The sequence below is a fragment of the Plecotus auritus genome, assembly GCF_963455305.1.
Source record: "Plecotus auritus genome assembly, chromosome: 10".
NCBI classification, from domain to species: domain Eukaryota; kingdom Metazoa; phylum Chordata; class Mammalia; order Chiroptera; family Vespertilionidae; genus Plecotus; species Plecotus auritus.
This window is the reverse complement of record NC_137785.1, coordinates 15439373-15561268: the sequence shown is the minus strand read 5'-3', so window position 1 is coordinate 15561268 and position 121896 is coordinate 15439373. Positions and strand designations below refer to the sequence as shown.

Here is a 121896-nt window from a genome sequence, read left to right as displayed (position 1 = left end):
AATGACCCCACAGCAATTCGAAGGATTGTAATAAAATACTACGAATGAATTTACTCCAACAAATGGGACAACCTGAACAAAAGGGACATATTCCTAGAAAAATACAACCTTCCAAAACTCAGTCAGGAAGAATCAGAAAACCTAAATAGGCTGATAACTACTGATAAAATTGAAGCAGTAATGAAAAAAAAAAAAAAAAAAAACCTCCCAATAATCAAAAGCCCTGGTCCAGATGGATTCATAGGGGAGTTTTATCAAATATTTAAAGAAGAACTAACACCTCTGTTCCTCAAACTATTCCAAAAAATTCAAGAGGAAGGAACACTTCTGAACTCTTTCTATGAGGTCAGCATCATTCTAATTCCAAAACCAGATAAAGACAAAGAAAGAGAATCACAGGACAATATCCCTGGTGAACACAGACACTAAAATCCTCAACAAAAATTTAGCAAACCAAATCCAGCAATACATTAAAAAGATCATACATCATGACCAAGTGGGATTTATTCCAGGGATGCAAGGCTGGTACAATATTTGCAAATTAATAAATGGGATACAGCACATACATAGATTGCAAGACGAAAATCACATGATCATATCAATTGATGCAGAAAAAGCATTCGACAAAATTCAACACCCTTTTTTTATCCTCAATCGAGGGCATTTTTTCCATTGATTTTTAGAGAGAGTGGAGAGGGAGAGACAAAGAGAAACACCAATGTGTGAGAGACACATCGACCAGGGCCAGGAGCCTGCAACCAAGGTATGTGCCCTTGACCAGAATCGAACCTGAGACTCTTCAGTTCACAGGCCGACGCTCTATCTATTGAGCCAAACTGGCCAGGTTCCAACACCCTTTTTTGATAAAAACTCTCAGCAAAGTGGGAATAGAGGGAACATACTTCAACATAATAAAGGCCATACATGACAAACCTACAGCCAACATCATACTCAATGGGCAAAAATTAAAACCATTTCCCCTAACAACAGGAAGAAGACACGGAAGCCCTCTTTCCCCACTCTTGTTCAACACAGTTCTGGATGTACTGCCATAGCAATCATACAAGAAGAAATAAAAGGCATCCAAATTGGAAAGAAGGAACTAAAACTCTCATTATTCACAGACTAGTGGCCTGGTGTACAAAATTCGTGCACATTAAAAGGAAATTAATTAGAGGAAATATTTTAATATTGCTATTTGCCCTTTCTCTATAATAGAAGTGTGAGACATGAAAGGAAATGAGTGCCAAAGCCGGTTTGGCTCAGTGGATAGAGCGTCGGCCTGTGGACTGGAGGGTCCCGGGTTCGATTCCGGTCAAGGGCATGTGCCTTGGTTGCGGGCACATCCCCAGTGGGGGGTGTGCAGGAGGCAGCTGATCGATGTTTCTCTCTCATCGATGTTTCTGGCTCTCTGTCCCTCTCCCTTCCTCTCTGTGAAATATCAATAAAATATATTAAAAAAAAAAGAAATAAAATTTACAAAAAAAAAAGAAAGGAAATGAGTAAAATGTATATGAAAATAATATCTGATTTTATTAATAAACAATAAAATGATATAACAAACATGATATAAAAACAACAAAAACATGATATGGAAATAGCAAAAACATGATATAAAACAACACTGACATACAAGAATCAACCAATGAATGCATAAATAAGTGGAAAAAATAAAAATAAAAATAAAAACAACATTGATGCAAATAATGACTGATAAAGTGATTAAACTTATTCTAGTATCTCCCTGTATACCACATTAAGAGTGAAAACACTTTCAGAATGCTTGACTAATTTCCCTTGGGATGAAGTATTTACAACTTTAATGTCACACGTTCTTCAAACTCGAGAGAAAGCAACATATAACTGACCGTATGCAAAAATGGGTTCAGGTAGGAATATTCCTACTCTGTCTACAGTTTGTCCTTGTGATTTATTAATAGTCATTGCAAATGCTGGCATCACAGGAAATTGTCATCGAATTAATTTAAATGGGAGGCCAGTGTCAGATGGGGACAAATCAATTCTTGGAATCAGAACAACCTCTCCCTCTGCAGATCCTGTTAATACTTCAGCTTTGATTATGTTAGATCGTAATCTTCTGATAATAAATCTAGTACCATTACAAAGAGCCCATTTACTATTAAGATTTCTCAGTAGCATGATGATTGCACCCATTTTCAATTTTAATTTATGACATGGCATTTCCAAAGGAGTAATAGCATTAAGAAATTCTATGGGAAAATTTTCCTTTTCAGCATCATCTGTTGAGTCAATGGAATCATCACTCAAATATGTGTGAAAATCTCCATTGAGTAGATCCAAAATTTCTTCATTTAATTTTTGAACATGCTCATTTTTTGGACAAAGAATCACACTTTTAGATATATTTTAAATATTATCTGTAGATATACTATTTTCAACGGTAGCTTCAATAATAGATCCATTACAAATCATTTCACGGGGGATTTCAATAATATCCATTCCTAAGTGAAAACTGCTATCAAGTTTGCCATCTCCAAGTTTTACTAACCATTCGCTATAAGCAGAATCCTCTGATCTCGTATTTGTTTTAAGAGACAACTTTCTGAAACATCCCCAAACATCACAGTACTTTAAACTCGTTTGTAATATGGCTGATAGCATAGCATGCGGTACAATACTGAGACATTGTCGAAAATCCCTTCCAAGAAGAACTTTCCCACTAAATGCAACATTCAAATTCATAATTTCTCTTAGTAATCAGTCTATGGTGTTTATAGCATGACTGGATGCCATGGTGCATTCATCTACACTAACAAAAGAGAAACATGCAAATTGACCGTCATTCCGCTACACCCACCAGCCAGTCAGGAGTGAGTATGCAAATTAACCCAACAAAGATGGCAGCGGCCATGGAGCTGGAGTGAGCAGGAGGCTTGAGTTGCCCCTGGTGACAGAGGAAGCCAAGCTTCCAGCCTGCCCTGGCCTCTGCTCAAAGAGGGGCTGGGAGCCTGGGCCACTGGGGGGGGGGGCCAGCCTGAAAACAGCCCTCAGCCCCTTACCCAGGCTGGCCACACCCCCATGGGGTGAGGGTCCCTGGTGGGGGGCTTGGCCAGCCTACAAACAGCCATCAGCCCCTCACCCAGGCTGGCCAGGCACCCCAGTGGGGACCCCCAGCCTGAAGGGTGTGTGGCCAGCCTGAAATGGCCCCTCAGCCCCTCACCCAGGCTGGCCAGGCACCCCCAGCGGGGACCCTCACCCCATGGGGGCATGGCCAGCCTGCAAACCACTACAGGCCCCTCGCCCAGGCTGCCCCACGCCCCAAGGGAACCCCCACCCTGATTGGGAACACCCTTCAGGGCAAACCAGCTGGCCCCCACCTGTGCACCAGGCCTCTATCTATACTAATAAAAGGTAATATGCTAATTAGACTGGGAGACCTTCTGGACAAAGCCATGGTGGCGGGGCCGAGGTAGAGGCGGTTGGAGGCCAAGAGGGGAGGGCAGTTGTGGGTGATCAGGCCAGTGGGGGGGCTATTGGGGTTGATCAGGCGGCAGGGGGGGCAGTTGGTGGTGAGCAGACCAGCAGGGGGGCCAGTTGGGGGTGAGCAGGCCAGTGGGGAGGGCAGGTGGGGGCGAGAAGGCCAGCAGGGAGGGCAGTTGGGGGTGAGCACGCTGGCACGGGGGCAGTTGGGGGTGATCAGGCTGGCAGGCAGAGTGGTTAGGGGCAATCAGGCAGGCAGGCAGGTGAGCGGTTAGAAGCCAGCAGTACCGGATTGCGAGAGGGATGTCCGACTTCCAGTTTAGGCCCGATCTCTGTAAACCGGCAGTTGGACATCCTTCGAGGGGTCTCAGATTGGAGAGGGTGCAGGCCGGGCTGAGGGACACACCTCCCACCTGTGCACAAATTTCATGCACCGGGCCACTAGTCAATAATAAGAAGTTGGGCCTTTTTAATGGCTTTAGCAATTTCACTCTTTATATCAAGTCTTAAAATTGAAGTTTCATTTAATGGAATTGGTAATTTATACTGGGAATGAAAGGTTCTTTCACCAAGAAGTAAATCTGCAGCCCTAACTGGTTTGGCTCAGTGGATAGAGTGTCGGCCTGCGGACTCAAGGATCCCAGGTTCGATTCTGGTCAGGGGCATGTACTTTGGTTGCGGGCACATCCCCAGTAGGGGGTGTGCAGGAAGCAGCTGATTGATGTTTCTCTCTCATCGATGTTTCTAACTCTCTCTCCCTCTCCCTTCCTCTCTGTAAAAAATCAATAAAATATATATTTTTTAAAAAGAAGTAAATCTGCAGCAATTCCTGTATATGCTGTGGGTAAAACAGTACCACCATGACCTCTAATATAATGTATTAAGACTTTATACAGATATGTTGTTCCACTACCACCTGGACCATCCAAGAAAAAGCATTTGGGGTGTACAGTTTGATCTTCGATGGCTGAAGTTATAGTCTGAAAGACTGCCAACTGTTCATTATTCAGAGAATTTATCAAAACCTCTGCCTGTTGTTGCTTGTATGATTCATCACATGTATTTGCATTCATTAATAAAGGATAGTCTGGAAGTTTGAAATGTGAACATTTCATTCCATGTAATGTGAATACCTCTTGAATTTCATTAAGGGCATGCATTTCACAGTTCACACAGGCACCTTCTCTTTGGTGTAATTTCCAACAGAAATCTTCAATAAAATGAGATTTATTCTCATCCCATAATTTGTCTGCAGAAGGACATCCAAACACACATATGTATGCAAAAAGTTACCGTAGTTGTTTGGGCATATTAAGGATGATTGCATCGTCAATCTATCTTTCCAGACAGTGTTGTCAAGTAATAATCCTCAATTTTTAGCAGCTTCACGAAATGTATCATAAATTACACCTCCTACAGTTCACAGATAATCAAAACTTATCGCACCTTTTAGATGCAGAAGCAAAAGTCTAAGGTAATATCATTCTGGTTCTCTAAAGCTCACAGTGAACAGTCTACCTAATACTTTATTCCCACCCTTTTGGCATTTTGTCCACAAAGAATTATTAAACACATAATGCTGTGGAATCTCCCAATAATAATAATTACGTGCATCGGAATCTTCTCTATTCAATAAGAACCAAGCCATCAAAGTGGAGTTATGCCTTTTAGCCCTATCTAAAACTTCAGCAAAATCATCGGTATGAAAATACAAATTTTGTTCATTTGGCAAATGAATAGCTAATCTTGTGATTGCATGAGATTGGTCATGCATTCGCATTGCAAAAAGTCTCCAAACAGCCTCAGGAGCGCTCACATACCTGGAGTCAATGAAGTCCTGTACTTTATCGTGACTGATAATATATTTTTCTGAAATTTGACTATTTGCGCAATTGTGCCCTTTATAGATGTATTTAAATAAATATTTGACACTTTTAATCAATGCACAGACTACAACATTTATATGACAGTTATATTTGAGGCACAGATACGGGTTATAAGGGACAATCCAAGTGTTATTGACAACTTTATTTTTCATAGAAATGGCACTACCAGATCTTCGTTTGTATTTGGGATATCCATCAATATTTCTAATGGTCGCATTTTGAAATTCTTTTGAACATTTTCCATTTTCCATACATGGACTATTTGGATTTTGTATTCCACATGGTCCATGTACCATATTTGATTTTACAATTTGAAAAAGTTGAGGACACTGGTCTTCATCTGGAATTTCTGCCTTAACTATACGGTCAATGTCATTTTCTGTCCGTAATTTGGATTCACTATCTAATATCAATAATATGTGAGGCAGTCCACGTTTCTGAAATTCAATGACATAAATCTTAGCTATGACTTTGCCAAATAAATGGAATTTACATATATCATTTAAAAGAGCATTCAGCTTAATATTAAAAACTCTGGCTACCAAGTCAGGTCCATTTTCAACTTTTTGCCAGCGTTGTAAATTGTTTGTAATGTCAGCCCACTTGGGATTGCATGTCATGGTTATGAATAAATTGGGCTTGCCATTGCCATAGCATCCTGATATCGCTGCTGCATATTTCTGGGACTACCCTCAAAAGATGATGGAAGTATTATCATTTTGCCAATGGGCACATTGTCATTTTCAGATCTAGATGTGAGATAATCCATCAAACCACTATATTTTTCAACTCTCAACTTAGATTGGTTTGCTTTGATGAAATTTATCTGATTGGACCTTCATTTTTGAATATGAATCCACAATAAACCGTTGAGTTAATTTTCCTGCATTTAAAATAGGATTGAACATGTCCCACACAGAGAGATGAAATCCATAATACTGCATTTGTGTGACTCGTGTCCTTACATTTTGTCTAGTATTACTGTCAATTACACTGTTGTCTCTGAGTCTTTTTTTTTTAATATATTTTATTGATTTTTTATAGAGAGGAAGGAAGAAGGATAGATGGTCAGAAACATCGATGAGAGAGAAACATCGATCAGCTGCCTCCTGCACACCTCCTACTGGGGATGTGCCCGCAACCAAGTTACATGCCCTTGACCGGAATCGAACCCGGGACCTTTCAGTCCGCAGGCTGACGCTCTATCCACTGAGCCAAACCGGTTTTGGCTGTCTCTGAGTCTTAATGCAATATCTGTTCCCCAGCCTTTTTCACCATGTGGAAAAAGAACAGGATATGTCATTGTTTCTAATGTAGGAAACAGGATACTGATTTGTTTCATTTTAGTGGCATTCGGATTATTGGGATCTGGTTTACAATGAATGAGCAAGTTCCTTTCAAAAGGAGGCTCTCCATCTTCATTTCTGAATATGACAGCAACCTCGGTTACACGGGGAGAATTATATCTACCTGGGTCACTGTTACGATCGTATTTAATTGCCATTGTTACTTCCACGGGAGCAATACCTTTTGCTGCTGCTTCAGACTGGGCTTCCTTTTCTACCTCATGTAGCATCTTGTATGATTTTGTTAATTCATTTATTTCATGCATGAGGTTATTGATGTTGATCATGAGTTGCTCTGAGCAGCCCTGGTTTTCTGGCATTGCTAATCTTTTACTTGTCGCTTCAGCTGTATCCAAAATAGAGTTGAGCAAACTTCTGAGAAACACCATCCGAAGGATGTAAAGTTCCAGTACGGTGATAAACTTGTCCGTGTATTCTAAAACAGTATGGCTCATATGCTGATGGTGATGCAATATTTGCACTCATGGAAGCAAAAGAACTATTTATGGAATGAATATTTTCCATGAAATTTTTACTGTCAGAATCTTCGTTAGTCATTAATCTTTTTAAATATGCCAGGTATTCTGGAAAATGTATATCATTTGGACAGTCTTTACCCTTGCTACAACATCGAGTAAATTTCCCATCGGATGTTTTGTTTTGTTTTTTTAAAAATATATTTTATTGATATTTTACAGAGAGAGGAAGGGAGAGGGATAGAGAGCTAGAAACATCGATGAGAGAGAAACATCGATCAGCTGCCTCCTGCACACCTCCCACTGGGGATGTGCCCACAGCCAAGGTACATGCCCTTGACCGGAATCGAACCCGGGACCCTTCAGTCCGCAGGCCAACGCTCTATCCACTGAGCCAAACCGGTTTCGGCCCCATCGGATGGTTTTTCATCAGAGAAATCTAGTGATAGGCAAAATTGACATCTAACAGTCATTCGGCCACAACTATGTTCGAGCATTGCATCCTCATGTACTCCACCTTCGCTGAGAAGGCAGTTCCTACCGGTATTGACAGTACTTGTTGATGACTGTTCTCTAGAGATATTCTGTCATCGCCACCGCCTTCTTTCAACTTCAAAGGCACGTTGGTCTTCAGACATTTTCTGTCGATGACGCTGGCTTCTTTTGGCTTCAGAGCTACGATTTGCCAATAGTAGCTTTTCAGATACATTCTGTCACAGACATTGCCTTCTTTCAGGATCAGATGCATGTTGGTCTTCAGACATTTTCTGTCGACAACACCAGCATTTTTTTCGGCTGCGGAGCTACGTTGTATCAAAAGTTGCTCTTTAGACATAGTCCCACCTCCCTGCTGTCACAGTCTGACATACAGGTGAATGAGAGTCCTGCCTGTCAGGCCACTGAAAGCTGTCTGACCAATGGCTGACTCTGTGGGGGTGGGACTTCCCACAGGCTGGCTGCCGGCAGAGTGGGGCAGAACGCTGGTGTCGTCTTGGTGATGAAGGCAGGCATCCCACCCTGCCCCGGCCGCTCCGCACCTGCATGCGGGCCCACCAGCCTGGAGCGTCTAAATACTCCAATGTGCATTTCCTATGAATGAGGCTAGAACCTGACCAGCATCCTCAACAGGGCCTTTCTTCCCTGTGGCTAATTTGGGCTTCCTCTTACTGTGGTCTCAGGAAAGTTGAACTACTTTCGTAGCTTTTAAGAGGCAGCATTCCAAGCAGCCCGGCAGCCTGCCCCGCCCCAGCCGCTCCGCACCTGCGTGCGCTGCCCAGAGGCCCTCCACGGGCGGGGTGGAATGCTGGCGTCCTGGCATCCCGGCCCAGCCACCACCATCTTTGTTGCAGTGACAGTCAATTTGCATATTCTGTCTTTATGAGATAGGATGACATGATACTGTACATAGAAAACCCTAAAGACTCCATAAAAAAACCTACTAGACTTAATAAATGAATTCAGAAATGTAGCAGGATACAAAATTAATACCCAAAAATCCATAGCATTTTTATACACCCATAGTAAACTCTCAGGAAGAGAAACAAAAAAAAACCCAAAACCCATTTACCATTGCAACAACAACAGCAATAAATTAAGATACTTAGGAATAAACTTAACCAAGGAGGCAAAAGACCTGTACTCTGAAAACTAGAGGATGCTGAAAAAAATAGATAGAAGAAGATATAAACAAGTGGAAGAATATACTGTATTCATGGATTGGTAGAATCAACATCTTTAAAATGTCCATACCACCCAAAGCAATCTATAGATTCCATGCAATCCCTATTAAAATACCAATGGTATATTTCACAGACCTAGAACAAACACTCCAAAAATTTATATGGAACCAAAAAAGATCCCGAATAGCTGCAGCACCCTTGAGAAAGAAGAACAAAGTCAGAGGAATCACAATACCAGATATCAAGTTATACTACAAAGCCACTGTACTCAAAACAGCCTGGTACTGGCACAAGAACAGGCATATAGATCAAGGGAACAGAACAGAGACTCCAGAAATCGACCCAAACCACTATGCTCAATTAATATTTGACAAAGGACACAAGAGCATACATTGGAGCAGAGACTGTCTCTTTAATAAGTGGTGTTGGGAAAATTGGACAGGTAGATGCAAAAAAATAAAAGTAGACCACCAGCCCTGACCAGTTTGGCTCAGTGGATAGAGTGTCAGCCTGCAGACTGAATGGTCCCGGGTTCGATTCCAGTCAAGGGCATGTACCTGGATTTCAGGCACATCCCCAGTGGCGGGGGGGTGGGGTGCAGGAGGCAGCTGATCCATGTTTCTAACTCTCTATCCCTCTCCCTTCCTCTCTGTAAAAAAATCAATAAAATATATTTTTTTAAAAAGTAGACCACCAACTTACACCATACACAATAATAAACTCAAAATGGATAAAAGACTTAAATGTAAGTCGTGAAACCATAAAAATCCTAGAAGAAACCATAGGCTGCAAAATCTCAGGCATCTCTCGTAGCAATATGTTTACAGATGCATCTCCTAGGGCAAAGGAAGCTAAGGAGAAAATAAACAAATGGGACTACATCAAAATAAAAAGCTTCTGCACAGCAAAAGAAACCATCAGCAAAACAATGAGAACCCACTGTATGGCAGAACATATCTGACAATGATATATCTGATAAGGGGTTAATTTCCAAAATATGTAGGGAACTCATACAACTTAACCAAAGGAAGACAAACAATACAGTTTAAAAATGGGCAAAGGACCTAACTAGACCCTTCTCCAAAGTGGACATACAGAAGGCCAAGAGGCATGAAACAATGCTCAAAGTCTCTAATCATCCGAGAGATGCAAAATCAAAACAATAATGAGTTATTGTCTCACACTGTCAGAATGGCTATCATCAACAAATCAACCAATGACACGTGCTGGCGAGGATGTGGAGAAAAAGGAACCCTCGTGCACTGCTGGTGGGAATGCAGACTGGTGCAGCCACTGTGGAAAACAGTATGGAGTTTCCTCAAAAAACTAAAAATGGAACTCCCATTTGACCTAGTGATCCCACTCCTAGGAATATATCCTAAGAAACTTGGAACGCTCATCAGAAAGAACAGATGCACCCCTATGTTCATAGCAGCACAATTTACAATAGCTAAGACTTGGAAACAGCCTAAGTGCCCATCAGCCGATGAGTGGATAAAACAACTATGGTACATCTACACAATGGAATACTATGTGGCAATAAAAAAGAAAGAACTCTTACCATTTGCAACAGCGTGGATGGACCTGGAAAATATTATGCTTAGTGAAATAAGCCAGTCAGAGAAAAATAAGTATCACATGATCTCACTCATATGTGGAATCTAATGAACCAAATAAACTGACGATCAAAAATAGACCCAAAGTCATAGAAGCATGAACAGACTATTGAACCTCAGAGGGAAGGCAGGGGAGGGTGGATGGGAAGAGAACAATGAACTTGTATGCATATATGCATAACCTGTGGACACAGACAATGGTGTGGTAAGGGCCAGGAAGGGGGAAGGGGGGGGCGAGGGGAGAGGATGGGAGCAGGCTAGAAGAGGTAAATGGGGGAAAAGGAGGATCTATGTAATATTTTCAACAATAAAGATTTTATTTTAAAAAAACCTTAAAAATATTATGTGTATCAGTTGTATTGTTTGTATTAGTGCTTTAAATTATTTTGCTTATTTAAAACTCTCAGAAAAAATTTAAAAGTCAAGTTTACTCAGAAAATTATTTTTTAAGAACCTCCAAAATGCTGATACACTATTAAAATGGCAAATCACAACTCACAGTACAGTAACTCTATAAATACTTGTGTTTGTATATGATATAATTAGGGGGAAAATGCCAAGTCTGTACGTGTCTGAAAGGGACAATGGAGGTTCAGAAACAATTGCTTTTGAAGTATTTGGAAACGGGGATGTTCTAAGGTTAACAGGACATTGGTTCTTTAAATAAATTTCCTATTAGTGGGCTGGAATGAGAAAATGTGGAAATCAACTCAACCAGAAGGGAAGAGGTGAGAGAGTCATGGAAGAATTGACCCAGATTCCTTTTCAGCCAGGCCTCCGTCCTCACCCACCTGTACCGTTTTAAATGAGGCACACCGATAAATCCTCCTTTTGCTTCTGCTTGTTTGTCTTGCTTTTCTTTTTCTTACAATTGAAACTATCCTGATAAAAACCACCCTGAGCTCTAGCAGGCCACCCTATTGTCTCCTAATGACAAAGCTGAGCATCACTGGTCCTGGATTTCTGATGGTGACATAAAACTTGATATATCGTGGATCATAAGTATCCAGTGTCTGGAAGGTCCAAGAAAAATAATTGTGGGAAACTGTCCCCTACCACTAGTTAACATACACCTGTTTGAGTAAACCATTTAAGCAAGCAAACTTACTTTACTGAGGCACCTGAGAAGTATTGGGCGGTACCAAAAGTGTAGTGCGTCTTAAAAGCTTAGTTCCACATCCAAAATCCTGTTCTACTATGTTCCCCATCTATTCCCCCCACCTCTTTCTAATGAAGCTGTAGGGAATTAAAATCAAGTTTTCCTGTTTTCCTGTCTGCTCCTGTCACAAAATAAGGGAAATTATGCTGTTAACTCCTGATGACACATGGCACAGAGAATGTCTTCAATGATAAGCTAAACACTTTAGTCCATTACTGCTTGAAAAGTAAAGCTGAGCAGAGGTCAGGAGCCAATTGCAAAAATCTTACATTCAAACTGCACATTGCATGATTTTGTGTATTTCTAGTAAGTGATCATTTGCTTGAATATTTATGGTTTCTTACAAAAATCCTTTTTCTAGCACAATTATGACTAATTGGGGTTGAACTCATTAAAATTTTCAAGTAGTTATTCTATTTATAATAGGTATTCTTCTCCATCAAGTTAGACAATTCCAGGAACCTTCTATTTGTTAGGCAGTGGTTTGAGGTCATGGTCATTCAGCAGTAAATAAACTTCCTGACCCTATGGAGCTTACATTCTCATGGACATGGATTTCCATCATTTTACCGTTGCTAAGGTCCTGGTCTTTATTTTTAAGGCCTCTATCCTGTGTAGATTTTAGTGAAAGTGGAGGTTCTGACAAACAAACAGTACTACTCTTATAGGGTTTCTCTGGGTGGATGCTCTTAAGAACTGACATTTTAAGCTCTGCTAGAATACTGACCACATTCATGTAACAAAGAGGTTTCTTCCAATGGGATGCAGATGACTGTAAAAAAAAAACAACTGAACTCATGCCTGAATTCTTAAAACACAACTTTCTATATCTAATCTCCGCAGTGTAGATTATCTGATGGAAGTCCGAAGTCCAAGTTCTGAAGAACACTTTTATCACACTCATCACTTGTAGTGGACATATCTCCATTATATATACTGATGAACCTGAAGACTTGAGGTCTGACTGAAGCCTGTCCCACACACAGCACATTTGCAGGATTTTTTCCATTGTGCACTTGTTGATGTTCCTAAAGCTGTGAAGTGCAACTAAAGCCCGTACCACATGTCTCTCATTTCCATGGCTTCTTCCCAGTGTGAACGTGCTGATGAACTTAAAGACCTGACATCTGACTGAAGATCTTCCACACACAATACATTTGTAGGATTTGTCTCCTCTATGGACTCGCTGATGGGCTTGAAGATGTGAACTCCGTCTGAAGCTCTTCCCACACACAGCACATTTATAGGGTTTCTCTCCTGTGTGGACTCGCTCATGGTCTTGAAGATGTAACCTCCAACTGAAGCTCTTTCCACACAGCACATTTGTAGGATTTGTCTCCTCTATGGACTCGCTGATGGGCTTGAAGATGTGAACTCCGTCTGAAGCTCTTCCCACACACAGCACATTTATAGGGTTTCTCTCCTGTGTGGACTCGCTCATGGTCTTGAAGATGTGAACTCCAACTGAAGCTCTTCCCACACACAGCACATTTGTAGGGTTTCTCCCTAGTGTGGACGCGCTGATGAGCTTGGAGACTTGAGATTCGACTGAAGCTCTTCCCACACACAGCACAATTGAAGGGTTTCTCTCCTGTGTGGATCCTCTGGTGAACATGAAGACACGAGCTCCACATGAAGCCTTTCCCACACTCATCACATTTGTAGGTTTTCTCGCCAGTGTGCACACGCTGATGGTACTGAAGTTGTGAGTTCCAACTGAAGCTATTCCCACACATACCACATTGGTAAGGTTTCTCTCCAGTGTGGACTCGCTGATGAACTTGAAGATTTGAACTCCGACTGAAGCTCTTATCACACACAGAACATTTATAGGGTTTCTCTCCAGTGTGGACTCGCTGATGGGCTTGAAGATGTGCACTCCGACTGAAGCTCTTCCCACACACAGCACATTTGTACAGTGCGTCTCCTGTGTGGACTCGCTGATGGTCTTGAAGAAGTGAACTCTGACTGAAGCCCTTCCCACACACAGCACATTTGTAGGGTTTTTCTCCTGTGTGGATTCGTTGATGAGATTGAAGAGTTGAGGTATGACTGAAGCTCTTACCACATACAGCACAATTGTAGGGTTTCTCTCCAGTGTGTACTCGCTGATGGACTTGAAGTTGTGAACTCCGACTGAAGCACTTACCACACACAGCACATTTGTAGGGTGTGTCTCCTGTGTGGACTCGCTCATGGGCTTGAAGATATGAACTTCGACTTAAGCCCTTCCCACAAACGCCACATTTGTAGGGTTTCTCTCCCGTGTTGACTCTCTGATGAATTTGCAAATGTGCATTTTCACTCAAGTCCTCACCACACTCATCATTCCTGTTGCATTTCTCTTCTGTGGGAATACTTTGATGAGTGCAAAACATTGAACTATAACTGACACCCTCCCCACACTCACTACAAATATGGGGTTTTGCTCCTAGATGCAACTGCTGATGAACTTCAAGACTGGACCCAAAGCCTTTTCTATTCTCATCAGAGGTTTGCTTTCCTGAGTTGATTACACTATGATGGAATGATTTCTTCATGAAGTCTTTTCTACAATTCTTGTGGCCACAAGACTTCACGCCTTTCTGTACTTCCTGATCATCATCATGGTCATGAGAGGTCCTTCTCATAACACAATGATCACACTTGTACAGTTTACATCTTCCATCAATCTGCTGACACCTATTCTGATAATTCTGTGACTCTCTGAGATACATTTTCTTCCAGAAATTCCTGTTGGTCTTAATTGGAAACTCTTGACTTTTTATACTATTAGAACTTTTAACTTTCCCTGGAAACTTTACTGCACAGTTCTCATCTTCAGAAACTTGAGTAGATTCTCCAGCCCACAAATGAAAGGAGGAATCACCTTGTTTGGGCAAATCAGACATCTTGCCTTGCAGATTTTTTATCAAGTCTTGATTTCTGGTTAACTTACTTATAAGTTGTTCCCATATTTGCCAGCACACAAGGTCTTCATGGAAAAGATACCTTAATCCAACTTCTTGCAGAGTTTCTATCTCATTTTGATTCCAGTGTCCTAGAAGGATAAAGAGAATTCAGAAATGAAAATGAAGACAAATGAATGTCTGTTCAAAGATAAAAATATTTCTCAGGTCAACTACTTTGGAAGACCATATTGAATCAGCTGGACTTTGTCATTGGCTTTTACATGCCTATGAAAACTATGATGTGATGAATAGGCATCTAACTGCTAAGTGTTAAGGAGAATCATTTGGAACTATACCAAGACTTACATATGAGGTCAAAATGAAAAATACATGGCTATAGACCAGGGATTTTCTCAGCAAAAGGGAAAATATATAATATTCAATTGGGGAACATTATAACTGGAAAAAGCTAGAAAATTCATTCCCATAACTGACACATCTTATGGGAGTAAAAATCCTATGATAATTGTTGCCACTTAATTTGGCTGAATTTTATGATAAATGTAAATGGCTAATATTATCTTCCATGCTTTGTACATATGTATTTGTACATATGTATTTGTACATATGAGAAGGTGCCCTGGTAGCCAGCATACAGATGGTCCCCAATGATCCTGCCTCCTGACATCCTTATCTTATCAAATCCCTTCCCACAATGTATCGGGATTGGTCTGTGAAGCCAATAGAATATGGCAGAAGTGAGAGTACATCACTTCCAAGGTCAGGTCATAGAAGACATTGTGGTTTCTGTCTTCCACTCTCTCAGGTGTAAGCAGCTGGGGGAAACCAGCTGCCATGTTTTGAGGTCACTCAGGAGCTCAAGGGAGAGGCCCACGGCAAGGAACTGAGACCTTCTGTCAACAACCATGTAAATGAGTCCATCTGGGAGCTCAGTACTTCAGTCCCATTAAGACTTCAAAGGCTTGAAGCTCTGCTGGATTCCTTGACAGCAACTTTATGAGATCCTGACCCATATCATCCAACTATGCTTCCTCCAGATTCTTGACTCACAGAAGTATAAATAAACTAGAGGCCCGATGCACGAAATCTGTGCAAGGGGCTCAGCCCTCGCAGCCCTGGCTTCGTCTGGAAGGTCGCCTGGAAGGACATCCGGAAGGTCGTTTGGCTGTCCGGTCTAATTAGCATATTATGCTTTTATTATTATAGATTATTATAGATGCTTGTTGTTGTAAGCTGCTAAGTTTAAGAGTAGTTTGTGATACAGGTATAAGGAGCTAATACAAAATACCATAAAAATTATAATTAGGTTAGAAATTTATCAGAAGAGTAGTAATGTTCTGAGATAATCATTTTGCCACACTGTTTTTCCCTCCACTTGTGAGCTATCTCCAGGAGGAGTGAAAACAATGAGATCCGACTACCACCATTCTCAGTGAGCTTTTGTTTATAAGAATCCTTAAGGGAGAAGAAACCCTTTAGTTTGTGTACCTGTGGAGGGAAAACAGACCTGTAAGGACATTCTTCATGGGTGGAGCAGGGCAACTAGATGGACAAAATGTAAAATCTTGGAATATTTTGATGTTGCTAAGAAGAACTTTTTAAAAAAATATATTTTGTTATTGTTTTCAGAGAGGAAGGAGAGGGAGAGAGAGGTAGAAACATTAATGATGAGAAGAACCACTGATCGGCTGACTCCTGCAGGCCCCCTACCGGGGATCGAGCCCAGAAACCGGGCATGTGCCCCTGACTGGAATTGAACCTGGGACCTTTCAGTCCGCAGGCCGATGCTCTATCCACTGAGCCAAACCGGCCAGAGCCAAAAAGAACTTTTAATAAGGGAGATGGAGTTGAATATGCTTCAAGATTTGTTCAGCTTCCTGAGAGGTGTATCATTTGTCAAAATTCATCAAATTGAATGCTTAGGTGTGCATATGGGAATGTTACCTCAATAAAAAGAAGTTAAACAAATAAGAAGTCATTTCAGTCCCTGAAAATTCACGGAGGTGTAAGTTTATAATCTCTGCAGTTTTCTGTATATATTTCAATGAAATTTTAGCCCCCAATTTAAAAATAATAGTAAAGATTTGTTCAAGAAGGCAAAGCAGCCCTGGCTGGGTAGCTCAGTTGGTTAGAGCATTGCCCAATACACCACAGTCGTGGGTTTGAATCCTGGTGAGGACACATAAAAGAATCACCCACTGAACGCCTAAACAAGGGGAACAGAAAATCGATGGTTTTCTTTCTCTTTCTTACTCTCTCTCTCTCTCTCCTTCTGCTCTTTCTAAAATTAATCAATCAACAAATAAGAAAAGAATTTCCTTCCTTTCAAAAAAATAAATTTTTTTTTAAAAAGGCAAAGCAGCTGGGAAGTTACCTGGTAAGAAATAAACAGACAGCAGTCGTAACTGGGATGGTAACTCCAAGGCAGGTCTGTATAGAAAAGTAAGAGAGCGAGTCAAATGGAGGCTGCATCACACTTCCTGCCTGTGAGACTGTCACCTAGCATGAAGACACAAGAACAGAAATGATAAAAGGACCGAGAAGACATCGCCCCACTACTCACCACAGGCAGGGCCTCGTCTATGAGAAAAGCAGCTAGCATTTCCAGGTGTTTTCTGTTTGTTGTCTGATTTACTTTTTGATTTTTGGTGCTTACATCCAATAGGGATGACTGTAATTACTGTATTTTAAGCAGGGTTTACCTGAGGGATATACAAAGTAAAGATAAATGAAGGACGCGTGGCCCGTGTGGCTCAGTGGTTGAGTGTCAACCCGTGAACCAGGAGGACACGGTTCGATTCCTGGTCGGGCACATGCCCGGGTTGTGGGCTTCATGCAGCTGATCAATGTTTTCCTCTCATCATTGATGTTTCTATAGCTCTCTCCCTCTTCCTTCCTCTATGAAAGCCATAAAAATATATGTGGGAAAAAAAGGTGAATGAAGGAAGAAGGAAGTGAGGAAGTGAAGGGGAGGGAAGGAGGAGAGAGCGGGGTAGGCAGGGAGGATGTCACTGGGCAAATGGATGGGCCACTGCTCAAGATGATCATCCTTGCCTGATTTACTCACACTTTTGGTTACACTATCTGAGGTTCCGACAAGGAGCTATGCTGTCTTTATTCTATTTTGTTCAATACAATAAAGATGAAACTGAACAACTGATTTTAAACCTAGATGTCGCTACTGCAATTTTCAAAAAAAAAAGGAAAGGTACAGACAGGATATCCCACAGGACTTAGGAAATTGAGATCCCAAGTTTGGGGACACATTTCAAGAGTCCCAGAGTCTTAAACATTTGAAATCAAAATACTCCTGGGAGCTGACATTCAGTAGCAGAGGTGCCTGTCCTCACCCACTGAGACCAGGTTCCGGAAGTTCTCCAGCATCACGTCTCGGTACAGCTTCCTCTGGGACGGGTCCAGCAGCCCCAGCTCCTCCTCTGTGAAGACCACAGCCACGTCCTGGAACATCACCGCCTCCTACAGCACCAAACACAGGAAACCTCAACTTTACAACCAATGGCCACGGGGAGAGGGGCAGCACTGAGGGGCAGAGGGGATGGGTGGGAAGTTGTCCTGGATTCTGCTGGCCCTGAGTCTACTTGAAGGACCTTCCCCCTCTTCTCCATCCAGCATCTCAGTTTCACACACTAACTTGCCACAGTCCGTCCAAAGTGTGTGCAATTACAAAACAATCCCTGTTTATCTCACTTGGTGTCATCTGTGAGTGTTCTACAGGAAGCACCCTGAACTGTGAGTCTTCAATCATGGGGGATATACCAGTACATTCATGCATTGATTAGTACTACCCAATTGTTCCGGAAATGTTAGGTCAGTTTACTCCCAACCAGGTCTGATAGCGTTTCTCTCGCCTTCCTCACTCTCACAGTCACTAAGCCTGGGTTGTGTCACTTTGTTACAACCTGGCCAACCAGCAGGGCTCCCTTCCTGAGAAGCAATGAAATTGGTCCTCCGTACCACCTACCTGAGACACTATTGATGACAGCATTCAAAGTGACCGTGCTCATGCCAGAACACCTCAGTTTAAATCCCAAAGCTGTGCCCCTCCCAAGCTGAATGAATTCAGACAGACAAATGCCTGGATCTATTTCCTCATCTGTATGATGATGCTCATAACAGAGGTACAGGGTGGCCCATAAGTCACGTTACCATTTAAAAATGTCATAACTTTTTTGGCAGTAATTTAAAAAAATTTGCTTCGAATTGTAAAAATGTCTTTGTGGAAATCTATTATGGAAAAATTCACAATGGAACAACGTGTAAGAGTAATTGAATTTTATTTCGGAAATCAGCGCTCCGTTGTTCTAACACAGAGAGCCAGCACGCACTATTTCCATGTCAGGAGTCCGCCCACAGCATCAGCAATACATCCCTTTGCTCAGCGTTCGCAGCAGCAGGCGTCTGTTAGTGATCTCCAAAGCCAGGAGATCACGTTTCGTACCTAACACAACAGGATTCCATGCAGCAATGCCTTCAGGAAGAACCAAGAACGTCCACTCGAAGACGTTCTGGCAAGCTTGGAGTCTCACGGACTTCACTGCAGCGCACGCCAACAAATGTACACATGGACCGCCCAGCCGGTGTGGCTCAGTGGTTGAGCACAGACCTACGAACCAAGAGGTCACTGGTTCGATTCCCAGTCGGTGCTCTTTAAAACGACTTTTTAAAAACCTTAAACCAGAGTGTAGACAGAGCTGATCCTCACAGCCAACTGGCCTGGAGGTCTATTCCTCCCAGTGATACCAATAACAATCAAGACTTAACTACAACAAGGCTGTACACACAGTCCACAAAGGGGTGCACCAAGAGTGTCCACCTCAGGTTAACTGGGGAGGCCTACCCACTGGGCCATATAGGAAACCTAGCACACAAATCTACCCTACCAACTCAGGGAAGCAGTGAAAAATGGGGAGACGAAGAAACAGATCACAAACAAAAGAAATGGAGGAAAACAAACGACTGGATATAGAATTAAAAACCACGGTTATAAGGCTTTTCAAGAATATCCTAGAAAAGGCCGATAAATATAACGAGACCCTCGAAGATATGAAAAAGGACCAACTAGAAATTAAACATACACTGACTGAAATAAAAAATATTATACAGAGACCCAACAGCAGACTAGAGGAACGCAAGAATCAAGTCAAAGATTTGAAATACAAAGAAGCAAAAAACACTCAACCGGAAAAGCAAAAAAAAGAAAAAAGAATCCAAAAAGTTGAAGACAGTGTAAGAAGCCTCTGGGACAACTTCAAGCGTACCAACATCAGAATTATGGGGGTGCCAGAAGAAGAGAGAGAGCAAGATACTGAAAACCTATTTGAAGAAATAATGACAGAAAACTTCCCCCACCTGGTGAAAGAAATAAGACTTACAAGTCCAGGAAATGCACAGAACCCCAAACAAGAGGAATCCAAAGAGGACCACACCAAGACACATCATAATTAAAATGCCAAGAGCAAAAGACAAAGAGAGAATATTAAAAGCAGCAAGAGAAAAACGGTTAATTACCTACAAGGGAGCACCCACACGACTGTCAGCTGATTTTTCAACAGAAACTATGTAGGCCAGACGGGAGTGGCAAGAAATATTCAAAGTGATGAATAGCAAGAACCTACAACCAAGACTACTCTACCCAGCAAAGCTATCATTCAGAATGGAAGGTCAGATAAAGAGCTTCACAGACAAGAAAAAGCTAAAGGAGTTCATCACCACCAAACCAGTATTATATGAAATGCTGAAAGGTATTCTTAAAGAAGAGGAAGAAGAAAAAAGTAAAGAGAAAAATTATGAACAATAAATACATATCTATCAACAAGTGAACCTAAAAATCAAGTGAATTAAAAATCTGAGGAACAGAATAAACTGGTGAATATAATAGAATCAGGGGCATAGAAAGGGAGTGGACTGATAATTCTCAGGGGGAAAAGGGTATGGGGGGTGCAGGAAGAGACAGGACAAAAATCGTACACCTATGGATGAGGACAGTGTGGGGGGAGGTAAGGGCAAAGGGTGGGGTGGGAACCAGGTGGAGGGGAGCTATGGGGGGAAAAAGGAGAAACAATTGTAATAATCTGAACAATAAAGATTTATTAAATTTAAAAAAACAAACAAAAAAAAAACACACACACACACAAAATACACCTTAAACCAGTTTTTTTCCCTCCCTGGCTGCTTGAAGATTAACTTTCATCATGAATGACACAGTAACTATCCGGACCAGGAAGTTCATGACCAACAGACTCCTTCAGCGGAAGCAAATGGTCATTGACGTCCTTCACCCTGGGAAGGAAACAGTACCCAAGGCAGAAGTTCAGCAAACACTAGCCAACATGTATAAGACCACACCTGATGCCATCTTCGTGTCTGGATTCAGAACCCACTTTGGAGGTGGCACGACCACTGGCTTTGGCATGACCTATGACTCCTTGCATTACGCAGAGAAAAGTGAACCCAAACACAGACTTGTAAGACGTGGCCTAGATGAGAAGAAGACGACCTCAAGAAAACGGAGAAAGGGACGCAAGAACAGAGTGAAGAAAGTCAGGGGGACTGCCCAGGTCAGTGTTGGTGCTGGCAGAAAGGGGTAAAGATTCCTCAGTGACTTTATCTGTGGTGACTGTGCAGGTTTTTCATGAGAGGATGAATAAACTAAACCTTTATGTTAAAAAAAAACAAAACACCTTAAGCCACATAAATACATAGAAATAGGAAACTTTTTAAGAAACATTAATTTATTGAAATATACTGTAGTCATTAAAAATGCAGGGGAGAGAGACTTCTGATTCTGGCTAGAACTGGGGAACTGGTACTGAACCTTCCCCCTTATCACAAGTAAGTAGGAAACACAGGGACAAAATATATGAAACAACTGTTTTCAACATTGAAAGCACATTCCTTTCCAGGCGTCCTCAAACTACGGCCCGCCGGGTGCCGCTGCCTGTCCTGCTTTGCAGCCGACTCGTCCCGGGCCCGCAGTGCGCATAGGAATTTGTTCATAGTTTTTTTTTTAAACTATAGTCTGGCCCTCCAATGGTCTGAGGGACAGTGAACTGGCCCCCTGTTTAAAAGTTTGAGGACCCCTGCGAGTTAATCCCTGAAATAAAGGAAACAAATGAGATGAGCCCCATGATCACTGTAAATTTCTGCTTATATGTAATTTTTTAAAAATATATTTTTATTGATTTTAGAGTACAAGGGAGAGGGGGAGAGAGAGAGAGATAGAAACATCAATGATGGGAGAGAATCATTCACAGGCTGCCTCCTGCACGCCCCTGGGGATTGAGCCTGCAACCCAGGCATATGCCCTGACCAGGAATCGAACTGTGATCTCCTGGTTCATAGGTCGATGCTTAACCACTGAGCAACACTGGCTGGGCTGCTTGTAGATCATTTTTGAGCAGCAGGAGCAGGACAGGGGAATCCAAGCAGAGCCTCTCTGACTTGGAGGCAGAAATCAGAGGATGGGGAGGCCACGGGAGCTGGACATTCCAGGGCGGAGCTCCAGAGGAAGGGAGCTATGCAGCGGAAGAGTACTACTGGCCTGCACAGGCACCCTGCATCCCTTAGAGCCCGCCCCCAAGACGACCCGGAGCAGGCACAGGATGAAAAGCACAGGCCCGGCCTGCAGCGGCTGGGGAGCCACGGGCTGAATGGTTCCCAGAGCTCAGTAGGACTCAGGTGTTTGAATTCCAAACGGCCGAAGTGAAAGCCCTCTCTGATCACTAGGGACCTTCACCAGCAGCCCCTGAAGGACCAGCTTTAGTGAAAGGGCTAACCTATCTCTAGAAGGGAGGTTCTCAGCAGTGGCACTTCTGCATGGGACACCTGTTGGTTGCGGCGAATGGGGTGGGGGTTATCCTGAGCGTTGTAGGACATTCTGCAGCATCCCTTGCTTCTGTCCAGTAGTTGCCGGTGGCACCCGCCCCTCTAGTCATGACAGTTAGAAATCTCTACAGAACTGCCCAGTGTCCCATGGTGGGGCAAAACCACCGAATGTGAGAATCACTGCTCTAGGGTAAAGGTCACTCTACCAGCCGTGGGCAAACTACGGCCTGCGGGCCGGATCCGGCTGTTCTATCCGGTTCTCTTGCTCTCCCCTCCGCTCCTTTACTTTGAATTTATATTAGTTCACACAAACACTCCATCCATGCTTTTGTTCCGGCCCTCCGGTCCAGTTTAAGAACCCATTGTGGCCCTCGAGTCAAAAAGTTTGCCCACCCCTGCTCTAGACTCACCCTAACAAAGCTTAAAAATAAGGCTCAAAAGAATCAAACGGAACCAATGGAACACACAACCATCTGAGTATAAACAGAAAGGGAGTTTTACAAAATTAGACACTCATTCATGATCAAAACTCCAAGTAGAAACTTCTCCACCCCAATAAAGGCATCTACAAAAACCCATCAGGTAATGGCAAAAGACTGAATGCCTTCTCCCCAATGTTAGGAGCAAGGCAAGGCTGTACATCAAGCATGTCAAACTCAAAGGCTAACAGGGACCAAATAAACAAGGTTTAAGTTTACGTGGGCCGCAAAAAAAAACCCAAAAGCTTCAATTTTCATAGAAACATAGGTTTATTTAGAGACATGCTGAATACAAAGGGCTGAAATAAATGAGTAATCATTAACATAAAGTAATAGAACATTTTAATAAAAATTAGTATTTTTTCTTGTTACCAGATACTGAATAACTGCACAAATTAATAAGTGTAATGCAAATAAACCTATTTCTCTTGTTCTCCGGAAGTGAAATATTTCCCGTTGTGCACACCAAACAACTCAATCCAAGACTAATGACGTGGCCAGCGGCTGCTAAAATATTTGCTGCTGGTATTAGTGGAGAGAAATGGTGCACCTGTGCATAAGGTGTGCAAGGGAAATGAATGCAACATGATTATAGTAATCAGTCATTAGCAAACGTTGTAGTTCGTTATTAATAATTATGTGTAAGAGGATATTGTAAAAATCAAGTTACGGAATTTTTATTAAAATGTTTCTTACATACTGTTATATTGCCTGGGCTGCAAAAATGGGCTGTGAGTTTGACATGCTTGCTGTACATCGTTAGTACTTCTATCCTGAACTGTTCTAGCAGTCCTAGCCAGTGCAATAAGAGAAGAAAAGGAAGTCAACAGAATGGGGATGTGCATGGGAATGGAAGAAGGACAAATCTTTATTTACTGTCTATGCAGAAAAATCTGTGACATACAAAATGTTACTAGAATATGCAAATTTAGTAAAGTCAAGGATACAAAAATCAATTAAATAGAAACTGAATTTCAATCAATATCATTTAGAATAGCTGATCCAAAACATCACTTAGGGATGAATGTAAAAAATATGTATTAAGAAATCTATACATCGCAAACCATAAAACATGGCAAAGAAAGGAAATAAGATTCAAATAAATGAAAAAGACATAAATGAAAGATCTAAACGTTCATGGGTCAGAAGGACTTGTATCCACAATCTAAAAAGAACTAGTAAAATTCAATAGTAAGAACACAACTTAATTTAAAAATTGAACAGGAGAGCTGAACAAACAATTCCAAAAGAGGATATACAAATAGTCAAAAAGAAAACAAGATAGCCCTAGCCGGTTTGACTCAGTGGATAGAGCGTCGGCCTGCGGACTGAAGGGTGCCAGGTTTGATTCCGGCCAAGGGCACATGCCTGGGTTGCGGGCTTGATCCCTAGTAGGGGGCGTGCAGGAGGCAGCCGAACAATGATGGAGGCAACTAGAACTCTCACATATTGCTGGTGAGAATGTGAAATATACAACCACAGTGGAGAATGACTTGGCAGTTTCTTAAAAAGCTAAGCATATGACACAGAGATTCACCTGCTAATTATTTATCAAAAAAGAAAGAAAACCCATGTTCATCCAAAAGTCTAGTACACGAGTCCTCATAGAACTTTATTTACAACTAGAGGCCCAGTGCACAAAATTCGTGCATAGAGGGGGGGGTTCCCTCAGCCCAGCCTGCACCCTCTCCAATTGAGAACCCCTTGGCAGTTGGACATCCCTCTTGCAATCTGGGACCGCTGGCTCCTAACTGCTCACCTGCCTGCCTGCCTGATTGCCCCTAACTGCCTCTGCCTGCCTGCCTGATCATCCCTAACTGCTCTCCCCTGCTGGCCTGGTTGCCCCCAACTGCCCTCCCCTGCAGGCCTGATCTCACCCCCAACTGCCCTCCTCTACTGGCCAATTTGGTTCTGATTGGTCAGTTTCTATGCCAATCAGCATCAAAAGCTCTACCTCCTAGGCAGCCATTGACTCCTGACAGCACCCAGATTTAGTTCTGATTGGTCGGTTTCTATGCTAGTCAGCTTCAGACGCTCCACCTCCTAGGCAGCCATTGGTTCTTCACAGCACCCACATTTGGTTCTGATTGGTTGGTTCCCATGCCAATCAATGTCAAAAGCTCCGCCTCCTAGGCAGCCATTGGTTCTTTACAGCACCCACATTTGGTTCTGATTGGTCAGTTCCTATGCCAGTCAGCATCTCTGGGCCTATCTCTGGACCCGATCAGAGAAGTGGGGCTTAACAGCAGCCCCCCTGGAGGCCCGGAGAGAAAGAAAAGCCTGGCTGCTGGGGAAGCTCAAAAAGAAACAGGGAGAGAAAGAGAGAGGCAAGTACTGATCAACAGCTGCCACTGAGGTTGTGGATCAGACCCTGCCTCTCTCTCTGGGTCTCAGCCCCCTGGGCAGTCAGTGCTGGGTCGCCCAGGCAACCAGCACTGACTGAAGGACTTCCGCGTTGGTCAGCCTTCAGCAGTGATCAGGCGTTACAATCCTGGCCCTTTATATATTAGATAGCCAAAAACTAAGAACAGGTGATTGGATAACCAAATTGTGGTATATACCCATACAATGTAATTACCGGTACTATGCAGCAATAAAAACTATTGATACGTGTTCAAAACCGTAATGATGAACAAATGAAGCAAGACATACTGTATAATTCCATTTGAACTTTAGGGAAGATTAATCTGTCGTGACATAAAGTTAATCAGGTGTTGTGTACAGCCAGGGCTGTGGCAAGGGGCATGAGGGAATCTTTTGTGGTGATGAAATATGTAAAGAGCTCCTTCATTTAACAATAAAAATTAGGAGCCCATTTTAAAATTATATTTCGTTTTTAAAAGCCCATGCAAAAGTGTTATAAATCAAAATAAAATTTTTTCAGAGGCACAGTGGAGTGTATGGTATGCTTGTTTGTAGCTTCTGAAGTCCACACACCAAAAATAGAAACCTTCTGAAACGAATATATAAAAGAAGGCCGAATCACAAAACACTCAAGTCATAACATTAAGTGAAAACATAAGATTGAAAACTGTCCATATACTCTGGCTGAAATTATATATATTATAGCATAGGGGAAAACAGCTGACGTAGCAGTGTAGTAATGAGGCTTTTAAAACTTTTTTTTATATCTATGAATCTCTGCACCGTTATTAGTGAAATAAAGATGGTAAAATAAAACCAAAACAAAAACAGAACCAATATAAAAGGCCAGCTAGTTACAGGAACAGAACAAACACCTGTCTTTCATCCTTCCCGAGGAAGAGAAAGATGCTGTGTCCAGCCATGGACAAACTACGGCCCGCGGGCCGGATCCGGCCCGTTCGGCTGTTCTATCCGGCCCGCGGAGCCGAAAGAGCGGAGGGTTCTCTTGCTCTCCCCTCCGCTCCTTTACTTTGAATTTATATTAGTTCACACAAACACTCCATCCATGCTTTTGTTCCGGCCCTCCAGTCCAGTTTAAGAACCCATTGTGGCCCTCGAGTCAAAAAGTTTGCCCACCCCTGGCTTTGAGAAGAGATCTTTAAGAGATCAAAATCAAAACTCAACTCACCTGGAACTTGGCCATTTTCTCCTGCTCCTGGAGAAGCACAGAACCCTGGGAAGGCAGAAGAGGCAAAGGAGAAAGAAGCCATGAGACACGGGCCCTGGCACACATGGCTGCTCTGTGGGAATTTTAAAGTGACCCCCTCCTTTGGCCCATAGCAGTACCTCTCAGCCAGGGGCCCTGGTGCAGTGGACTGCCTGCCCGGCTCCACGCAGAGACCCTTGACGCTCCCAGGGTTAGCACTCCCATGCTGGGTACCGTGGGAAATGAAAGGCACTGGGATGTACTGGCCATGACAATGAAAGCAAACTCAGAGGCCCAAAGATCTGGGTGGGGCATATCGCCAGGATCCCACTACTGATCCTTCTGACCCACTAGCTCTTTGTGCCTAGTCCACATCTATCAAGTGGGGATAGCACCATTATCTAGCTCCCAGCTTTGTCAATAATTCAAATAAGCATGCAATACCCGATAGCTACTCATGTTCATGGGTCTTCCTACTTCAGCACCCACATTTGGTTCTGATTGGTCGGTTCCTACGCCAGTCAATGAAAAGGACCCATATGGATCCTTTTCATAGAAGCACTTTAGTCCAAACGAGAGCAACGCATCCACTTCTCAAAGCAATACCCATTCATAACGCCCAGTTCCCTTGCTCTGCCTCTTCAGTTTGCTGCCCTCTCCTGCTCTGCCAAGTAACGGTGCTTTCCAAGAAGACCTGACATTTCACAGTATTTAGTGAGAGAAAGCAAGCAAGTGGGGTCTGGGGCGTCTGGCTAGCTGCCCACCTCCCAGCCACTTGCTCACCGGCCTGCTGCCTGCCCGCCACTCTAGAAGCCTTCCATCACCTGGAGATCATGGACACATTTTATCCTTAGAATCTAGCGTAGAATAAATACTCAAAACCCATGGAATCAAAGACTGACTGAAAACACACTCCACCGGGTAGCTGGGGAAGGACTGGATTAGTCGATGTCTGAGGTTCCTCTGAGCGGAGCGATTCTAAGCCTGTAGTTCCCAGGTGGGAGGAGGAGAGGATGACCTACATTTTCCAATTCCTTTTTCCGGGTTTCTTATTTTACTTGCTTTGCTCAAACAACATCAAGGTCATCTGTAAAAGTGACATATTCCTAAAAGGGTCAATCATGGGCTTCTGGATAAGGCAAAGCCTACTGGTTTATGGAATTTTAAAAGTGATGTTCTGATTAGTAGATCTCACACGAGGTATTTACCGAAATATCATTCTCCTCAAAGAGTCCTTCCATGGACATGCTTTATATCATTTAAATCCCCCACCCCACCACTTCCGTCCTTCTTCCATTCACTCCCTTTTTATGTTTAGTGTCATTACTTTCTAACATATTCCTGTGTGTTTTTGTTATTTACCTTCCTTGTATTTATCCATCTTTTTAAAGGAGCCCCATTGTTTTGGTCACTACTCTTTCTCCAGTTCATTGGCGTGTAGCAGGCACTCAAGACAGATTTGTTAAAAAAAAAAAAAATGAATGACTTAATCTGTAGCTGATAAAGATACATCCTGTATCACATGAGCTGAGAGCTTCCTTACTAATCTCCAGAATCAACTCATTCATTCAACAAATCCTTATTGAGCATCTAACATGGGCCAAGCACATTAAAGTCCCCGATCTCATGAAGCTGATATTACACTAGAGGAGGCAGGTAGGAAACATAACTATATAATGTATTAGCCAGTCACAGACACCGTTAAGAAAAATGAGGCAGGAAAAAAGAGAGATAAACAAACGGGAGGTGCTATTTTAGAAGGGATGGTGTCAGTGCCAGTGCTACAGTTACTAGTTCAGTCACATTTGCAGGTCAATTATCCTTCTGTGCCTCGTCTGTATGTTGTTTCGAGGAAGAAATGAGTTAATACATGGAAATTCTGTCTGACTTATAATATGCTCCCAAGAAATGCTAATTATCATTGTCATTATGTAATGATAAATGATACAGAAATGATGCACTTGTCCGGGTTCGTTCATAAGTAAACTTGTGTTAGGACATGAAACCATGGCCAATAACTGTACATCAACTGAACAGCCGAGAGTGAGTGAGATAAAGGACCAGAGATACCCATATGGATCCTTCTCATAGTTTTGCCACCTAATCCGCCTTCAGGAAATCAGAAAACGATCTCTCAGTGGGCTGCAGCTGGAGCTCAGGCTCATCACAGAAGCTTTCAGGGACCGAGTGCTTCTCCAACAGAAATAATCCTATATAATAAAGAGCTAATATGCAAATTGACCCTCACACCCTCACAAGATGGCTGCCTACAACCAGGCCAGCAGGGGAGTTAGTGAGGGATGACCAAACAACTGAACAAGCAGGCTGTGTGGGGCGACCAGGCAAGCAGGGGAGTTAGTGAGGGATGATTAAACGACTGAACAAGCAGGCTGCATGGGGCCACCAGGCTGGCAGGGGGGTTAGTGAGCAACGACCAAACAACTAAACAGCAGGCTGCGTGGGGCAACCAGGCTGGTGGGGGAGGGGGATGGTGCAGTTGGGGGTGGCCAGGCTGGCTGGGGGGGGCTGTTGGGGGCGATTAGGATGGCAGGGGGGGCAGTGAGGGGCAATTAGGCCAGTGGGGGGGCAGTTGGGGGTGACCAGGCCAGCAGAGGAGGGCAGTTGGGGGCGACCAGGTTGGCAGGGGGAGGCAGTTGGGGGCGATCTGGCTGGCAGCGGTAGGCAGTTAGGGGCGACCAGGCCGGCACGCAGAGGCAGTGAGGGGCGATTAGGCAAGCGGGGGGTGGGGGTGGGGGGGTGGCAGTTAGGGGCAACCAGGCAGGCAGGCAGATGAGTGATTAGAAGCCAGCAGTCCAGGATTGTGAGAGGGATGTCGGATTGCCAGTTTAGGCCCGATCCCCGTGATCAGGCCTAAACCGGCAGTCGGACATCCCCCGAGGGGTCCCAGATTGGAGAGGGTGCAGGCTGGGCTGGGGGGACCCCCTGCCCCCGCCTGTGTACGAATTTCATGCACCGGGCCTCTAGTAGATTGATAACATCTAAGCATTTTTACATCTTTTTACTTCACCTAAATCTCACAACACCCCTCCTAGGGAGGTACTACCGAGGCAGGAGAGTAGTGGGAGGGTAGGAAAACTCCTCAGCAAGTAGAATGGGGATACAGACAGATAACTCAACAAACTACGCGCCGAAAGGGCTGCACGCTCACCTGACAAGCTCAGGGAAGGCCCACGTGGCGGCCTTGCAAACTCAGAGACCTAAAGTAACCACAAAGGATGGTCTGAAATTAAACTTTAAAAAAATGTTTTTATTAATTTCAGAGAGGAAGGGAGAGGGAGACAGAGAGAGAGAGAAACATCAATGATTACAGAGAATCATTGATCGGCTGCCTCCTGCACACCCCCAACTGGGGATCAAGCCAGAAACCTGGGCACGTGCCCCGGAATCAAACCTGGACCCTTCAGTTCACAGGTTGATGCTCTATCCAAAGAGCCAAACCAGCTAGGGCTGAAATTAAAACTTTTTAACTAAAAGCAGTTTATGGCTTGTCCTAGGCTAGAATCTTACCTGACAAAAGTCTATCTTTACCTTAGCAGAGTCTATGATAACATTCCTTTGAAATGCCAGGGTAACTTCCCTTTTTCCAGACCCACAGGGTTCAGCCAATGCACCAGAGCAGAGACTACAAATCCTCATTGTTATTTTTATCCTGTTAATTGTTGACTGGTCGGTATCCTGTACCCACCTATGAAAAGATGTGTCTATCATTTTACTTTTCACCCAATCCCAGAGGTTTCCCGCCTTGCTTTCTCTCACCTCCGTAAGCCATCACTAATGCATTTCATGTAACCCACTTGCATCTTCTCCTGATTGTAATGTAATAATTAAGGTGCAAAAACTGCCGTTCTCGGGAGCAAAATCTCAAGCCGTTGAGATTTTGCTTCCTGACAATTGTCTATAGTTTGGCTCAGATAAACTTATATTCTCTGTAAGTTTGAATTTTTCTTTTGTTGATAAAACTGATACCACAGTTTACAGCTAGATATAAAAGGTCACCCACGTGGAAAGCAGGGTCATGGGTTTAGACCTCCTCCCTGACCTTTTTTCTCTTGAGATAACATAGGATTCAGTTGTATTTCAGCTCCAGGCCCAGAAAAGCTGCAAAACCAGGGCAGGGAGGCCAGGGCCAGCTGCAATGACTAATGACCCGTGGGGCGCTGACCAAGCAGTGGAGACCCAACCCTGAAAGGGCACACCTGGAAAGCTGATGAATATTCTATTGAGACCCTCAGCGAGGCACCCCCCCCCCCCCCCCCCCCCCGTCCCCCAACCCCATCCCATCTAAAAATCCTGCCTCTGGAAAGCAGCTAAAACCCCTCAACAGAAAGGAAGCCAGCCCCAGGCTCTCTTATATCTGGCATGGACTTTTTATTTTCTTTCTCTTAAACTCTTAACTGTCCCCAACATTAATAAGTAGACTCCTAAGATAAACACCACTCCTGCTGTGAAATCTCCCCCGCAGGAAGCCACGAACCCACACACTATACTGGCTGGCTGGGGGGTGACTGGGCCGGTCCGCATCCAGTGCCACCAGTATTAACTGCACTCTAGGTAGGAGCAATAGAGCAATTAAGTAACTCTTCAAAGATATCATTAGGAGGCGGCAGAGCGAGCAGAAGGGAGGGAGGCGAGGGAACCGGGGCCAGAGACCTCCACCCTAGAATCGGGACCCCGGCCCGCCCCCAACTCCATCCGAGGAGCAGGCACAGACCTGCCAACGCGGCTTCTACTCCTCCGAGCAAGACGGCACCTGCGGCCCCCACGCCCAGGCAAGGCGGGAAGGGACCGAGGGCTCCCGCGCTCACTCACCTCCTAGAAGGCACTGCGAACGACCCGCCTCGCTCCGCACAATCCCCAGCGAAACAAGGGCTGCAGCTCCCCTTTCCTAGAGCGGAAGTGGCTCTGACTGCCCTGGACTACAGTTCCCAGAATCCTCCACAGGTAGCGCTTTCCTTGGGAGGCTTTGGTCACCACTTTAAAAAAAAATAACGGCCCTGACCGGTTTGGCTCAGTGGATGGAGCGTCGGCCTGCAGACTCAAGGGTCCCGGGTTCGATTCTGGTCAAGGGCACGTACCTTGGTTGCAGGCACATACCCAGTGGGGAGTGTGCAGGAGGCAGCTGATCAATGTTTCTCTCTCATCAATGTTTCTGACTCTCTCTCCCTCTCCCTTCCTCTCCGTAGAGAATCAATAAAATATATTTAAAAAAATAAAATAAAATAACGGTGGCCCTAGCCGGCTTGGCTCAGTGGGTAGAACATTGGCCTGAGAAGTGAAAGGTTCCAGGTTCGATTCTGGTCAAGGGCACTTCCCCGGGTTATGGGGCTTCGATTCCCAGTGGGGGACCTGCAGGAGGCAGCCAACCCAGGATTCTCCATCATCATGGATGTTTCTATCTTTCTCCCCCTCTACCTTTCTCTCTGAATTCAATAAAAATGTATCTTAAAAAAATTTTGTGGTGTGCATTGTTCTTTTTGTTAATTCTCACCTGAAGATATTTTTTCCATTGCTTTTCAGAAAGAGTGGAAGGGAGAGAGGGGAGAGAGAGAAACCTACACTGGTTGCCTTTCCCCAGCGCCCTTAAGGTGGGGAGTGAACCCGCAACCTAGGTACATGCCCTTGACCTGGAATGGAACCCTCCACCCCAACGATCTAACCACTGAGCAACCGGCCAGGGCTAGGTTGTCACTTTTTAAAAAATGCGTAAGATGGTTCACTTCAGTCAGTTCTCAGGCACTATTAGCACTTGGCCTCTTTTTTCTTTATCTTTCCCTTCTTTCCTTTTCCCTGATTTTTAAAAATCATAGCACATATAAGTGTGACTGAAAAGTAACTGTGGCTGTGCCCTGGCCGGTGTCTTCAGTGGTTAGAGCAGCAGCCCTCGACGGAAGGTCACGGGTTCCATTTCCAGTCAAGGGCTCTATCTGGATGACAAATGGGATCCCCAGAGAGGCAGCCAGTCCTCAATATCCCTCTCTCTCTCTCTCTCTCTCTCTCTCTCTCTCTCTCTCTCTCTCTCTCTCTCTCTGTCATCAATGCAGCCCAGCCAGTGTGACACAGCAGTTGAGCATCGACCCAGGAACCAAGAGGTCACGGGTTTGATTCCTGGTCAGGGCACATGCCCTGGTTGCTGGCTCCATCTCCAGTAGGGGGTGTGCAGGAGGCAGCTGATGGATAATGCTTCTCTCTCATCCATGTTTCTATCTCTCTCTGTCCCTCTCCCTTGCTCTCTAAAAAATCAATAAAAGCATTTTTTTAAAAGAATCAATGGGAAAAAAATCCTTGCGTGAGGATTAACAAACAAACAAAAACAGTAACTGTGGCTGAATATATGACTGACTATTGGTTTGATGTTGTTGCTTTCTTTAGTCTACTTGTGCCTGGATGCATCTAGACCTCTGACAGTTTATCTTGTAGGATATTTAAAAATATTTTTTAAAAGAAAGATAATTTATATCAACTGTACTTTACCAGGAGGGTTACAACATATTTCTCCCCTGAATATCAATCCTATTCCTGTTACTATGGTTTTATATCATCATTTTTATAGATTTGTTAGATTCCAAGTAATGAAGAAACCCCTTTCAACTCTCAAATCGTTATAGTGTTTTATCCCCAGCATGGACTCTCCAAAACCTAGATGTACAACCTGACTGAAGGCATGAACACAGTTCTCATTCTTAGAGATTCTTGCCAGAGTGGACTTTCTGATGGTGCGTGAGACGTGAACGGTGACTGAAGTCCTTACCACATACGTCACACGTGTGCGGTTTCTCTCCAGTGTGGACTCTCAGATGGGCCTGAAGACGTGAACTCTGACTGAAGCCCTTCCCACACTCCTCACATTTAAATAGTTTCTCCCTAAGGTGAACACTCAGATGGACTCTAAGATTTGAGGGGAGACTAAAGGACTTACCACACTCCTCACACTTATGGGGCTTCTCTCCAGTGTGCACCCTCTGATGATGGCGAAGATTCAAGCTCCTACCAAAGCCTTTCCCACACTCCTCACACGTGTAAGGCTTCTCCCCAGTGTGGCCTCTCTGATGGTATATAAACTGTGAGCTGTACCTGAAGCCCTCGCCACAGACATCACATGTGTAAGGCTTCTCCCCAGTGTGGACTCTCTGATGGGACTGAAGGCCAGAGGACTGACTGAAGCCCTTCCCACACACGCCACACGTGTACGGTTTCTCTCCGGTGTGGACTCTCCGGTGGACCCGAAAATCTATGGCCTGACTGAAGCTCTTATCACACTCCTCACATTTATAGGGCTTCTCTCCCGAGTGGACTCTCTGATGAGCGTGAAGATTTGATCTCCAACTAAAGCCCTTCCCACACTCCTCACACTTGTATGGTTTCTCTCCAGTGTGCATTACTTGGTGCAGCTTAAGATTTGAACTATAACTGAAGCCCTTTCCACACACCTCACATTTGTAGGGTTTCTCCCCCGTGTGGACTCTCTGATGGGTCTGGAGCTTTGAAGACTGACTGAAGCCCTTCCCACAAGTTTCACATTTGAATCATTTCTCCCCAGTGTGGACATTCTGATGGACTTGAAGATTTGAAGCCTGACTGAAGCCCTTCCCACACTCCTTACATCTGTAGGGTTTCTCTCCTGTGTGAACCCGAACATGGATGTGCAGATCTGTATTGCGAGTAAAGCCTTTCCCACACACCTCACATTTGTAGGGTTTCTCTCCAGTGTGGACTCTCCGATGGCAGATTAATGGTGAGTTGTGACTGAAGCCCTTACCGCAGACATCACATTTATCAGGTTTCTCCCCAGTGTGGACCCTCTGATGGATGTGATAATGGGCGGCCTGCGTGAAGCCCTTCCCGCACTCCTCACATACATAGGGTTTCTCACCCCTGTGGACCCTCTGATGAACACGAAGATTAACACTCCAACCGAAGCCCTTGCCGCACTCCTCACATACACAGGTGCTGGGCAGAGAGCAGAGCGGGAGAGCCAGTGGAGAGTGGAGTGGCTTGGGGAACTTGGCTCCCCAAGCCACCAGACGGAGGGCAGAGAGGGAAGGCTGGCAGTTTGGAGGACTTGGCAGAGCAGGAGGCCTTGGGATGGAGACAGAGCAGGAAGGGAAAACCCAGAGCATGGGGAGCACCAGGAATTCTGGGAGTAGTAGTTCTGGTGGCAGCCCCAGGATCCGAAGGGGAAGCCCAGAGTGCGGGGAGCACCAGGAATACTGGGAATCGTAGTTCTGGTGGCAGACGGATCTCCTAGACACTAGGCAGGGGTGGGCAAACTTTTTGACTCGAGGGCCACAATGGGTTCTTAAACTGGACCGGAGGGCCAGAACAAAAGCATGGGTGGAGTGTTTGTGTGAACTAATATAAATTCAAAGTAAAGGAGCGGAGGGGAGAGCAAGAGAACCCTCCGCTCTTTCGGCTCCGCGGGCCGGATAGAACAGCCGAATGGGCCGGATCCGGCCCGCGGGCCGTAGTTTGCCCACGGCTGCACTAGAGCAAAGTGGGCCTGGAGCAAGTTACTGTGTGGTGGGGGATGGAGGGAAAGCAAAGGTAAGTGACATAAGTAAAATCAGAGTGTCTAGGAAAAATTAAAGGGAAGATATCCTAAAACTTCCAGGAAATCTCCACCAATGAAGCAAAGAAAAAAAAAAGCCTCTATTATTCTGTGAGCAACAAACCAAAATGGGTTGGGGTCTCAGACAATTCGCTCATATGATTGCAAAGACAGATAGAAACTCCCAGATTGGAGAGGGCTCCCCTGAGGGCTCCCAGATTGGAGAGGGTGTAGGTCGGGCTGAGGGACCCCCCCCCCAACCCGTGCACGAATCTTCTGCACCGGGCCCCTAGTGTGAATATAACCTGCCCTGCTGGCTCCAGCTCTCACTGAAGGTAATGGAACCAGCAACATTTTAGTGCTCAGGACGATGCCCAACCAACTGAGCCACACCAGCCAAGGCACCCTCTCCCCCACCCCCCGCACCTCCCACCCTATCCCACTAAAAAAAAAAAAAAAACTTTCTGTGAGCAAAGACCTAGAACTCATGGTGAGAGCTAATGAGATTTTTCTCAAAAGATCTTCTCCCATGTCAAATTCCATCTCACTTTCTTTTATTTGGGAACATTTCTCCATAAACATCGTAAGAAGAAAGATACATAACAAGAAGCAAAGGGATTTTCTCAAACAGAAGAGACATGGAGGGGAGGCCACAGGGCCACTTTCTGGTGCCCTTGGTTAAGAACAATGGCTGAGTCGAAACCGGTTTGGCTCAGTGGATAGAGTGTCGGCCTGCGGACTGAAGGGTCTCGGGTTCGATTCCGGTCAAGGGCATGTACCTTGGTTGCGGGCACATCCCCAGTGGGAGTGTGCAGGAGGCAGCTGATCGATGTTTCTCTCTTATCGATGTTTCTAGCTCTCTATCCCTCTCCCTTCCTCTCCGTAAAATATCAATAAAATATATTAAAAAAAAAAAAAAGAAGAAGAAGAACAATGGCTGTACCTCTCCATGGCTTCTGATGCTTTGACAAGTAAGTTGGTTGCAGAAGCCATTTTCCCATCTGGAGTCATCTGAACGGCCTACCTTCCACAATCAGAGCTGAAATGTCAGATGTTCACTTCCCGAACCCCACCTGCTTAGGTCAAGTCTTCCGAGGGATTGTGGGGGAAGATCTTTCTCCAAGATGAAAAAAAAAAGCCCCTCCCTTCCTTTCTGTTTAGGATGTTCACTATATGAAGTGCTAGTGGAGGTATGGCAGCAACCATGAAGAACAGGCAAGGAGAAGAGCAGAAAAGTAAACCCAAAAGTAAGTCCCTTTGCTCACTGCCATCCTGAGAAAGTCTTGGGAACACCGACCTTTAGAGCTCTTGTAAGCAAACCCCTATAATAGCTGGGAACTCTATTTGTTGTAGCTGGTGATGTCCCACTTGATGAACAAGTATCAGGTGAGACTTTCACCGACAACCCTCCATAGCGCCCACTCCCTGAATCTTCCTATAGAATAAAAATAGAAAGCATGCTTTTTCAGGCAGAGTAGACGGAGTTGGCCTTTCCTTAAGCCAAAGTTAATAGAGAGACCAGTTGTCAGACTCCTCTGACAACCTTGTAAGAATAAGTTGGTGACATCCGGCACAATGATTACAAAAAAATAATTTTATTACATTGGTGTGGAGGCTCCCTCTCATAAGTCAACACTGTTACTAACTTGGGAATCTATTTGCCTAGTTCTTGATTTCCAACCCTCATGCATCTTGCCATGTGTCTGGGCTTGATTTAGCTCAGAATAATACTTTTCAACCAGTTGGGTACAGATTAATAAGTAAGCTGATAAGTATCTCAGTTTATCCCAGCCCAATGGGCCTAAACGTATTTCTAGCTTGTAGGTGTTCCAAACCTATTGTAACATACTTCTCAAATTCATCCAGATCCCTTCATTATCAAGTTACTTTCATTCATAAGAGTTTCAGCATCATGATTGCAGTGGCCCTTAGAGGAACCGAGAATAGCATTACTGATTTACTTAGATTAACACATACAATTCTTTTTTTTTTTTTAAATATATTTTATTGATATTTCACAGAGAGGAAGGGAGAGGGATAGAGAGCCAGAAACATCGATGAGAGAGAAACATCGATCAGCTGCCTCCTGCACACCTCCCACTGGGGATGTGCCCGCAACCAAGGTACACGCCCTTGACCGGAATCGAACCTGGGACCTTTCAGTCCACAGGCCGACGCTCTATCCACTGAGCCAAACCAGTTTCGGCAACACATACAATTCTTTATAAAAATATCGTCTTTTCTCTCCCCAGTAACAATATTCAGGATCTTTTAGGGTAAAACTAGATGTCTTTTTGAATGCTATGATAACAGATTTATTAAGTTCAAATTTAACCAGTAAAATTACAACCACTGAGTGCCAGCTGCATGGGAAAGAGCTACTGGTATGGTCGCACGGTGATTCCCACATATGCTCCACCGAGGGGTGGGGTGGCAGGAAGCCAATTACAGTCTAATTTATTGGACATGCATGGTAGATGGAGCACTCTTTCCACAGGAGAAAGTAAGCCCATATTTTTAATCAGGTTCCAGCACGTCCGCTGAAAAATCCTTGAGTGGTATGCAGATCTCCAACCTTGAACAATGGGAGCAACTGTTAGAAGCAGGAGGATTAAGGAAACCAAACTGGGAAAAGAAATATCAACTAAACTCCTACTTAGACTTTTGGTTCCTAAAGCTTGCTTTAGAGTTGTTCCTTACATCTCTCCCCTTTATGGTCTGTCTCCTGGATAATTTACACTTTGTCTGCCCCACCCCCATCCCCACGTGAAGAGATGGGCCATATTCATTTACAATGTTGTTTCCTTCCTAAGCTTTAATAGAGAAAATGAGGTCTCTCACTTAAGGTGGTCAATGAGCCGAAACCGGTTTGGCTCAGTGGATAGAGCGTCAGCCTGCAGACTGAAGGGTCCCAGGTTCGATTCCGGTCAAGGGCATGTACCTTGGTTGCGGGCACATCCCCAGTGGGGGGTGTGCAGGAGGCAGCTGATCGATGCTTCTCTCTCATCGATGTTTCTAGCTCTCTATCCCTCTCCCTTCCTCTCTGTAAAATATCAATAAAATATATTAAAAAAAAAAAAAAAAAAAAAAGGTGGTCAATGATCCCCATCACTTTGAAAAACCGGCTCCCTTCAATGATAAACGTGACCAAATATGTCTGAGGATGGGCCCATTTACTAATGGCATCTCTATGTGTCCTTTCCCAGCTCATGGCCTACCCACCAGAGGGCCAAGTTCTGAGTGTCAGTGAGGGCTGAGCTAGAACTTAGATGCCCCCTTTCAGTCAGTGTGAGATGAAACCTGTAGTTTCCACATCATCATTCCAGTAAAGGCTTTATTTCCTGTATGAACCTACATATAAGCCTATTTTATCATTTGCCATAAACTCAGATGCTGAGCAACACTGGTCTGAAGGACAATTTGGACTGATCAGTAAGCATTTTCTGTGAAGATTGTTAGAAGTTGACTTTGTGCCTATTATGGACTGCATGCTTGTGTACTCCCAAAATTCGTATGTTGAAATCCCAACTCCCTATGTGATTGTGTAGGAGGTGAGGGCCTTTGTGAGGTAATTGGGTCATGAGGGTAGAATCCTCTTAAATAGGATTCATACCCTTATAAAAGGGTCACCCCAGTGACCTCCTCAACTATTCTCCCAAGTGAGGACACAGCCAGATGGCCACCTAATAACCAAGAAGTGGGTCCTTCGTGCCGAATCTGCTGATGCCTTGACCTTGTTTGCTGCATAAGGCACCTAGTCTCTGACATTTCTGTTACAGCATCCTGAACAAAGACAGTGCCTTTCTGCAGCATCTCACCATGAACCCACGGCTCTGCACAGACCTACCTTGGTCCAGCTGTCCATAACTAATGGTTTCTCCTGCCTGGCTGGTGGGAATTCACTTGGGTTAGTGGCCTCTATGGCCTATGTAATGCTCAGATGTCTTTTCAAAGTGTTTTCTCTATCATCCACAGGTATTACAAGCCATTTTTATTGTTCTGCCTTAAGATAAGCTACTTACCACACAGCCCTGGTTCCACATCATTGCTGCCCAACTAATGGTTCCTCAGAATGATATGCAACCCAAGGCTGCTCAGCCTTTAAGGGTACAAACTGACTCTGCTATTTCCAATTTAACTCTTGTTCGAACCTAGTCTCCATCTTTTTTATTTTTAATATGTTTTTCTTATTGATTTTAGGGAGAGAAAGAGCTAGAGACACTGATGAGAGAGCAACATCAACATCAATTGGCTGCCTCCTGCACACCCACTGCTGGAATAGAGTCCACAACCCAGGCATGTGCTCTGACTGGGAATCAAACCTGTGACCTCTTGATGCATGGATTGACATTCAACCACTGAGCCACATGGGCCAGGCTCTATCTTTTACTTAAACGAGCAGAACCTGGGCAAGAGAGGCATACAATATCCAAGACTATCCAAGTTTCACGAACTTGACCCAATAGGTAAATTCCAGGAATCCTCCCTGAAGAGAGGCCATCAATGATCATGAAGACTGTCATGACTTCAGAATGAACATGCAATGAACAAAGATGTTAAAGAGCCCAGACAGGTGATGTGACTACCATGGAAAGGTTTATCAATCCTGGTTATCAACCTATGTCCATTGAAATGCCATGCTAAGTGGATTACAAATCAATGCCACATTGGCCATAAGATACTTGGAAAATCCAACATTACTGTTCCAACATGAAGATCCACTTGGCAAATGCCCAAAGTGGTATTTTTAAAAGTAACAGTACAACCAATGGATACAAGACACGGGGGGGGGGGGGGGGGGAGACGGCAGGTAAAGACATATACTGGGGGGTAGGGGAGGCCAGGGGGGAGGTCAATGGGGAAAAAAAAAAAGGAGACATATGTACTACTATTTGTAATACTTCAAACAATAAAAATAAAATAAAAAAAGAATTACAAAAAAAAGTAACAGTACTGTTTTTACTGCAAAGTAGATGAAAGTAGCTGATTTTGTTAGAACCCAAATGAATCCAAATAAGAATTAAATTATCCTAAGCAATAAAAACTGTCTACGCCACCAACTTGGTGTTTTCACAAAAGCAGTTTTAGAAAGCTTTTGTGTATCTCCTGGCAACAACCAAGGTTACTGAAATTAGCAGGGTAAAACTGGACCTGGTTTTATGATCTTTTTATAATGCCCAGCATCTGAACCGTCTTTTTACATGAGGAATTTTTCGCTAGAAAAAAAATGAACACCACCCAGAGATCCCAAACTTGGAACTGGATGCCTTTGTGGGGAAGGGAGTACAGATGTTTTTGCTTGTAAGAGAAATAGCCGTATTATGTTAAGTAGGAAGCTACATATACATATTTAAATGAGAGTACAGAAAATGAAGAAAATGTTGACATATGGGCTAGGCAAAAGGGTAGGCTATACCAGAAACCTTTTTTCCTTTGCTGCTGCTTAGCAAATGAATAACAGTTCTATGAATGACAAAGGGCCCACATAGAGTGAGTGGGCCCTTTGAAGGTAGAGCCCACCTACCACTATGGACTCTCCAGGAAACACCAGCACCAGTGTCCCTGGCTTCCCAACATTCCACATAGCTTCCACCAGACCTAGGTGCCTGCCCCAGACATGGAACTAGAAGTAATCAAAGCAGAGATATATTAAGAAACTTACTGTTTCTTAAGGAACTTTTGGAACATTAAGGAACTCTCATAGGCTCTGTAGCATGATTCTGCCAATTGCTTCTATCTATAAAACTCTGAACATAGTCTTTCTTGCCAATTCTTGGAGCCACCTACTATCCTTTCAATAAACTCCTTTTTGAATCAACTTGCTAGAGTTGGCTCATGTACTTTCCAACTAAGAACCCGGGCTGCTATAATTTATAAAGAGCCAAATGCCATTCATTGATGTGACTCATCAAATCTTCTAAAGGGAAAATGAGTCCACATGCAACCTCTTTCAACAAACTGGAAAAATAATGATTTTAATTAAAAAAAGATCAAGTCCTAGTTAAGATTAGCTGGTCTTATCAAGACACTAAATAAGACATATGGAATATATGATATTGAGTATAAAATCCAGAAGGAATAAAAAAATACAAAAGGTGTATATGAAAAAAGCATTGCTGTGTGGAATATCTGAATGTTGCTAAGAGTGTAAATCATAAGCATTTCCATCACAAGGAAAAAAACATTTTGTCCCTTTTTTTGGTATCTATATGAAATGATAAATGTTAACTAACTGTGGTAATCATTTCACAATTTTGGTCAAGTCATTATGCTGTATACCTTAAACTTCTACTTGTCAATTATATCCCAATAAAACTGGGGGAAAAGTAAAACACAATTGGTCCTAGGAGAGTACTTCTTAACATCCAAGTAGTTGAAAACATTTTGGCCACCTTTCATTTATTTCTAATTTAACTAGAGTATGGTTAAAGAAATTTGGCCTACAAAAAAGAAGTTAAAAAAAAATATTTATGCATAATTATACATGTACAAAATTATATATATGTATAAAATTATATATACATATATAGATAGATAAATGTAGATATATAGATAGACATGTATATGTGTATATATATTCCTATGGCAAAGTAAAATTTTATTTTGTGAATTTACACAGACCATTTAATGCAAGGGAGATATATCATTTTATATATGTCATTCATATCAAAGTAAAGTTATTGATTCCCTTTTTGAACCCTAAATTTTAGGTTCAGAAGTTAAGTTACATATTTTTGGCATGTTGTCACTTTGATTTCTTTTCATTTTTGGTTGACCATTTTTTAATTAAAAGACTATCTTTCCTACAAAGGGAAATTATTGGGAAAATGACAGAAATTAACATTTTTGTTTATTTATTGAATCCATCTTAATCAAAACACTTGGCAACCACAAATCACCATCTAGGAACTGATATAATAAACACAGATGACTCACATATTCAACCTGGCCAGTAAAACACACACACATAGCCAAACACATACTCACTTCAAAAAATTTTTGCCATTTCAAAAACTTCATTTTGAAAGAAATGTTTTTAACATTTACTCAAGAGACTACTTTGCAATAAATCACTTACCAAACTTGAAATCTTCAGGGTCCTCCTTCTTAGGCCACCTAGCTTTACATGTATTTGTAAAATCATAGTTCCTTGCCGTCAAAGTAAAATTCAACGTGCCCAAGAAAATAATCCACTTGTACCTAGCATTAGCATTGATTTTATCTATACCTAGTGCCCTGGTGCACAGATTTGTGCAAAGTGAAAGAAAATTAATTAGAAGGTGGCCAGTGGGGCAGGACTGAGCAAGAGGGGCCGGACACGCCCTGGAGCCAACCTCCCACAGCCCCTCCCAAGCTGGTCGCAGCTGGGGTGGTGCCACAGCTCAAAGGGTGTCTGTGAAGTGAGCAGGGTGCCTCCGGCAGGTGGGGTCCCTCGGCCTGGCCTGTGGGGATTGGGCCGAAACCGGTTCTCTGACATCCCCCAAGGGGTCCTGGGTTGCGAGAGGGCAGTTTTTGGGTGACCCACCCCGGAATAGGGCTCCCTCCTCTCTGGTTCTGGGGTGCATCACTCAAGAACTGCCACTGCCAACTCACTGCAGCTTGGCAGCTCCTGTGTTGAGAGTCTGCCCCTGTGCGCATCGTTGCTACCAATCGGATGGATGGTCACTTAGCCTTTTATATATAGAGAGATAATAATGGGGGAGGTGACTAATAATGTCCCATTGCTAACTTGGAATTTTCTTTTCTTTTCTTTCTAACTTAGAATTTTCACAATTTTATGTCCTCTCCAAAAGGCAATGCATGGAGAATCCCTGCTGTCCCACTATCTGTACAGTTATGGGCTAAGTGAAGATTCTCTTGGGGTGAGGAGCCAGTTTTCCAGCCATTAACACTTGTTCTCCCAGAACTTCAATCACTACCAGGCGTGTTTCACTCTCTGACTTAATTCTCAGAAATGGCTCCAGTTAGAGTCATGTCATAGGGACATAAATTTACAAAGAAAACCCCTTATCAGATGTCACTTTAGCCTTTTCTTTCTCCAGGGAATTTACCTCTATTCTCACTTCAACTGTCAAGATTATTTTTTTTATTAACTCTGGGATTAGAGGTTCCAGGTCCATAATCCACAGAATTAAAATTCATGATTTAGGAGGAAAGGCCAGAAAAACATGTGAACCAAAACTAAGGGGGGAAAAAATCAATCAGAAGCTACCAATCTTACCTCCATAAAAGCTTTCCTGTAAGCTTAATTTAGGTGATGAGCACTTAGCCAGGGCAGTGCCTTCCCATTCAGAACACTCTCACATTAAGAAACATTTCAGCCCTAGCTGGTTTGGCTCAGTGGATAGAGTGTCGTCCTGTGGACTAAAGGGTCCTGGGTTTGCCGAAACCGGTTTGGCTCAGTGGATAGAGCGTCAGCCTGCGGACTGAAGGGTCCCGGGTTCGATTCCGGTCAAGGGCATGTACCTTGGTTGCGGGCACATCCCCAGTGGGGGGTGTGCAGGAGGCAGCTGATCGATGTTTCTCTCTCATCGATGTTTCTAGCTCTCTATACCTCTCCCTTCCTCTCTGTAAAAAATCAATAAAATATATTAAAAAAAAAAAAAAAAAAAAGGTCCTGGGTTCAATTCTGGTCAAGGGCACATGCCCGGGTTGCAAGGTCAATCCCCACTGCGGTGCTTGCAAGAGGCAGCTTATCAATGATTCTCTCTCATCATTGATGTTTCTATCTTTCTCTCCCTTTCCCTTCCTATCTGAAATCAATAAAAATATATTAAAAAGAAACATATTTCAAAGAAAAAAGACAATCTATATGGGGAGGGGGACGGAGAAGCCCACCTGTTCTTACACTGCCCATGCACCTCAGTCCCAATACATAAAATCCTTCCTGGCCTAAACTTCCAGTACCATATTCCCATGAAAAGATTTTATTTTCAATGAGGAATATTCCTGAGAACTCTAGGTTCTACCCAAGTGTCCTAATCATACTAATCCAATGGAAACTTCAGAACCCTGAGGAATCTCTGTTATCTGGCTGTCTGTTCTTTCCTAAATGGTCAAAGGAAATGAAAATAAATCTTTCTTGCTTGCTTTTGACTAATTTTTACTCATCATATCATTTATTATATCAAAATAGTATGCATTCAAAAAGGTCAGGCATAAACCTAAAAATAGACACACCTAGAATCCCTTTTAATTTTGATCCACACACAAATATCTTATCACAATGGTTCTAGAAATAAATGTTCCAAACTCTTGTCCTACATTTTTCACTTTGCATCATAGCCATTTTCCTAATTTTTACAAAATCCTCCGTATAAGAGAAAGTGCTGCATGAAAGAGAATATAAAGTAGTTAGTGAAGAAATCATGTTGTCAGATGATACACTGAACTACTGTTTTCCAACCCAATTTCTAATAACCACAGTAATTTTTCAACCTTCTCGACACCACCACCAGTGCTAGCATTCTCATTTACTCTTTATTGGAAAAAAGGTCTATATTATTGGCAATCACTCCACAGCATATTGTCCATTTAATGGCAATTCTCTCTAAGTGCTTTCTGCAAGGAAAAGTGCCAAAATATATTACTTTTGCTCAGAAGGTTTCATAAAGACTGATTTTGTATGCAGAGTTTTTAAATAAAATGTGAGTACCTGACTGACCGGAGTGGCTCAGTTGATTGAGCACTGTCCCATGAACCAAAAGGTCACCTTTTCAATTCTAGTCAGGGTGCATGCCTGGGTTGTGGGCTCAATCTCCAGTAGGGGGTGTGCAGAAGGCAGCCAATCGATGCTTTTCTAAAATCAGTAAAAACATGTATTTTTTTAGAAGTGTGATCTATAGTCCCTCCTTTCTTCTCCAGAACAAATTTCCAGATACATAATAATAGGGCTAATGGAAAGCTTTTCTGCATACATTAATCTTATCCATGTTTTTCCATACATATGCTTCCTTGGAAGGGAGGAGGGATGAGGAATATACTCTGGCTAAAAAAATTCCAAACTAGTTACATTCATAGGGTTTCTCTTCAGTATGAGTTGCCTGATGCCTAATAAGTTTAGAGCTATTAATGAAAGCTTTCCCACATTGATTACATGTAAAGGGCTTTTCTCCAGTATGTGTTCTTTGATGTACAATAAGTCGAGCACTCAAGCTGAATGTTTTCCCACATTGACTACATTCGTAGGGCTTCTCCCCAGTATGAGTTCTCTGATGTTGAGTAAGGCATGAACTCTGCCTAAAGGATTTCCCACACTGACTGCATTCATAGGGCTTTTCTCCAGTATGAGTTCTCTGATGTACAACAAGAACATAACTCTGGCTGAACGACTTCCCACACTGATTACATTCATAGGGTTTTTCTCCTGTATGAGTTCTTTGATGCATAACAAGGTGTGAACTGCGGTTGAAAGATTTTCCACATTCGTTACATTCATAGGGTTTCTCTCCAGTATGAGTCCTTTGATGTGCCACAAGCTGAGAACTCCAGCTGAAAGATTTCCCACATTGATTACATTCAAAAGGTTTTTCTCCTGTGTGAGTTCTCTGATGGGCAACAAGTTTATAACTCTGACTAAAGGACTTTCCACATTGGTTGCATTCATAGGGTTTTTCTCCAGTGTGAATTCTTTGATGTGCAATAAGTTTATAGCTCTGGATAAATGATTTCCCACATTGATTACATTCATAGGGCTTCTCTCCCGTATGAGTTCTTTGATGTGCAATAAGCTTGTAGCTCTGCCTGAATGACTTTCCACACTGACTGCATTCATAAGGCTTCTCTCCAGTATGAGTTCTCTGATGCACAACAAGGACATAGCTCTGGCTAAAGGATTTCCCACACTGATTACATCTATAAGGTTTCTCTCCAGTATGAGTCCTCTGATGGGAAACAAGGTGAGAGCTCCGGCTGAAGGATTTCCCACATTCATTACATTCATAAGGTTTCTCCCCTGTATGCGTTCTCTGATGTGCTGCAAGATGAGAGCTCCAGCTGAAGGATTTCCTGCATTGGTTACATTCAAAGGGTTTCTCTTCAGAATTTTTCATGTTTGGAGCAAGTAATGAATTCTCAGAGATTTTACTACAATTATATTCAACAGGAATTTTCTGCTGTTCATTATGGGATATGCTATGGTTTAAAACTTGCCCACATTCCTTAACATCAAAGGGTTTTCCTCTTGCATGTATTTTCTCATGTATATTTACAGGTGTACCATGGCTAAAAGATTGAATATTGTTGCTAAACCCACAGGATTTATCTTCTGTTTCAGTTCTTGTAAACTGAATAAGGTGAATGCTCTGGTTTTTTCCATATTCATTATTTTCACATAGTTTCTCATTGTCACTAATCATCTGATGACTGTCCACAACAGAATGATGTAATTTTTTAACATGAGAAACATGTTTCTGGAAATGGTTTCTTATGGGTATCATCTGGGGTGAAAGAAAACTGGAATTCAGACCACTCTTTTCCTCAAGTTCATCACTTTTGCAGACTCTCTCATGAGTAATAGCATTCTTTTGAATGAATGCCACTTTCTTAAAAAGTCTTTCTTGTTTTTCCTGTTGCTTCTCCAACTGGTCCTTACAAATCCAAACTTCTTCACATGAAGATAACCAAGGATCATCTCTTGTCAGCCTTTCTAATTTCACTCCATGGGATGGTTCATCATCAATAATTCTTGGCTTTGATGTTGATTCTCTTCTTCCAAATGCAGTTGCCAAGTCTGGAAGAAAGCAAAATAAAATATCCTAGCCAAAAAAATGTTGGAATAGTGAAATAAAGCTGACAAGAAAGGATGCAAAATACATGTAGATTTGTTTTCAGCAATTATAACCTGGATTGAAAATCAAGGGGTGGGATGAAGCAATAAGCTGAAAACTACCACAACCCAATAGTATAACACGGCATTAAAATGGAATAATTTAATCATAGTTTTACTGAATATGTAAGACTTTAGATACCAAATCAAAATCTCTATGTTCCAAAATAAGATCACTTATATAGACTAAAAGAATCACAAAACAATTTTGCAATTCTTAGCAAAGTAATGAAGGGTCTTTTCTACCCTCTTTAGTGCTAAACACATGTTCAATGAAATAGAAATTAGTGTCTACATTTCTAATTTCTGAAAGCATGAAACTTGTTAGCATAGCCTATGTCAGTAAGACATGAGCAAACTACAACAGTGAACCAGGAAAAAGAATTGGGGACACTGTTATCCCAGAGTTCCCTAAATGTCTTAGGGTTAATATGTCCCCATGGATTCCTGTGATTCCAAATGAGAGAGAATGGAGGTTAGCTCATAAGCAGAAGCCTCACTAGCTAAGTCAAGCATTAGAGAGTATCTGGAAAAGTGGTGATGTATATAATCCACTAGGAGATGGGAAATGAAGAAAAATGTGGCATGCCCTATGGGGATTTTCCAATCTAACCTTCTATACCTATGATGACTCCTTTGTGTCTGTTTCTCACCAGGATATGTGTGTTGGGAAATTCTTTTTATACTCATCCCATTGCTCCAAGTAGGAAATTGTATCCGGTTTGAAAGATATAGGACTTTGGGTGCCTGGGCTGGAGACAAGGAAAATTACTGCAGAATTTGGTCCCAGTTTTTGGCCTTTGGGAATCCTGAAGATTAAACAAGCTCAACCCAAAGAAACTGTACCTTTTCTACCCTACAAATTTAAATTAAATTTTCACCGGGGAATAAAAAGCACAAACAAAATCTATGTGTGGCCAAAGCCATTTTTACCTCTGAACTGCAAAATTCTCAATCAATAAGAAATAATTTCAACATACAGACTTCTTAATAAATTGGGGACCATATTCTTACCCCAAGAGACCAAGTCCCTGTGGTTCTCAAGGATCGCATTTCTGTCCAGGGTCCTCTGAGCAGGGTTCAAAATGCCCTCTTCCTGAGTGAAGTCCACAGTCACAATTTTGAAGTTTACTCCTTCCTAAAACAGGACACACATTCCTGCTCAGCTGGGCATCATTTCCCTTTAATGTTCATAGAGGAAGAAAAGTTAGACAGATGGCAGAAAGGAAACTTGATGTCCGGGAAGTTGTACTGAGATAGTCAGCATTCAAAGAATTCTAGTCAAGGAGTACATGTGTCTTCTAGGTGAGCCCTTTTGGGTTTTGGATGCTGGATCTGTTTTGAAACCCCAAAGAGAAACACCAGATAAGAACTAATATACAATTTCTCTCTTGGTCGCCTTAAAGAAAATGCTTACTTCTATTTTTGCACTGGTATAGAGAATTCCCACATAGGAATTCCCTCCAAATTACCAAGAAACGAACAGAACAAGGATCGGTAATCTTTTTCTATCAAAGGTCAAAGAGTAAACATTTTAGGCTTTTCAAACTATACAGTCTGTCACAACTACTCAGCTGTAGCAAGATAGCAGCCATAGAAGATAAACAAATGGGTGTAGATGTATTACAATAAAATGTTATTTACACAAACAGTTAGTAGGCTACATTTGGCTCCAGGCTCTACTTTGCTGATGCCTGAAGTAGAAGATGAAATGTGGACCTTAATGAAGCAGAGGTTAAAAGCACTGGATTCAGAAAAAAAGAGACTTGGGTTTTCTCACCTATAAACAGTATATGTCTGAATTAAAAAAATAAATCTAATGTGACAATCTGTGTATTAATGGTGAGTTTATTCTATTTATTAGGCTTAATCATACCCAACTCATTGGGTTGCTGAGTCAATTGTGATGATGAATATTATCACACTAGCAATTATTGTCTGAAAACTCTGAGAAATTAAATGACAGCCAATGTGACCTTTAGTCTTCAGATGACAGTTCTATTTGTCTACACAGACCTGCACTGTAGAGCCTTTAGGAGATGTTCAGGCATTACTGCCATATAAAAAGGACTGCCTCCTCTGAGCAGGAAAGGACCTATTTCCAAAACTACTGGGCAGGAATTTTGATCCAAAAAAGAAGTGCTGAGGATGACCTGTCTTTACCCAAAGGCAGCAAAAACCAGGGAAGTTGAATGCCACTAGCCACTAAAGATTTTTAAAATAGACCAGATTTTATTAAGCTGTAATTCATGAATAGGACACAGGGTCTGTGAATCCCAAGAAACTCCAAGCGAAATTCTGCTGTACTGCATTTTTCTATGTTGGGGCCATAAATTTCACCAAAATCTCAAAAGTTTTCATGATTAGCCCAAAATGGGATTGAGAAATGTCATTTGCAAACTGTAACCTCTGTTGAATATGGATCTATTCTATAGTACTGTTTTCCAACCTCTATTCCATGCTTCCTTTTTAATAAATATGTACTCCTTTTGCTATTTAATGTAGGTACCTAATCAAGCTTGTTCAAATATCAAATGAATAATACTAGACTAGCATCTCCCACTCCATCCCAGCTATATGTTCTCGAACTTCCACACTTTCTTATCTTCTGCATAATGGTCATTTTTGTCACTAGGCTACAGTCCATGAAGGAAAGTAGAAGGTATTTATAGTTTGCAACTACAAGTCCAGTGCTTAGCATACTGTTGGTGTACAGTAAATACTAAATATATATTTGGTAAATTATGTCAATACATCAATAGAATTAATAGACTTTATATCTGAATTATCCTGGTACAAAGTCTATTTTTTTAATTAAATATTATTGTTGAGGGATAATATTATCCCTCCCCCACCCCATTAACCCTTTCTAGCCTGCCCCAGGCCTTCACCACCCTATTGTCTGTGTCCATGGTTTATGCATATATGCATATAAGTTCATTGGTTGATGTCTTCCCACCCACCCACCCTCCCCTGTCTTCCCTCTGAAGTTCAACAGTCTGTTCATGCTTCTATGACTCGGTCTATTTTTGATCATCAGTTTATTTGGTTCATTAGATTCCACATATGAGTGAGATCATGTGATACTTGTCTTTCTCTGACTGGCTTATTTCACTTAGCGTAATACTCTCCAGGTCCCTCCATGCTGTCTCAAAGGGTAAGAGATCCTTCTTTTTTTTTACTGCTGAATAGTATTCCATGGTATAAATGCACCACAGCTTTTTTATCTACTTATCTACTGATGGGCACTTGGGCTGTTTCCAGATCTTAGCTATTGTAAATTGTGCTGCTATGAACATTGAGGTGTATACATTTTTTCTGATTGGTGTTTTGGGTCTGGTCCAAATTCTGATTTAGGTCTTCTCCTCTCACCTGAAACTCAAAGGGCCTATCACATACCCATTTGAAAAAAAGTCCTTCAATATGTGGATACTGGCTTTTCTGAACTTCTATCCCCACTTACTCTATTCTGCCTCACCTGGCCCCAAATCCCCACTCCTCCAAAGTCCTTCTCAAACCCTTCCACTGTGTTCTTGGGAACTCATCTGCTATAATAATGAAATCCTACGGCTTCAACATCTTCACCGAATATTCCCTCTACATCCCTGTGTTAATGGAAACTCACCTTCCCCCCTGTAGACTCCTTCCTCCACAGACCTCCCAGGCTTAGGGTGGTCACGCTCTCCCATCCAAGGGGGAGGGTGAGTCTTCCCAGTTACACTGAAACCCTTATCACTTACCATACTTCTCAGCGTTTTGTCCTACCAACCTCTGGAACCACCACGCCCATCCCCTGAAGACTTATAATACCCATGATTCATTCCCCATTTCAAGAACTTGAATTGTTTCACCTTCCATTGTCTACAGCAGCGATTTTCAATATTTTTCATCTCATGGCACATATAAACTAATTACTAAAATTCTGAGGTACACCAAAAAAAAAAAAAAACTACATTTTTTGCCAATCTGAGAAAAAAGGTATAATTTTATTAACTTACAAGAAATAATAGTAATTACCTACCCTTTTTGCTCCAAAGTGACTTTTTAGAAAAACCAGGTATGTGGATTTCTTGGTACCAGAAATCCACACACAATATATGGATTTCTGGTACCAAGAATTAACCAATCGCAACCTTACTGTGCAATGTGACCAATCCTATCCTATATAATAAAGAGGTAATATGCAAATTGACCATCACTCCAACACACAAGATGGCCATCCCCATATGGTCAAAGATGGCCAACCCCATGTGGACACAAGATGGCCAGCAGGGGAGGGCAGTTGGGAGGCACCCAGGCTGGCGGGGGAGGACAGTTGGGGGGGACCAGGCCTGCAGGGGAGGGCAGTTGGGGGCGACCAGGCCTGCAGCGGAGGGCAGTTAGGGGTGACCAGGCCAGCAGGGGAGGGCAGTTAGGGGCAATCGGGCTGGCAGGGAAGGGCAGTTAGGGGCAATCGGGCTGGCAGGGGAGTGGTTAGGGGTGATCAGGCTGGCAGGCAGAAGCAGTTAGGGGCAATCAGGAAGGCAGGCAGGCGAGTGGTTGGGAGCCAGCCATCCTGGATTGTGAGAGGGATGTCCAGATTGGAGAGGGTGCAGGCTGGACTGAGGGACACATACACCCCCCCATGCAAGAATTTCGTGCACCGGGCTTCTAGTAAGATATAACTCTATTATATGACCTATATATTTATGGTTCAAGATAGGGCATTCGCACTGGATGGCTATTGTTTTGGCTGTTGTCAGTTTTTAATTTGACTATCTAAGTTTTTAATTTGCCCCTGACTAAATAGTTAGATATTGTATGTTTTAAAAGTTCTTATGGCACACCAATGAGCCTGCAGCAGCACCTTGGTTGAAAATCACTGGTCTATAGCGTCCACTTGTAGAGTTCTCTGAACTACACTAATAAAAGAGAAAGATACAAATTGACCGTACCTTGGCGATGCCCACCAGCCAAGCAGGAGTGAGTATGCAAATTAACCCAACAAAGATGGCAGGTTAATTTGCACTGCCCCAGCCGCTCTGGGCCTCTGGGCAGCATGGGAAGGCGGAAAGGTGGCTTCGGGCTGGAGCAAAGGCAGAAAGGCAGCTCTGGGCTGGAGCGAAGGCGGTGCTGGCAGCCAGGGGAAGGAAGGCCCATTCTTGCATGAATCTTCGTGCATCGGGCCTCTAGTAATACTATAAAAATAACTGACTTTAAGGAAGCACTTACTGTGTAGTGCCAGGTAGTGTGCTTATCCATGACACAAATTATCATTTAATTCTCACAAGGTCCCTGTGAGAAAATTCTATTAGTAGCACCATTTTTCAGATGAAGAACTAGAGAAACTAACACATGCCTAAAGTTGGTAGCTGGTCTACAACCTCACGGTTGCTTGACATCAGAGGTTGTGTTCTTAGTCATCAATTCACATGGCTAGTCAAACTCCCAGACCCTAAAGGTGCTCTTCAGCACCCCACTCTTAGGGTGAGACCCCAGACTTAACATAAAGTACTCTACCTCTAAAATCACACACATGGAACGGCCTACTCTTTGATTACATCACATTACTATTTTTTATTACATCAGATTAAAAAATTTTTTTCAATTACAGTTTATATTCAATGTTGTTTTGTATTAGTTTCACATGTACAGCATAGTAGTTAGACAATCATATACTTTTCGCAAAGTGGTCCCCACAGTATTTCCAGTACATACCTACCTGGCACTGGAAATACATAATTGTTACAATATTATTGACTATATTCCCTATGCTGTACTTTACATCCCTATGACTATTTTGTAACTGCCAATCTATTATTCTCAATCTCTTCCCCTTTTACACCCAGTCCCTCAACCACATCCTCTCTGGCAACTTCTCCACTTTACTTGTTCAATTACTCCCTTTACCTTTCTCATCCTTGGATGGTTTGGGGCCATTACTCTATTGAAATGTCTACTATTACTATCTATCAATAGTCTATATTCTTTTCCTTTCTAGTTAGTATCCTCTTTTATCTTTTCCTTCTTAATTATTCAGTTTAGAGTCTGGAGATCATTCATTTTAATCCCATTTAATATTAAAAAATTCTCTTTCAAATATTACCTTGACTTATGGGGCTTCCAATGAATGCTTGTGGCTACAAAAAATAAACCAATCTGAATGTCAATCTACCGTCTATGGAAAGCAGGTCACAGAATGCTCCCTTTTGGAAGAGGGAAAACCTGCAGAAGCAGCTGGATAGAGTGTTATCAATTAATGGTCACTACCTTGGATAATCCCTTCAGATCCTCCAGCAACCCTGATATGTTCTCCCATAATCCAAAATTACTACTTTAAGACTTCTCTACACATGTCAAACGTCTCTCTATTCCAATCCCCACCCTCATAGCCAACAGATACAGTAACTCCATCTGCTTGTTCAGAGGCAAATCTAAGCTTTCACATAACTCAATCTCATTCATCCTTTATGCGTCCTTCTTCCTCTGTAGAGCCCTTTATTCACATACACTCTGAATTAATCCCCCTGGCACTGATCAAGGACTCTGCTTTCTAGTTTCATCTTCTCTCTCTCCTGACCATTAACTTCTTTTCCCCCCACTAACTCCTTCCTGCAACCACTTGTGAGTCATATCGTTTCAATCCTTCAAGGAAATTTTTAAAAAGCCCTTCAACTTAAAATGTCCTGATAGCTATCACCTTCTTCAATCTTTCACATGATCACCAAATTTCTGTGAATTTACCTGCATTTCCATCACTTTCTACTCACTTCCCAGTTCACTTCAATCTGGCTTCTGCCACCAACCAGCCACACACACTTCTCAATGTAAAGAGGCCATGTGTCCAACTCACCTGGGATGGGACGGCCATTGGCCCAGAATCTTCTCTCTCGACCTTGATGATAATCTCTTGAGGAAGGAGAGAGTCCTGAGAAAGTAAAATACGTGAGAGAAAGGAAATTAAAGGGAGCTCCGTCACAGCTCAAAACTCTCACTGTGAGTAGGCTAGGATTTGACGTACCACCTGTTTTAATGCGTCCCACCAACCAAACTCCTGCTCCCTCCCTTTGGTAAGCTCAAGTGAGCCATGTGGCGGGGTGGGGGGGGGGGTGGTGAGCCATCTTGCGGGTCACTGAAACATCAGACATGTGTCTTTGTGGACCTTCCAGGCCAGCCCAGCTGCCAGCCGAGTGAGTGACCCCAGGCACTATGTATAAGAAAAGAAATGTCCAGCTGGTCCCTGCCTGAATCCCTGGACCTCAGAATTGTAAGCAAATAAGACAGAATACAGCATAACCAAAGAATGATGGAGGGAGAAAATCAATAAATTAACTTCATGAAATGTTTGGCATAAAGCACCACCAATAAAGGCACCAGCAATAGAACATCTACTGTTAAGACTTCTTCCAAATCGGTCAGAAAAAGGTAGCCGCCATAGAAAAAGGGACAAAAGAAAATACAATGCAGCTCAACTATGAAAAAATAAAACGGCCAGTGAATATACAAAAAGATGCTCACCTCGTTAAATCAGATAAAACCAAATCTCTATTTCTATAATTATCTCTCTATATATTAGAGACCATCAATTCACACTGGTACCTCCAATTATAATTCAACACATTTTATTCTAGCTTTCCTGTTTCCCATATTGGCACCTTCCTTCTCCTGCATCCAATATTCACTTAAATTTACTGATTTGCTCAAAGCCCCTGTATGTAACCCAAATCCCAACCACGTGGAGTGTTTCTTTTGCCTGTTCCTTACAATTCCTCCTGTGGTGGCCCAATGGTCAAGAGCTTCTTATACTCTTAGCGGAAGTTTAACTTGACCCAACCTTTCTGCACTGGCTACATATATATATTAAATCCTCACCTGAGGATGTGTTTTTACTGATTTGAGAGAGAGAGAGAGAGAGGAAGGGAGAGAGAAAGAGAAACACTGATGTGAGAGAGAAACATCAATTGGTTGCCTCCCATTCACACCATGACCACGGATCAAACCCATAACCTAGGTATGTGCCTTGACTGGAAATCGAATCTGAAACCATTTTGGTGCACAGGACAACGTTCCAACCGAGCCACCTGGCCAGGGCTGGACTGGCAATATATATATTTTATTGTTTTAATGTTTTTATTGACTTTAAAGAGAGGGGGAAGGAGAGGGAGAGAGAGAAACATCGATCAGTTGCCTCCCATATGCACCCTGACTGGGGATCGAACCTGCAAGCTGAGTATGTGCCCTGACTGGGAATCGAACCTGCCACCTGTCAGTGTATTGTACGATGCTCAACCAACTGAGCCACACCAGCCAGGGGATAGCAATATATTTTTTAAATAACATTTTATTTGGAAATAGTTTAAGACTTGTAAGAGGTTGCAAAAATAGAACAAAGAAATCCTATGTACCCTTAGCCCAGCTTCCGCTGATGCTAGTATTAACACAACCACAGTACACTGTCAAAATTAGGAAACTGATATTGGTACAGTATTTTTAACTCAGGCACAAACGTTTTTCAGATTTTGTCAGTTTTTGTAGATACTCTTTGCTTTTATTTTTGTCTTTTTAATGAAAATATTTTAAATATAATATACTATCCAATAAGTCTACTTGTATTTCATTAGCAAATAATAGAAAGTACACTTAGATGTATATATGTACAAGAAAACTCATTAAAGGGTTACATTATCTTAGCCAAATGGGAGGATGCATTAAATAATGTCCATCAGTAAGTGCCTGGTTAAATAAATGATGCTTCATCCAGATAAATGAATACATGTAGCAGTCGAGAGAAGAGACAAATTTGCCTAAACTGATGTGTATAAATGACAGAAAGATGTTTATAATACATTGTTGAATGAAAAAACAACGTTTAAAATATGAACAGATTTCTACAGAATATAAACATACACAGAAAAGTCAGCAAAGTCTCCAAAGCATTAAAAGCAGTTATTTTTGGGAGGGAGAGAACTGAGGAGCAGGTTCACGGTCTATGTTTTAATACTGTATCTATTTTTTAATAACACTTATTTCCCTTAATCAGAAACCAGCAAAAATATTTTTCTCTTGAAAAATCACTTTGGCCGAAACCGGTTTGGCTCAGTGGAAAGAGCGTCGGCCTGCAGACTGAAGGGTCCCGGGTTCGATTCCGGTCAAGGGCATGTACCTTGGTTGCGGGCACATCTCCAGTGGGAGGTGTGCAGGAGGCAGCTGATCGATGTTTCTCTCTCATCGATGTTTCTAGCTCTCTATCCCTCTCCCTTCCTCTCTGTAAAATATCTCTAAAATATATTTAAAAAAAAAAAAAAGAAAAATCACTTTGGAACCAGATAATTCCTAAGAGTGTTGTGTGTGTGTGTGTTTCTTATACATATACTAGAGGACAGGTGCATGAAATTCGTGCATGGGGGTGGGGGGTGGGGTGTGACCCTTAGCCCAGCCTGCACCCTCACCAATCTGGGACCCCTCGAGGGATGTCCTACTGCCCGTTTAGGCCCGATCCTGGTAGGCGGACATCCCTCTCACAATCCAGGACTGCTGGCTCCCAACTGCTCGCCTGCCTGCCAGCCTGATTGCCCCTAACCGCTTCTGCCTGCCAGCCTGATCACCCCCTAACCCAGCCGTGGGCAAACTACGGCCCGCGGGCCGAATCCGGCCCGTTCAGCTGTTCTATCTGGCCCGCAGAGCCAAAAGAGCGGAGGGTTCTCTTGCTCTCCCCTCCACTCCTTCACCAGCAGCAGTGTTAACATGGCAACGTCGGGAAACAGGCCACAGCTCCTTCTTCTGAGTGGGCGGATTTATATCCCCCATTCAGTAGAAGGAACAACCTCTCAATCTTCCAGAGGCTCCTTGTAATGCCCGCGGACACGTCCCCCCACATCACCCTGGGAATGCGTAGACACGTTATCGTGGTGATGTAGGGAGACACGCCCCTGGAGAGCACAGTATCAGAGCATTAGCTAAAAAGGAGACCAACAACACTGTTCCCACTGAAGTTGATGTTTTAAAGACCAAAAACCTTTCAACCCAGTCTACACTGCCATCTACATCTACATCCTGGGCATAATTTGGAAGTTGCACTAAAGAAAATGTTTAATTTACTGTTTACACATTTTGTTCTTTTCTATTTGTTTTAGTTTCAAATTATTTTATTATATTTAAGTTTAATTTGAAAGGCTTTTGTACCTTTCCTTTGTTAGGCAATTTTATTTTGCCTTTGCCATCTTCAATATAAGGTATGTTATTGTGCTATGATTCCTCCATTTTTTGAAGTTTCAAATTATAATAATTAGTGTTTACATTCTTCTTGTTAAAATGTTTGAAATAAAACTATTGAAATAGTAAAAAAAAAGACTGTACCCTTTTATGTAATGATGTTTACTTTGTATTTATATTAGTTCACACAAACACTCCATCCATGCTTTTGTTCCGGCCCTCCGGTCCAGTTTAAGAACCCATTGTGGCCCTTGAGTCAAAAAGTTTGCCCACCCCTGCCCTAACCACTCCCCTGCCAGCCTGATTTATGCCTAACTGCTCCTCTGCCAACCTGTTTGACCCTAACTGCCCTCCCCTGCAGGCCTGGTCACCCTAACTGCCCTCCCCTGCAGGCCTGATCACCCCTAACTGCCCTCCCCTGAAGGCCTGGTCACCCCTAACTGCCCTCCCCTACAGGCCTGGTACCCCCCATCTGCCCTCCCTTGCAGGCCTGGTCCCCCGCAACTGCTCTCCCCTGCAGGCCTGGGTCCCCTCCAACTTCCCTTCCCTGAAGGCCCGGTTGCCCCCAACTTCCCTCCTCTGCTGGCCTGGTCACCCCTAACTACCTTTTCCTACAGGCTTGATCATCCCCAACTGCCCTCCCTTGCAGGCCTGGTCCCTCCCAACTGCCTCCCCTGCTGGCCTGATCACCCACAACTGCCCTCCCTTGCAGGCCTGGTCCCTCCCAAATGCCCTCCCCTGTTGACCATCTTGTGGTGGCCATCTTGTGTCCACATGGGGGCATCCATCTTTGACTACATGGGGGCAGCCATCTTGTGTTAGAGTGACAGTCAATTTGCATATTACTCTTTTATTAGATAGGATAGAGGCCTGGTGCACGGGTGGGGGCCGGCTGGTTTGCCCTGAAGGGTGTCCCGGATCAGGGTGGGGGTTCCCTTGGGGCATGAGGCGGCCTGGGCGAGGGGCCTGTGGTGGTTTACAGGCCGGCCATACCCCCCGATGACCCAAGCGGAGACTCTGGGATCTGGGATTTATTTATCTTCTATAATTGAAACTTTGTAGCCTTGAGCGGAGGCCAGGGTGGGCGGGAAGCTTGGCTTCTTCCATCGCTGGAGCAACCCAAGCCTCCAGCTAGCTCCAGCTCCGTGGCTGCCGCCATTTTTGTTGGGTTAATTAGCATACTCACTCCGATTGGCTGGTGGGCGTGGCTTGTGCGTGTAGCAGAGGTACGGTCAATTTGCATGTTTCTCTTTTACTAAATAGGATATAAAAGCCTAAGCAACTGTCTGACCAGTAGCTATGATGCGCACTGACCACCAGGGGGCAGATGCTCAACACAGGAGCTGCCAAGGGATAGCAACTTTGCAGAGTGCCCTCTCGCACTCCAGGACCCCTTGGGGGATGTCGGACTGCCAGTTTCAGCCTGATCCCCGCAGGCCAGGCTGAGGGACCCCACCTGCTGGAGGGACCCCGCTCACTCCACAGACGCTCTTTGAGCCCCAGCACTGCCCCAGATGCGGCCGGCTGGGGAGGGACCACGGGAGGTTGGCTCCAGGGAGTGTCCAGCCCATCTCACCCAGTCCCGCCCCACAGGCCACCTTCTAATTAATTTCCTTTAAATGTGCACAAATCCACACACCAGGCCTCTAGTTTACATATATTTGTTCATCCAGGTGACTAAAATATATGTCTCGGATATAGCTGGTCTTCACCCACAGTTCCTAATTCACGGCTCCTGAGGATTTTCTCTCTTGCTCTGTCAATGAAGTGAGTTCTGAATCCCACCCAAGGGCGGGCTCTGGTTGCCATTAGGAGCCAACAATGTCATTAGAGAACTAGAACTTTCAGTCCCACTGTGATTTCCAGGGAGAGGAGAGGGGCTTGGGGTTAGATCGATCATGACTATGTAATGAAGCCTCATAAAGCCCCCAAAGAACAGCTCCCCAGTCCCTGTTTTGGACAGTTTCCACGCTGGGAACTAGAGCGCTTCCATGAGCCACTGTGCCACGTTGTACCCTCCTCAGTATTAAGTTATCTGAATTTGACAGGACTAGAAATGTGTGCAGGTTGGGATATATGAATGGAATTAAAAGCCTTTACCCCCACTTCTGGGTGCTCTGGACCGCCCCCCCACACACACACACAATTTTATTTTACAACTTTGGGGGTATACTTGACAAATAGAAATTGTATATATTTGAGGTGTACAATGTGACGTTTTGATTATACATATGCACTGTCAAGAGTACCACAATCATGCTAACACATCTATCACCTCACACAGTTACAGCTATTTTGTACGGTGAGGACACTTAAGATAAACTCTCTTAGCAAACTGTAAGTTCACAGTACAGTATTGTTAACTGTAGTCACCAAGATGTACATTTGGCCTCCAGAACTTACTCCTCCCACCTAGCTGAACCTCTGCACCATGTCCCCAGCCCTCAGCCCCTGGTAACCACCACTCTTCTCTGTGTTCACACGTTCGACTGTTTTAGACTCCACATATAAGAAAGATCATGCAGTATCTGCCTCTCCAGTTCTGGCTTACTTCACTGAGCATTTTAAAATCATGCTTTCTGCCCAGCAGTCACCTCTCCACGTAATGAAGGAACTGTCTCCTTTTCCCCTTGCCTGCTTCACAGAATGGGAACAGGAGCCAGAATGTTGACTTCCACACAGAGAGGAGTCCTAGGCAGAAGGTACCAACTGTTCTCTGGGTGACACGGGGGAACCACGTGACCCAGAGCACAGGAACCGAGACCAGCCAGGTGGCATGGCGTGAGCTGCTCGCTGCACGTCGGCCTGTAGTCCAAGCAGACCCAGGGCTCTGCTATGTCCTCACCTGTAAAAAAAACTGACCAAATATACCCCTCCCACCTTGGGGGTAGGAGGTTTTTGGGGCAAAACAAAGCTTCCAGTCAAATCACAGAATTGTTACTGAACTCAGTCCCAGAGCTTGGCATTTGGGGTTTGCGGGCTGGAAACCCTCTGTGTCTGTGAGGGGGTTCGGCACATGAATGTGATGGACATCATGCAGACTTCCCCTCTTGTGTGTTTCTCTTCCTGCCCACAGGAGACGGAGGGCAGAGCTCACATTTCCGTCCAAGGGATGTCATACACGGGCCCTGGAGTAAAACCAACCCCTGCCCAAATCAGAGAGCTGAGGGCGCCCTGCCTGATTTTCTCAGATCCTCCTGACCAGAGGGTCTCGCTAGTTCTCATGCACAAGAAAATTCCCTCTCCATCCCACAATCATCACCACGAATAATTCTCCCTCAACTCACATAGACAGGACGACCCTCCACCATGCAGTCACCCACTCACCGACAGCCTGCCCGTCTCTGAATGTTGAGAATGACAGGGGACAGGTGAGCTTCTAACACCCCCTTGGCAGGATTTCTGGTCTCAGCCCCTGAAGGCAGGCAGGGCGCAGAGTTGCCTCAAGGCCTTCCCCGGGGGAGCGGGGCGGGGGGGGGGGGGGGGTGGGGGAGAGCTAGCTACTTCCAGGTGTGGACGCTGCTGAAATATGTCAGGCGATATTCCAATACGTTGTCTTCCTAGGCCAGTTCACTGGACTCACGTCCCTCATGCAAAGCCAAGACTTGGGCTCACTTGATTTTTCTCCCTGCCATGGCTCTATTTAGTAGCCATGAGGCCCAAATAAATTAACTAGAGGACATTCAGATCTGAGAAGTATGGTACCCAGCCTCCAAGATGGCCCCCCAATGACCCTGCCCCCTGGTAGGCACCCCCTCATGTAGTTTTTGCCCACATGGCACCACAGTGGGTCTCTGTGACCAATAGATTGCAGAGGATGGGATGGAGTGCCGCTTCTGAGATCAGTTGACAAAAGACACTGTGGGTTCCATCTTGGGTGTGTGTGCATTTAAGCTTTCGGTGGCGCTCTCTCTCTCTGCTCCTGTCTCTCTCTCTCTCTCTCTCTCTCTCTCTCTCTCTCTCTCTCTCCCAGCTCACGTGCGTGCACTGGGAGAAACCAGCTGCTGTGTTATGCGGCCCTGGGGAGAGGTCCACCTGGTGAGGAACTGAGGCTTCTCGCCAACAGCCATGTGAGTGACCTTGCCAGTGAGTCCTCCTACCCAGCAAGCCTTCTAAGGGCAGCGGCCCGGCAACAACACTGCACCGTCGCCAGACACCAGCGCCAGAAACACACCGACAAGTGCTCCCAGGGGCCTGGCCCTCAGAAAACGTGAGATAATAAACGTGGGCTGTTTCCAGCTGCTAAGTCCTGGGGCGTGCGACCATAGGTAGCTAATACAAGGTTCCTATGTAACCCTGGGCTATATTAGAAGCACAATTCTGTCTATGAGAACGAAATCATCTTTCTGCCCAGCGCCTCACTTAGGGCTTTACACTGGCTAGGCAATAAAATACATGCGAGGAAAGTACACATTATAATGAACAGATTGCTAATTCCGTTGTATGACATAGAAGAAGGATCGTCAAGATCCCCAGGGCCCTGGCTGATGTGGCTCAGTTGGCTGGAGTGCCGTCCTTGCACCGAAAGGGTGTGGGTTTGATTCCCAGTCAGGGTACATACCTAGGTTGCGGGTACGACCCCCAGTTGGGACATGTACGGGAAGGGAGGCAATCAATCCATGTGCTTCTCAATCTCTCTCTCCCTCTCTCTCCCTCCCTCCCCCTCTCTCTAAAATCAGTAAGTATATCCTCGGGTGAAGATTGAAAAAAAAAAAAAAAAAAGATTCCCAGAAAACACATGAAGTCACTAGCTTATAGCAGAATGCCAATGGTCACAGCAACATGCCTTGTACCTGTAACTCTGATAAAAAATGTGAATGTAAATTTATATTTGCTTGACTCTTGTCAAAAAACTCTTGTGCATGTGTACAAGGACGCATATGCAAAAACATTTACAGCAGTGCTATTTGTAATAGCAAAAAACCGAACACTAAATAGCCATTAACAGTGTGTCCATAAAACCCACAGCATTCATGTAGAAGCCCAAATCTGGGCACCAGGTGGGCACAATGGTATCAAAGTGTCTCTGCTCCCAGGCCCTCAGAGTGGCCAGAGTTGGGGAATACAGGAGTATGTGCCTGTACACACACACACACACACACACACACACACACACACACACACATTTCTAAGCATTTCTACATCGACATACTGAAAGCCATGAGCCACATCAATACCTCCAATGCCCACTGAACACCAGTTCATTCCAGTGTTCTCTTTCCGTATCTGACGGAGAGACTCTGCTTGATGCTCCTCGGCCACCTGGGCTCTGCTGCCCATAGGAAGCCACCCTGTGCCAGGGGGCCCTCCCCACCCTGCTTGGGCCCTGACTCTGCGGGCCAGGTGGCCCCTTCTCGTGGACCCACTCTCATGTCCCCAGACTTGGCTCTGTGGGAAAGCCCGCGACATCCTGCTTGGGCTCTGATACTCCATACCAGGCTACCCTCATGCATGGGTGACCTCAACCAGCTCAGGCTGTGACACGCCACACGAGATGTGCGCCCCAGCCCCAACATGGTGCACATGTCACCCTGCTCTGGCTCTGATAGCCACGCTGGCACCCTCACTGCACTTGGGCTCCTCTCTCTGGATGCCCTTCTCACTTGCTCTGGCCCTGTCACCCCAAACGAGATCCCCTCTTCCATATGGACACCTAGCGCACCTACTTGGGCTCTGACTCCTCTAACACCCCTTCCTTGGCCCGCTTGATGCCTCCACACAGAGATGCCCTCCTCACCCCGATCAGGCCGTGACACCCCACAGCTGGGAGCCCTCCCTCACGTGCAGAGCCCTGCCCAGCTCTGCCTAGCTCTGCCCCACCTAATGGCTTCAGGACTGCATTGTTCAGGAAGGCGAAAGCAAAATCCTAATTTAACATTTTTAAGAAATTAAATATTTTCGAAGAATATTTGCTGTAGGAAAATGATTTAAACTGGTAATGTCTTAACCCTAAAATGTGCTGTACAAAAATACAACAATGTGGGTAAAATAAATGAAAACACAAAGTCACCTGGAAAGTAACGTACAGATAATCTTTGTTAACTGGTATATTTACTGTCTTCTAACGTATTTTTTTCTTTTTTCAAATCCTCGCCCAAGGATATGTTTTTATTGATATTTTTAGAGAGAGAGGAAGGAAGCGGGAGAGAAAGAGAGAGAAACACTGATGTGAGAGAAAAACAACAACCAGCTGCCTCCCGTACACGCCCTGACCGGTGAATCGAACCTGCAGCGCTCGGAGCACGGGGTGATACGCCAACCCACAGAGCCTCACGGGCCAGGGCCTAACGTATTTCCTATACACACACAAACCACACCCCTTTTAAAAAAGGTGGTCCTTTCTAAATGCTACTGACTGAACACAGATCATAATCAAACATCCTTTTACGTTGGTAAATACGCATTATCACATCAATGCCTACAGTGTACTTCACGTCATGGTCCCACCATAACGCATCGAACTCTCCTCTTGCGTTGCATATTCTCAAACATTCTTTCAAGCGCTCATCTCAGGCAAAGCCATGAGTTGCTGGTCAAAGGGCATTCCGTATTCTAAGGGCTTTTGATGCAGGGTGCCAAGTTCCTCCCAGGAGGAGTTATATGGGTGAGAAGGGTGAAGAAATGCAGGGAGCCTCATTAAATGCATCGTGTGTAAGCGTTAGGAGCCTGCAAGTCAGGAGGGGCCAAAAGCCCCCCAAACACTGCAGAGAGCGGGACAGCTCCCAAGTCCAGAGGGTTGGACTGTGGGGCCTGGGTGGGATCCAGCTCTGGGTCTCCGGACGAGGGGAAGGGAAGCTCACTCACCTGCATACGGGCCTCCGTCAGGGGCCCTGGGGGCTTCTCCTCCTGCTCTTCCATGCTCTCCTTCCCGCAAGGGCAGGGACCTGAGGTCCTGAGTTGCAAAGGGAGAAACCCTCAGTACAACCCCCTCCTGTAGGTCCACCTTGGTACCCTGTCCCTGGTTAGTCTCTGCTTCCAGGATGCATTTCCCACAAGAAGTGTGCTTCTAGAGCAGTGGTTCTCAACCTTCCTAATGCCGCGACCCTTTAATACAGTTCCTCATGTTGTGGTGACCCCCAACCATAAAATTATTTTCGTTGCTACTTCATAACTGTAATTTTGCTACTGTTATGAATCGTAATGTAAATATCTGTGTTTTCTGATGGTCTTAGGCGACCTTGCTAGCGGTTCTCAACCTGTGGGGCGCGACTGTAGAACCTAAGAGCATCGGAAAACACAGATATTTACATTACGATTCATTAATAGTAGCAAAATTACAGTTATGAAGTAGCAACGAAAATAATTTATGGTTGGGGGTCACCACAACATGAGGAACTGTATTAAAGGGTCGCGGCATTAGGAAGGTTGAGAACCACTGCTCTAGAGGATCCTGCCCAGATTCCAGCCTAGAAAGCTGTGCGTATACCTGGAGATCCTTGGTCCCTCTCCCAGGCCAGGACTCTGCAGCTCCAAACTGGGTCCTCCCCTATCGGAGGCCTCTGGATCCCGCACCAGTGAGCCCATGTCATGCCCAAACGCAGCCTTCACCACCACCACCATCTGCAGCGCAAATCAGTCCCTCCCTTCCCCATTGGGTCCTGAAATTCCTGCAAACACCTAGCCCATCGAGGACCCCTTCCTCCCCAACCTAAATTCTGTCCCCCAAACCAGCATCTCTTCCTAGGGCAAGCAGCAAGGCTCTGGGATTCATGGCCCCAAATCACACTCCCTGACTACATGCAGGAAGCCAGCAACCTGTCACGATTGCTTCTAACTTCCTGCTCAAATAACCAAGCATATGCACAGAGCTCAGCTGCACCTGGTCCTTCCATTCTTCTGGGGTTGGCCAGCCCCTACCAGCGCTAGCCCAGGTTCCCATTCCAAAACCCTCCTAGGCCCTGAATCTGTAGCTCTGACCTGGTCCCTCCACCAACCTGGATGTCCTCAGGCCTGAACTGGCAACCGAGACGGCATGGCACTGGTAGCCTCCTGACAGACCCCAGCATGTGCCAGCCCCTCCCAGGCCCAGAATGTATGCTTCAGTTGTCTTTGTACCAACTAGATGTTTCTGGGCTGGAGAATGGAATAGCCCCTGGCAAATCCCACCCTATGCGCCCCACTCCCACCCTATCTCTCCCTCTCACTCACCCTCTCGTCCCTATAGGGTTCTCATTCAAACATTTCAGTACGCGTCACAATGCACCTGTACCCCGAACCTGCACCCAAACCGTTTCCTCCACCAACCTCCACAGGCCCCTACTTGAGCCGCACCTGCCTAGATTCCTGCCCAAACACCTCCGTGGGCACCTGCAGCTCAGAAAGGTCCCATCTTTTTACCAACCTAGGCATCAGCAGGCTGTGACTGGGGTGCCATCTGCACAAAGACCCCAGCACCCTTCATCTAATACGCACCTCCAGCCTCTTGTTTCCCACCCACACACCTGTGTGTGTGCAGAGCCTGGACAGCCCTACCCCTCTGCTGCCCAGAATCTGCAGCTGCTCCCTCTACCCACCTGAGCATCCTCGGGCAGTATCTGGGCCCTAGGGCTGCCCATGCCTCCCCACACTGCCCACAGGACAGCGCATGTGCCGAGTGCAGCCGGAGCTGCCCCCAAACCAGAACCTCCAGCTCCAAAATGGGACACCCAGGCCTCTGCTCTCAGGGGCCTGTCCTGGCTCTCTTTGCAGGGGCCCCTGCACGGAGGCCACCCGCCCCGGTTCCCTCCTGCTGCTGACATACACAGAGCAGGCTTATGCCCAGAACCTGCATCCAGGACCTGGGCTCGCTGCCAGCCTGCAGGTCTTGTCAGTCCCTGCTCTTCAGATGAGAATCTGTATCCCCCATTCTGTGCTTCAACCTACCTGGGACCTGCAAGTCTCTGTGAGAGTTCTGGGGTCACCTGTGTCCACTGCGTGCTTGCCACCAACACATCAGAACACACAAACAGTAGCTTAGCACAGAGCTCCAGAAGCAGCCCAGGACTTGAGGTGGTCAAGCCCATGAGAGACCAGCTCCCATGGGAACTGGACCTTCCACTTCGCCCCACCCAAACATGAGCACCAAAGTCTGCAGCACACACCCTGTCCCTCTACCAACCTGGGCCTGCTCATGCCTGCAAGCAGAGTAGCCCCAAAGCAAAGGCCCCAGGAACACCTACTTCATAATCATGTAGGCACCATCCTGCTTCCCCCGCAACCAGCTGCCCATCTGATGGCAGCTGCTGCAGCTCTGTCCTCCTGGGCTCCGATTCTGTACCTCCAACCCAGCATCTCCACCAAACCCGAATGCCCTCGGGCTCCGCACCATCCTACAAGGGTCCCAGCATTACCAGTCCAAACTCCTGCTTCCCACTGAGAAACTGCCCCCAAGCCCGAGCCCAGCACGAGCGGGGAGCTCTCTGCCTAGATACTGCCTCTAGGCCAGTGGTTCCCAAGGTGGGGCACACGCCCCAGGGGGGCAATTTGATTTTTAAGGGGGGCAATTCGAGAATGAGTTATTAACAGTGAATTTTTTGCATTTCTTATGGTTCTAAGAGCCTCGTATACAGTATATAAATATATATGGTGACATATTTATGCATTTCAGTTCTCTATTATATGTTTTGAAACTTTTTTGCTATTTTTTCATATCACTTCATATTATTATTATTTTTAAACAAAGTCTTAGTGATTTCTTCCTCCGTACTTCAACTGTCCTTTCGTTCTTTTATTTTTCTCTTTCATGGATGCCATGTTCTTTGGAAGCTTGTTTAGACCAAGTTAATGGCCTTTTAGGCTTCCTCCATGTGAATAGGAGTTCAGTTTTTGAATAATAAGAATTACATGTCACGGGGGGTGGTGGAGGGTATCAGGATTTTAGAGATGCTTAGGTGGGGCATGGCCCAAAAAAAGTTGGGAACCACTGCTCTAGGCCCTCCTCCCCCCTGACAGTCTGCAGTCCATCAGCCAATCCCACTGAGAGTTGGCTGAAGCGACACTGTCTCTCCAGGGGCAAGAATCTGCAACTCCCACCCAGTCTCGCCACTACCCAGGGCGGCCCCAGGCCTGGGAGAAGGGCAGTGTCTGCTCCAGGGTCCAGAGCCAACTGCCGAGAATCTCACTTCCCACTTCCTGCTTCCTACTCAAACACCTGCTCAAGGGAATGGGGACTCTGACACAGCCCCTCGCCTCCAGGAACCAGAATCTGCAAGTGAGTACTTCATCAATCCAGTGGTCCTCAGGTCCTCCACTAAACAGGCCCAGCCTCGCATGAGGGGGCGGAGGGGTTCTCATGATGCCCCATCCCCAACACCCGAGCTCAGGGCTGGTCGTCCATCAACCTGAGCATCCTCAGAACCTAGACAAGGGCACCACCTGACACAGCGCACGCGCACGCGCGCAGAGCACAGTCCGGAATTGGCTGCGCCACCAGTACCTCCAACATTGGTGACCTGAGGCTAAAGGGCCGCCCGCGCAGGTCCCAGATCGCCCACCCACACCCCCAATTCCAGCTGCCCGCCTAGACAATGCCGTGCGCGCACGGGACACCCAGCGTTGCCCCGGCTTGCACCAACCTGGGCGTCTATGGGCTCGCTACCCAGGACAGGCCTGTCCCAGCCTCAGGTGTCCGGGACCAGCTCGGTGAAGCAAACACGTACCCCGATTCTGCATACGACGGACTCCGGTTACGCTAGTTCTGTCCCTGCCCCAACTCGGTATTCGCAAGGCCGCTCGGGGAGACCCTCGGAAGGGCCGAGGTGCGCTACGACAGCGAGCGTCCGAGCCTGGGGAGGGGGGTCTGGGGGGAGACAATGGCTGCGCTTCTGGCCGAACCCGGAAGTGCATACGGGCTGGGGAGGTCCGAACTACAATTCCCAGAAGCCTCGGCGGCGCGAGCCGCGTTGAGGTTTCCAGCGCCTCCGGGCAGGTGGACTGGAACAGGGCTTCGAGCTTAGATCCCTGGCGGCTGCGGCTGTGCGCGTCCGAGTTTATGTGTGGCGCCTAGAGGAGAGGCGGGACCCGAGGCCGAGGTCGAGGCAGACGTGCGTGAGGAGTGGCTGACCTGGGAAAGGCTTGACCCGGGGGTGTGGAAGATGGGCCCAGGAGTCACCGAAAAACCAGGATCCCATGGAAACCTCCCGGACCCCTCCCCAGCACCTGCTAGTCCCAAGCTTGGCGCGCGCCGCCTCTTTTGGTCCTGAAGGCCAAAGATAGTTGCTACATATCAAGCCCTCAAGAATCTGATACGTTTTGTACCTTCCCCTCCCCTTTTCCCTTTGCCTGCATCTCCGGACTCTCTTTTTGGCTCAGCTCCAGCCATACTGTCCTTTCTATCTTCTTCAGCTCAAGCGGACGCCCACCTCAGGACCTTTGCATGTGCTGTTCATGCTGCCTGGCCGGCTCTTCCTTTGAGGACTCCCCCACCATTCGGTCTTTCAACCGATGTCCCATTCTAATGGGGGATGCCCCACCAACCCATGTACATTTGCAAACAAAACCTTCACTCCCATTTAATCCCTGTCTCCCACCTCTTTATTTTTAGAGAACATTTCACTATCGAACACACTACTTTAGGTGCTCATGTGAGTCGATTGTCCATCTGCCCTCACCACTAGACTGTAAACTTCATAAGAGAAAGGGTTTGTATCTATTTTGTTTCCTGCTGTGTCCCCAGGACCTAAGGTACCTGGCAGGTAATAGATGCTCAAAAAATACTTGTTTTGTTTAGAATAAATAAAGGTTCCTGGCTCTATGTGAAAACACTTTAACAGCCAGCATCTCTTTAACCAGCCCAATCACCCCACCAGGGAGGAAATATGGTTTTTTAAAAAAATATGTATCTTTTAGCCCGACCTGCATGGCTCAGTGGTTGAGCATCAACCTATGAACCAGGAGGTCACTGTTTGATTCCCAGTCCTGGCACATGCCCGGGTTGCAAGCTTGATCCCCAGTGGAGTGCGTGCATGAGGCAGCCAATCAATGATTCTCTCTCATCGCCCCTCAGGGCTTCTCCACTTCCCCCTGCTCCTGAGGGGTGATAGGGGCCAGCAGCCGCCTCTCACACCCACTGCCAGGACTGGAGCCACCACTTGCACCCACTACTGGCACTGGCTTTGCTCGCACCCACAGCCGGTATTGCAGCTGCTACTTGCACGCACGGCCGGCACCCAGCACTGGTCCAGATTGCTCAGTACCAGTGGTGCCTGCCACCCCTATCACCCCTGAGTGCTTCTCCACCTCCCCCTGCTCCTGATGGGTGATCGGGGCAGCAGCTACTGCTAGCATCCACTGACAGCACTGGCCCTGCTCGCACCTGCTGCTGGTGCTGGCCCCAATAGCTCTGCACTGTCAGCGGGTGGGTGCAAACGGGGGCTGGTGCCATCAGCACATGGGAGCGGTGGTGGCGGGAGCGGGGCTGCTGGCAGACAGGAGACTGGGGGGCCATGGCAGAAGGGGCCAGGCGGGGGTGTGGAAGATGGGCTGAGACCCGCCCTGTGCCCACTGCAGCCTTGTGCCCACAGTTCCTTTCAAGGTGCACGAATTCATGCACTGGGACCCTAGTATTAAAAATAAAAGAAGCTAATTGAGACATATCACCACACAATACATTCTTTTTTTAAAAAAAGTGTATTTTTAAGTTTCTTTACGTGCTTCCATAACACTCCTATAGTTTTCCTCACATAAATGCTAACCTTTAATGACAAATAATAATAATAATAATAATAATAATAATAATAATAAATACTGCTTGTTGCAATGTAATCTGTACACTCAGAATTTCTTATAACTGGTTGTTGTGGTTGGTTTTATATAAAACATTTATTTTGTATTTGATTAACATACTGAAATGTTATGAATTTTTATAATATTCCATTTGATTCTCTTAGCTTTAATAATGAGACAGTCATCTATAGATAATAATTTCATCTCTTCAGTATTTTAAGCCAGATATAAACTTTTATGTTGAATTGCATTGGCTACCATTTTCAAAACATTGTTAAAAGCCTAAGATTTCTGGCTGACTCACACTTCTCCCTGAATGCTGTGTTGAGATTGATTCTCTCTGTCTACAGCAATCAACTAACAAAGTTTCCTGAGATTGTGGGAGGAGCGAATGGCCACACGGTGCCCTATTTTTGCTATGGCTGTTGGAATAGACAGAACTTGTCAAAGATCTCAACTCCATCCTCACCCATTTTCCAGATGGGACACTGAGGCTCGAAAAGTGCAGGGCTTGCCTATGATCACAGTGGGACTTGGTGGCAAAGCTGGAAGCAGATGGGCTCCCAGCACCAGCCTCTTCCCCAGCCCTCAGGGCTGCCCTGGGCATCTGTTACAAAGTCATTTACTGGAACTGGGCTGTGCAGGGTGCTCCTCCTCAGAGGAGGGTGTGATGGCTTCATGGGTGGGCCTTCTGCTATTTTCCTTGAGTACCTGAAGCCCCAAAGTCCTCATAGTTCTGTGCATCTAGTCCTTCCCATCTCCACAGGCTCTGCCCATATCCCGCGTCCATTCTCAGGCAATGCCCCAAACTCTCTGAATTCCCCAGGTGCCAGGGACACCGCTCAGCACCATGGTCAGCAACACTCCTGCTAGGCAGGCCTAGGGAAGACCATACCCCAAACTCCTTCCTAGCTTTACTATCTGGAATTTCTGATGGAGAGGAAACAGCCCAGCCTATGGACAGGTCGATGACAGGCAGGATCCCGGTGGCAATGCCAGCAGTGGGCCCTGCAGACAGCGACCACTGGGGCCTGAACCAGGAGAGAGAATCAGGGCCTGGGCCTGACACACACTCATCCCCGTCCCCAGCCCCATTCCCAGCTTGTGCTTTCTCTCCACTTCATTTAATGAGCATGGGTTTTCCATTCAATGAGCTGCAAGATTTTTGGTATTAATAGGATCATTTCTGGGGTCAAACAGCCTAAGTTCACATATCAGCTGTGTGACCTTGACCATTTCTCTTAACCTCTCTGTGCTTCAGTTGTCTCTTCTGTAAAATGGGGATAATAGGGCCTACTTCCGTGGTCGGCAAACTGCGGCTCGCGAGCCACATGCGGCTCTTTGGCCCCTTGAGTGTGGCTCTTCCACAAAATACCACGGCCTGGGCGAGTCTATTTTGAAGAAGTGGCGTTAGAAGAAGTTTAAGTTTAAAAAATTTGGCTCTCAAAAGAAATTTCAATCATTGTACTGTTGATATTTGGCTCTGTTGACTAATGAGTTTGCCAACCACTGGCCTACTTCATATGGTGTGATGATACTGCTCAGAACAATGGAACAAATATGGCTTTCACAGGAGAAGCCTGGCTTTCCCCTGAGTCACCTTTCACTCTCTGGGGCCCTGTGACCGTGGAAGTCTTATTGCTTCATCCTCAGTGGCCCACTGCACAAGGCCGTTTTAAAGATGAAGTGAGATCATGAACGCTAATGCTGGGCACATAGCAGGTACTGATGAATAAATGGTGGGTATTGGCCTGGCTGGCATGGCTCAGTGGCTAGAGTATTGTCTTGCGCACTGGAGGGTCACGGGTTCAATTCCGTCAAGGGCACGTACCCGGGTTGCAGGTTTGATCCCTGCCCCTGACTGGGGCATGTGCAGAAGGCAACCAATCCATGTGTCTTTCTCACATCGAAGTTTCTCTCTCTCTTTTTTTTGTTGCTCTCCCTTCCACCCTCCCTTCCACTCTCTCTAAAAAACAATGGATAGCCCTAACCGGTTTGGCTCAGTGGATAGAGCGTCAACCTGCGGACTGAAGGGTCCCAGGTTCGATTCCAGTCAAGGGCATGTACGTTGGTTGTGGGTACATCCCCAGTAGGGGGTGTGCAAGAGGCAGCTGATCGATGTTTCTCTCTCATTGATGTTTCTAACTCTCTATCCCTCTCTCTTCCTCTCTGTAAAAAATCAATAAAATATAAAAAACAAATAAATAAACAATGGATAAAATATCCTCACTCCGTGGGTGAGAATTTAAAAAGCAATAATAAATAAGTAAATGGCTGGTATTATCATTAATATTGACCTACTGTTTGCCCATCCTGCTTCTGCCCAGAGCCTCTCCCAAAGGGGTGAAGTCTAGCCATAGGATTGAGAAGGCAGACAATAGGGTCGGGATATGAGGAAGGGGCCCTGCATTAGAGGGGCATGCGGGCTTCCTGGGTGCCTGGGGGGTTCTCAGTTTCATTCGCTGAGCCTCCATTTCCTTATATGTCAAACAAGCAATTCATAACCCTATCGGTGTTTTAAGGGATGAAATGAGATCACAGAAAAGTACCAGCATCATGCCTGGCCCATAGTAGGGGCTTGATAAAAGGTGGTGATGATGATGATGATGATGATGATGATGATGGTAGTGGTGGTGATAAACACTGCTATTCAATGAGGGTGGCTGGGAAGGGGGTCATCTATAATACTTTCAACAATAAAGATAAATTTAAAAAAAGAAACTGCCATCCAAGGTCTAAGCTCTAAGAGCTTTCCATACACAATCTCATTCAAATCCGACATCCCCGTGAACATCAAGCAGACTCACTGCTTCCTCCTCTGAGCCTGCTTCTCCATCCGTCAGACGGTCCTAACAAGGCCCGGGGCTGTTCTGAAGATCAAATGAGGTAATTTGGGAAGCCACTTGGGGTCCTCTGCTTAGTGGACAGCTAAGGCAATGCTCCTGAGGCAGCCAGCTAAGGCAATGTGTAACCCAGGGGCAGGGCTGGGGTCTCTAGTTGTCAATCTCTACTGTGCAATGGAGGTACAGGCCTGCCTCATAGCTGGCACGCAGAGAGTGCCCAGGAAATGTTTGCTGATTTTATATGTAGAAAGACTGGCTTCAGGCATGTGGCACAGGCTCAATAAAGGATAATTTTAGCCCTGGCTGGTTTGGCTCAGTGCATAGAGCGTCAGCCTGCAGACTGAAGGGTCCCAGGTTCAATTCCGGTCAAGGACACATGCCCGGGGTTGCAGGCTCAATCCCCGGTAGGAGGTGTGCAGGAGGCAGCCAATCAATGATTCTCTCTCATCATTGATATTTCTATCTCTCTCTCCCTCTCCCTTCCTCTTTCAAATCAATAAATATATATATATTTTTAAAAAGGATAATTTTAGCTCGGCTGGCATGGCTCAGCAGTTGAGTGTCGACCTATGAACCAGGAGGTCATGGTTTGATTTCCCATCAGGGCACATGCCCAAGTTGCGGACATAATCTCAGAGGGACCCAGAGAGACAACCGTGACAGCACAGTCCTCCCTGTTACCCCTGTCCCAGCACAACTGATTCAACCTGTTGTTGCCAGACCCTGGCTGGGCCCGTCAGATGGGTCCTGTTTGCGTCAGCATTGCTTTAGGGGTTAGGGCACACCTGCAAATGAAACACACAGGCAGCTGCCCCGAAAGAAACGACGTGTTAAGCAGGAGGGCAGAGGCAGAGGGAGAGGCCGTCAGCAAGCTACATGATAACTAAGGAGATGTCTATGATGTTAGAAAGTGATGAGTGTCATGGGGGCTCCGGGCCAGGGGGTCAGAGTGCCAGGTGGGCACGCAGCATGCAGGACTGAGTAGGGTGGTCTGGGTAGACTTCATAGCATTTTGAGCAACAACTCAAAGTGAGAGGGTGAGGGAACCCTAATCAGTCAGTGTATGCCAGGTGCCCAAGGCCAATCTGAGCTTGGGAATCCTAACCAGTGTGTTCAAGGCTAATTTGCTATATGCAGGTGCAAAAACAAGCACACAGACACCCAAAAAGACTGATGTCAGTATTTGGCTAGAGGCCTCTTTGTCTACGTTAATACAAAGTATGTTACTGACCAGCTTGTGGTGGCTCCTGAATAGCTCCTATGTTGGGGGCTGCATTGTAGGGGAGATGTATTATTGACAAGCTAAGTGCTGGCTGTTTTTGCTAGGATGGCTCCTGTGTTCGCAGAGGCTGCTTTTATATAGGACTAGACTGCTTTGTCTGATGGCTACTTGGTAGCAATGGCTACTTGGACTACAGTAAAAACTCTCTTATACTAATACACCTACAACTTCTTTTTTTTAAAAAAAAAATATATTTTATTGATTTTTTACGGAGAGGAAGGGAGAGGGGAAGAGAGTTAGAAACATCAGCAAGAGAGAAACACTGATCAGCTGCCTCCTGCACACCCCCCACTGGGGATGTGCCCCCAACCAAGGTACATGCCCTTGACCGGAATTGAATCTGGGACCCCTCAGTCCACAGGCCGACGCTCTATCCACTGAGCCAAACCGGACAGGGCCACCTACAACTTCTTGTCTTCTCCATCTGATACTCCACCCAAGGAGGTCCAGCCCCTGGCAGAGGGACTCAGACCCAACAGGGTCCGAGTTAGTGTAGTGGAGCAGGATGGAGGAGTGAGTACTCCCACAATTGCTGCAACACACAGGGTCAAGGAGAAACTCACTCCAACAGAGGGTGAAACAGACACAGGAGGTTCTTGGAAATTAACCCACTTCTGGAAAAAAATGGAGGCAGGGTGCCAGCTGTTGGTGGCAAGAACGGCATTGGGTGTTCGATCAGTGGGGTCGGACCAGACCTGGTTCAGAAACCTCGGTACTTGAGTTTTAGCCAGGAAAGAATTCAGAGCCAAGACTCAATCTATAAGAGAACATTTATTTGGAAAATAAATGGCCTTAGGAAACAAGTTATAGAGGTAAAGGAAGGGCCCTTGGAGCTTGGGGGTGAGGAAGCTAATGGTAATGCACTTTGGAGGGGGAGAGGGGAGGGGAAGGGGAAGGGAGAGGTATGGGTGTGCCTCTGGGAGGGAGGGTGCACTGGGTCCTTTGTCCTAAGGTTTTAAGGGTGGGATTTTAGGGACGGTCCCAGGGGAGATCTCAATAGAATATTCAGCGGCTCTCCAGGTGTGTCCTTTCAGGGTTGTGGTCTCCACTGATGGGTTGGTTGGCGCCAGGGCAGGAGGTCATTGTCCAGGGCAGCTGGTCCCGAGGTCAGCCGTGGAGGATTTTGTTGCTTTTCTGGCCCTGAGGCTGAAATACAACTGAGGCCTAGATGTTATCTCTAGGCAGGAAAAGTCAGGGGTCCAAACTGCATGCCCAGCGATATGCTAGGGGAGGCAAGGTCACCCTGGGAGTGAGGTTCCACCTGACAATTGTCCGTTGCTAGGCACCCAGGGCTTTTCCTCCCTGGTGACCTTCGGAACCTGGCCCATCGTCCTTGCTCTGCTCATGTCTGTCTAACTGCTTCCGGAGCCATCCCTGCTTCCGGCATGTAAGTAACTATGAGTTATTATTATTATTATTTTAATGTGTAGAGCATGTTTTATTTATTTATTGTTATTTATTTATTTTTAAATATATTTTTATTGATTTCAGAGAGGAAGGGAGAGGGAGAGAGAGAGAAACAATCAGCGAGGAGAGAATCATTGACCGGCTGCCTCCTGCATGACCCACACTGGGGATCGAGCCCACAACCTGGGCATGTGCCCTTGACTGGAATGGAACCCGGGACCCCTCAGTCCGCAGGCTGACGCTCCATCCACTGAGCCCAACCAGCCAGGGCAACTATGAGTGTTTTATAAAATGTATTAATCAATTACCACAATCCTGGCTGCTTAAAACAACACAAAGTCATTGTCTCACAGCCCTGGGGTCAGAAGCACAGGTGGTCTCAGCCGGGGTCTCTGCGGAAACAGGTGAGTGGAGAGCTGTGGGAAGAGCTCGCTCAGGCTGTGGCAGCACCCAGCCCGGGAGCTGTGAGACCCAGGCCCCCCACCCCGTTCCCTGCCCGTTGTCAGCTGGGAGCCACCCTTAGCTCCTGAGGCCTGTGAGTTGTCACAGCCACAGGTACACATAACAGTATCGCAGACAAGGTAACACTTACAACAGGCAAATGCTTAACATCACTAATACACACAGCCCCCTGCAGTTTTCATTCGGGTGAATTATGTGACCCGAGGTGGGTGGCTCCCCTGCTCCCACCGCCGCCTCCGGACCGTGCACGGTCGTTGTGAGGCTCCCTGACCCCACCTTCCAGCTCGTTGACTCCCCTTCAGCCGCCCGAGTCCTGTGGAGCCCACGTAGTAAGCGTTTTATTTCCGCTATTAGATTTTACATAACAGATGCCTCTGGTTGGGTCATCTTCATGCTTCCTGCTTCCTGCTTCCTACCTCCTCTGCTTCCTACCTCCCATAATCCTCTTTCATTTACTCGATCACATCCAACTCCTGTTCACTTCTTGTTCTGTCCGCGCCATCGATGCCGCTGTCTGGAATAGGTGATTCATCCTCTCTTTATGATATGTCGTAGCTCTCTTACTCTTCATCCTGTAGCGTTGGTTCTCCTAAAACACACGTGGAATGGGCGTCGGGGTATGAAACATGGAGTGCAGCTTTAAACTTTTTAACTCCCTCTCCTGAGATAGTTGACACATGGAAGTCTCTGCACTATTTACAGGAGCTGCCTGCCCTGGCCGGGTGGCTCAGTTGGTTAAAGCGTCGTCCCAATACGCCAAGGTTGCAGGTTTGATCCTGGTCAGGGCACAAACAATAATCAGCCAGTGAATGAATAAAGAAATGGAACATCAAATCAATGTTTCTCTCTCTCCATCTCTCTCCCTCTCTCTCTCTTTCTCAAATCAATATATTTAACAACAACAACAAAGACCACAAAAAACACACACCACCATTACATGCCTGTAGGGGGAGGTAGAAGAGGGTAAAGGGGGGATAAATGGTGGTGGAAGGAGACGTGACCTGGGGTGGTGAACACACAATACATATACAGATGATGTGTTGTGGAATTCTATACCTAAAACCCATATAATTTTATTAACCAATGTCACCCCAATAAATTTTAAAAATAAAATACTAATACATTTTTTAAAAGAATGTTTTATTGGAATATGTCCAGTTATTAAAAAGCTGTCCTATGTTCTTATTGGATACTAGTGGCCCGGTGCATGAAATTCATGCACATTAAAAGGGAATTAATTAGAGAAAACATTTTAATATTGCTATTTGCCCTTTCTCTATAATAGAAGTATCAGAGAGAAAGTGTCAGAGATGTCAGAAAGAAAATTAGTAAAACGTATATGAAAATCTCCTTCCTGTCAGAGTCTTGGGCATGCCGCAGGACCCAGAGTCAAGTCCCCACCCACCCACACGTGCCTTGAAATCCCATGAGACCCAGACCCAGCTGGCCCCACCCCCATTAGGCGAGACCCAGACCTGGTGGGGGGAGGGGGAACAAAGCCTCCTGCTGATTGCGAGTAATGACCATTTGCATATTATCCTTTTACTATTAAGATTGCTCATTTAGGCATGAAAAAATTAGTAAGCTTCTTTATGTCCTGTAATTCCTAAGATATAAGAGACAGTATACTAGTAATCCTTCCGCTATGGAAACATACATTTTGTGGAGAAATAAAATATCCACAATAGCCCTGGTCGGTTTGGCTAGGTGGATGGAGCGTCAGCCTGGGGACTGAAGGGTCCCAGGTTCGATTCCGGTCAAGGGCACATGGTTGTGGGCTCGATCCCCAGTAGGGGGATACAGCTGGTCAATGATTTTACCTGCCTTTTACATGCATGTACCAAATGTTTTCTTTTTCTTCTAGTTTGACTCTGACATTTCTGGGCCTCTTGGGTGGATTAGGATGTTATGATTTTGTAAATATATATATTTTTATTGATTTCAAAGAGGAAGAGAGTGGGAGAGAGAGATAGAAACATCAATGATGAGAGAGAATCATTGATTGGCTGCCTCCTGCACGCCCCCCCACTGGGGATCAAACTGGCAACCCAAGCATGTGCCCTTGACTGGAATCGAACCCAGGACCCTTCAGTCTGCAGGCTGACACTCTATTCACTGAGCCAAACCAGCTAAGGCAGGATGTTATGATTTTGAAAATACAAATGTGGCTCTGGCTGTGTGGTTCAGTAGTTAGAGGGAAGCAACCAATTGATGTATCTCTCTCACATCAATTTTCTCTCTCTCTCTCTCTCTCTCTCTCTCTCCCCCCCCCCATCCCTCCCTTCTACTCTTTCTAAAAATCAATGGAAAAAATATTGTCAGGTGAGGATTAACCAAAAAATACAAATGTGTTAAGCTCATTGAATTAAAGATGTTAAAAAGTGAACTCCTCCAGTTTATGACATTATTCATGCTGGAGGCAAACACCTATGTATAATAAAAACCATTATTGTAGATTTTCTATCTTTGTTCTTGCGGACAGAGAGGGTGGGCTTGGCAGGAAACAAATGGCCTTCGGTAAGACTTTATTTGAGAAGATTTAATGTTTTTCAGGGGTGGGCAGGGCTAAGGGCCAATAATGGATGTGCTAGCTCGTGGGGACCAACAAGAGCTCAGTGCCACTGCCACTCTAGCCTGAGGGGGTGGGGAGAGGGGATGGCGCCAGAGCTCAGACAGACAGCCCCGAGGCTGTAGATGTCAGACAGGCTGCCCATGGGGGCTGTGGCCTCCAGCAGAGAAGCACAGCAGAGAATGTTGGTAAATTAACTATTAGACATCATTCTTTTTTAAAAAAAAAAATCCTCACCTGAGGATGTGTTTATTGATTTGAGAGAGAGAGAGAGAAACATCAATCAGTTACATCCTGACCACAGATTGAACCCGAAACCTAGGTATGTGCCCGGACCGGGAACCAAACCCACAACCTTTGGGTGCATGGGAAGGGGCTCCAGCCAACTGAAACACCTGCTCACTCTTTTCCCTTCGCCCATTCTCTCAAAGGTGCCTCCAATGGCAGCGCCCAACCAGAAGCCAGGGGGCCAGGACCTCACTGACAGCACAGAGAGGGCCGCCTCCCGGGACAGGACCAGGAGGGGCCCACAGAGACCAGGGCCCTGGCTCCTGTGCGGGCACCTGGGCTCCTGTAGCCAATCTTGCTGTTTATTTTTAAGAGAATTCGGAAACCTGGACTTTTTCACACAATTGTAAAGCCTTTGTAAAGGTTGATGACCAACTGGAGGTGTTTTCAAACACTGTGTGGGCCAAGAAACATGTGTCCAGCAGGTGCGGGTTTTGAAACCGGACACAAAAGGGGTCCAGGCCACCTGTCACTACTTGACCCAAATTAAGCAGAGACAGGGTTGAATCATATATGAGCATTTATTCCAATACTGCCGGAGTATGGGGAGAGCAGCAGGTCATCCTGTAAATTCTTTTTTTTTTTTTAATTTTATTTTATTTATTTTTTTAATCCTCACCCAAGGATATCTTTTCCCTTGATTTTTTAGAGAACGTGGAAGGGGTGAGATGGGGAAAGAGAGAGAGAAAGAGAAATCAATGTGAGAGAGACACATTGATTGGTTGCCTCCTGCTCACACCTGGACCAGGGTGGGGATGGAACCTGCAACCGAAGTATGTGCCCTTGGCTGGGAATCAAACCCATGACCCTTTGGTCCGAAGGTCAACACTTTAACCACTGAGCCAAACCCGCCAGGGCTCATCCTGTAAATTCTGCTTGACCTCCCGTACTAGCCAGCTGCTTATATATGGACTACTGACTCGGTGCACAAAATTCATGCCCTGGGGGCGGTGTACCTCAGCCCAGCCTGTATCCTCTTGAGGTCCGGGAGCCCTCGGGGGAGCAGACCTAAGCCAGCAGTCAGACACCACCGCCACTGTGGGATTGGGCCAAAACTGGCTCTCCGACATCCCCCAAGGGGTCCCAGATTGTGAGAGGGTGCAGGCCAGGCCAAGGAACCCCACCAGAGCATAATTGGGGCTGGGGAGGGATGCGGGAGGTTGGCCAGCTGGGGAAGGACAGTAGGAGGGCTCCAGGGCATGTCCTGCCCGTCTCGCTCAGTCCTGATCAGTGGGACCCCAGCAGCAAGCTAACCTACCAGTCAGAGGGTCTGCCCCCTGGTGGTCAGTGACTGTCATAGTGAGCAGTTGAGCAGCCTTAGCATATCATTAGCATATTATGCTTTGATTGGTTGAACCAACAACTTTTTAGCATATTAGGCTTTTATTTAGCATATTAGGCTTTTATTACATACTAGAGGCCAGTGCACAAAATTTGGGCTTGGGGGGGGGGGGGGTGGGTCCCTCAGCCGGCCTGCACCCTCTCCAATCCAGGACATCCCTCTTACAATCCGGAACCACTGGCTCCTAACCACTTGCCTGCCTGCCTGATCATCCCTAACCACCTCTGCCTGCCAGCCTGATGCCCCTAACCAACTCTGCCTGCTGACCTGATCACCCCTAACTGCACTCCCCTGCTGGGCTGATTGCCCTCTAACTGCTACCCCCTGCCAGCCTGATCGCCCCTAACTGCCCTCCCCTGCCAGGCTGATTGCCCCCTAACTGCCCTCCCCTGCCGGGCTGATCACCCCTAACTGCCCTCCCCTGCTGGCCTGATCGCCCCTAACTGCCCTCCCCTGCCAGGCTGATTGCCCCCTAACTGCCCTCCCCTGCCGGGCTGATCACCCCTAACTGCCCTCCCCTGCTGGCCTGATTGCCCCCTAACTGCTCCCCACTGCCAGCCTGATCCCCCCTAACCGCCTCTGCCTCAGCCCCTGCCACTGTGGCTTTGTCCGGAAGGACATCCAGAAGATATCCGGTCTAATTAGCATATTACCCTTTTATTAGTATAGATAGGATAAGGAAAAAAGGCTACATGCAAAGGGGAGGAGGGACGGGATAGGCAACAACAGGGTCTGTGGTCTGTGTCTCTCCTTTCAGGATCTTGAAGTCTGATAACAAGATAGTTAAATTCTATGATGTTAAAAACAACTCCACCTGGGACCATAAAATGGTCAAAGTTCTTTTTTTTTTTATTATTGATTTCAGAGAGGAAGGGAGAGGGAGAGAGAGATAGAAACATCAATGATGAGAGAGAATCATTGATTGGCTGCCTCCGGCACGGCCCCTACTGGGGGGGATAGAGCCCGCAACCCAGGCATGTACCCTTGGCTGGAATCGAACCTGGGACCCTTTAGTCCGCAGGCTGACGCTCTGTCTGCTGAGCCAAACCGGCCAGGGTGGTCAGCGTTCTTGAGGCAAACTCCCAGATGGGGGTCAGGATCCAGGCACAGCAACCAAATCCAAGTGCCTTCTGTCCTTTGTCCTTTGTATTTTCTTTTCTGAGCAATGAACCCATCTGGACCCCAAGGTGTCTCTTATCTTTTTACTGCTCTGTTTTTCTCCTTGCAATGCATCCTCCAGTTTCCAGCGTCTGTGAGAAAACCTCTTATCTATGTTACAGAGGTGAGTAATCATTAAACAGCTGTGGCGCTATTCTTGTTGCGTGCCCTTCCCCTTGTCATTTTGATGTCTCCAAGACAGCATCGCAGCTGGGGTCTGGAGCCCCCAGTGGCAGAAGCTTGGACCTTCAAAGAATGGCCAGGTGTGTTGGGGGACACGGTAGTGATTGCACAGGGGTCTTCTTTTCACTAGAGAAAGGTATAAAACAATGGGAAACTGTGTAGTTCTGCTTTGGTCAAAGGCACCGGGGACTCCTAAGCACCAGACTCATTTCTTTGAGTCCACATTGGCCCCTCTTCCCCCATGACACCCCTTGGCACCCCTGGAGTACAAAGATGGCTGAGGTCCAGTCCCACCCTCAAGATTCTCACAGTCAAGTGGTGTCGGAGATAAGAAAAGCCACCACCCAGAACACATTGTGGGAGCTGGGACAGGCGTGAAAACGGGACACGGGCCCTGGCCGGGTGGCTCAGTTGGGCAGAGCATTGTCCCGTACTCCAAAAGGTTGCCAGTTCAATCCCCAGTCAGGAACATACGGGAAGCAGCCAAGCCAATCAAAGTTTCTCTCTCACATCGATGTCTCTCTCTCTTTCTCTCTCTCTCTCAAATCACTGGAAACATATCCTTGGATTAGGATTGTTTTTTAAAGAAAAGAGCAAGACACAGGAGCAGAGTGGAGATTCCAACCGCCTGTGGCTCCAGCAAAGCTTGAAGGTGGATGAAAGTGACATTCAGGGAGCCCTGATGGAGAGGCAGGAATGGGGCCAAGAGGCAGGAAAAAACAGAATCCATTGGAGAGAAACGTGGGAAGTGTGAATGGGCGGGTGCTGGGTCAGGCGGTGTGGAACCGGCGAGGATCCTGATGGACCTCAGAGGCCACACGAGGACAAATGGACCTGATTCTGGTTCAGTGGCAAAGATGAGCCCGGTGAAGGGTTTTAGCCAGAAGAATGGGACAATGTGCTCTGCATTTCAGCACAGTCAGAACTCCTTCTTGTGGAGACCCGACTGAGACTGTCCCTCGGGATTCGGCTTCCAACCCCTTGACCTTGACCCTTTGCCCCCAGGCTCCCTCCATAAGGATGCTTCTCCCTCCCATTCTCCACTCTTGCCAGTTGAATGTCAGCTGACCATATGATACCACCTCACACCTGTCCGAATGACTATCATCAAAAAACCAACAAACAAGTGCTGGCGAGGATGTGGAGAGAGGGGAGCCCTTGTGCACTGGTGGTGGGAATGCAGACTGGTGCAGCCACTGTGCACTGTGGAAAACTGAATGGAGGTTCCTCAAAAATTAAAAAAGGGACTGCATTATGACCCAGCAATTGCACTTCCGGGTATTTGTCTCTATGCTAAGAGACGTAAGACAGACAAGGACAAATACCATGTGATTTCACTTATATGTGAAAGCGAAAAAAATAAACAAAATGAAGGAGAAACAGGCCTATAGATCTAGAGAACAAGCTAATGGTTGCCAAAGACAAGATGGGTGGGACAAGCATGTCAAACTCAAAGGCTAACACAGGTCAAATAAATAAGGTGGACGGTTATGTGGGCCACAAAACAACAAAAGCTTCAATTTTCATAGGAACTTAGGTTTATTTCAACAGAGACATGCTGAATACAAAGGGCTAAAATAAATGAGCAATCATTAACATAAAATAATAGAACATTTCTTGAACATTAAATTACCAGACACTGAATAACTGCACAAATTAACAAGCATAATGCTAATAAACCTATTTTTCTTGTTCTCTGAAAGCAAAATATTTCCTGTTGCACACACCAAACAAGTCAGTACAAGACTAATGACATGGCAATCAGCTGCTAAAATATTTGCTGCTAGTATTCGTGGAGAGAAATGGTGCACCTGCACATAAGGCACGTCAGAGAAATGAATGCAACACAATGATAGTAATCAGTCATTAGCAAACATTGTAGTTCATTATTAATAACTAGAGGCCCGGTGCATGAAATTCAAGCACTGGGGGAGCGTGTCCCTCAGCCCAGCCTGCACCCTCTCCAATCTGGGACCCCTTGGGGCATGTCTGACTGCCAGCTTAGGCCTCTCACAATCTGGGACTGCTGGCTCCCAACTGCTCGCCTGCCTGCCAGCCTGATCACCCCCTAACCACTCCCCTGCCAGCCTGATTGACACCTAACTGCTCCTCTGCTGGCCTGATCGCCCCTAACTGCCCTCCCCTGCAGGCCTGGTCACCCCCAACTGCCCTCCCCTGCAGGCCTGGTCACCCCCAACTGCCCTCCCCTGCTGGCCTGGTCCCCCCAAACTGCCCTCCCCTGCAGGCTTGGTCGCCCCAAACTGCCCTCCCCTGCAGGCCTGGTCCCCCGCAACTGCCCTCCCCTGCAGGCCTGGTGACCCACAACTGCCCTCCCCTGCTGGCCTGGTCCCCCCAAACTGCCCTCCCCTGCAGGCCTGGTCGCCCAAAACTGCCCTCCCCTGCAGGCCTGGTTGCCCAAAACTGCCCTCCCCTGCTGGCCTGATCGCCCACAACTACCCTCCCCTGCCAGCCATCTTGTGACGACCATCTTTGACCACATGGGAGCAGCCATCTTGTGCGATGGCATGAGGGTAAATTTGCATATTACCTCTTTATTATATAGGATTATGTATAACAGGATATTATAAAAATTAAGTTACAAAATTTTTATTAAAACATTTCTTACATACCGTTATATTGGCTGGGCTGAAAAAAAATTCATTGTGCCACATGCAGCCCTCAGGCCACAAGTTTGACATGCTTGGGGTGGGAGAATGAGTGAAATGAATACATAAATAAATGTATTTTTAAATGTGCACAAAACCTAAAAACTTATTTGGATGATTGAAGCTATGTAGAAATTTCATTTTAAATTGTTTTAAGCAATATTCAGCATCAGTAATCCTATCTAATAAAAGAGTAATATGCAAATTGACCATACAGCTGCCATGCCCACCAGCCAATCAGGAGCGAGTATGCAAATTAACCCAACCAAGATGGCTCTGGCCACAGAGAGAGCAGGAGGCTTGGGTTTCCCCGGCAATGGAGGAAGCCAAGCTTTCCGCCTGCCCTAGCTGGCGGAGGCCTCCGCTCAAGGCTACAAAGTTTCAATTATAGAAGATAAATAAATCCCAGATACCAGGGCCTCTGCTTGGGTCGCCGGGGGGCATGGCTGGCCTGCAAACCACCACAGGCCCCTCGCCCAGGCCACCCCATGCCCCAAGGGAACCCCCACCCTGATCCGGGACATCCTCAGGGCAAACCAGCCAGCCCCTACCCATGCACCAGGCCTCTATCCTATCTAATCCTATCTAATAAAAGAATAATATGCAAATTGAGCATCACTCCAACACACAAGATGGCTGCCCCCATGTGGTCAAAGATGACTGCCCCCAGGTGGACACAAGATGGCCGCCACAAGATGGCCAGCAGGGGAGGGCAGTTGTGAGTGATCAGGCCAGCAGGGGAGGGCAGTTGGGAGAGACCAGGCCTGCAAGGGAGGGCAGTTGGGGGCGATCAAGCCTGCAGGGGATGGCAGTTAGGGGTGACCAGGCTGGCAGAGGAGGGAAGTTGGGGGTGACTGGGCCTGCAGGGAAGGGCAGTTGGGGGGGACCCAGGCCTGCAGGGGAGGGCAGTTAGGGGCAATCAGGCTGGCAGGGGAGCAGTTAGGCATCAATAAGGCTGGCAGGGGAGTGGTTAGGGGGTGATCAGGCTGGCAGGCAGAAGTGGTTAGGGGCAATCAGGAAGGCAGGCAGGCGAGCATTTGGGAGCCAGCAGTCTTGGATTGTGAGAGGGATCCTGGTAGGATCAGGCCTAAACGGGCAGTCGGACATCCCTCGAGGGGTCCCAGATTAGAGAGGGTGCAGGCTAGGCTGAGGGACACCCCCCGTGCACAAATTTCATGCACCGGGCCTCTAGTTTATATTAATAGAAGGGTAATATGCAAATTGGTCATGATGCCCTCACAGTAACAACTGAACAGCAGGCTGCGTGGGGCGACAAGGCTGGCAAGGGGGTTAGCGAGGGATGACAAAATGACTGACCAGCAGGCTGTGTGGGGCGACCAGGCCAGCAGGGGGGTTAGTGAGGGGCAACCAAACGACTGACCAACAGGCTGCGTGGGCAACCAGGCCAGCGGGGGGGTCAGTGAGAGGCGACCAAGCCAGCGGGGGGGGGGGGGGGGCACTAGGGGTGACCAGGCCGGCATGGGGGGGGCACTAAGGGGCAACCAGGCCGGCATGGGGGGCAGTTAGGGGCGACCAGGCTGGCAGGCAGAGATGGTTAGGGGTGATCAGGCTGGCAGGGGGGGCAGTTGGGGGCGATCAGGCTGGCAGGCAGAGGCGGTTAGGGGTGATCAGGCTGGCAGAGGGGAGCAGTTAGGGGCGATCAGGTAGGCAGGCAGATGAGCAGTTAGGAGCCAGTGGTCCCGGATTGTGAGAGGGATGTCTGACTGCCCCCAAGGGGTCCCGGATTGGAGAGAGTCCAGGCTAGGCCGAGGGGACCCCCTCTCCCCATGCAAAAACTTTTGTGTACAGGGCCTCTAGTTTGTAATATAAAATCACTTTCCATCCTGGCTAGTATGACTCATTGGTTAGAGTGTTGGCCCTGCACTGAAGGGTTGTGGGTTGGATTCCTGGTCAAGGGCACCTACCTGGATTGCAGGTTCCATCCCCGCCCTGGTTGGGGTGTGTGTGGGAAGCAACTAATTGATGTTGCCTCTTTCTCTATCTCTCTCCCCCTCCCTCCTTTCCACTCTCTCAAAAACAACAGAAAAAATATCCTCAGGTGAGGATTAACAAAAAAAAAGGTAAATACAAAATCAGTTTCAAAGGTGGCGCTTCTAAAAGGATTCACTAGCCCAAACCGGTTTGGCTCAGTGGATAGAGCGTCGGCCTGCTGACTGAAGGGTCCCAGGTTTGATTCCAGTCAAGGGCATGTACCTTGGTTGCGGGCACATCCCCAGTAGGGGGTGTGCAGGAGGCAGCTGAATTGATGTTTCTCTCTCATCGATGTTTCTAACTCTCTAACCCTCCCTCCCTTCCTCTCTGTAAAAAAATCAATAAAATATATATATATTTTTTAAAAAGGATTCACTAATTTGGTTTAGTGCAATCTTATCCAGATTCGGAAGTGGCCTTGATAACTTTATAGAAATTATATTAGCCGTGGTGGCTAGCTGCAAAAGAAATTTCAAAGAGCTCAAGTTCATTAAAATTTATTAAGAATAAAGTAAAGGTAATCATAGATCACACTTGAAGTAATACTGACTTAGGTGGTGTTGTTAATATCACACACACACACACACACACACACACACACACAAAATTAGCTGACACTTCATGGTTGAGTGATGAAGGAGTGAACTAAAAAATCAATCAATGAGTGAACAAATTATCAAAAACCCACCTTTCCGCACCACCCAGGAGCCAATCTCCTCTTGGGATTCCCAGAGCAGCTTCCCCTTCCTGTTGGGCCTTGACCGTGTTGATCTTATCTTTACTGCATCATGGATTTCCCAGGCACAAGTGCCAGGCCCCCAGCACGGAGGGAACTGGCTGTTACTGCATGTCTCCTCTGGGTCAGGAACTGGACCTGACTTGACTCACTGAGTCCCAACAACTTTGGGGGAGGCAAGGGAGATCTGAGGCCGGGGGGTGGGGGGTGGGGGGGTAGGGGGGGTGGGGGGGGTGGGGGTGGGGGGGTGGCGGGGGAGGGCCTCGCACAGCATGGCAGACCTGGGGACGCCTGTCCATGCACAGGTACTACCTGAGCACCTACTCTGTGCTGGGCCCTGTGCGGGGTGCTGGACAGTGGCAATGAACACGACAGAGTCCCTGCCCTCAGGGAGGTGATACGGGGCAGTGGGCAGTCAATGAACAGAGCAAATAAGTAAATGCCTGGGGAGGTGAGTGGGTGATCAGTGCTGTGCAGAAACAGCAGGAAGTGAGTGGGTGATCAGTGCTGTGCAGAAACAGCAGGAGGGGAGGGACTGCTGGGAATGCTGGGAGGTCGGGGCCGACTCTCTGAGAAGGAGACACTGGAGCTTCTGTGGAGGAAAGAGAGGAGTGAGCGCAGATCCGGGGGAGGGGCCTGGGGACAGAGGGAACAGAGGGAACAGAGGGACGAGCCACAGCCCACAGCCTGCAGAGCCTGGATGCGCTGTCTGCCTTGAGCTGGGGCCCGCCCTGCCTGGTCAAGGAGCAAACAGCTGAGACAGGGTGTGGCTGGAGAAGAATGAGTGAGGAATTATGGGAGATGTGGGAAGAGTGGGGTGACTACGTGGCGGGGGCGGGAGGTGGGGAGGACTTTGGCTTTGACTCTGCTGGGGACAGCGCAGAGCAAGGAGAAGGCATGATTTGTTGTTTTTTGTTGTTGTTGTTGTTGTTTAATATATTTTATTGATTTTTTACAGAGAGGAAGGGAGAGGGATAGAGAGTTAGAAACATCGATGAGAGAGAAACATCAATCAGCTGCCTCCTGGACACCTCCTACTGGGGATGTGCCCGCAACCAAGGTACATGCCCTTGACTGGAATAGAACCTGGGACCTTTGAGTCCGCAGGCCAATGCTCTATCCACTGAGCCAAACCGGTCAGGGCTGATTTGGGTTTTAATGGAATCCCACTGGATACATGTTGAGGAAAGACCAGAGAGGAAAGAGGGCAGGAGCAGGAGACCAGGGAGGGAGAGGTGCCTGCCACCACAGGTGACAGTGCTCAGACCAGGGTAATCCCAGTTTCTCAGAACTGGAACCATCCGGGGACTGGATGAACAAACTGCGGGACATCCACGCAAGGGACTACTACGCAGCGATGGGAAGGCATGGCTATTGATAAGGCAACCACATGGCTAAATCTCCAAAGAATTATGCCGAAGGAAAGAAGCCGGACAAAGGCAGAGTGCCTGCAGGGTGATCCCGTTTCTATAAAAGACGACAACATGATAGTGAGAGAAGGCTGACCAGTGGCTGCCTGGGGGCGGGGAGGGGTGAGGCCGGGAAAGCCATGGGCGATTTGGAGATATTCTGGATGTGTTGACAGATTGGATGGGGGTGTGAGAGACAGAGGGGGGGTGGGGACCATGACTCCATGGTGTGGGGAAGGCTGAAGGTGGCAGGGTGAGTAGCAGAGACAGGGTCACCACAGAGGTGCTGGGGGCAGGGCGGAGTGGAGGGGACACAGTTGAGTGCCCAAGAGAGGGGGTTGTGGGGCCTGCAGGTGTGCACATGGGAACGTGCAGGAGACAGTTGAATGGATTGTTCTGGGTCTCAGGAGGGAGGCGGGGATGAGAGGAGGACCACAGGGACACACGGAGCAGGGGGCAGTGCTGTGCTGGCAAACCAGTTCTCTGGGGGCAGAAATGAAAGCCCTGATGTGTGCTGCTTGTCCATTTCTGGCGTGTGAATACTCCTCCCACCGGCCAGTTTCAAAAAGAACCTTGAGCCCTAACCGGTTTGGCTCAGTGGATAGAGCATCGGCCTGCAGACTCAAGGGTCCCAGGTTCGATTCCGGTCAAGGGCATGTACCTTGGTTGCGGGCCCATACCCAGTGGGGAGTGTGCAGGAGGCAGCTGATCGATGTTTCTAACTCTCTATCCCTCTCCCTTCCTCTCTGTAAAAAAATCAATAAAATATATTTAAAAAAAAAAAAAAAAAAAGAAAGAAAGAAAGAAACTTGAGAGATGCACTTGCCTTGACGGGATGCTCCTGCCTGTCTACTTCCTGAGAGAGCATTGTGTCAAGGCTAGTTTCAGTGGCAAGTAACAGAAAGACCCAAAGTCAAATGGCCTAAACAAGATGCAAGTTGTTTTTGTTTTGAATATATTTTTATTGATTTCAGAGAGGAAGGGAGAGGGAGATAGAAACATCAACGATGAGAGAGAATCATCGATCGGCTGCCTCATGCACACCCCACACTGGGGATCGAGCCTGCAACCCAGACAGGTGCCCTGACCGGGAATCAAACCATGACCTCCTGGTTCATAGGTAGATGCTCACCCACGGAGCCATGCCAGCCAGGCAGGAAGTTTAATTTGCTTTTACATAAACGGAGTCTGGAGTTAGAGTGTCAGGGCTAATGTGGCACCTTCATAATCATGGGGACCCTGCCTCCTTTCATATTATTGCTCTGTCATCTGTCCATAACTTGTGGCCCAAGATGGCTGTTGACACTCCAGCCATCAGACCCATAGTCCATCCAGTCAGTAGTGAAAAGGAAGAAGTTAGAAAAACTCGCTTTAAGGCCGATCCCTGGACATCCCATGCAACCCTTCTTACTGTTATCTACTGGCCAAAATGTTGTCACACGGCCACTCAGTTCAGGGGCACATAGGAAGTGTAATGTTTGCTGGGCTCCAATGTATCCATTTAAAAATCAAGGTTTGCATTAACGGGAAAGGGAGGAGCGTGGAGATCAGGGGGAGCTCTGCCAAAATCTTATTCCTTCTGCAGAGAAGGCTGGTGGCCTGGACCTCCAGACCCTGAGGCTCTCTAACCTGAGAAGGTTGCTGACAGACATCTGGAGAACTAACGCCACCAAGAAGAAGCTATCAACAGTGCGCCAGGGGGTACAGCTCTCCTGGGACAGCCGGAGGCCTAGGGAGCTGTCAGTCTCTTGTTAGAGCACAGCTTTGACCTTTCTTATCAAGAGAGCACCCTGCCCTGCCCAGGTGGGAGCCGGCACTCGTAATCCATTCTTATCATCCGAAGCCACGGGGAGTGCTTCCCTCGTGATCCCCAGAAGCTGTAAATGGGGTGGGGCTGTGATCTCCCGCACCCCCCAGAGGCCAAAGGCCCATCCCACCACTGTCCTCGGCAAAAACACGCACCTCCACCATGGCCGGGTGGTTTGACTCCCAGTCAGGGCACGTGCCCAAGTTATGTGTTCATTACCTGGCCGGGGCACATACGGGAGGTAACCAAATGATGTTTCTCTCTCACATTGGTCTGTCTCTCTCTCTCTCTCTCTCTCTCTCTCTCTCTCTCTCTCTCTCTCTCTCCCTTCCTCTCTCTCTAAAATCAATAAAAACACATTAAACAGAAAAAAGAAATTTAAAAATAATTTTAAAAAGGAACTATAAAAAAACCGGTTTGGCTCAGTGGATAGAGCGTCAGCCTGCGGACTGAAAGGTCCCAGGTTCGATTCCGGTCGAGGGCATGTACCTTGGTTGCGGGCACATCCCCAGTGGGAGGTGTGCAGGAGGCAGCTGGTCGATGTTTCTCTCTCATCGATGTTTCTGACTATCTATCACTCTTCCTTCCTCTCTGTAAAAAATCAATAAAATATATTAAAAAAAAAAAAAAGGAACTAGATGGAGAGGGTGTATCCCACTGTATCAGCTTCCAGAGAAGAGCGTGGCAAGGTGGAACAAGACGGGTGCAATACATGGGCCCCTGCACAATGCGGGGGTCAGGGGCGCCGACCCACACACCATAAAAAAATCCATGTGTAACTTCTGTCTCCCCAAAAACTTAACTACTAAGTTAACAGCCAACCGTTGGCAGGAAACCTTACTGATACCGTAACCAGTCGAATAACACGTATTCTGCATGTTACATGTATTATATACTGTATTCTTACAATAAAGGAAGCTAAAGAGAAGAAAATGTTATTGAGGAAATCATAAGGAAGAGAAAATACGTTAGGGTACCATAGGTATTGACACCTCCCCTTCTTCCCAAAAAGAAGCCAAGGGTGAGGGGACCCGCAGAGTTCAAAGCCCTGTTGTGTTGTTTGAGGGTCCTCTGTCATAACAATAGCTTGATACTGTAACAGCCCAAAGGACAGGGCATGGCCAAGCCACAACAAGAGTTTGGTGGCAAGTGGAGGACGGACTAAGGATGGAGGGATGGGGAGACCAGGTGGAGGCCTCTGAGCCGCTGGGGAAGGAGCAGAGGGTGCCTGGACCCGGCAGCACACCCTGAACTATCAGAACTGGCTAGTCCTTGGCCACATTTGTTAGCATTCTGACCAGCTCTAGGGAGGAGGGATTGGGGGCTGAGAGCAGACACCTCTGGGTCCTTTAGATGCTGGAGAAGGGGTGAAAGGTGCTCCAGGCAAAGGGGACAGCGGGGGCACGGGCATGGCTGCCGTCCGCTCATTGGTATCCCCAGCCCAGCAGGCAGGCCCAGGCTGAGAGCACTGTGTTCCTAAAAGCACAGGCTGGATCTCAGCACTCGTCCCCGTCTTTCCCACACTCAGCGGTTGAGGTCATCAATACGGGGTTATATTTCCACTGGACGGCGCGGATTCAGACTGTGATGATGTCCACTTGCCAAGGGCCGGTGCATGGCTCAGTTCAGCCTGGGTATCCCTGGAAAAGGACTGGGGCTAAACTGTTGGGGGGAAAGGTGGATAAACTGCGGTAAAAATTAACATAGTAATAATAAGGCGGGATAATAGAAAGCTTGGGAAATTCCTAGACGAGTGGAATAAGGGAAACTGAGACAAAATAATTAAACGAGGCCAAACAATTTGGGCAATTGACATCCAGCTAGTGAATCACAAGGTCTTATCTTCCCTAACCAAGAGCACTTAGGAGCCAACTGTTTACACATTTAATGGTGATGAAAAGAAACCAAATTTACCACCTTAACGATTTTGAAGGAACAGCCAGCGGTATTGAACCACTTGTCCCCTCTATGCCCTCCACTCCCCTTCGTCCCACAATCACGCGCTGTTGTCCACGTCCATGAGTTCTCACACTCTCATTTTTTCCTTTTTTGCTGAATTGCTCCATGCCTCCCAGACATGTACACCACCACCAGAGCTGTCTGCCTGCTGTCTTTCTGTTAGCCTGTCTCTATTTTGCTTGGTATGTAATTAGCATATTAACATATCGTTTTGTGGATGTTATTGTTTAGAAATTGCTTTCAGCCCTAGCTGGTTTGGCTCAGTGGATAGAGTGTCAGCCTGCGGACTGAAGGGTCCCAGGTTCAATTTTGGTCAAGGATACGTGTGCCCCAGTTTCGGGCTCGATCCCCAGTAGGGGGTGTGCAGGAGGCAGCCGACCAATGATTCTCTCTCATCATTAATGTTTCTATCTCCCTCTCCCTCTCCCTTCCTCTCTGAAATCAATAAAGATACACTTTTTTAAAAAGTCCTTAAAATAAAATAAAATAAAATAATAAAAACTGATTTCAGCCCTAGCCAGTTTTGCTCAGTGGATAGAGCATTGGCCTGTGGATTGAAGGGTCTCGGGTTTGATTCCGGCCAAGGGCACATGCCCGAGTTGTGGGCTCGATCCCCAGTGTGGGGTGGGCAGGAGGCAGCCAATCAATGATTCTCTCTCATGATTGATGTTTCTATCTATCCCTTCCTCTCTGAAGTCAATTAAAAAAAACTGATTTCAGCTTATTTTAGATGAATTGTATTAAAAAATTTTAAGTAGATATGTCAAAGTGTAGGTGGAGTGTGCATATGGGAGGAATTACGATGTGGTGTGAGAAAGACTGAGGTTTGGAAGCGCCAACATGCTAAATCTTTCTTTTCTCTCAGGGCCAGTTTAACTGTCTCCTCCCCCGGTGGTGGGGGGGGGGGGTGGGCGGCGTCCCTTTCCCATCTTCAGTCTCGGCTGGATGCCAAGTCACATGCTCTCCAACTCTGTTTTCCACCTGTCCTTTCTATCAAAGTTATTTTGGAGGCGAGTAACTGAATCCCAAGTCAAACTGTTCTGGAAGCTCAGTGGGAATATCTAGGCTCTCATAGCCCGCTTCAGGCACAGCTGGATCGAGGTGTTGAAATGATGTCATCAGACATCTCTGTCCATCAGCTGGCTGCCTTTCCCTGGCGTTGGTCTCATTCTTAGGAAATCTCTCTACTCGTGGCAGAAAGAGGGCCTCTGCAGCTCCACACTGAGATTCCTTAGCAAACCCAGCAGCAGGAAAAGGCTTTAATCCCCAGAATTCTGGTACAAGTCCTCAGAATGCTCTTCCTTGGTGTGCTTTGGGTGGTGTGCCCAGCTCTCAAACAATCTCTGAAGGATGGGATGGAATGGCTCTGATTGGCCAGGCTTGGGCCACATGTCTAACCCAATCACTGTGGTTGGAGGATGAAGTGCTCTGATTGGTCGGGCTTGAGTGCCTCACTTCTCTGGACCCATGAGGAGGTTGGTTTCACAAAGGAAGCCACAGGGGCTGTTAGCTAAATAAAAGAGATGAATGCTAGGGGAGCAGAACCTCATCTACATGACGGATGGTGATTAAATGTGTTGTAAATATTTGCTTATCACCCATCAGCGGTCCTCGGGCCTGACTAGTCGCCCCAGCAGAGGCAAAATCATAAAAGAGGCACGACTGCTAATGCCAACAGTGTCATAACCAAGTCCCTTGACATGGACCCTTTTAAGAGACTCGTGGGCGGAACCTTTCCCCTAAGTGGAACTTGGACCTCTCTGGGAAAAGAATGAGCTTCTGAGTCAGATCGGCATTCAGTTCTCAATGCTCTCATTATCCACACTCGCTTATTAATTCACTAGGAAGGTATTTCTATAGCACTAACGGCGTGCCAGGCACTTACAGTTCTAGACACTGGGAACGCCGCTGTGACTGACAAAATCCCCGTCTTCCTGGATCTGAGGTGGCCGTGGGGGAGGGGAGAGAGAGCATTAAGAACAGGATAAAGAAATAATTTCAGGTAGCAGTAAATACAGTAAAAAAAATAACATAAAACAGTGTATCTAGCTAGTGGAGGAAAGGGGCCACATGCTGACCGGACAAGCTCAGGGGAGGCCTGCATGGCGGTCTTGCGAACTCAGAGACCTAAAGGAACCACAAAGGATGGTCTGAAATTAAACTTTAACTAAAAGCTGTTAGGGTGGGTAGTTACAGCCGGTATCTTCACTGACAAGGTCAACCTTTACCTTAACTGAGCCTATCTGTCTTTTTGCATCTATGATAACATACCCTAGAAATGTCTGGGTAACTTGTAACTTCCCTTTTTCCAGACCCCTTGAGACACAACCTAATGTGCCTGGGCGCCAGGACAGATACCACAAATTCCTTCATGGTTATCATGTTAATTGTTCCTGCACCCCCCTAAGTATGTGTCTATCATTTTACTTTTTATCCAATCCCAGAGGTTTCCCTCCGCGCCCCCCCCCAACCCCCCGGCTTTGCTTTCTCCCGCCTCTCTAGTCTATCAGCAATGGATTTCAAGTAACCCACCTACGTCCCTTCCTTTGCTTGCAGTGTATAAATACAGATGTAACCTGCCATTCTCTGGAGCATTATCTTAATTCGTTGAGGTTTTGCTTCCTGGCGATTGTTGACAGTTTGGCTCAAATAAACTCACAGAAATTCTTTACAGGTTTGAATGTTTTTTTACGTTAACTAGCAAGGAGCTGGGGGCCTGCCTTGCAGCCAGCCTTGGGGAAGGCCTTTTCGAGGAGTTGATATTTGCTTTGAGACTGGACTGTGTCAGCCATGAGATGCTTTGTGTACAGCTCTCAGAAGAGGGAGCAGCAAGTGCTAAGGAACGGACAGAAGCCGCTGTGAGTGGCTGCGTGATGGTGGGGAGTCACTCAGTCTCTGCACCCCTGGGCAAGAGGAAGATCACACAGACCCCTCAAGTTGCTCTGAGGCTTCAATAGACAAAGACTGTACGGGCCAGTGCTGTGCCTGGCCTACGGTGGGTGCTGGGCTCCGCAGCCACCAGCTACTTGGGCCATACAATTGTTCATCTGAGGAGGAAAGAATGGACTGGGAGAATCAAAGGGTGAGAGAAAGGTGCTTTCCTGGCTTATCCTTCCAGAATCCAAAATGCAAGGTATAGTATGAGCAAGGCCCTGAAACTGGGCTCCTGAGCGGCCTCAGGACACCCTGGAGACCAACAGTAAGAACTAGTGTGGCTGTAATAGCTACCACCATTCACTAGCACCTGCCACCGGGCAGGCACTCTGCCGAGCACCTGGTGTCCGTGGGCCCCTCTGACTCCGGGGTGGGCACTAGGAACAATACCCCCATCCCAACAGAGAAGGGAAACTGAGGCTCAGAGCTGATGTCACAGAGTCTGGAGCAAAGCCAGGAAGCAGCGAGGCCTCCCCGCACCCCTACCTTTGGCCATTACTCAACTCTGACTTGGGGTTATCATTCTGCCCCACCCTCTACCTTTATCATTCTCCCAGCGTGCAGGGGAAGGGTGTGCAGAGAGGGAGGGAAGCAAAACCTCAGAGCCCCTTTTCCAGGAGCCCTGCTCCGCAGCCCGCTCCCCACCCACCACTCCCACCGACCCCCTGCTGAGAAGAATGCGGGCCTGGAGGTGGCTTCCCAGCCCGCAGCTGGAGGCTGGGACTTGGGGGGGGGGAGGGGGGACGGCGGAAGGCAGTGGGGGTGTGGCCAGGGCAGGGGCAGGGCCAGGGCAGAGTACTTGACTGAGCTGTCTAGGAAACCCCACTCCTGACAGGGCGACCTCCCCGCTGTGCCCCTGAACAGAAGTCGGCATGAGGCGCCCCCTGAACGCCGGCTCTGCCCACGGCCCTGCCTGGGACAGACTGCTGCTAACAGGTGCGTGCGAGACAGCTGCTCTGCCTCTGCTTAGGGACCAGGAAAGGCGCCCCTCGGAGAGTTTCTATCCAGGTTAGAGTCGCCCCACTCAGAGCTGCCACTCCGGTCAGTGCCCACGGGGCACGGGCACCTGTGCTGTGGACCCCTCTTACAAAGGAGGAAACGGAGGCTCAGGCAGGGCCGGGGCCCCCTGCACAAGATCACAGGGCTGGCAAGGACAGAACCAGAACCCAGGACCCCACCCAGCCCCTTTCCCCCAGCGCACCCTGTCTTACCCAGCTCTCCAGCTCTAATCATCATTTTTAAGTAGTGATAGTGTCAATCATAAAATAACAGCAATCCTGATACAAAGAGGTCATTGTGACTGAGTGCAAGCCAGCCGGTTCAGGTGCTTTCACTTAGCAACATTTCATTCTTAACCCCATGGCGCAGGGCTCGGATCGGGTTCCACAGAGGGGACACTGGGGCAGGGGAGGTAATGTACCCTCCGTGGGCCACACAGCTTGGAAGTGCAGAAGCGGGATTTGACCCACCTGGAGACCCTCACACATCCACCTCTCAGATAATAAGGGATTTGCCTCCTTTCCCAGGTCTTGTCAAGTCCGGTTCTGTGCCATTTCAAAACCCCAAACTTCACCCGGGTTAATGCTTCTGTTTGTCCCCAGCCAGGCCTGTGTCAGACGGTAGTGGGGACAGCATGGGACATGGTGGGCCTGTCTCACGTCCTTTCTCCCAGCCCAGAGCTGTAGTCTGTGCCCTCCCTCCCCCCATCCAGGGCCATAGGCAAAGGGGAAAGGAAGTGGGAGGATTACAGTTGTAAGAGGGTTGGGGAGGGCGGTCTGTGTGGCTGGGGCACTGTTTGTTACTGGAACTTGCTGGGTGAGGGGTACTTTCTGGGTGAGGGGTACTTTCTGGGTGAGGGGTACTTTCTGGGTGAGGGGTACTTTGGAGACATTAGGCCCCGGAGAGTGTGTGTCTAAGGCTTCCATGCAGTGGCCCGCTGGAGGCTCGCTGCCACCTCCTGGCCCCCTCCAGCCTCTTTCTGCCGGTCGCAGGGTCACAGGCCAGCAAGCCCCGCCCCGTGAGGGTCTTTGAAGGACAGCCTGCAGCTGGCCCTCTGCGCAGGCTCCGCCCTGGCTCACGCGGGGACATCTTTATTGTTCCCTCAATTGTTGCGGGTGGGCCTTGTCCACCCAGCCCTCTATTTCTCCGCCCCACAGGCCACTCCTCACCTGGAGGCTTGGAGGGCTAAGTTCCCACTTGCTCCGGGATGCTTCCCTATCTCTCTAAGAGGCCCCTAGGAGCACCCGCCCCTGGCCTGGCGGGGGGTGGGGGTGCCCAGCCCTCACCCCTGGGAAGGACTCAAGTTCATTCTCAACTCTTCCCCCTCTCCCTATTCCCAGCTCTCCCCTTCCTTCCTTTCTCAGCTCTGTGCCCCTTCTCTCCATGAGCTCTTTCCTTGTTGATGTTATTCTGTGTTAGTTTCGGGTGTACAGCACAGTGGTTAGGCAATCGGACACTTGACAAGTGTCCCCCGATATTTCCAGTACCCACCTGGCCCCATGCATAGTTATTACAATACCATTGACTGCCTTCCCTGGGCTGTGTCTGGTGGGTCAGGGTGAGTCCCTGACTCAAAGGTTAGAGATGAAATAAAATAACCACACGCCCGTGAAGGATGAGTTCTGGAATCACGTCCATGGCTCAGCACTGAGATGCCACCCTTCATCTGACATACCTAAATATTTACCTACTGTTTTATTTACTTATTTAAATGTATAGTATACAGGGTGGGGCAAAAGTAGGTTTAAAGTTGTTCATACTGAAAATAATACAATAATTAATAAATAATAAAAGAATAAACTGTGTTTCGTATACTCACAACAGTAAACCTACTTTTGCCACACCCTTTATAGAAATGCATTTTAAGTATATGTAAAATATAGGTTCTGTTTATTAATATAATTTATACTTTTATTTATATTTATGTATTATTTAATTATAAAATTGATATATCATAATCTTATATATAGCCATCTAATATATGCATAATTATCTATTAATTAATTACATATTATATAATGTATAATTATATAATAATATTAGAATAGCTATGTATGATAATTTTATTAATTTTTTGTTTATGAATAGATTTTAATTTATGTATAAAGTACCAAAGTTAGACTCTCCTCAGCCTGAAAATTCATGATCTCACTGAATCTCAGGCACTCCTGTGAAATGGTTACTACTCAACCACCCACCTTGATAAGTGGGGAAACTGAGGCTCGGACCCCAGAAGTAATACGTGGCAGAGTCAGGGCTATAAACCCAGGTCCAGAGGCCTCCGAGTCTGCAAACGAAGCCAGACTCCGCCCCAGCTGGAGGGAGCTGCTCAGGAGCCAGGTCTCCTCCTGAGGATGCTGCGGGCACTGCCTGAGTGGCCGGGTGCCTCGCCGCCGTCACGTGCAGAACTGCTTCCAGCGCGGAGGCAGCAGGACTTGAAATCGGCCCCTTTGGTCACAGATTCAACCAACACCGTTCTATGCCCAGCCTGTGCTGGGGACAGAGCCTCCTGGGCTCACAGCCCAGAGGGAAACACACCCTCCCAGACAGAATGACCCGCAGTGTGGGGGGCGGGAATGGGGTGAGGAGGGAGACCCGAGGGCTCAGGTGTGAAGCTGGGGAGACGGTGACCAGGAGGGAACGTTGCAAAGCTGTCAAAATCGAAATATGGCCTCAGAGAGGTCTGGCATCAGTTATGCAGATGGCATCCTCGTGCTCTTGTTCCATAAGAGCCCAAGAATGCAATTTGTGTTCATCAAGACAAGAAAGCAAAACCCTGGGCAGGCACTTGGGTCTAACACCTTATTCCTGTCACTCTGTGGCAAGAGCTTCCATCATCCCACCCAGTCAGGTGAGGGCGCTGCCCTAACACGGCAGCACCTGTTACCAAGCACAGCTGACGTCAGGGAAGGCGTGAGGAGAGGGTGCCTGTGCCGAAGCTTGAACCGCAGCTGGAAGAAGAGCTGGAGAACAGCATTCCAGGTGGGGGGACAGCGTGGGCGAAGGCCTGGCGGCCAGATCACGGTGTGGAGATCAGTGTGAGGGGTGCAGACACGAGGGAGGAATGGTGAGAAGAGCAGAGACATGTGGCAGAGGTGCCAGGCCAAGGATTCTGAGCAGTTTCCTGAAGGCACTCGGGAGCCAAGGAAGGCTTATGAGCAGGGGCGTAGATAAGCCACATCAGCTACCAACTCAGAGGTAAAATCAGTGAAGGCGGGAAGTGAGAGCCCCTTGGATTCTAGGGCCTGGAAAACCCTGTGGTGGGATAACTCCCAGCTCTACACTCCTGACCTTGGGTCTGAGATGCAAGTTTACTGTGTCTCAGTCTCTCAGCCTGTAAAACAGACTAGAACAGTGGTTCCCAACGTGGGGCACACACCCCACAGGGGGGCAATTTGATTTTTAAGGGGAGGCAATTCGAGAATGAGTTATTAACAGTGATTTTTTTGCATTTCTTGTGGTTCTAGGGCAGGGGTGGGCAAACTTTTTGACTCGAGGGCCACAATGGGTTCTTAAACTGGACCGGAGGGCTGGAACAAAAGGATGGATGGAGTGTTTGTGTGAACTAATATAAATTCAAAGTAAAGGAGCGGAGGGGAGAGCAAGAGAACCGGATAGAATAGCCGGATCCGGCCTGCGGGCCGTAGTTTGCCCACGGCTGTTCTAGGGGCCTCAGATACAGCATATAAGTATATATTGTGACATATTTATGCATTTAAGATCTCTATTATGTTTTGAAACTTTATTTGCTATTTTTTCATATCACTTTATTATTTTTTTAAAAAAAAAACACAATTTCTTGGTGATTTCTTCCTCAGTCCTTCAACTGCCCTTTCTTTTATTTTTCTCTTTCATGGATGCCATGTTCTTTGGAAGCTTGTTTAGACCAAGTTAATGGGCTTTTAGGCTTCCTCCACATGAACAGGAGCTCACTTTTTGAATAATCCTATATAATAAAAGGGTAATATGCAAATTGACCCTAACGGCAGAACAACCACCCGACCAGTCACTATGAGGCGTACTGACCACCTCTTGGTCCCTTTCCCTGGCTGGCAGGCTCTGATCACCCGATGGTGAACAAGGAACTGGGGGTGGGTGGCGCCGGCTGTGGGGAGCCGGGGAAGATGGCCCTGATTGCAGGCCAGGCCTAGGGACCGTATCTGCACACAAATTTCACGCACCGGGCCTCTAGAAAGAATTATATGTCACGGGGGCGGGGAGGGGGTATCAGGATTTTAGAGATGCTTAGGTGGGGTGTGGAAACCCCTTTAACGTCCCGCGTGATCCAGGGTTCCAGTTCAGGGTTCGGGTTCTGGAGAAGGCTGCACACAAATGAAAGAGACTTAGAAAAATATTAATTTGGGAAATGGGGGGCCAGGCGGTAGTCCAACTCTAGTGGGAGAACTACTACTCACTCTGGCTTCGCCACCCCTTTTATTAACATTATGGGATACACCCAGGAAACTCCAATAGAAGCTAATCATTGAACTTAGGACTAACAACAGGTGGGGGCTTCAATTAAGGTTGACCAGCCCTTCGAATTCCCTGTCCACAGCTTTCTACAATGATCGGCTTCCGGCAGTGGGGCATGGCCAAACAATGTTGGGAACCACTGGACTAGAACCAACCTCAGTGGTTGAGGGGCCCAGGGAGGTGATGGTTGGGGGAAGGTAGCACAGTCCCTGCACTCAGCCAGCAGCTGGTGTCAGACCACCTGGAGCTGCCCCTGCGACCTCTCTCACCCCTCCAGGGCGCCACACGGCTGTCTGTGCTGATGCTGCCTGCCGCGGGAGTCATCCCCAGCCTCTACCTCTCATCCACTTTCCAGGAGAGAGCTGATGTTTCAGCCTTTGTTCTCTAAGCGGGCATTTCTGATCCTTAACATGTAACCACTTATTTTCTGACTTTATATCTTTAAAAGGCATATTTACAATACACCCAGTACTTGTAATTGTGGGGGCAAGAATAATAACGATGATGAAAATTACAGTTCTAATGTCAAGCGTTTTATCTGGCAGTCACCTTGTTAGCACACCATTGTAAGCACTTGACACGCATGAGATTGGGGAATTTTTAATCTTGAAAGACTTTGCCAGTCTGCCCTCTGCATGGGGTTGTACCAGCATGTGTGAGCTCCCTGTGCCCTCAGTCTCACTGACACAACATCAAACTTTTGGACATTTGCCAATCTGCTAGGTGCAAAGCATTACCTACTACCTCAGTTTGTCTTAATTTCCATTTATCTTGCTGTGAGTACAGCTGAACCTTGTCCCTATGTCAAGAGACATTGCATTTTCTTTCTAGGAATCACCTACCCATATCTTCTGTATATTTCCCTGTTAGGTGGTTGATATTTTTCTTATCGATTTCTAGGAGCACTTTACGTATTAGTGAAGTGAGCGCTTTGTCTGTGATATCAGTTGCAAATGCTTTTCCCTGGTAGGTCATTGTTATATTGACTTTGTGGGTGGTGGGTTGTTGTTTTTTTAACTTTTGTAGAAGTTTCTTTTTATTTTTGTCAAACTTTTCTGTCTTTTTGTTGTTGTTGTTGTTAATCCTCATCCTGGGATATTTTTCCGTTGATTTTTAGAGAGAGTGGAAAGTAGAGGGAGAGACATAGAGAAACATCAATGTGAGAGAGACACATTGATTGGTTGCTTCCTGCATCCCGGTCAAGGTATGTGCCCTTGACCAGAATCGAAACTGGAACCCTTCAGTCCGTGGGCTGATGCTCTATCCACTGAGCCAAACCGGCTAGGGCAAACTTTTCAGTCTTTTATGGAAGGAGATTGTGTTCTTACTGCAACCGTCACCATTCCAGTGAGAGGAAACAGAGTGGGGTGGGCAAGAGCAGAGGTCTGGAGACAGACTCCAAGGACTCGGCTTCAAGCTCTAAGCAACGCAGAAATTTAATGAGAGGAAGTGAGAGAAACTGAGAGCGGGGGACTCACTCCACAATGTACTTTAGTGGTTGAGAATTTCAACTCTGTAGGTGCTTCTTGACACCTATCACATCCTGGGAAGGTGTCTTGAATCCTCTGCATCTTTGTTTCTTCGCCTCAAATAGGGGTGGAAGAGTTGGATCAGTCAAGGTGGAGGCAAGAACGAGATGGTGAACTCAAAGGGAGCAATGAGCAGGGTTTGATAAAGGGACAATTCGCAGAGGTGAAGGCAGGTATTGGTAAAGCGACATGGGACCGTGCAGAACCCAGGGGCTAGCAGCAGTGCACGAGGGAGGGATAGATGGTCGCCCAATAGGAGCTCTAGTAGAGGGACGCAGCCCACCTGTGCTGTGCTGATGGAGCAGGGAGGGAGCTGTGGGACCAGTAACCGCAAGGTCACTCCCACGGGCAGAAGCAAAGGGCACGGGAGACACCAACTAGGGAGCTCAGAGAGGCCAGCCTTGCAGGACACAGCAGAGCAGAGGTTAGAGAGTGCAGCCGACCACCCAGTGTAACGTGTGCTTTGTGGGGTCGATGTATAAGGAAGACGTGAGATAACACATGTGCGGTGCTTAGAACCGTGTCTGCCTGACAGGAGGTTCTCACTGAATGTTCCCTTCCAGTTCTACAATATTTTTATCAGGATCACTGTTGTCAGCGTCAACTCTCCCTGTGCCAGACTCATTCTCCCTGGCGCGGGAAGGGCTGCTTGGGGCAGCATCTCACCTTGGGTCCCACTTGCTCCCCTGTTCTCTCCTCTCCTCCCCGCCCCCCTCCAGGCACCCTGCTCGCATCCTGCATCTTCCCTGCCTCCTCGGAGCTGCCTTCCTCTGCGCCTCCAGACATCGTGACAGAAGGAGCCGGTGCTCACCTTCCCGTCCCCAGGAACCGCGATGGCATTCTCTCCACTTCTTGGTTCCGAGGGCACGAGGCCCAGCAAGAAACCACGGTCTTCTCCCCCGAGGGCCTCCCGGGGCCCGGCCACACTGGCCGGGAGATGCCGGGTGCCCAAGGCAGCCTGGTCATCAGAAACATGACAGCTCAAGACGCGGGCAGCTACACTGTGGTGCTGGACGCCAGGAGGGGACGCAGGAGTGTGACAGAGCAGATACATGTCAAGGGTGAGTGGGGCCCCAAAGCTGGGCCCATCAGAACCCCTTCTGTGCCAGCAGTCAGTTGCTCCCTAACAAGCCCCCTCCCACAAAACCTTAAAATAGTAACCATTTCTTTAGCTCATGATTCCTCTGGACAGTTCTGGTCTCACTCGTGTGTCTGTGGTCAGCCAGGGAGTGCCAGGGCCCTGACGGGTCCAGGGTGGCCGCTTCCATATGCCTGGCAGTGGCCTGGTGACAGCTGGGGCAGCAGTGGTAAATGGGCCTCTTGGCCTCTCACCCTCCAGCGGGCTGGCCTGGGCTGTTCTCTCAGCAATGGAACGAGAACAGGAGCGGAAGCTGCAAGGCCTGGCGTGGCCCTGGCACAGAACTGGCATGCCATCACTTCCACCATCTTTTATTGGACAAAGCCCAGCTTCCACGGGGAGCGGGGGGGGGGGGGGGGCGGGGGAAGGCTTCACCACTTGAAGAAAGGGGTTGCACAGGGTTGTGACCACTTTTTGTCATCTATCACACTTTCCAACTGAGAGTCATCAAGTAGTTGTTCCTCATTACTTAGGGAAGGGCAGAGGTCTCTGGTGGCCGCCTTCAAACTCACCTCTGTTCTTACAAGCTATGCAGCTCTGAACTTGGACTTTTGTACCTGAACCAGAAAAAGAAAGCCCTGCTAACACCGGGGGTCTTGATCCGGCCTCTAGAAGGGTTCAGGAAACCTGGAGAAGGGGCTGTGCATAAATTAAATAAGAGTCCAGAGACGAAACATAATTTTGAAAGGCATTAGGGGGAGTCAGAGAAGACTTAGCTAAAAGGAACTAAGTTCTCCCTGTCTCAGGACCCCTTGCTTTTTATTAACACAATTTGTCCTAAGGCAAGGTGGAGATATACACATCAAAGGGTAGGGTTAGGTACAGAATCCATTGTTAGATTGGGGAATTGCCTTCGGCTGTTCAGGTGTTTGGCCAGTAGGAGGCAATAACATGTAGATTAAGATGCCCTGAGCTGTCTGGCCATAAACAATCAATTTAATGCATCCTTTTCAGGTTTGGGGAAATGCCTTTAGCCATTCCCAACAGGCGATAACATATGTGACTCAGCCCTTGTTGAGTCCCCAAGTTCCATCAACCTTTCGATCAAACTCTTGCAATTATGACATGCTGGAACTGGCTTCCGGCACCCTGCGGCTAGCCAGGCCCCTGCTCTTGAGAAGGTTCGGAGCCCGTTAGTCTGCTAGGGCTGCCATCACAAAACACAACAGGCCATGCGACTTCAACAGCAGACATTTACTGCTCACAGTGCTGGGAGATGGAAGTCCAAGATCAAGGGGTCAGCAGGTTTGGTTTCCTTTCAGGCCTCTCTCTTTGGCTTGCCGACGGACCCCTTCTTGCTATGTCCTCACATGGTCTCTCCTCCGTGTGCACACCACCGGTGTCTTCCTGTGGGTCCTATAAGGACAGCTGTCAGATTGTATTAGAGTCCACCCTAACAGCATCGTTTTAACTTAATTATTTCTTTAAAGGTGTGTTCATCCCCTTGGAGCAGTGAAATGGAGTTGCAGGGGGCTCTGGGTGGGACCACATTGCTACCCATTATTTCAACAAACCATCAGCAACTGCCCTACAACCTGACCTGTGCTGCACAGGATGGTGGCCACAGCGGTGCCTGAGCTGGCCCTCCTGTCCTGCACAGACTGAGCGGTGTGGCTCGAGGACCGATGCCACTTTACCCTAGAGCCGTGCAGGGCCCTCCTTTCCCACGGCCATATCTTCGTCTGCTTGGGCCTGATAAACTCTGCTGGCCTACCCTGACGACTCCCTGAGACTCTGTTGTACCATAGACACTTCTCCAAAGAGAACATACAGATGGCCAATAGACATATGAAAAGATATTCAACATCACTAGTCACTAGAGAAATGCAAGTTAAAATCACAATGAAATATTACCTCATACCTGTCAGAATGGCTAGCCTATATAATAAAAGCCTAATATGCAAATTGTCCCCTCTGGTGGTCGTTCAACCAGGCTATGTGCACCCCTATGTTCATGCAGCACTGTTTACAATAGTCTAGATTTAGAAGCAGCCAAGTGTCCATCAATAGATGAGTGGATAAAAACCTGGCTGGGTGGCTCAGTTGGTTGGAGCATCATCCCATACACCAAAAGTTGTGGGTTTGATTCCCAGTCAGAGCACATACATAGGCTTCAAGTTCTATCCCCGGTTGGGGTGCATACAGGAGGCAACAGATCAATGTTTCACTCTCACGCTGATTCTCTCTCTCTCTCTCTCTCTCTCTCTCTCTCTCTCTCTCTGTCTCTTCCTCTCTCTCCCTCCCCCCACCCCATCCTCTCTTTTAACGTATCCTCAGGTGAGGATTTAAAAAGTTAGTAAATCCAATGCCTTTCGAGCTTTTTCAATCATGACCCACAGTAAAAAATGCATTTCACATATGACCCAGTATGTTCATATACACACACCACAAGTAACTAAAAGACAAATGTCATAAAATAGCAATCATTGCTATGAGTAATGCATTCTGCCATTTCGTATTATGTTTCATTTTGAGTTTTAAATCCTGATTGCAATCTACTAAATGGTTTCCCCCAAGCCTGGGTCTCCCTCGCAGTATAACAAACTGGGAGTTAACATGCGTGTAGAATGAATGGTGTTTGGCTCATATAAGAACCCAGTCTAGGCATCTGTTACATTGATTCTTGTTTCTACACCTGGTGAGCTCTTTCTCCTCCTGCAAGGCTTAGCTCGGGCATCTCCTGCTCCAGGAAGCTGCTGTGAGCTCTCTGGCTGGGCTAAAGGTTTTTCACTTGCATTGCACTGAAATCTTAAATGAGCTGCATGTGGAGGTTCCCAGCATTCACCATGGCATCACACTCCCCAGGTTCAAATCCCAGCTGTGTTCTCTCTGACCCTAAGAAACCCAAACCTCACAGTCTTTCAGCTATAAAATAAAATAAAATAAAATAAAATAAAATAAAATAAAATAAAATAGGAATTGGACGAGAAGGAGAATTGTGTATGTCCATCTGTAAAGAGCATCCCCCAGGAGCCAGAGGCTCAAGCCCCAAGCCTCGGAGGCCCCCTTGACTCCTCTCTTTCTCCCCCACCCACATCTAATCCATCAGCAAGTCCTGGGGGCTCTGCCTTCAAAATAATCCAGAATGCAACCACTCTTCCAGCTCCTTGCCTCGCCCTGGGCCAGCTGGGGCGGTGGGGCTGGGATATTTATATAACTCCCACTAGGGGACCCGTGCACGAAATTCGTGCACGGTGGGGGGTGTGGGTCCCTCAGCCCGACCTGCACCCTATCCAATCTGGGAGCCCTCAGGGGATGTCCTACTGATGGCTCAGGCCTGCTCCACATGGTTCTCTGCTCTCTGCAGACCTGCCTGCTTGACGCCACCGCAGGCCCTGGTGTCTGCTCTCTGTGGGGACCTGCTTTTCCCTTGCTGCCACAGCCAAGGGCAAGCATCGCCCTGCTGTCTGCTCACTTGCTGCGGGGGACATTCCCACCCTGCCCCCAGCTGCTCCGCGCCTGCGCGTGTAGGCCCGGAGGGGCCGGGGGGTTGTTCCTGGACCCCAGCCACTCAGGGCCTATGCACGGGCCTATAGGCTCAGAGCTGCCTGGCTCCCGAGGACGCCTGTCCCCGGGACACAGGCCGCTTGGTGCCGGCGCGCACGCAAGCTGTTGCCCCACCCCCAGCCACTCCGTGCCTGTGTATGCAAACTAACCGTCCATCTTTGTTGGGTTGATTTGCATACTCACTACTGATTGGCTGGTGGGTGTCATGGAGATACGGTCAATTTGCATATTTCCTTTTTATTAGTGTAGATGTCAGCCACTGCAGAAGCCCACTCCCGGTGTACCCATCCCCCAGCATGCTGACCTGCTGCCTCGATGGGAAGAATGGGCTCTGGCAGCCAACAAAAGCCCTCAGAGCACAGAAGCTGGAAGTGGGGATGGTTGGGAGCTGGAGTGGGGGCACCAACAGCTCTGCTATACCCAGTGCCTGGAGCAGTGCGGGGCACAGACTGGGCACTCCACGTCCATTTGTTCGTGAATGAATGAATGAATGAATGAATGCCTCTGTGGTGGGCAGAAGAAGGGCTCAGTCTCTCCAAGTCCTCTTCACCCACATGGCCTTACTCCCTGTTCACACAGCCTACGAGGTGCTGCTATACACATTCCCGGAGACTTCCCAGGGTGTCATCCGGAGTGAACTCAACTACTCAGTGATCCTGTGGTGTCTGACTCAGATCAGACCCGAACCCGTGATTTCCTGGACCTTCAATGGGCAGCCCCGAGGGACAGGGGAGAAGCTGATCATCCGGCGGTTGTCCAGGGAGGACTTGGGTACCTATATGTGCGTGGCCAAGTACAACCAGGAACAGCACTCCTCCAAGCCTGTAGACGTCTCCCTGCCGGGTAAGTCCCCCGGCCCTACCCCAAACCCCTGCACCCTAGCTGGCTGGTGGCCAGTTTTCCTGGTTCCACTGAACCCCCTTCTATGAGCAGTCTCCTCTGAGATGCTTTGTAGCCAAGTGGTCATCACATGCACATGGCACTTTGGGCATTATTAGCCCATTTTACAGATGGCAGGCTGTGGCTCAACTCTAATGGAAGCTCAGCTCATGGTCTGGAGCCAGCTGCCTGGGTCCCAGCTCCCACCACTTACTTGCTGGGTGTGACTTTTGGAGCCCCTTCGCCTCTCTGAGCCTCAGCATGTGACAGTGGGAAAGTGCAGGTGCTAATGTAACAAGTGGTTCTGACCATGGGCATGGAGTTTGAATTCTGGTTCCATTTCCTGGCCATGTGACTTTGGACCATCTCTGTGCCTCAGTTTCCCCACCTGTAAAATTGGAAAAATAAGAGTGCCCACCCAAAGTATAGTTGTGAGCATTCAATGAGATAAGCAGGTGAACAGCTTAAAATAACAGTGCCTCATACTACTGAACACTAGTGAGTATTCGATACACACTAGATAGTATCATTGCTACAATTAGCACTATCAATATTATTAACTAGAGGCCCAGTGCAGGAAATTCGTGCACTGTTGGGGGGGGGGGGGTCCCTCAGCCTGGCCTGCGCCCTCTCACAGTCTGGGAGCCCTAGGGGGATGTCCGACTGACGGCTTAGGCCCACTCTCCATGGGGAGCAGGCCTAAGCCGTCAGTCGGACATCCTTAGTGCTGCCGCAGAGGTGGGAGAGGGTCCCGCCACTGCCGCTTAGCCCACCAGCCTTGAGCCCGGCTTCTGGCTGAGCAGCACTCCCCCTGTGGGTGCAGCTGACCACCAGGGTGCAGCTCCTGCATTGAGCGTCTGCTCCCTGGTGGTCAATGCTCATTATAGCAACTGGTTGTTCTGCCATTCTGTCGATTTGCACGTTAGCCTTTTATTATATAGGATTTTGTGACGATTTCCATAGGCAGCATGGTGCATGGAATCCTGGGCAGCAATAACAAGAACAGCCGGTTGTTGGGATAAGAAAAAAGGTTTGGGAGCTTGTTGAAGCTGCTTTTAATTCCTGCCCCGGTGCCTTCCTGGCCAGGTGACTCAGGACAGGTGACTCCCGTTCTCTGAGTCTCACTTTCCTCCTGTGTATACGGATCGTTATAAGGAACTAAAGTAACGCCATGTATGATGCCGACAGAATACCTGTTAGCAGCAAGTGCTTTAAATAGCAGCAATGAACATGAATATTATTTTTCCTGTTTTTATTCACGGAGGACAAGTGGCTTGGAGTGGGCTAGACGGACTCGAAGGAGCTGGCCAGCACAGAACTGGGGGAGGTATTTGGGCAGCAGAGAACACATGTGAAAAAATCCAGAGCGTGGAGAGGCGAGGATGATAGAAAGCCTGGCTTGGCTGGGTCCCAGAGGGCTGGAGTCCAGGGGGGCTTGGGGACGGGGTGGTTCAGGATTTGGATTTGAGATGATTCACGGGGGGCAGAAGGGGGGAATGTAAAACTTGTAGCACCTGGTGACCCTGAGATGTTCACTGAGAATGACAATACTTCCAAGACCTTCTTTACTCGTTCATCAACTATTCAGGAGACGTTCATTGAGCACCCACTAAGTACGGGAGTGGGGGAGAGGGAAGGCTGGGGTGGGGGAGTCTAGAGTGCTGTGGGACCCATGGGGATGCCTGACCCAGCAAGGGGGTCAGGGAGGGCTTCCTGGAGGGAGGACCTCTGAGCTGGTACTAGAATACATAGCAATGATCCAGGCCAAAGGGAGAGAAATGGCATACAAGGGATTCTGGGGGCACAAACAAAGGCTCAGAAGTAGGAGAGAGAGAGAGAGAGATGAGCTAATTTAGTAGAGCCCAATGGGGGTGGGTTATAAAGTGGGGTGAGGAGAGATGAGGCTGGCCAGGTGCAGAGCCTTGAAGGCCACGGTGAAGGATGCTTCCTCCCCAGGTGCTGGGGAGTCACGGCAAGCTTTTGAGCAGAGGAGGCAGGGATCAAGTTTGAGCTTCAGAGCGGACACTGACTTCCATATGGTGGGGCAATGGGTGGGGAGAGACTGGGGCAGGAGAGCAGGGAGGAGGCCTGGGCAGAGACCTAGAGGATGGGGAGGAAGGGATGGATTGAAGCGACATTGAGGACCTGGGGTGGTGGGAGTGGGGGTTGTGGAGGGAGGATGGTTGCTCCAGTCTCACCCATTCTCGGTTTCTAGAAGTCAACATGGATTCCACAGATGAGCCCATCGATCTGGACCCCATTCTCACGGTGTCAGGAGGATCTGCCATCGCCCTCCTCCTGGCTGGAAGTGCGGGGTTGGTGGTAGTGATAGTAGGAATTGGCTTCACCATCGCCCAGATCCAAAGGTACCGTCTGTCCCTGACCCGTGTGCATGGACTGACCGCCCCACTCAGCAGCAAAACAAAACGAAACACCTCATCCCAAGGAGCTTTGGGCTCATTCAGAGAGGATGGCATTGACCCCGGATGTGGCTAGCTGCCTCCTCAGTTCCCACAGTGACCACAAGAGTCAGAAGAGGGTTTTGATGCCGGTCTGTCTGGTGCAAATTCCAGTTCCATTACTTACCTGCAGTGAAGCCATGGGCAAGTCACTTCCCCTTTTTGTGCCTCAGTTTGCCTATCTGCAAAATGGGGATGATAATAATAATACCTGCCTCACAGGACTGTTGTGAGGATTAAACAAGCGAATATTTCTAAAGCGTTTAAAACAGTGTCTGGGATACAGTAAGCATCGTAGTCATTCCTTCTACACACATCTGTTGGGCGCCTCTATGAGCCAGGCGCTGGGGATACTGTGGGAATTAATAGTGTGAAGTCCCTGCCCCCATGAACTTTCATCCTAGGCAGATACCAACAATTATGTGATGACCCAGGGAACTCCAGGTCGTATGTTGAGGGATGATGAGTGCTAAGGAGAGGAATAAGGCCGGGAGGGGGACAGGGAGTGTGGGGATGAGGAGCAATTGAGCTAAATCAGTAAAGACCTCCCCGGGAGAGGAACATTTCAGCAAGGACATTGTGCAAAGGAAAGGAGGGAGGGAGCCCGTGCGCATGTGGGGAAAGGGCACACTGGCAGAGGAAACAGCAAGTACAAAGGCCCTGAGATGGGACTTGCCTGGCATGTTAACAAAAACTGCAAGGAGCCCTAAGTGTTTGGCTCAGTGGACAGAGCATCGGCCTGCGGACTGAAGGGTCCCAGGTTCAATTCCGGTCAAGGGCATGTACCTTGGTTGCGGGCTCATCCCCAGTAGGAGGTGTGCAAGAGGCAGCTGATTGATGTTTCTCTCTCATCGATGTTTCTAACTCTATCCCTCTCCCTTCCTCTCTGTGAAAAATCAATAATATATATATATATATTATATATTTTATTGATTTTTCACAGAGAGGAAGGGAGAGGGACAGAGAGTTAGAAACATCGATCAGCTGCCTCCTGCACACCCCCCACTGGGGACGTGCCCGCAACCAAGATAAATGCCCTTGACCGGAATCGAACCTGGGACCTTTCAGTCCGCAGGCTGACGCTCTATCCACTGAGCCAAACCGGTTTCGGCAATAAAATATATTTTTTTAAAAATTGCAAGGAGGCCAGTGTGGCTGGAGTGGCATGAGGAATGGGAAGAGAAGCATGGCCTGAGATCCGAGAGGAAACGGGGGGGCACCAAACAGTGGAAGGTGTCTGGGTCATGTCAGTACTTGGCTTTTGTTCTGAGTGAGATGGAGGTCATGTGGGTTTAGAGCAGAGGAGGGAATGGATGGATGAATAAATGAATGAGTGACTGCCTCTGTGGTGGGCAGAAGTGCTCAGTCATTCTGACTTACATTTTAATCCTCGCTGGGTCAGCTATTATCATACTATAATAACTTACCCTGTAGTGAATGCCTGTTAGGTGCTTGCTAAACATTATTCGTTTTAATCTCCACAAGAGAGGCTAGCGGTGAAGATCTCGTTTTTGTCAAAGAGGAAACAAAGGCTCAGGAAGAATGACTGGCTCCAGACCCCACAGCTGGAGAGAAGGGATTCCAGCTCAAAACCCTGCCTCACTCCCAGTTCCAGCCTCTGACCCACACTGCCTCTTTTTTCACCAGTAACAATGCACACCTTCGTAGCTTATGGACAGAGGAAGAGAAATCTGCAAGTTGAACTGGTTTGGCCAGGCCTTGGGGCCCAGATCTCTGGTCTGTGGGTTCCATGCGGAGCCTCCTGGAGGCAGGGGAAGGCCAGGCTGCTGCCTGAATCACCCCCGTCATCTTCACTGTGGCATTTCCTGGGTCCTCAGGATGAGCCAGGATCTTTGAGTCACAAGAACTCTCCGGGGTGGGTTCTGTTCTTGTCCTCATTTTCAAAATGAGTGGAACCAAAACTCAGAGAAACTCATCAACTAGCCCAACGACAAACAGCTGGCAACTGGCTGACCCTGAACCAAACCCAGATCCAATTCCAAAGCCAAGTTCTTAGAAAGGAAGGGTGAGAAACCAGGCTGGCATAATCCTCCTCGCCCAGACCACCCCGATTTCCTGTCTCCCAGAGTGGGTTAGAGGTGTCACTTCTGGTCCTCCCCACCATCTTGGACAAGACCCATTTAGTTTCAGACAACAGATCAATTCTGGCATCCGCCAGAAGGAACCAGCCTGGTTGAATCAGCAGTGACCTTGGAGATGAGGTCATGGGAACATGCGTGACTGTCTGGATGTGCCATTGGGGAGGAGTGGTCCTCAGAAAAAGAAGGTTTGGGTGGGGTGGAGTGGGAGACCCACACACATTGACCACACCCACCAAGGGCCAGTAGAGACCCCTGTTGTTTGCAGTTAAGGTCATGGATCCCAAATGAGGCTACTTAGGTTCATCCCAGCTCTGCCATGTGCTAGCTTATGTGTGACTCTCAGTGAGTTCTTTAATGCTCTGTGCCCCATCTGCAAAACAGGGATAACGGTAATACTTACCTCAAAGCGTGGGTGTGCGAGTACCTAAGACAGTGGGAGGAAAGCGCTGTAAAGAGTGCCTGGTATACAGTCAGCCTTCAATGAATGTATTTATTATTATAGTGACTGTGATTATAATTTCTCTTTATTTCATTGCAGGACTGACAGGCAAAGAATAAGAAGATGCTGCTGAAGTGTGAGTACATGCCTGTCAGCCTGGGAGTTGATGCCACGAAGGGCGGGAAGAGAATCCTATGTTCAGAGATGAGATGAAGTTCCTGGGGGCTCCATATGAGATCTCCTCCCTCCTGGTTTCCTGATCATTTGTTTGTGGGATGTTCCCCCTTTGTTGAGAGCCCTGGGGACCAATTGTACAAGACACCCCCTCTGCCCATCTCACCAAACTCCTGGAAGCCACCTCCACAAGCAGTGTATATTTCATAAAACTCATGGGATGCCAGCAAAAGAAACTGTAGTGGCTCAATAAAAAATATAAGGAAGGGTTTAATATTAGGATCCAAGAAGATTTTCAGGAATCCAAGGGTGTATCAGTTAGCACTTGCTGTGTAACAAACTATACCTTCCCATACTTAAGCCTCGAAACCACAGCCATTTATCTAGCTTCCAGTTCTGTGGGTTATCAATTTGAGCTGGGGTTTGCTGGGCCATTCTTCTGGTCTCTGTTGGGCTCACTCATGCATCATGGTCAGTTGGCCGACTGCCTAAGGGGTGCCTGGCATAGGATAACCTCACCTGGGAAGACCAGCCTCTCTCTGCATCATCTCTCATACCCCAGCAGGCCGACCCAAGCTGGTTCACATGACAGAGGCAGGATTCCAAGAGTGAGAGCAGAAGGGGCAATGCGTGTTGGGGCCAAGGTTAGGGATTGACACATCACCACTTCCGCCACACTCTATTGGCCAGAGCAAGTCACATGACCCGCCCAGATTCAAGAGGCGGGGAAATGGGACTCCGCCTGTTAATGAGAGGGGAAGAACCCGGTGGCCATCCGTGCTTGGACCAGGGCAGTTGCTCGCTGCGTCTTCCTGCCTCCCACCCCTCCCTTTGTCATCCTCTCCTCCAGGAACATGGATTCACAGTTCTCTGTCTCTTTCTACAGATGGCTGCTCAATGCTTCTCCCTCCAAGAGGAGAAAGACACCATCCCACAGTTTTCACGTCTGTTTCAGGGAACAGCCCAACTTAGCCAAAACCCTTTTGCCTTGTTTCTGAAACAGTGGGAAAGGCATCTGATTGGCTCACTTGGGTCAGGTGTTAACCTTGGTCCCACCACTGTGGCTGGGGAGGGGGCAGGTCCAATAAAAGCCTTGGGAGCTCAGCGCTCCCTGTGGGGGCTCAGTACTCAGAAAATGGCGAGTTTGGCCTTGCTGGGCAGGTATCCCAAACCATGTCTGCTACCAAAGAAGAAAATTTCCAAAGGCAGGGAAGTGGGGTGGTGTTCACCACGCCCAGAAATCACCCAAGATTGACCACTGGCTTCTGAGCTGCTGGAGAATCCTGGCAGATGGCAGGCAAGGGGGAGATGAGAATGGATGAAACGCCCATGTGGAAATACCTGACAGTTGAGGAACATTTAACAGAAAGCCACTTACCGCATCATTATGATTAATAATAACAGTAGCAGACCCGAACAGGCATCCGTGTGCCGGCCACCACACGCTGTACCTCCTGTGATTCGTATCTTATATCATCCACACAGGTCGCACATGGGGGAGCCGGGCTCCGGGGCAGGCTGCCTGAAATTTCTGTTTCCAATCACCCCACTCCCCTGTTGCTCCCTCCCTGAGGCCAAACCCCTATCCCATTTCTCTGGGGGTCCCCCCCCCACCTCTTATGCCAGATAAATATCATGCACATGGACAGAGGATAAAAGGGAGGCTCAGAGAGGGCAAGTGACTTGTCCAAGGTCACACAGCTACACGTGATGCCAACTCAAGTGCGCCCAAAGCCTGTATCACAGACCAGCGCTGTCCAATAGAATTCAATGCGGTTATGGATAAGTATATATCTGCACTGCCCAATACATGTGGCTACTGAGCTCTGTAAATGTGGATAGAATAACTGAGGAGGTGAATTTTAGATTTTATTTACCTTCAATACATTTGAGTTTTAATTTATAATACCACCTGGGGCGGTGGGCTATGGAATCAGAGGTGCAACTCTGACTCCTTATTGTTAAAAATAAATAAATCACCCAGCAACTCTATGTGCAGACCACTGGCTGTGTGGCTGTTCTGGGTCCTGGCCCTGTTCTGTCCAAGATCCAGCTGTGCTTGGAAGCCCCTACTATCTAACCAGCACCTTTCCCACCGAGATGTCCTTTCAAACCCCTTCCCTCCTCCCGCTTACCTCACTGCCGGGGAAGAACTACATTTCCTGCCTGGGTGGGCCCTCAGGGAGCTGGTCCTGCTGCTCCCGAAGGCTGGCTGTGTGTCAGAGGTGACACTGGAGCCAGCAGCCGCCGTCCCCTGGCCCAGGACGCAGCAGTACCCATGGCCTCGGGAACAGCTGAGCATCGTGAGCTTCCTCCCCTCCAGAAATAAACTGGGCAGAGTTCCTCCGAGAAGCCTGCTGACCACCCTCTTCCAAATCAGTCCCGTAGTTAAGCTCTCTCCTAGCACTTTCTGCTTGGTAACACGCACCGCATGGTGTCATTGAGTATTTATGGGTGTAATTATTGAACAATTATCTCATCCATGAGGCTGTCAGCTCCATGCGAGCAGGACCCACATGGGTCATACAATGTGTGCTCAATACACGTTTGTTGATTCCAGGCTCAGGCCTGCAGTGCCGGGCCCCCTCCTCTCACAGCTGGAGCACCTTGAGCCGGAGACGGAGACACCAGCTCCAGAGAAAACTCTGAACCACCTCAAGAGCTGGTGCCGGCCCAAGTCGACTGCCTGCAAAAGCTCAGAGCCAGAGGATGCCCCGAGCCAGGGCTAGAGCAGGCTCCAGCCGCAGCTCTCATTCCGGCCCGGGAGCTAGGAGCCTCCACACTGGCGTCAGCTTCGCAGCCAGGGCAGGCCACGTTCAAGGGCTAGAACAGCCACCTGTGCAGGCTCCCACTCCAGATCCACACAAGGTTCAAACAATGGCTCTCATCACCCCATCTCCGGAGCTGGAACCACCACGGAAAGCTGCTGTGGCCCTGGCTAGCTGCAGCCAGTTCCGTCATCAGCCTCAGCTCCAGAGCTGAGCCACCCCCAGCAGAGCACCGGCGCCTGCTCTGGAGCTGCCCAGGGCTCGGCACCAGCTGTGATCCCGCTCTGGCTCCAGATCGAGAGAGAACACCGGACCCCGTTCTCACAGCAGCCCTGGTGCCAGGGCCAGGGCCTCCCCCAGGGTACCCGGCGCCAGCTCAGCAACGTGTGCCAGCCCTGCAAGGCCTTCAGTGCCGGGTTACGAGCTGACGTTCGTGCATCCACAGCACCAGACGTCCTACCCCTTCCTATAAGTGCGTTTTCGCTCCTGCTTGATTTTCCTTATGTACACTCAAGGGCTTACTGTACTCCAGCATATAAACTTAAAATAAAAAATAAATGTTTATTGGATGAATGAATGAGTGAGTGCGAGAGAATGTAAAGTCACACAACCAGGAAAGCTCAAAAGCTCAGAAATGGAACCACTGACTCATGTGCAAACCCCTCTCCAAGCTGGAGTTTAACTGGAATAACTCAACCCAGGCTCATTGGCAAACCTTTACTGACACATAGTGTATGACACACACAGGTCCCGCTATCGGGGAGGGAAGGAGCCCCTGCATCGATTACTGATGACTGCTGAGAGCTCGGGACGGAGAGTGGTAGGTGGTGAGTCCCACATTTGCTTCCCCGCTCTGCAGCAAGGTGTCGAACCCTCTCTGCTCCCTGAGGGGTGGGGACCAAGACATGTTACCCCTGGTTCAAGGCCTAATATACTGCGATTTACAATTATAGAGGCACAGCGCCGTGCCGAGTCTGCTTCAACAACGTCTGGTTCATTCATTCCTCCAACCAATGTTTGCTGAGCACCTTCTGTGTGGCTGGCTCTGTGCTAGATGCTGGAGACACAGACGTGAGCCAGACAGACATGGCCTCTGCCCTCACGGAAGTAAAGACTCGATCTCCAAAAGCAGCCATTCCTTGCCCGAGCCCTCAGCCCTCCACCCATCCCACCCACCTCCCTAACGCTGCCTTTTTTAAACACGTGTAAGTTACCTTCCTCAAAATCTCTCAAGATTGTTCTCTCTGTCATAGCTGTCAGTGGGGACAGGTGTTGTGGGGCTGGGTGAAAACGGTGAATGGATTAAGAAAAAAGCTCCTCATTTACTAAAAAATATTTTTTTAGTTTGTTAGAAGTTGCTCACTTTACTTTGTTCTTGGCAAAACTTGGTCCAGTGTACCCGTTGCAGGTAGTAGAGTTTCACAGTTAAGTCTTAACTTCCATCGAGAAATATAACTGCTCTTACAGAATTTTCAGGTCCCCTTTGTTGTGCCTATATTGCTCTTAAGTCCAGTATTTCTTTTAATTATTTATAGAAAGAGTCTATATCTCCTGATGAGTTGTTGGAAAACTGCATTATGAGCTTTATAATAATTATGTTAAGTTGCACCATAGCAGTGCGACATTAACATGCAGTGAGATAAGTATCTGAGGTCTCAGATGACTTCTGTGCCTTTGTAATAAAGGGTAAAATAAACTTCGCTGGAGTAAAAGCTAAAAAAAAAAAAAAAAAAAAGAAAAGAAAAAAGAAAAAAGCTCCTCAAAGACAAAGACTATAGTATGGTGGTTACCAGGTGGAAAGGCGGGTGGGAGGAGGTAGAAGAGGGTATAGGGGAGGTAAATGGTGATGGAAGGAGACTTGACTTGGGGTCGTGAACACACAATACACTATATAGAAGATGGATTGTAGAATTGTACACCTGAAACCTATTTAATTTTATTAACCAAAGTAACCCCAATAAATTCAATAGTAAATAAATAAATAAATAAATAAATAAATAAATAAATAATTTTAACAAGATTCCTCTCTCTCTCTCTCTCGCACACGCACACAAATACAACTTCATGAGTAATTTTCTCTAAATTCCAATATTCACGGAAAACATCATTCTATATGTTAGAGTTGGAAAGGGGACTAATGGAATGTAACAATCAGAGATCATATAATTGCCAAAGCCATTATTCATTCATTCATTCATTCATTCAGCATGGCTTCCTACAGTGTCTGGTCAGTGTGGAGGCCCGTGCTGGGCAGTACTGGGGACACAGAGGTCACCACGACAGCCACAGGCCTGCCTCCCAGGGCTCACAGTCCAGTGGGAAAGGCCGATCCATCCCCAGAGCGACGAACCAGAGCAGTCAGGGCTGGGACATGGGATCCCAGATGGAGCTCCTGGCCCAGCCTGGGGACTCGGGAGGGCTTCCCGGGGGAGGAGTCCACTTTCCTGCAAACATGCTAAGATGATTAATAACAAGAGCAATCACGTCTCCAGAAGGAGATATGTATCAGACATTTTGCAAAAGACCTAGTGCATCATTTCCGTTTATTTCCCCAAACCCTGGAAAGTGGACACTGTTATATGTAGCTCCATTTTACAGACGAATACACTGAATTGTCACTGCCTAGCTGGGAGCTGGAACGTACAGCCTGGAGGGTGACACAGACCCCGCCACAGAGTGACAGCTCGGCGGCCGGGCCGGAGGGGGAGGGGCTGCTGCCGAGCAGGGGCGCTTTCCCCAGCGGGCCGGCGCCCTCCAGCGCTGGCATGGAACCGGTTCCTTTTCTTGAGCGCCCGGCGAGCATGACAGGTCCTCTCCTTGGAAACCCAGTAAGAGGCTCTGTGCTGCCCTGGCTGGTTTGGCTCAGTGCATAGAGCGTCAGCCTGAGGCCTGAAGGGTCCCGGGTTCGATTCCGGTCAAGGGCACATGCCTGGGTTTCGGACTCGATTCTCAGTGTGGGGCCTGCAGAGGGCAGCCGATCAGTGATTCTCTCTCATCATTGGTGTTTCTATTTCTCTTCCCCTCTTCCCTCCTCTTCGAAATCAATAAAAACATTTAAAAAAAAAAAAAGTCTCTGTGCCTCAGTTTCCTCACATGTGGCATGGATATTGCTCTGAGGATGCATACAGGCTGACCTTTATTTTTCACTTCTGAGCCAGGAACCGTTCCTGGCTGTGCCAGTGACTCGCAAAAGGCCAAGTGCTTGGAGCAGGGCCTGCACCCGGCACCCCAGCAGAGCGGCATGGTCACTTCCGCAAACCTGGGACTCGGGTCTTTAGGAGGAGGGTGAAGCGAAACCTGTGCGTCAAGGCCATCGTGCGTCCCGCGTGTGTGCGTATTCTCAGCTGGTCTGCCCCAGACCCCCTGAGCGTCAGCCCTAGGCCCCCGCGCGGCCCCGTCTCCTCTCCAACAAGATGAAAGAAACTGTCATGAACCAAGAGAAAGTCGCCAAACTGCAGGCACAAGTGCGCATGGGTGGGAAAGGAACTGCTCCTAGACAGAAGAAGGCGGTTCACAGAACAGCGACAGCAGATGGTAAACCTCAGTTCTCCTTAAAGAAGTCAGGGGTAAACCATATCTCTGGAATTGAAGAGGTCCATATGTTCACAAACCCAGGAACAGTGATCCGCTTTAACAACCCTCAAGTTCAGGCATCCCTGGCAGCGAACACTTTCACCATGACAGGCCGTGCTGAGACAGAGCAGCTGACAGAAATGATACCCCGCATCTTTTTTCTTTTTTTTTAATATATATATTATTGATTTTTTACAGAGAGGAAGGGAGAGAGATAGAGAGTTAGAAACATCGATGAGATAGAAACATTGATCAGCTGCCTCCTGCACACCCCCTACTGGGGATATGCCCGCAACCAAGGTACATGCCCTTGACTGGAATCGAACCTGGGACCTTTCAGTCCGCAGGCCGACGCTCTATCCACTGAGCCAAACCGGTTAGGGCTCTACCCCGCATCTTAAAGCAGCTCGGTGCAGACAGCCCGACTAGATTAAGGACATTGGCAGAAGCTCTGCCCACACAATCTGTGGATGGGAAAGCACCACTTGCTACTGGAGAGGATGATGATGGCGAAGTTCCAGATCTTGTGGAGAGTTTTGATGAGGCTTCCAAGAACGAAGCAAACGGAATTGAGTCAACTTGTGAAGGAGATAAACTTGAAGACGTTTCTGGGAGCTGCTGTTTTATATTACGACTGCGTTTTCAGATTGTGTTCACGGATCTGATAAAATCTAGATCTCTAATATTTTTCAGCCCAGTGCCCCTGGACACGGCAGCTCTTTTCAGCTTTTGCTTATACATAAACTAGAGGCCCGAGGCATGAAGATTGGTGCAAGAATAGGCCTTCCTGCCCTTGGCTGCCAGCAGCGCCTTTGCTCCAGCCAGAGCTGCCTTCCACCTCTTGACTTGTTGCATCAATTTGCATATTCCCTCCTTATTGGCTGTGGGCACCGCCATCTTTGTCTTGGAGTTACAGTCAATTTGCATATTCCATCTTTATTAGATAGGATCATTCTTTGCAGCTAATTAAGCTGAAGAAGCTTGGGAATAAAGTTTGAAACAGATTGCCCTAATCGGTTTGGCTCAGTGGCTAGAGCGTTGGCCTGCGGACTGAAGGGTCCAGGGTTCGATTCTGGTCAAGGGCATGTACCTTGGTTGCAGGACATCCCAGTAGGAGGTGTGCAGGAGGCAGCTAATCGATGTTTCTAACTCTCTATTCCTCTCCCTTCCTCTCTGTAAAAAATCAATAAAATACATATATATTTTTTTAAAAAGTTTGAAACAGATTAATAAAGATCTTTGCCTAGTGAAAAAACACACAAAACAAACAAACAAAAAAACCTGTGAGTCAAGGTAAAGAGAAATCTTCGGTGAATAACCAGGAATGCTGGGGAAGGGACCTATGGAAGCCCGGGTTTGGGGATAACAGGATGATGGTTCCGAGACAGACCCTGAGTGAATGCCCAGTGCTGTCACTTACAACCGTGAGCCAGTCACGTCCCCTCGTAACCTCCAGGGCACAGCTCAGCCCTCCTTTCCTCTGCAAAGCCCTCAGCAACTCCTGCCCCCCTCACACTCAGGCCCCTCTGCACTCCCCCAGCTCAGTCTTGCCCCCCGTGGGTCCTCACTGTCGGGGAAGAGTCTGTCTTCCGTTGGACTGTCCAACCCATGAAGCCGGAGTGGGGGGGCTGTCTGGGTCATTGCTGGGTCCCCAACATTGCCCATCACAGAGCAGGCTATGTATTCAGTCCCCAATAATAGTCACGTCTGTTGAGCACTTACTATGTGCCAGGTACCATGCTGAGAGCGTGCATGTTCCCATTGCCTGTGGTCCTGTCAGCTCCAGTTGGCAGAAAAGGAAACTGAGGCACAGACTTGTCCAAGGCCACCCCGCTGCTCAGGGCCAGAGCTGAGGCTTGAACCTGCCTGTCCTGTTTCCTCAATTAGCCGCCTTTCTCTGCTGCCGAGATGTCGGCTAAATGAGGGCAGGTGAGGAGGGAGCTGTCCCTTTTACTCCTCTTTCCAGCCAAGCGCCAGAACAAGGCTGAGACCCAGGAGGCCCCGCCCAGCCCGGAGGCCCGCTTTGTCTCCACCAGACGTCGCCCACCCGCCCGAATCTCCTGGTCCCTGGATGGGAAGGTCCACAAAGAAGGGTGCCAGGACCCTGCCCACCACACTCCCACTTCAGCCTCTTAACCTCAACCCCCTCCAGCCAGGTGGACGGCAAGGCTGCCACCTGCACAGGGGAGCACGTGCCCCTCACTGTGCCCCTCCCTCACTGTGCCCCTCACTCACTGTGCCCCGTGACTGTGCCCGCGTGTGAGCGAGCGTGGCAACCACTGCCAGCCGGCCCGCGCGGCACGGCTCTTCACTAACTGACCAGCTTCTTAGCCCGCAGCCCACGCTGCTCCCCAGGTGGTCTCCCCTGGGTTTCCCGGCCATGCACTGACACCCACACTGTCTGTACGGCCCCCTTCCGCACAGTCCTCACACGGCCCGCAGCCGCTTCCCTGGGCAACTGCATCCACTGACCTTGCCCTCATTGCTAAGCTGCTGCCCCCCCCCCCCCAGCATGTCAAACTCTTGGCCGCGGGCCGCATGCCTCCTTTATTTAAACAAGGCATGCGGCCCACTGGCCGCGAGTTTGACACGCTTGTGTACACCACCCTCCCTGTCCGCTTTCTACACTGCCTTACCATCGTCTACACTGGCTCCTCTGGGCCGCAGAGATCTTTGCTGTCCAGATCTCAGCTGTCCCCTCCTCCAGGAAGCCCTCCCTGCCCCTCAAGCTGAGTGAAGCATCCCCTTGGGTTCTCCCAGCCCCCGAGCTCCTCCATCCCAGTGCTGATCACTCTGCATCACCCTTATCTGGAGATGGGTCTGTCCCCCCCCCCAGACATGTGAGCCCCACTGTGGGCTGAGAGCAGGGCAGGAGTTGTCTTAATCATCACTGCCCCCAGCACCACCCAGCGTGGAGCTGGCATAGGGAGTGTGTGTTGGAATGAATGAATGAATGAATGAATGCTTTTGAAAAGCCATGCTAAGAGCTTTAGAATGAGCCAGCCACAAGTCCAATCCCATCTCCCCCTTCCGGAAGACCTGCCACTCTCCTTATCCTCAGTTTCCTCATCTCTAAGATGGGAAAAGTTACTCATGGCAGAT

The 121896-nt window shown here is 47.3% G+C and overlaps 4 protein-coding genes across 5 annotated transcripts; 3 read left to right on the top strand and 1 right to left on the bottom strand.

The window, feature by feature from the left end:
• Positions 1 to 14431: 14431 nt before the first annotated feature.
• Positions 14432 to 67832, bottom strand: ZNF180 (zinc finger protein 180; the record flags this gene model as incomplete). Of its 2 annotated transcripts, XM_080645272.1 has the most annotated exons (8): positions 67653 to 67832; positions 63820 to 63907; positions 53657 to 53731; positions 47839 to 47962; positions 44653 to 46728; positions 26414 to 26458; positions 17887 to 18013; positions 14432 to 14664 (listed from the first exon to the last, which is right to left on the bottom strand). In XM_080645272.1, exons 2-5 carry the CDS (start codon positions 63871 to 63873, stop codon positions 45002 to 45004), a joined length of 1980 nt encoding a protein of 659 aa, XP_080501398.1. In that variant the 5' UTR covers positions 63874 to 63907; positions 67653 to 67832. The 2 variants fall into 2 exon arrangements, with proteins under 2 accessions (XP_080501398.1, XP_080501397.1); XM_080645271.1 differs by lacking the exons at positions 14432 to 14664; positions 17887 to 18013; positions 26414 to 26458 and having other exon boundaries at positions 45002 to 46728; positions 67569 to 67832.
• LOC308235382 (small ribosomal subunit protein eS24-like) lies at positions 20749 to 21144 on the top strand (the record flags this gene model as incomplete). The annotated part of the gene is made up of 1 exon (XM_080644142.1): positions 20749 to 21144. The coding sequence occupies one exon, from the start codon at positions 20749 to 20751 to the stop codon at positions 21142 to 21144; it is 396 nt and encodes a 131-aa protein (XP_080500268.1).
• Positions 67833 to 95626: 27794 nt separating the features above from the next.
• Positions 95627 to 109874, top strand: IGSF23 (immunoglobulin superfamily member 23; the record flags this gene model as incomplete). The annotated part of the gene is made up of 5 exons (XM_080644141.1): positions 95627 to 95690; positions 102475 to 102816; positions 106980 to 107243; positions 109495 to 109645; positions 109853 to 109874. 5 exons carry the CDS (start codon positions 95627 to 95629, stop codon positions 109872 to 109874), a joined length of 843 nt encoding a protein of 280 aa, XP_080500267.1.
• Positions 109875 to 118634: 8760 nt separating this feature from the next.
• On the top strand, positions 118635 to 120930 carry LOC308235380 (transcription factor BTF3 homolog 4-like; the record flags this gene model as incomplete). The annotated part of the gene is made up of 3 exons (XM_080644140.1): positions 118635 to 118933; positions 119176 to 119375; positions 120761 to 120930. The coding sequence occupies 3 exons, from the start codon at positions 118635 to 118637 to the stop codon at positions 120928 to 120930; spliced, it is 669 nt and encodes a 222-aa protein (XP_080500266.1).
• Positions 120931 to 121896: the final 966 nt, after the last annotated feature.